Below are 143606 nucleotides of genomic sequence, written 5' to 3' on the forward strand. Positions count from 1 at the left end.
CAGTCCACCACAGGAGTTGGAACACTTTCATGATTTCCTGCTGAACACTACCTGGTGATCTGATTACCAAGTATCCAAAGCAATCTGATTAACATGTGTCAAAATTAGCAATTTTGAATGATAAACAAGTAATAGCCAATACAAAAACATTCACTGCCAACAATTCTAATATTATCTTTGAAGCCTGAAGAATTTCCTCAAGATTTAAATTTATTAATGACATTTCTTTCTGCTGATCCAACTGGATTCAGTTTGTCGTGATCAAAGCTCTCTGGGTAAAAAGAGAATGAAAAATGAAGAGAAGCAAGCAAACACTTTTTCTTTCCAGAAATCTGATCTATGTATCTAATTTGTTTAATGTATCCTTCAAAAATGTTTATAGGCTTTTCTCATTCCCCTCTGTAGACTTTTTACAGTGAAGGATTTCTCTGTCCTTATTAAAATAACAGCAAATTTATTTTAAAAAATAGGAAAGTCTTCAGGGGGAGCAGACTTATCCTAGGAAAAGCAGCTGCTTTGCAATCTGTACATCATCATCAGAAAGGCAGAAATTTATTGTATGAACAGCGAAGTTTTGTCTAGAAAAATATACTATGTCAGAGTATCTGAGTGTTATTTCTGGTCAGAGTCTTCTGAGAGTGTAGGATTTCTCTGGACATTTCCTCTACACTGAGGGAGGGTAATGAGAGGCTCTTCTCTTAAATAATGCTGTTCACTGGTTTGATCAGGTTTTTGCTTTCTTTAATTTGGGTTGTAGTGGACACTGTAGAAACTGCATGCTTGGCTCAGACAGGGTGAAGCAATGAGGACTTCAGGTCCAATGAGTGCTTATACAGGATTTTGGCTGCTGGTCCCAGGCTGCTGGTGTTTGTGCAGAGACACTGCCAGGATCCCCCAAACACACACAGAGAACACAAAAGCATGTGGCATTAGCTCTACATTCCACGTGCCCCACTAAGAAATCCTGAGCTCAAACTGCTCAGCTCAGCCCCTATGTGCAGCAGGAGGCAGGTTTGGAAAAGTCCAGGGAAAATGATTTCCCAAAGGGACCAATGGTTTGGGTCCCTCTGTTTCCAGAAGTGAATGTGTTGTACCTGAAAGGAACTCATCTTTCAGCACAGCATTCCTCATCCCTGGCCACAGGCACTGGGGGTTATGGTATTGACCCAGGCAGGGTCACTGTGGAAGCCTGGGTGGCCCACAGAGGTGTGGATATCACACCTGGATTCCAGAGGATGCTTTCCTGAGGAGTGTGTGTGAATTCCCTTGGGTCCAGTGGGCTCAGCCATCCCCTCCCAAGTCCCTGTGCACCCACAGCTTCCTCACTGGTGAGGAGGTACAAGAATAGAAAAGATTGTTGCTCCTGCTGTAATGTTGGAGAACAGTGTGATCCTTCCTTGGGGCCTGAAACAAACGTGGAAGTAGGTCACTTCTCTTCATTTGGATAGCTACTCATAGGCACATTATCCCATTAAATTATTCTCTTATTAAATATTTCCAGAAATTGTGACCTAAATGGGTCTCATTCATAGATAACTGGCAAAAAAGCCTCCCTTTTGATGTATCCAAGAGATGTTTTAACTTGACTCTCTCACAAGTGTGGCAAAAGGCAAGGAAATCCCCTTCCCTTCTGCTGGAGGCATCACTCTTGGCTCTTGTCTAACACTGAGGCAGAACAGGTGTTCTCATTTTGCTCCTAACACAATCTCTCTGTGACCATCCATGAATTTAGCTGAAATCAGGTGATCCATCAGTGCTGCCCTTTCCTGGAGTTGTTGTGAGGTGTTAGTAAACAGGTATGTTTATTTGCATTGAAATTAGAAATTGCAAAACACTTTGTTAAAATATACTGATGATAAAATAATGCTTTTTTTTTCAAAGTTTCAGATTAAAAGTACAAAGTATAGGTTTACTGGTTTTGTCTTGTCAGTCCAACAACACTAACAGATGCATGAAACGTGAAAGGTGTATTTCTACTGCTTTACAGTAATATCAGTGAACATGTATCTGGTGTTTCTTATGTATATTAAGAATATCTTGAAACTCAAATGCTGATTTCATAGGTATCAGGAGGTAACATGCTCTTATGAGCACATAATGACCATTATGACCACATAAAATGTGAATAATCTAAATTGTTGTAAGCATCAGAACACTCTTATTCCTTAATGACCAGTAGATCTGAATAAATGTATTATACTGAGCAGCTCTTTATTATAACCCTACCTATGGGAATTAAAACCCAAGGTGAATAGAGGAAAAATGTCATTCAAATAGATGTGAAGATTATAGTTCAGTCCTGAGCACAGTAGATTCATATTTGTTAAATATTCTGCCTTATAATGCATCATTTCATTTGTTTTTAAGCCAATTGCAGTTCAGTTTTTCAGAATATTTGGTGCAAGAAGGGAACTGGATTGGACTTGGAATCCAATAAATATTGAGCTGTGCTGTTCTAATGTGCTTTCTGGTTGTATTCCCTCTACCCTACGCACAGAGGGTAGGTCAAGCTATATTGGCTCTACCAATATAGATATTGTGCTCAATAGACCATGCACTCAGGCAATGGAGAGGTTTTTAATTAAAACATATGATGAGTCAAATCAAAGATAAACTTGTAAAATAAAATGCAAATTTCAAACACAATTCTGTAGTTTTGTTAGTTCTTTTTCAAGAATGTATTTTAATTCCATCTTTTACAGGACTTTGCCTTTTTGAACAACATATCTCAAAGGTTAACTATTTTTCCTTTTCCTTTCTTGTCTATATAATGTTTAATTCCAAATGTACTGAGAAGTCCAGATCACAAAGAACTTGTATGAGATCTAAAATTCTGTAATTTACCGAAAAATAACTACTTGCTTCCTAATGCTTAGATCTACCCCTCCTGTCATATTATCCTTCAGTTGTAAAGATTTATTTTGCCTGAACCAGTTCCAAACTAAACCTTAGTGCTGCAGTCTCAACAGATGCTGATATTTTCAAATAAAAATGATTAATTTGTATTTTTAGAGAGCATCTATCTCTAGATTTAATATCTAAGTTTGTAAATTTGGAAGGAAGACTTATGATGATAAGTTTCTAAAATACTGCACTGGATCTGACAATTCATTTGCAGAGTGCAGCTCTTGGTCATTCGGGTCAGGTCAGAACTGTAAATCCAATCTGCACTAACACAGTGAAAGAGCAGATCTGAACTATTGTTAATCAGTCTGTGACTGAAGACATCATCACTACCCTTAAACTTGATGGAGGGGAGGGAAGGGCAGCAGAAAGGAGGGGGAAGGAGCAACATGGAATCTCCTGCTAACATTGTCTGTGTGACACAGGAAAAAGTCTGATTGTTCCATAAGAGTCCTAGAAAATTTGGACTTGGTCAGTGTAAAAGAATTGGCTTTCCTGTGAAGGGCATTACTTGCCAGACTAACCTTAAAATATGTATCAAACCCAAAAGAAGTTACAAAAAAATAGGTGTGAAAGAAAAAAAATTTCATTTTTTAAATTTATCTACAGAACTTTTTAAAGCCTGCTGCATGTCACTTTCACCTTTCAAGGACTGGGATAATAAAGCTATTTTTATTGTCTTGCCTCTCTCCTCCACTGCCTAAAATATCCCAGCCAGCAATGGATTAGCATTTTCTGCTCCACAGAACTCGATAAGAGAGCGTTCGGTCTGCAGAAGGTGCTGAGAACTTGCCTGGCCCTGCTTTACAGGAATCAGAAGTTTAGGGCTAGGGGATTAGGCAGCAGAATCAATATATTTGTTCTATTTTTGCCATGCTATAAAGGAGTCTGGAGTCTTTTAAATCAAGGGGAAAATTTCCCATATATTTTTGGTACTATCACTGTGTAGTTTGCTTTCTGTGGAAAGTAACATCAGCCCTGCACTTTGCTTTCAGTCAGTGCCTAAAGGGACAATATCTTCATCTGCTCCTTTCTATTTATGGCATTGCCAAGGGCAGCCCTTTAACCACTTGCCAAATTGTTTCTAAAGATCACAAAAGACCTGCTCAGCTTGTTGAAGTTTCATTTCTGAGTTTCTAATTTTTTGAGATGTGGAAAGAAAATTTAAAATTGAGTCCACTGTATTATATCTTCAGCGAAATAACTTCTTGGGGTAGATTTTCAACATTTTTTCCATTAAAAACATTTTAAAAGTATCTTTTCATGTAAATGAGGCTTTCATTTTTAAATTATGTGCATAAATCCATCATCATATGTACTGCTTTTAAAAAGTTAACTTCTCAGGACATGCCACCTGTAATGGTGCTTCAGGTGCAAATGGACTTAGGAACTTGCCAAGGTATATCCAGGATGGGCGTCTGCTTGAGAGCCTGTGGCATTCAAACTGGGAAGTGTTTGGAGGCTGCTTTGGAACCCAGTACCTGGAGTAAAGATAAATGCACACTGAGTTTGGAAAGCCTCATCTCCAGTCTGACTGTCCAAGATCAGGGTGAAGCCATCTTGAACTTCAGATTTCTGACAAAACTTTTATAAATGATGAGTAGATATCAGAAGTGCTGGTGCATTATGGTATCAACTTCATTGACATTTGAAATATTTTTGCATCCAAACGATCATAGCCAGGTTGTTGTGCTTGAAGTATAAATATGAACCATCTTAAAATAGATGTATTGATATCAATTTACTCCTCAGATAAAATGAAGAACCACAGCTCATTTAATGCAAGAGAGAAAAATGAATTGGTAGTTCTTTATGGCTCCCAAGTGGCAGCTAATTTCAGCTGATGTAAGCAGATAGTGGGTATCTCACAGATGGGCAAAGGATATGAAAGTTGCTTCCCCTTTTGAAGAGGATAACCCTCACACTCACAGCTGGAAATAACTAACTTTTGGCATTGCTTTATTTCAGTGAATAAATCTTTGTAGGAATGCAACAGACCAAATCACAATGAGCAACTCTAAATTAGACACTTTGTACTCTACACTGAACATGTAATTACAAATAATAACTCTGCTGCTGTTTGAATCTTTCTCAGATAATGTGCATGTGCACACATTGTCATGGGATAATTACATGTAACATTGTAAATGCCAGCTGCTTGAGGGATATTCTTCCATTTTCCAGTCTGTTTCTCCTCAATCTCCACCAAAAACTTCAGTTTACCTGTGGTACAAGCATGTTATGCAGCATCTGTACACAGCCAATGCCACTTTGGCCATCTTGTACTGTGGAGAATATATTTCACTGCTTTGGTTTAATCCACTACTCTGTGGGGAAAAATGTAAAGCCAGAAAAAAAAAAAATAGTATTTGCCCTTGAATACAATTTTTACACTTCCTTTGTATATGGAAAACTGCATTTCAGGCTGGGTAAAACAATTGTCTTAGTTTCTTCCTAATTATCTTGGACTGATTGCAACATTTTTTAATTTAAAGTGTAGTTGCTTTTCTTCATTTTTTTAAGTGTCCTTGTTCCACTCCTAGAGGGAGATTTTCTTTTCTCAACAAGCCTTAAAAAAACTATTTCCAGAATAGGATTGTTGAAGATAACCAGTGAATGGCAGCGTGTGTAGCTGCAGCCTGCAGTGCCCAGGGAGCCCAGGCTGCTGTGTTTGTGCTGCACTCAGAAGCCTGAGGCAGAAGCACAATTGTCTCTTTGACCCAAAGACTGGATTAGTTTTTCATTTTCTATCCTGCCTATTTTTGCTGTCTGGCACTAGCCCCAATGGCTGGAGCAGTTTATCATCACAATGTTTCAAACTCAGGTTCTGATGTTAGTTCTCAGCACTTTTAAAATCTTCTGCCTCCTGAGTTTGTCACTTCTTCCTGTATTTGCATCAACATTCTGGAGGCACTGCACAGATCATGAGGCACATAGCTAGCTGCCTCCTTTAGGCAGGACAAAGTTTATCTTGTGCTGGCAGGTCTGATACTGGCTGCAGCTGCAGATTTGGCTCTTGTCTTCAAGAGAAGGAATCCTGAGTACAATTTATAATAATAATTTCTGAAGCATGAGAATCCACCAGCTGGTGTAGTGCAATAAGGTCTGTGCTCACAAGATTTTGTTAATCTCTTTAAGACTGCATTAGCATTCTGTTCTAGTGTGTGAGGACTTTCACCTGACAGGTACTGAAAGTGCTTTGTCAGAGTAAAACCAAATTAAAGGGGAAAGAGGGGAAGCTCTGTCAACTTCACCTGTACTTAGTGTGAAGCTTCTAAAGCTTCTTGCTTGGAAAGAAATTAAGAAAAACTCCACAAACATAAGGCTAAAATGATATCAAACAGCTAAGTGCAGGGGATGAAAGTTCATTAGTTTTTTCAAAGCATTTTGAAGGAACTCTGAAGCAGGCTGCCTCTAATACCATCTCTTTGCTAATACTCCTGTCATTATGGCATCAAGCTGAAGATCTGAGCAGTTGTGCAGGAGCTCCTCAGGGAGAGGAGGTGCAAGACCCCATTTCCCAGCCTCTCTTTTCAATAGGTAGCAGAGACTGAGGCTTAATTTAGTGCACATTGTCATTGTACTAAACTGCTGGTTTAGTACTGATTTCAGTGGAGCAAAAGAAGGCCTAGCAGTTCTGACTGCAGTTATAATATATGGAAACAGAATAGATACAGCTGAGGGCAAAATTAATTCCACTATTTGGAGAGAGGGAGAAAGTTGTACATTTGCAATTACGAGGAACCAAAACTATTTTGAATTAGTCACAGACATTCAATAGCACAATTTAAGACTCTAACATAAATAAACTCTGCTTGTTCAGAAATTTGTATGCAAGACAGCAGTAAATAGGCTGAGCTAGCAGTCCTGTAGAAATATTTGCATTCCCACCAGTTTCAAAGCATCAGTCTTCTACCATTATGTGCTTGTAATAAACCACTATTGAAGGCTGAATTTGAAAAATAAAGTAGAAGATTATTTCACTGCTGACACAGGACTAGTTGTTTATCCAAAACAACATCTACTTTCTGTAAGTGCATCAATTATCACTGCTTTAGTAAGAAAGGTATAGAGAAGTTTGGTATTTTGAGCAAACCCTCAGCAGCATTCCATGGCTGATTTCTGCTTTTGTCATACACTTTCAAGCACAAGATGCAAGAAATACTTCTGAATTCAAAAGTACCCTTATCAGAAGAGAGCTGTGTTTGTTCTATTCATCACACAGTTCTTGTGTAAGGGGAAAACTCATGCTGCAGTTTTGTGGAGCTCCAAACACAATTATTTGAGAAAACTATTCCCAGCATAGTGACTTTCTTGCACAGAACTGAGGTTTATTTATTTACTTTTATGATTTTGTAGATATTCAAAATTTCTGCAATTTTGAAAGAGCTCCAAGCTATTTCTCCAATTTTTCAATCACAATCTCTACATTTAGGCACTAATGCTTAATTGAGCATCTTGTGGTGGTACTTCAGAGATTTAAATAATTCACACAGATTGTCAGCATGCTGCAATTGCTTTGAAATTCACTTCCCATTAATGTTTTTGCAGCTAAATAGAGTTCTTGGTCTTGCATCTGTATTTGAAGGACACACAGTCTTCCTATAGCTTGTGACATAGAACTCCAGCTGAATAGTCAAGGAATTATTTAAAAATAATTATTTGAGCAATCCATTGTATGATGGAGCACAAAATAGGATCAGATCAAGAACTGAATGTGCAGCTCCCCAGTGTCCTGAGAGCCCTAACTACCAGCAATTAGAAACTCTGGCAGCAGCAAATTGCAAATGTGATTAACCTTAAATGGAAACAATTTTATTAAACTAAAGATCTGATTAACAACTGAACTGCACAATGCAGATTTTCCAGCAGGGGTTGCAATACTACCAAAACCTACAATTTAATGCTGATATGAGTTAATTTGTTTCTTTGCATAAGTGCTGTGGTAAAGAATTTTTTTTTTTAAACCAGACATGTCCATCCTTAAAATAATTCCTAGTGGATCTATTGTTGCTAGTCAGTGGGCTGTGTTGGAAATGACTTACAGACCATTAGAAAAAAAAGGAAGATGTGAACTTCTTCCCACTGATGGGCATCTCTTGCTTTCTGGGGCAGGTATAGCAATAGGTATTGCTGCCTCCTTTCCACTCTCTGTAGTGATATTACAAAATGTCCACAGTTTATTTCCAGCATCTTTCCTTTCTGCCCAGCAGAATTAGGGAACAGTCCCTGTTTGAAAGCTGTAAGAAATTCTGAGCTGATGTACAATACTGTTCCATAAATTCCTTGCCTTGTTTTTTATAAAGCCGTTTTTACATTCAGAACTACCCAGCCAAAGTGTGAAAAACAGAGAGAGAGAATATCTTAGCCAATGTCTAGTGCAGTCATTGCTTTTATTTGTTCAGTCTGCATATTAGGCTTCTCCAGAGAACTCATGACACACCTGGAATCAAGATTTTATGTAAGAATCCCCACAGATCTAAACCCGCCATGCTCAGTTTTATGGAACAGGGAATGAAGGCACAGCTCGTGGGCAGGGGAATACCACAGTCTATGTATAAATACCAGTAAGAGGAGACCTTCATTTGTAATTTCTAGGGATGTTATTCAAGTCTTCTTCCTAATAGCCATCTTCTATACAGTTGAAGAACTCTAAAAAGAAAAGATTTTACCATAAGTTGGTACATCCTCACTTTTCCTATAGCATTTGGCCAGTTTTCTGTGGAGTTTAGGTAGCACAACATTACCAGTGTTTATGAATGTGTGTGTGTGGGTGGAAGCAAAGTCCTGTTTAGCATTTCATGTCGAAAGTGAAATCTTTCTGCAATCCAGCAGCAGAATAAAATGTATGTGCCTTTTGATACTTCAAGGCTTGTTATCACAGTGCAGTGATGTAGATTTTGACATACACTGAGCTTTTCTTGTGGGGAATCCATTTTTTGTTTTGTGTCTGGGTGAGAGTAGTTGATTCCTTCCAGAGCAATGAATGGAGCACTGTGTGTGTGGTGCAGGGATGTCCAATCCTCACTTGTGAGACTTCTGGCATTATAAGAGCCTCTTTTGTGAGGGGAACAATGTCCCTGTGCCACTGCTTTCCCAGTCCCCTGGGCAGTGCTGCAGTCCATGCAGTCCTTCTGCCACTGCTGCCATGTGTCTGCTGCCTCTCCACTCCCCAGCTTTTTCTATGGGAAAGGAATCTTGTTCCTCATTCAGAAAGCTGGGAATGCAGCTCATTAGAATCTTGGCAGCATGAATGAAGCTTGTCATTTAACATCAGATCTCATTATGGCTCAACAGAAGATATAAATTGTCAGATAGGGAGCATACCCAGAACATTATGGATTTAGTAGTCTCTTTTTTTTCTCCCATTTTAATCTTTGGATATGAAATAGAAGAGCTTAAACCTCTCACTGAAGTGTTTTTGAAAGTGATCTAATTTCTTCTAGATCTCCAGCATTACTGTGCTGCCCTCTTTCTGCCAGAGAATCCAAAGGGCTTAAGGAAATTAAGTGCTACAGATATGATGCAAGAGTTGCTGAATAGCAACTCCCTTAAATCCCTTAAGGAGAAATGAGTAATATTTATACATTTTCCTTCAATTCCCAGAGAGTGTGTCCTGGACATCACATAAAGGATGCCACACTTCCTACCAATTCTGGGATGAAATTCTTTGAGCCTTAAGTATTGTGCAAAATCCTCCTGTCAAAATCCTGTGCACATTCTGGAAAAAGGCACAATTTGCTCACTTCCCAACTGATAATCCTCTCTAGCATGTTACTGTTGAATTCCTTAGATTTTAAATTATTCCATGTTATAGTTTTAGGCCTGTTTTACACCTCTGTGTGATGTCATCCCTACCCACATACTCCCAATCCTGTAGTCAGACTTGCTGCTCTACTTCTTTTTATCTTTTCTAAAAGCACACATTCTCTGTATATATAACTATATATATTCTCTGTATATATAACTATATATATTCTCTGTATATATAACTATATATATATGCAGTTACAGTTGGAGAAAATGCTTTGTTGGCTTCTGTGTAGTACTTCTTCCTGCTGCAAGCTAAGAAGACTGCAGTTGGGTGAGATATTGTTCCTGGCAGAAGATTCTTATGGTACAAACAATCATTCCCTTCCTCAATCCATGCAGATCTCCAGGACAGGCTGGCCCTCATTCCCCAGCAATTCCTGCCTCTGCTGGGGGCAGGCAGCTACTGCCTTGCATGAGTCCTGCACATGGGAGGGAAGGGTTTTTGGGCATTCCTTGAGTCTTCAAGGCCTTGCAGGGGGAATCTGCAGTAATACTGTCAGTACTGGGAGAGCTATCATTGCACATTGATGCAATCAGGCACAATCTTTCTCTTCATTCCCAAAATGAAGGAATGAGGAGAGAAAAGAATCCTGACACAATCTGCTATGACCATTAGGCACTGGTACAAGGAAGAAGGTACTCACAACCCCTTTTAGTCTCTGTTGTAGCCAGTTCACTGCGTTTTAATTAATATGAAGAAATAAAATCAGAATCAAGTAAAAACCAAAAACATGGTGAAAACTAGCAAGCTGAGGTTGTATTAGAGAGAGAGAAGCTTTATCCCCACAGTTCAAGTTGCAGATACAGCTATGTCATCTATATATAGATTTTAATTTCCTGTTAACTGTGTCCATTTCTGCAATACCTTCTATTTTAATAGGTATTCTTCTGCAATTATGCTGTATATGAGGTGTACTCATGTCATCCATACTTACAGGGGCAAAGTTCAGCCTTCACAGTAAATTGAAATACTGAATGTCTGTGAGTCAAGTGACAGAGCTTGACTAGATGTGTTTAAGCCAGTGTTGTCAGAAAAACTGGAAGATCTTTTAATGAAAAAACACCAGTTATGATTTTAGTTATTACAAGGAATAAGCTGTTTACACTTGTTCAGCTTGTAATCTTTGAGCATTTTGAGTACCAGAAGGTGTATTGATATCTATAGCTTAGAATAAATAGAATTTTGAAATTACTCAAATCATACTGAAATAAAATTTTTAAGAGTCTGAAGCAGCTTTTAATGTTTAACCATGAGTATCTGCAGTAGCTGGGCTGCAATGAGACAATCTGTAGAAATTAAATTAGTATCCTTGAAGTGATTTCCACTGATTTAACTAGATTGGATATGATTCATTTTGTTTTAATTAAAACTGCAGTTTAGACTCTGTAGCTTTCCTGTGTGAGTGAGGCCTCAGAACTGAAGGCACACCAGAATGCAATCTCACCCGGCCCAGACATTCAACATCACTTGTTTTTAAATCTCATCGTTCTTCCTACAGGATGAGGAGGTGTTAAAGAAGTGCCAAGTCACAGCACAAGACCCATGGTTAAGTCATCTCTACAGTCCTGCAGGACTGAAACTGGCAGTGTCATCTGTCTTACTCTGTTTCTTGCAGACACACTCTGGTTTTTCCCTGAAGCAAACTGGGCTCTGAGCATAAGGCTGGCTGCGCTCTTCAGGGCACCTGTGTTTTGTTGGAGCACAGACTTCAAGTGCTTTTCACTCCTGCCAGTCATTAATTAATGCAGTAAATTGTGACTGCAAAGAATGGAACTGCTGTAGAAAGGTGTGGCTTCCCTCCTTTATGAAACAAAACACAGAAGAACAGAGTTTGTTAAAGGAAATAACAAATTACAAAGCCTAGCACTTGCTAAAGGATGCTGTCTCTGGGCACCTGTTCTGTGTAGTTTGGGTGATTGTATTAACTGTAACTGTATTAACAGTTCAGATGCCTTAGATGCCTGAAATTAGGTGGGATGAATAGGGCTCTAAACCTGTTTCAGCCAATGACCTGATTTGCTATGGCTTCTGCAGCTCTTAACACACAAAATAACTGTAGCAAAGAGAGAAGCTCCAACAAATAAGCCAACGCTTAAGGTTTATGTCAAATCAAGAGTCACTGCCATTTTCCCTGCATGCTGGATCATTGCCTGAGGTCCAAGGGTTGGTGCAGGGTGAGCACTGCAGCAAGTTCTGGACTGTCAGCACTGATTGCTGTGCAAGGGGGATGAACAGTGAGTTCTGACTGAACAGGTACTTGAACTGGCTGAGGAGGGAAGCAGAGCCCTGCCATTACCATGGCTTCTGTAAGTAGATAAGTCAGTACTGGTGCTTTATACAAGCACCTGTACTTACAGCAGAACTCAATCTATCTTTGCAGTGGTGGTGGTTGTGTGAATGGGCTCTGACATCAGAAAAGCTTCACCCTTTTTATGAAAAGCTTAAGTAATTTCTCTAATCTAAAAAGTACACCAAGCCACTAATGCAGCCTTGTGATTTCATTATATACCATGCTGCCTAGCTATTTTGGGCAGAATCAAAAATGTTTGTAGGCCATAACTATGACGTGGTTTATACAAATAATCTGATCATTAAAAGAAATATCTGTAAGACTTAAATTGATTTCATCAATCTATGGTCCAAGCTGAAGTGCCATCATCTGTTTTTGTTAGAACATCACTAAAAAAGCCATGCCAGTAACTCCCTGTGGTCACCAACCATTTAGTAGAAAGGATAGGTTATTAGAAGAGGTTATTTTAGCTATTTAGGCTTGGGTACTGGGTTTGGAAGTGAAGCTCTTCCTTCTGCTTTCAAATGTTTTGTTGGGCTGTTTCATGGAGTATTAGTATTCAGAAAATGCATATGAAAACGTTCCTTTTATGACTAAACCTCTAGAAAGGGTAAGGTATTAACCTGTATGCAACCAGCCTAGTTGTATGAAACATAACAGAGAGGTATATGAGATGTCTGTAGTGTTCTTTCTGGTTTTTGTATTTGACAGTGTCAGCTGAATGCTATGGGTATGAAAAGAGACAACTCTTCAGGGCTTTGAAGTTCTTTTTGAAAATTTTGTCAAGTTTTCCTAATACCAAGCAAGCCTAGTAGCAGATGTTGCTTTTCTAGGCTAATACATATCCAGTGTACATTTTTGTCACTACTGGTGGCAGCAGAGATCCCTCATGGTGTGCTGCTTTCAGTGAGGTAGGGACAAAGGACAGGATCTGGTAGCCCTGCTGTAGGGTTGACTCATCCACACTCCTTGAGGCCCTGGAGATTTCTGCCCTGGGATTTGCTAGCACAGCTCATTCAATCCAGTGTTGTCTCCTGTGGGAGGAAAGCAATGCAGGATCTGAAATTTAACATATCCACTATAACATATTCAGAGGAAAGATATTTGCCAATGTTTTGGTAAATCTCAAAGAGATTGTGGCTCTCTGGAATTTTAAGTTTAAAGAGGCTTTTAAAACATTAAGCCTAGTTTTCACATTATGGAGGGATTTAAATGTTATTTAAAACATTGCAAAGCAATTATGTCCTAGATACAAACTACCCAGTTCTGCCCTTGCATGTAAGCTCAGCAAAGCTCAGTATGTTGTGGTGCTGCTGGCTGCAAGGCATTATCTGGGCATGTTAGATGGGGAATTACATGCCCTAGAAAGAAAATTAATAAAGATATCTGCTTTCAACTCCTAAATTCTCTATCTACTTCTTCCAGTGATTAAAAAGCACATATTTCAATATATGCAATCCTAACACTTAAAATGACACAGTCCATTTTTTTTTGTCACATCCAGGACTTCAACAACTCAAGCAATTCACGGGAGAGTGGCAACATTTGTATTATCTCTTCCAGATGAGCTGAAGCAGAGTAAATAGGCTGTAGCCAGCTCTGAGAAAGCAGCTTGTTTCAAAGGGATCCTTTCAGCTGCAGGCCATTATGTCATCCCCTCTGAAGAGCTGCCCAGGCCTGCAGCTCTGGGCGAGCTCAGAGTGTGTCCTGGGCTGGCTGGACAGACTCCAGGGTTTGCCTGCAGCTCAGGCTGCTGGGTCAGTGGCACATTCACACTGGAGCTGCAGGTGAGAAGCAGAATTGTTAGAGATGCTGGCAAGGTGGCTGTGAAAAAAGCATTTATATTGCATCCTTTAAGAATTCAAGGTGGTTTTATGCAGCTGTTCTTTGTGGCAATACAAACAAAGTTCCATAGAATGCTGTGTTCTTGTGACTCAAAACGCATCTTCTGCAGTCATTTGGCAGAGGACTCACCACTGGAGTGTAAAGCTTGCTAATATTAAGATCTGTGATGAAATGTTACTTCCATTACTTTTGATACATGGGCTTCATCTGCTTTGTTCACTGTGGCATGGTACTGGTAAACATCCATCTGTGTCTGATACACAAATTCCTTCCTAACTGCAAAATATGCAGAAGCAAACTTAAGGATTTTTCACCCTTTCTTGTATCTCTTTGAGTAAAACTTGCCTTTTTTTCATGAGCATCTTTTTTCATCTTCATTTTAACTGGTGATTTCTCTTTCATCTACTACTGTTATGTGGCACTTCCATAATAATTTTAAGGTTCAAAAGATTAGCAGTTTTTTTTTTTCTTTTGGACAAAAGTTTAGTTTATGAGAATGTGTAATTTTAGTATCTCTTTAACAATGAAGTTTCTCCAAATTGCTGTGTCTGTGGGTCTGGTGTCCAGACTACCCTATAGACTTCTAAAGGGAAAGAAGGAGGAAGATATTTGTAGGTGGTTTCAGGAGAATCTAAGTAAAAGATTAACAAACTGAGATTGAATGCCCTTGGTAAACAACTGGGCACTACCATGGTTAAGCCTACTTGTGACTATGTTACATTCCCTTTCAAACTACTTATTTTTTATCTGCTGGAGGTTAATCACTGAATTAATGTTCAGTTATATGCTAATCAAGAGAAAAGCAAGGCTATAAATTAGCACTGAGTTTAGATATGGTCAAGCAGGATGCTGAATTACTCAGAAGCATCATCTGATGAGCTTCAACCACTTTGGAGGATAACATTCTGTATTACTGGAATGCCTTTGTGTGTTTACTTTATATATATATATATATATATAATTTCATGGTCTTAAAGCAGGTCTTGAACTTTGGTGTATTTAGTGTCACTTTGAGAGAAGACTGGGGAGCTGTCAGAGTAATTACTGTGCAGGAGTCACACAGTAATTTTCTGCAAATAGCTTCTTTAACTTGCAACCTGTGAAAATCCTGTTGACAGCAGGGATCCTTGAAAGCATAAATTCCCTTCAGAACACGCATTTAATGGTTTGAAGAAACAACAGTAGCTTGTGTAGCTCAGGGCAGGCCCTGTGTAATGGAAACAGAAGATTGGTGCTGTGAGATGAAGCAGAACAAGGCTGCAGGGCCAGAGGCTGTCCCTCCTGTGGTCCCACAGCTCTCCCATAGCCAGCCAGGGAAGAGCTGCTGTGCTTCCAGAGCTGGGATGGCATGGAAGCACAAGGTGGAAGAGAAAGATGACTGGAAAAGCTGGAGTTGATGAAAGATCTTGTCAGGAGTAGGAATAATATCTCATGGGTAGTGAAAGCACTGAAGTGGAATTAGGTTCACTTTTCTTACCATACTCTAATTATTAATAGTTCTTATACACTTGTGTCTGATTAATAAAGGAGCTAAAGAGGGTGATGGTAGTTCTGCCATGCTGATGCAGATGGAAAGAAGGAAAACATAACCAAGTTCACATAGAGGGAATAGCTTGGAACATCTGGAATTAATCTATTTGTAGAAGTTTAAAAGATCAAAAAGGAGCATGGATGATATGGAGGAGAACAATGTTTTGCAGCAAGGTAGCTATAAATTGCTCTTGCTGCTGTGGAAAAACATAGATTGCATTCAGTTTGGAAAGGACAGAGAAATTGATTTTAAGAGTAATGTGTGTAGTAAAGAAATAGTTGCAGGAGTCCAATGAAATACTGTCTGTCTAATAAATCTTTGCTGTCTATAGGTAGTATTTTGTTTGTCTTTCTTTTGGAAGTTCATTTCAAATGCAGAAATAACTGCAAGTTTCTGTTATGAAATGAACTTCTGCCCTTTTCTGGTGCTTTTTTTTTTTTTTTTTTGGTGAGCCTGAAAAACCTGGATCTATTTCCCAGTTTGCTTTTGCACAGCTGCTGAAAGAGCAGAATTGCAACTGCAGCATTGTCAGTTACAATCCTGGCAGGGTTGTTATCACCCATCCAGCTTTCCCTGTGTAATTGGGAATTCAGTGCAGCTCTTGCTGAAGAAAGTTGGAGTTTTTTGAGTTTCATTGAGATTTCATAGGTGCTTCAGATAATCACAGCTAAAAGCATCCAGTGTGCTTGTACTGAAGCAAAGACAAGCAGATTTTTCCCTTTTTTCAGGTCAGTGGTCCCCAGAATAATAATGTATGAACACACAGTCTCAATTCCAGAAGGATGACATTGCAAGCTTGAATATCTGCTGTTGAATTCTAGCCTCAAATAAACAAATTCTAGCCTCCACATAGGGTTTGAACTGGAATAAATGCAATATTTTGGTCTATGCCTTGCATTCAGAACCTGAAAATTGATTCATTATTATAATAAAAAGATAAGCTTTAATTTCTTAGAATGTTCATTGTAGGGCACTGAGAATAAAAATTAAATGTCAGCAGGAGTTTAACCAATTTGCCCACTATAATTCCATTTTATTGGGTATATTTGACATTCATAACTTATCTGAAAAATATCGACAGGCTGACATTTAATTAAAAAGTTGTCACATTCCTCTGCATGGGCAAATTAGATACTGATTTCACACTGATTTAACATTGCTCTTCTAGGCTGCTCTTGCTGCTGACACTTGTGTCATTCCTCTGGGTATCCAAACCCAGTGTCTGAACCCATCAGCAATGGCTGAACCTTTAATAGTTTCTTCTGGAGTGCTATTAATTTTATCTTCCTATGAAGCACTGTTGCCTTCACTCTGAATTTTTCAGGTTTGGTCAGTCCTTTAAACCCTCAGCCCTTTCCACTCTTGCCTGCCTCTCCTGGGCAGTAGGCTGGTAAAAACCAGATGTTTGGTAAGGTTGTAATATTTCTCCCTGCAATGCCTTTGCCTCTTATGTGTGACTTAACCTGGCTCCAGCCACCTGAAATCTCCAAGAGAAAAAGGAGTTCCCCTGCATGACAGGCATTTCTGTTTTCTATCTGAACTGAAATCTGCTTATCTCTGAAGCAACCAGATTTTTGGATTATATAAACAAACCAAGAAAATAATTACAGACATGTTTTCTTCTGTGCTTGCCTAGAAGGACAAAGAAATTAAGAAGGATAATTCCTATGAAGGTTTTTTGCCCCACAGATGTTACAAAGCACATTTCTGTGTCTGCATCTTCTAGACACAGTGCCTGCCCTCTTGTGGACAAGCCACACTTTGAATCCCTGAGATGAATATTTAAAGACCATAATATTTTGTGTATGTGATATTTATAGCTCAATCCAAACAATCTTTCTTCTTGGGGACTTATTTTTCAGTTGAAGTTACTTGAGTTTGCTTGGTTCCCTTACTTTTGAGGATGCTTGATTTCCTCTGCTCCACTTGTTAAAACTATCAAATGTAAAATTCTCTGCAGTTTTCTATTTAAGTAAGTTTAAGTCAATAGCCTAAAATTTTTATCTGAGAACCAATCAGAAGTAATTCTGAGAAATCTATCAAAGCAGCATAATTGCTACATGCCAACAATAAGGAGAAAATAATTTTAGAAATTCCCTCGCTTCAAATCTGAAAGCAAAAATATTCCTCTTACTACAGACATAAACAACTTGTACAAATATTATTTGAAATTAAGATATCTATATTCTTTATTGACCTATACTAGCTTGATACTTTCTTGGTAGAATTCAAGTGACAATTCTTACATCATTCTTTAGTGAGTGAAAAATCCTTTCCAAATGGAATAAGGATTCATTTTATGGGGAAGGCTCTAAAACCCCCAGTATTTGTCAAAATATTATGCTTGCTGAATGAGATAATTTCCTTTTTGTAAAAGTCCTTTGGAGACAGCCCACTGCCTGTTTTTCTAAAGTTTGTGGTAAACATTTCCAAAAACAAGTATGCAAAAGTTTAAAAAAATTGTTACAAAGGTGATGTTTTTGCTGTTAGATTGAAAGTACAGTTCTAACAAGAAACAGCTTCAGCTGTTGGTCTGACTTCAAATCTAATTTGGACTCAATTTTTTGTTTAAAATAAAAAATACTGTAATTCAAATTTGATTAAATTAATAAAAGTTAGTGGATGGATTGTCACTATTGTCACTCCCATCTGATTAAAGAAACATTAAGGTTCATTGTGCTGGTAGCTGTGTCTGCCCTGCAGGTGGTCAGAGCCATTCCTGGCTTTAGGGCAGATTTCTGAATGCAGCTCTGAACTGCTCTTGCAGAGACACTGGCAAGTGGCTGATTGCCAAGGCCTCCCAGCACCCAGGGGTAACAGAATCAGTGCCACAGAGGCGGCAGCTCCTTCCAATGGATCTGTGAGGCAGCTCTGGGGTGCTGAAAGCTATCGAGGAAGTGCTAAAGCAGCTGGGTCAGATACAGAAATGAGGGTAACAAGCTGCTCAGAGAACTGATGACTTACTAAACAATCATCTGGGACTAAACACACGTGTTGCAAGTGTTTGAAGGTTCTAAAAGAGCTGGCTCTAATGACAATTCATGAGGCTGTGGACAATGTGATAATCATAAGGAACTGTGTTTGCTGACCAGTGCTGGACAGTTATTTATAAGCTGGACTAAATTGAGCCATAAATTTGCAGAGAAGCAGTTTATTTTTAGTTACTGTAGATTCTGTTGTGATTGTGTCACAGACCACATGATTTTGCTGCAGGGCAAATTCAAGAGGAGCTGTGCATACAATCAAGACTTGCAAAATCTCTGCACCCAGCAGATCAGCCCGCTCTCCTCAGCCTACCCGAGGCTTTCTAGTTCACTTATCTTTATTCCAAGTCTTTGTAAGCATGTTCAGTTGTTTACTGATTGCTTTGTTCATCACAAAGGATCAGTCTGAAAAGACAAAGGTTTCATTTCAAACAAGGTGTGTCCCAAACATTTGGCATCCAGTGTAACAAGCCACTCAAGGCTGCACAGGAAATTTGGAGAAGTGTTTTCTTACAGAGTAGCAATGGCTGCCGAGATTGCATTTCACCAAGGTTAGTCATCTGTTTGGTAAATGGCTGTCAGTGCTCACACTGCTGTTGCTGTTTGAGCTCTGTGACATTTGTACCCAGATGATGATAAGCTTCCTGGCTTGCTGCTTCCCACAGACAATCAAGTGACAAGATACAACATATAATGTGTGAGCTTCTGAAACAGGAACTGAGCCTTTCCAAGCTGAGACTTGGGAGATTCACTGAAGTGGCTTCAATGAAGGCAGTCCTGCAGAGGTGGGCAACTGAAATGCTAAACATGATGTCAAACCTATCCTTAAATCATAGAACCTATTAAAAATAAGAAATTATACCCCAATACATAAATCAGTATCGATAACTCATAAAGTGAGCGAAGCACAAGAAAATAAATGCTTACAGGCATCTGGCTTTGCACATAATGTGTGAGGGATGCTAGAAACAGACTTTAAGAGAAGGGGGTATTTGAGGCCTGAAGGAAAACCTTATTGGATAACTATGAATTTTTAGTAATATGGTCTCAATTTTTATGCATATTTCTGTATTTTTTGCCTATATCCCATCTAGATCACAATAATCCTGGATTCCAGACGACAGCTGTGTGAATATTCTATCAGAATTAAGCACAAGAGAATATTGTATCACTCCTTACTCACTTTAGATCCACAGAGTTGGATCAAAGCACTTCATGAAAACATGTCTGGCTGCTGCCTCAAGCAAAATAGCAGGAAGCTTCACTGTAAGATTTAGATCAGCAATTTCAGTGTCAGATACAACAGCTGGCAAGGCTGATTTATGCCAAGATTATACCACAGCTTGGCCAAACAGCAGGTCAGGCATTATTCTGGAGGAAGGGTAAGAAGAAAGGATTTTTTCACCACTTCATTCAGCAATGACATCAGAGCAGTGGAAATCATGTTTCAGTTCTGTCTACAGGAAAAATAATCAGACAGCTTTAGTTTTTAAATCACATCATTCCTGTACCCTGTCAAGGGAGTAGGAAGATGAATTTGAAGGGTAAATGGTTGGAGAATCATAATTTTCCTCTCTATTTTGTCATGGCATTAATAGATAATCCATCAAATAATGGATAACTTAATCAAGACAGATCTGCTGTTTTTAAAGGCAAAGCTTTTCTATCATAACCATTTCTTTTTGGTTGTTCATACTAGGAGAACCATTACTGGCAGTGAGTGGTTATTCTCCTCATAGTCCTTTACACGAAGTGCCAAGTGTTCTGAGAAAAAGAAATCTATCATTACCACTTTTGGCACCACACTTCTGTGGTGGGAAAGAGATAATATGATTTACATACTTAAATATTTTGCTGTACTATGTTTTGCAGTCTGGCAGCTGATATCAGTTGTTATGATGGTCAAATAATGCTACAGGAGTTGGTAATTAAGAAGGAAGCGGTACTAGAAGGACAGCAAAGTACTAATATTCAGGTTTGGATTAATTTCACAATTCTGCCAATCAGCTGCATTCCTGGGGAATCATCTGCAGTTTTAGACTAGATATACTGCTTCTGTTTAATGTGATAAATGACACTGAAGTGTGGGATCCTGTTGTCATCTTTGAGGTTTCTCATGTGAACTTCAACACTTGTATCATTGTACCAACTGTTGAAATTGTGGTGGAGTTTTTGTTCTGTGTGCTTAGCAACTTGAATCAGCCATTGCAGCAGTGAAGAAAAAAACAAACGTGCTTTCAGATTATTTGATTTGATATATCTACCTTGCTTCTCTTTAAATCTCTCTTTGTAGATTGCTTATTGCTCTGAAATTGCATTCTAGTACAACTCCATAAGTATCTAGTATTGCTGAAATGATCAAAAGTCATAGAAATTCTTATCTACCTTCAACAAATCAGTATATGCAAAATGGCATACGCACATAAAAAAAGATTTATTTGTATGTGTGCAAGTCCTGTAATTTCCAGGCAGGAGAAATTAAAGGTGAGATGAAGGTTTACTTATTTTACACGTTATTGAGACCACATTATAGTATGTAAAATATGGCTAGCAGGCTTTTAAATGTACATCAACTTTTAAACTTCAATTAGCTTCATTTACAGAAGCCTACTGCTGTAAAAGCCAAGGCTAGTAAATCCAGCATGCAATTATTTCTGGGGTTAAACTGACATCTGCTGGTGTTCTGCAACAGTGTGTGTGCAGTCAGTGTGATGACAAAACATCCACTACATGCTTTGTACATTTCCACGGTGCTGTTAGCAGCCCTGGTGATGACTCAGTACAGCAGAGAGAAGCTGAACAGCGAATAGAGCAGGTGGGGCTGCTGATCACACCGTGCCACGGGACTGGGATGGAGCAGAGCTCTCGTGGTTACATCCTGCTGCATTTGTGTGCCAGGCTTCTGAAACTGCCACGGGGCCCTTTTTACTTAGGAATTTTTAAAAACAAGTTATGTTTATAATCTTCAGGTACACAGCTCATGGGGAAGCCGGGGTGGGGGTGAGATAAAAAGCTGTATCAGTTTCTAGCCACATTTCCTCATGCATGCCTTGAGCGGGCACTGGCCGTGTCCCCCCCAGTCACCCAGTGTGCCACAGGAAGGGAACTTCTGTGGGTGCCAACACACAGGCACAGCAGCTTTAGGGGAGCTCTGTGGGCTTCCTGGGCCTCACCCAGGTTGGTTGTTGGGCTGCACTTCTGTTCCATTAGACTATGAAATTTGGCACAAAATAACCCCACTTGTGCTGGAGATCAGAGGGGCTGAACGCAGCTGGCCTTAATTTCTGATTATTATCAATTTGGCATTCTAGTCTGGTTGTGTTTAATAAGAACATCCACAATCACAGATTCACAAATAGTGCTACTTATTGAAGCAACAGGAATACAGATTTGGAACTGCTGTCGATAAATGCTGTTAGTGCACTAGCACCAGCCAATGGTTAATTAAGCTAAATTAGCTTCAAGCTAAATTAAAAATTCTGTTTTTCATTACATTTCACAGTTATTTAAGCTTAGTTTCACCCATGTATGGTCTGACACAGAAACATGAAACTTACTAAAGAGGCATCTCTCCTTTGGGGAGGAGAGAGGAGCAAAACCATCCACTTGTCTATGAAATGGGGTCATATTCTCATCCTCTACATGGAGAACTCCAAATATCAATTTTATATTTTCAGATAAATAGAGGTGAGACTGTAGTCAAATATAATTGGCTACCTGTTGCTTCCATCTTAGATAGTGGGGAGGAAGGCACTTTCTCAATTGCATACTGGTGGATGTTTCATAGCTAAATGAGGGATAATGAGGATTTCAGTTACCTTTGGTCAGGCTGAGTGAGGATTAATGGTTGAATCAAAAGCAGAACAGAGGCATGATATTTCAGTATTGCTTCCTCCTCCACTCAGCTGAGGCAGCAGTAAAGGTCATCCCACCTTTGCTTGATCATCTTCATTCCCATCAGCATTTTACAACTGCACATCATCATCACAGAATCATAGAACAGTGTGGGTTGGAAGGGACCTTTAAATATCATTTAAAGTCCAAGGCCCCTGCAATGAGCCTGCATCTTTCAGTAGACCAGGTTGCTCAGAGCCCTGTCCAACCTGGCCTTGAACTGTGACAATTGTTTACCACCCACATTATAAAAGTCTCCTTTTTTAATATCTAATCTAAACTGACCCCTCCTTCCATTTAAAATCATGATGTCTTTTCCTGTTGCAACAGGGCCTGCTAAAGTTTGTCTCCAATTTTCTTATAGGTCCCCTTCAAGTACTGAAAGGAACAGTAAAGCCACTCTGAAGCCTTCTCCAGGCTGAACATCTCCAGCTCTCCCTGCCTGTCTCCACAGCAGAGGTGCTGCAGCCCTTGGCACATCTTCATGGCCACCTCTGGACGTGCTTCAGCAGCTCCATGCCCTTGTTCTGCTGGGGGCCACAGACCTGAATGCAGCCCTGCAGGTGGAGTTTCATGAGAGTGGAGCAGAGAGACAGAATCCCCTTCCTTGACCTGCTGGCCACACATCTCCTCACAGGACCAGATTTCTACTGCTAATACAGCCTGCTGTGTGTGGATAAGGGGGCTGAGGCCCTGTCTCCATGCCAATGTGTGAGTACACTCTCTAGTTCACTGAGGCACTGGGCTGGGAGCTCTACCCTTTAGCCCAGACACCATGAAGGGCTTAAGCCTCACTCAAGTCAGGTGTAATATAAGCAAGTGCCTCAGCTCATCCTTGCCCAACCAGCCTCATCAATTCTCCATAGCAAACCTGCCAATTTTCCACAAGCTTGTCACTGAGAATCAGGAATGAAACTCCTTAACACCAATGTAGTATTAAGAGGCAGGGCTTTCCTTTTGGTACCTGATGGACTGGATAACTCTGCCTAAGGTGCACGCTTGGCTCAAGGTGGTACAAGTATTTATTAGCAAGGATATACATATTGCTCAGGAAAGTGTCACAGTTTGTTACTTTAGGTGGCCACAGAGCCCATTGCCTGTGTTGGGCCGATTTGTTCCACTGAGCACTGCACAACATTCCATTAATTGTGACTTCTGTGTAATTGTCCACACACTCACAAGTGCTGTGGTGGTCTGGTCAGCCACAGGCTGGCTAAAGCTGATGCTTCTTTCACCTAGTACCTTCCAGCAAAAGGACAGAATTAGCAAATGGTGAGAAGAGGCTGAATAGTGAGAGGAAATACACTCACCAGTAAATGGATGCCAACTGCCTACTTGGACATTTGGGGGAAACAGTAGTAGGGCAAAAAGGAGAAATGTTACTGGGGTCCCCAAGAAGGAGCATGGGCCAGCCTAGACTAGATACAAAACACAACACATGAGAGAGCATGGCAGCTGGAGTGAGAAGGCTTTCAGTTGAAGGCCATGCCTTATTTCACCCTGGGAGATGTGTTCAGTCATGGCTTCTCTCTTTTGTGGCTCCTGAGCTGCTCATAGCCACCTGGGGAAGGGGGTTTAGTTAGTAAGAGAACAATTATTCCAACTTTAGTTAATCCAGGCCAACAAAGCCCAAATTACTCAGGTTCTGCTCCTGAGAAAAATAATGTATTATGTGATTTCTTGGAAATGGTGTAAATTTATTCACCTCTATGTCTAGTTCTAATCTCAGTGCTGGTGAATCACACTCCACACTCGTGTCCCTAAATCGGGGGGATTGGAGCATTCATGCCCTCAATACTCTCAACATCTGATGACATCCCCAAGCACCCATACTTGCAGGTGAATCAATAGATTACTGTGACTGCAGAGCTTCCTGTTGGGTTTATTGGCACTTTGGGTAAACTTTCATCCTATAAAACCTGACTCCTTGCTCCAGGATGGATTTGAATTGAAGTTTTATGCGTGTTCCTTAGGGCAAGGTTCAAGAAGAGATTTAAATACAAAACTAGGACTTTGATGGATTTTAGATGTTTTCAGCCAAAAGGCCTTAGGAACTGTCCCTGCTGATAACCCGCAGAGGTTATCAAGTCCCTTCAGTCTAAGGTAGATTCACACAAACCAGTGTGTGAAGCAGTCCCTTTTGAAGCCCGTTTAGGGATCTGGCCATAATTTACTCTTGTGTTATCCTGGAGCTGGATAGAGGAAGGATTGACATACTCTTGTGTTTTCCAAAGACTGAATCCAATTCAATTGCTTGTAAAGGCACTACCTAAAATCACTGAATCTTGAACTTGAAAGTTTTGTTGATCATTTTATGTGTTCTTGTATGTTGTCTGAAATATCTGATCTGGTAAGGTACAGGGCACTGTAGAATTAGTGATTTCCTTGCAGTGTTACAGAACGCGGTGCTTGGCTGCGCTGCTGACGGGGCAGTTGAAGATTACTGGTTTAATCTGAGCGAGCTCTTGGCGAAAGCCGCGGAGTTCCCGATGGCCGTGACTGCAAAATGCGCCAGGAGTGCCTGTACTTCCACAGGCTTTCCCCGTTCCCTTCCCGTCCTGCCCAGACGCCGCTGCCAGGAGCCGATAGCTCGGGGGAAGCGGCCGAAGCGGCTGCCGGGCAGGGCCCGGCCGGGGCCAGCGGGGCGCCCTTCCGAGCAACCCCCGCGGCGCCTGCTCGCGGCTCTAGGGGGAAGGGGAGGAGGAAACGCGGGTGGGGACGGGACGGGACAAGCCCTGCTGACGGTGGCCGCGCCCGGGCGAGCGGAGACGAGCGGAGAGGCGACGAGGGCTGGCGGGCACGGCTCGGCACGGTAAGGGCTGCCCGGAGCCTGGCGGTGCAGCGGGCAGGGCAGAGCGGGGCGCCGGGGGGGCTTTGCTGCTCCGCCGGGGCCGCTCCCGGGCCCGAGCGCTGCCCTCCCCGGGCCGCTCCCGGTGCTCCGGCCCGGCTGCGGGGAGGGGGAGAAGCCGCGGCTCTGAGGCTGGTCCCGCCCCGCAGGAGCCCCCGGGGCACCGAGGGCAGGCTGGGGCTTCGCGGGGCAGCCATGTCCCGAGCGGTGCAGTCCCGGTCCCGGTCCCGGGACGGTCCGGGAGAGGCCGTGGGCGACGCCTCCTGCCCTCGGCGGTGCGGGCGGGGGCCGAGCGAGGCCGGAGTTTCGCTTTCCCGAGTGTGGCAGGCGGAAGGTGGCCCTTTCCTTAGGGAATGCTCCTCTCGGAGCGGCCCTGCCCTGCCCCGTCCCGCGGAGGGGGTTACTCACAGGATGAAGCCACTCGCAGCATTATTCCAAAACTATTGATTACTTGATAAAAGTAATACTCTAGCCTCTGAAATCGCTCCTGCCGGCGGAACACACCGTGCTTCTTCTTTTACTACTTTTACTTCTACATTTATTACTATACTTCGCCAGTATAGAATTCAATGTGACCACAGTGCTGTTGGTTCTTCCTGAAATAATATGTCAGAGTCTTTTTGGTTGTGATTACTGGATTTTATTCTCTCAGAAATGACTGGGGAATTTAAACAACCTTGAGATAGTATTTCTCAGCAGGTTGATAAACTCGGAAGTTGTCCAGAGTTCAGACGAAGTTGGTGGTCCTAGAAGGTGCTGTGTTAGGGCTTTGCACTGCAAATATCCGAGTGCTCTGATAAACCTGTATATCCTGTTGGGTTGTTAAAAGCTTCAACCTGTATTTCATTCTCGGTGTTGCTGACCGGTAGCTGTCTTAGACTCTGATGTGCAGGGAGCCCTCTAAACCACCCCTGGTGTTGGAGGGCTGCTTGGGATTTCTAGTGAAGAGGACTGCGTAGGAATTGTTTAATTTAAGGATTAAATTATGTCAAATTTTAGCAAGAGATTAAGGGAAGAGCATCAACAGATTTGTTTGGCCAGACTAGGTTAGGATAGCTGTAATTGTAAGCAGGTTTTTACTGGTGGGGTTTTTGGTTGGTTGGTTGGTTTTTTACATACCAAGCAGAGAGGTGGGCTATTATCTTCTTTTTCCCTTGTCCCCAGCCTAATTTTCAAGACCTGGAGTGTGAAACACACTTGCACATTTGCACCGGCTGTATGAAGTGATGGTTCAAATATCTCTTCAGAGTTGACATTTAAAGCAGAAGGGATATTAAAAAAATGAAATTGAAAAGCTGAAGTTGTGGTTACATCTACAATATTCAGTAATTTGAAGAGGCTTTTTTGTAGTCCCAATGTCATCTTGATGTTCATTAGGAATTTTTGTTTCAATAGGTAACTTCAAGGAATTCATACATGATTTTAGTTTTTTACCATTCACTGTAGTACATTTTACATGTTATTTGTGCTACAGTGTTGAAACTTTGAAAAAAAAAGAAAAGGGATTCCAAAAGGTGCTGTGAGGACCTGAAACCTGTTCATGTTTGCCTACAGAAATAGAAAAAAAAGTGAAAGTGCAGAAAAAGCACTGTGATCACTTTTAAATTGAAATGGTTGTTCAAAACCATTTGGTGGTAAGAAATAAACATGCAATGTAATTTAAAATAAGTAAATATCAAGACTTGAAGTGTTCATGCTGGAAGTTATATAATTTTGAAATCTGTGAAAGGGTGTCATTCAGTTTCTTACAACTTGCTTGTCAGTGAAGCAGAGCTGAGCAGCTGAAGTAGCTGTGTGTTTAACCCCACCTGGCAACTGAGCACCACACAGCTGCTCACTCACTGCACCCCTGAAGAAACTGGATGGCTGTGAGAAAACTCATGGGTTGAGATAAGAACTGTTACATAATTGAAATAAAATAATAAGAAAAGTAATAATTTAATATTTGTAATGAAGAGGAAACTAACAGAGGGAAATACAATCCAGCAAGTGAAGCAAATGAGAGCAATTGCTCACCAGCAACCAACCACTGCCCAGCCAGTCCCTGAGTAGTATTTCCCTCCCAAAAACCTTCCCAGTTTTATTGCTGAGTGTGATGCTTTATGGTCTGGAATATCCCTTTGGTCAGCTGTTCTGGCAGTGTCCCCTCCTGGCTTCCTGTACACCCCCAGGCAACACCAGCACCCCAAGTGGGGCCAGTGGATTGTGATTCAGCTCTGTAGTTTAGTCACAAGGAGAAAACTTCTCTTTTCTAAAGAAATCAGATCACTGTTTTTTTAAAGGTATAGCTGTGAAATACTTGTTGCTACAAAAACTTACTGAGTTTCAACACCTTGGACTGCTGTCCTGTTTCCTCTTCACTCTGCCAAAGCTGCAGTGTGAGTATGAGAAAAGTGGGAAGGAGCAATGTTTGTCCCAGGCTTAGCACAGTTACTGCTCCAGCACCTGTAGGCATGTCTGTTCTTCTGTACCACTCCTGGCCACAGGGCTATAAATACCCACACTTGACTGAGTACACAAGTCCCTTTGTAATACGCCTTTCCACATTTCTGCTAAATCTGCTGGGAAGACTGTGGGACTCCTGAAATATATAAACATTGGTGTTTGCTGGTGTATCCCCATGCCTCCAGTGCAGCTGATTAGTCCTGTGTACACTGGAAGAGTGAACAAACCTGTGACAAGTTCTTTATGGAAGTGTTTATAGACTTCACTGAAATCCTGATGAAAGCTGTATTGTGGGAGGAAGGTAATCAACAGTATTCCAGGATTTTTCCATGCTCTGGGAGAGTGGAAGGGCTTGTGTCATTGTTGGGGACTTGTGTGCTGGGTCTCACCCAAGCTTTGTGTGGATAGAGTGACACCAGTCCTAAACAGACACACCCGAAATTCTTTCTCTTTGCATATTGTCTTTTGTACCTGCAAATTGCATCAGTGCAATTTCCCTTCTTTTATTCATAGCAGTAGTGCTGTGGGTAATTGGAGCTCCTATATAACTTTCATAGCACCATAGAATTAATATTCCAAGTACAGGTTGCCCTTTCCCAGACAGTACTGAGTGAAAAGACCTGCATGTGTCCAGAGGGATCGTGTGTGCAGCAACAGAAGGGAGTGTGGCTCTTGGAGAGCTGTCTGATGGTCCTTAGGAGGAAGGGGGAAAGGGAGATGCTTGCTCAGCCTTGATGCTGTGAGACCTTGTTCCACAAAGAAAATGCTGGGCAGGCTACAGGAAGTGGGTAGGTGGGGAGGAGGAGAGGAAGTCTGCATTGAACCCACAGTAGTTTCTGGGCAGTGGTCAGCAGTCCTATCCTCTGCAACAAACTAACAATTGGTGGCGGAAAATTTGCCCTACAAACTCATTAAAACATTGCTAAGAAGCAAAAGTGGCAAGGGTGGATATATTAGATATATTTAATGGTTGTAAAAGCTTTGAGTTCAGTTGGATATGCTTAATTGTTTGGTTTTTTTTTTTTTTCCTTCAGAATAATTACTGCTTTCAAATTACAGCAGAGGTAAATAGTATTTTTTAAATATTGAAGTTTCACCACAAACCAGGCTCATGTTGGTTAGCTGGTTAGCAACTACCATGTGGCCTATCATACTGTTCTGTTTTTCAGGTGAACAAGAGAGATTAGAAATCGTGTTCTTGGAGAATTATGAGACTTAGATTGTTTAGTATACTAATAAAGATGCCCCACCTCCCTGCTTTGGTATTTTTAATTTACAAAGGAAGAATTGGTGTTGGGGCAAAGTGTAAAAAATTCCCAGTGAAAAAGAATTGGGAAGTAGGCAACAACAACAGTGAAATCAAGATTAACATTTAATACTATCAGAAACAAATACCAACCAATTAATTTTATGCTGGTAAAAGTCCCTTTTAATCTAGTTATCTTCTTGCTGTTGAGTTGAGCCTCATTATTTGTCAATTGCCATTAATAAATAATACCTTTTGTTATGATTTTCTCTCTTTTATGTTTTAGATATGTCTGCTGCCAGTGCCAATCCTGTCCCATCTGCACCACCTTCTTATGAGGAAGCTGTAGGAATCAATGTGAACTATCCTCAGCCCTATCCTGTCCCTGGCCCGGGACAGAAGCCAGATGGGAAGGGAACGAACCTTCCCCCACACGTGGGACAGCCTCCACCAGCAAATAACCCCAGTAAGCCTCCAGAACTCTTCTGTACCTCATGTTAAGGTGGTGTCAAAGTGGTTGTATGATAGGTGTTGTTAGAAGAAGAAAAATTGGGGTTCGCAGGTGTTCAATGCCTGCCAAAAGTACTTTTGAAGAGAATAAGATGAATCAATTATTGTGAATCCCTCAGTGTGCAGTGATATCAGTAACATAATTTGGCTTTCTGCAGTTTTTAGTGCAGCTTTATTTTTAAGACAGTGTATTTCTGCATTAGGAAATGCCATGGTTATTTCTGTCATTGTGTATTTCATTGTTCTGAGCCCTGAATATTTCAGTTATGCATGGTTTAGAGGAAGTTGATTGCTACTCTTTTTTCCTGTTCCTCGTGGAGTAACCAGCCATTCCTCTGCTCAGTTACTGTTCAGACGGTGTACGTGCAGCAGCCAGTAGTGTTCTATGACCGCCCAGTTCAGATGGTCTGCCCTTCCTGTAACCAGGTGATAGTGACACGTCTCTCGTACGACTCAGGAGCTTTGACCTGGCTGTCATGTGGTGGCCTCTGCCTGCTGGGGTAAGTCAACTCCAATTTGCACTTTTACCTTGACTTTTTTTAGCTCTAACATGTAACAGAGCTCTGAGCTTTTCTTTCTCTGTGTGGGACCTGAGCCTTCAATTAGCCTCCATCTGCATCTGTGTCCCACCAGCCCTTAAAGCAGTTCTGGAACATTACAGTAATGGGCTCCATAGCCGTGTGTGTTCTTCCCAAAGCTAATGGCACCAGTTGTACTGGTTGCTTTTGAACAAAATACATTTTACCTTCTTGTGTGTAGAAAAAGTGGTAAAGCAGTGTTTTTCTCTTTTTTTGCCTTTGCAGGTGTATAGCAGGCTGCTGCTTAATTCCCTTCTGCATTGATGCCCTAAAGGATGTGGATCACACCTGTCCGAAGTGCAGCGCTCTTGTTGGCTCTTACAAACGTTTATAGCCAGAGTTTGTACGTTGATTGATGAAGTTGTTTAGCACCTCTACAAGCCCTCTCTGAAGCTTTATGGAGACTTTCCATTTTTCTGTGCATCCTGTCAATGGAAAAGAATAAAAATAATGTTTATTGCTAGATGGTTTGAATACACAATTGCTTGAGAGGAGTCTCACTTAGGTCTGTGTAAAGCATACCTAATCTGTATGGGCCACTCAGTCCAGCACCAGTGGAGAGCAATGGAGTGTTTCCCTTTTTGCTTAAGACAGAACAGGTTGGTGATATTCTTCAGTTAATCTTGTCTCAGGCATGATGCACATTGTGCTTGCATTGAGACTCTAAAGTCTCAGCACAGAAGAAGAGGACATGTATGGAGAACTATTTAGGCTCATGCTTTGGCAGCAGCACTGTTTACAAACTTGCAGGGAGTTGCCTCAGGGACAGGTGTTCCTCTTTGAAAAAAGAAATCTTTTGTTGTCATCTTTTCATGAGCACTAGCATTCATTTTAAAACTTTTGTAGTTTGAAGAGAACCAAGCCTGAAGGCTTCTTCCTTCTTGGAGGTAGCTTTTCCAAATGGACAATTCAGGTGGTTGTGCAAAAACAGTGAATGAATCTAGTATCTGAATTTTCTTGCCAGTTTCTATTCTACTCATGTTTGTAATCTGAAGTAAAGATGTTCATATAGAAGATATTTGTTCAGTGGTTTTTGTTAGGCTGGAGGCTTTCTTACTGCTGATTGGAAGTGTGTGAAGTGTTTTCTTCACACCAGTGGAATTGCCCAGAGAGCCTTGGTTAGAGCATTGGAAAACTTCCTTGTACATTTACGTAAGTCAGCTGACTGACCATAAACAAACCTCAGCCTTATCTTAAGGCTCAAATTCCACCTGAAACACGTAAATAAAACACAGACTTTTACTTGTTGACCTGCTCATTAATTATTCTTTCTTTATTGAGAAGGTAGAGTGTGTGTTAAGGAGTTTCTCTGATTTTTCTAAGTTAAATGAAAGATGAGTTCTGCTTTTAGAAACTTAAGCTGGATATGCTTATTTAAGATGATAATCACAAAAAATTAGGGAATGAGGCTCTGAGGGTTATAGTAATTTCTGTGTCATAAGCAACTGGATCAAACAACATTTTGATGCATATCACAGAATCCGAACCACAAAATCAACTGGGTTAGAAAAGGCCTTTGAGGTCATCATATCCAGCCTGTGTCCTAATGCCACCTTATCAACCAGACTGTGGTGCTGGATACCACACACAAGCTTTTCTGAAATACCTCCAGGGACAGTGACCCCACCATCTCCCTGGGCAGCCCATTCCAAGGTCTGATCACCCTTTCTGGAAAAATCTTCTTCCTAATGTCCAACCTAAATGATACCTGTCCAGAAAAGGCAGACAGGTGTTTAAACAAGGCTGTGTTGGTAACACTGTATTAATAGCTGTAAAAGTAAGAAACTAAAATAAATACAAATAAAAAATACTGCAATTACTGTTCTTGCCAAATGTGCCTTCTGTATATATTTGGTATAAGTTAGTTTTTCAAAAGTCTTTCAACACTTTATGTTTGAAATCCAGTAATTTTGTAGATCGTGTACAATCTCTAGTCCTTGTCTTAATTAGGTTTTGTAAACTGATGCTGCTTGTGAGCCAGTCTGCAAGTGATTTAAGAGCTTCCTTGTGTATTTGGAAAAGGTTTCTGGTCTCCTCATGCCATAAGAATGTACATCAGGAGCTACTCACTGGCAAGAGTATGATGGAGATAAAAAGCTGGTGGTTTTGTAGCTTTCCATGCTGATGATGTGGGACCAACAAGTGCTTTTGTCTGCTGGTGCACCACCATAGTGCTCACTCTCTGTGTTCTGAAGGGCTTGGGTGATGCTGCATTGAATTTTCTGTTCTGGTGACATGAGCAAGTCCTGTGCCTTACTGGGTGTCACAGAAAATGTGCTTCTTGTCAGTTTATTGTCAGAGCAAGACAGAAAGAAGCGGTGAAGCTCGCAGTGTTTCCAAAATTGGGATTTGCTTGCAAGGTGGAAAGGATTTTTAATTCTTTTAGTACCTTGTCAGTCTGATCTGGATAATCCTGCTATATATTCATTTGGCAAGTCTTCCAATTGTTATTACCTTAGCTCCCCTTTTCTCTTCAAAGTGATGATTGGAAAATCTGAGGTGGTGGCACCAGAATGCAAAACACCAAAAAAAAAATTTTGTTTTGATTTATGTGGACAGTCCATTGATTCTCTTTAAGTTCCTTGTATGGATTGAGACTAGGACACACAATGTTGGCAGCTCTTCCTTCCAATTCAGCATTTTGCAAGGCTTTCTGCTGCCCCTTCTGTAGCTGTGTTTCCTTAAATGCAAAGCCTGTGTTTGTTCTCTTGTGTATGAAATAATCTACAGACTGTGCCAAAGTAACCTGCTTTGTTAAACCTACCTTGGACAAACAAATGCAGGATATAACTTGCTTTGTGTGAAAGCACTTTGTGTTTGATTATGTTGAAATTACAGTTTATTTTTAAAACTGACTCTATAATAAAAGCTTTGTCTTTCCTATCTAGTGCTTGTAATTGGAAAATTGTAACATTTGGAATGTTTCCAAACACTTGGATGGCTGAAATGTTAAAAGAAGAAACGTAATTACAGGGAGAAATTTTTCAGTCTCACCTGGGCCAAGCCTCTGATAAATGGCACCATCTGCCGTGCAGACCAACTGTCCCACACAGAGCCACACTGAAAATGTGTTGTTTTCCTGCAACTCGGGCCCTAGAAATATTTTTTCAATTAAAACTTTTGGGTAAAACTTCCACTTGCAATGCTGAGATTGCAAGCTGAGAGGGCAAGGTCGCTCCTGAGACTCCCTTTTCTCCAGGCTGAGGCCCCCAGCTCCCTCAGCTGTTGCTCATCAGAGTTGATGAGCTCGCTCCACTGCCCGTCTTGGTCAGCAGCAGCAGCAGCTCAACGTCCTTCTTGGTGCGAGAGGTCCGGAACTGGACAGCGGACTGGAGGTACGGCTCCATCGCCCCGTTTCCCCGCAGCCATCCCTGACCATTCGCTCTGCCCGGCTGTGCCGCGGCTCCTCGGCTGCTCCTCGGAACTCGGAGGGCGAGTTTGGGGCCGGTCCGCCGGGGAGCGGCCGCTGCCAGAGCCGTGGGGCGGACAGGTGGCCCCTCCATCGCTTAACTTCGGCTGGGAAAGCGCCCTGGAAAGTGTTGGTGCCTCGCAGCGCTTCGCGGCGTTTTCCCCACTGGCGTGGGGGGCGTTCGTGCTGCTGCCTCAGGCCGTGCCCGGTGCTGTGAGGGGGCTCAGGAACATACCCGGCGCTGGTAGGGGCCCCTGGCCGCGGGCTCCAGGCGGTGCCCGGTGCTGTGAGGGGGCTTAGGGACATACCCGGCGCTGTGAGGTAGGGCCCCCGGCCGCGGGCTCCCGGCGGTGCCCGGTGCTGTCGGGGGGACTCCGGGACGTGCCCGGTGCTGTCGGGGGGACTCCGGGACGTGCCCGGTGCTGTCGGGGGGACTCCGGGACGTGCCCGGTGCTGTCGGGGGGACTCCGGGACGTGCCCGGCGCTGTGAGGGGCCCCCGGCCGTGGGCTCCCGGCGGTGCCCGGCGCTGTGAGGGCTCCGCGGGCTCGGTTCGGGGCCGTAACCAGGCGGAGCTCCCGGCCATGGGAGGGCTGCGAGCGCAGGGAGCGGAGGTGCGGCGAGCACACAGGTGGGTGTGGGACCCTGGCCAAGGGCACTTCCCTCCTGCCTTCGGCTTTTAGGGCTAACGTCAGTGTTACAATAGTATTAATTTAATATTATTTGTGGGGCTTATACAAAGCGGACTTTGCCAGTTTGTAAAAGCTCAGGCTTTCTTGGCAATAATGGTGAACAGTTCTCTGGTGTCCAGGACAGGCTTACCTTGTCGTGTGACTGATGGTACTTTTTATTAAATTCATTTTCCAAACTTGAGTACCGTATCCATTAAAATGAATGAATACTTTTCTGAGAGTTACAGCCAGAGTGGGTCTCTAGTGTGTCATAAAACCAGTGTGTTTCCAGCACGTGTCAGATTTTCTTCCATTTTTTACGATTATCTAGGACAGAAATGTGCTGGAAATTTCTCTTCAGGAGGTTCTTTTTCTGTGTGTTTTGGGGGTGGTGTTTTGATTTTTTAGAAAAGCTCACCTGGTGTTAGGTAGGAAAAAATCCTTACAAGGTGTTGAGTCTTGGGCTCCATCCTGCACTTGCCCATCACTACATGAGGGATGTCACCTGAGTCAAGTGCACAGGACACTTATGTGATATTTTATCTTAAAGGTTTGACTTCAGTGTGCGTTTAGATCCTAGCTGCTATTCAGGCATTTTATTCCATATTTAGATGTTTCAATAAAAACTGCCCTAAATCTGTGCTCTGCTGAAAACAGCTGTTTGAAATGTTTTTATCAAAAAAAGCCTTAGAGTTTTGTTTGTAAATGTCTTTGTTCTTGGGCCTATGAAATCGTCAAGATTCAAGCAAGCTCAAATTTATAAATTCTTGACTGTTCTCATAGTCCTCCCATAAGATATTTTTCTTCTATTTTTATTAGTATAGTTTTTTCCCTACGAAATGGGAAGCTACAAAGCTAAAACTTGAGATTAAAATGTAAATTAGTTTATTTTAGAAACCCCAAGTTGCTCTCTGCACTGCAACCAGTGTCAAGATGAAGCAGAAATTCTCTCTAATTTCAGTGTTGATGTTCCTACTGAGTTTGATGAAAATGTTATGCTTTAAAGGTTTTTTTTTTCAATAGCTATGTGAAATATGTTGAAAAATCTTATTATATAAAGTTAAAAGTCAGACTGGTGTGGAAACTGGGTAATAGTAGTGATTCAAGAAAAGAATTGTCACAATATAGCAATTTTCTGGTAAATTCATCATGTTTTTATGTTCCTGCCCAGCTATTAACTTTCCTGCTTCTATCCTTATTGCTGATAGTAGACCAAGAGCTCGATGACTGCTTACATGGAGTACATACTATGCCCAGATGAGCTGTAGTCTTAAATGAAAAATTAGAATGAGTACCTTAGCAGAGTAAAAATGGCAAACTCAGCAAGTAAATTTCCACAAATAAATCTCTGAAGCAGTTTAAGAATAAGAATATTCTGAAAAATCACTGTGAAGGCAGAGGAATGCTTTCAGTTAGTGCTTTGGGTTGGTTCTAGGAAATTTGAGCTGCTGCGTGAAATATGTAGGGTTTTGGTTTGGTTTTGGTTATTTTCATTTTTAAATTGAGTTTCAAACCTAGACTGACTCTGAGTTTAGCATTTGGCAGGTCAGGGGCTTTGATAGAGGGGCCCAGATTACATCATGGAGTATTTTATTAACTCTTTAGAGGAGTTGCTTGCTCTCACCTTCTTTAGTAATTGATATTTGCAAAGCACGCTTGAGAAGTTCCTTTCCCTTTAACATTTGTAAGCATTTCGTGAGCAAACGTTACATGATGGAGGAAGCAAGTGCAGGCAAGAGGATGTAGAAGCACAAACCTAGCGGGGGAGAGTAGTGCCAGTGACTGGGATTATGACTGAAATTTCTCCTTGTGACTCTGGCTGGCAGTGAGCAGTAGCTCAGCCTAGACCAGAGGGTTTGCAGCAGGAGGGAAGGAGCATTTGCTGCCCACAGGCACAGCTGAGCTGTGGCCGTGGCTCAGGGGTGCATGGGCTCAGAGTGCATGGGCAGTGTGGGAAGAGCCCTGGGCCAGGAAGGGGAGTCTGCCTGGCAGGCCTGTGTCTGATGTGTTCTACCAACCTGATTGGTACCAGAAGGATGGTGGTTCTGTGCTTTTGTGTTATTCACACACAGTTTCACTCATTTGAGGTTTGGGACTGTGGTGGGATGAGCTGCCTCCAATGAACTTGCTTGCTCCCAATGGAAACCCCTTCCCTTTACTCCCAAAGCTTTGGCTTTCATCCTATGTGCTTTTTGATTGATTAATTGTCAAGAGTGATTGCTAGGGTGGCTTTTACATTTGTTAATTTAGTTTAAACTCACTGCATGGGATTGTTCTGAGCATTTGCTCCATTATGATGCCATATACCTATTTTATTTTCCTTGCAGTTTTGTGGGATTTCTAATAGATTAACTTCTCTTTCTCTTCTTTTGCAAAAAGGCTGAAATGCTGTTGGGGATGGGATCAATGGTGATGTATCTGTCTCTGCCCCTTACCACAACCTCCCCCTCCCCTCTGCAGGCTGCCCCTGTCAGAGCCCCTCCTCTGGCAGGAAGGGGAGTTGAAATAGTCAGCTCCTGCTTTGTGAAGGAAATTTTCTTTCAGTGCCTTGCTCAGAGGTGCCTTTGAGAGCAGAACTGATGTGGTTTTGTTAACTTCTGGTCTGAGGAGGTGATTTCGATGGCCACAGGGTTGCTCGCCATCATTTTACTCTGTGCTGTTGTGGCTGGAGCTTCAGGGAGTAAGTAGAAGAATTTTTTTTCCTCGGCTAAGATTGCTCCCTCAATGTAGAATACTTCTACTAAGAAATGTTCTCACTGGCAAAACTTCAGAGAATTATGTTACAGCTTGTAGGTTTGTAGTAATTCTTGTAGCAGCTTTGTCTGGATTTTGAGTGTAGTGCAGCAGTTTGCTTTGCTGAGCTCTGTGGGTGGTACTGGGCAGGTGGGAGAGCACCCTCCTTGGAGAGGATGCATTAAATAGTGCACCTTCCCCAAGCATTCTGGGGAAAGCAACAGAAACAGAGAGATTGTGTCAGTCTCTATACTTGATAGAAAAACTCTCTTGGATTTATTACTTTTTTTGAGGACCATGCTTTGATTTCAGTAATTTCACTGAAGTTCAGAAGCAGCAGGTCTGTGTTGAGCTGCACACAAATTTGCAGCACTTCTCTGTTCTGTTACCTGTCATTGCAGGATCCTCAGAGAGGTTAAGTTATGGAGCTTCCTGTTTTGCAGAATGTCCAGGTGAGTAAAACAAGATAAGAGGAATTTGAGAACTTGCACAGGGATATTGTGTTCTGAGAAGAATGATATTTATCTCTGAGTGATCAGCGTTCATGGAAGTAGCAGAGAAGTTCCACCAAGGTTTACCAGGTCCACATCTGCCTGAAGTTTGCATTCTGTGAACTCTGAAAAACTCCTAAGCATTAGAGCTGAGCAAAGGACTAAACCAGTGTGGGACTAAGCCCAGCCATGAGCGTGAAGAGCAGATCTATTTCACCCTGCTGTGGTGAAGGTCCTGCTTTGCTGCTCTCTGAAAGGTGCTGGAAGAGCATTGTGCTGTAAGTGCTTTACATTTCTGCTCTGCCCTTGGAAATCAGCTTCTTGCCTTGAAGGAAATTGTGAGGTTAGTGCTTGGGAGAGGGAAAGTCCTTTCACCCTCTCTACAGGAGCTATGGCTGGCAGGCAGGGTGTTTTCAGAAACCCACTTCTTTCAATTGAAAGTGCAAGTGGGAGCAATCTACATATCCATCCCTTTACTTAGCTGATTTCCATGGCTGAAAGATTAAAAGATAGAAAAAAATAGAGAGAAGGGGAAGTTTAATAGGCTAAAATAACACCCCCTTTTTTGTTTATTTCCTAGGACACAGTGCATTATACTTCCACAAAAGAGGTAGATACAGCTACAGGTATTCAGCAGTCACCAACACATTCCTGCAGGGAAATAGTTACAAAAGCAGTGGCATCTCTCTGGAGAGCACAGTGATCATTGAAGTATTGGGGAATTGCCAGATGGTTTTGAAAGTAAGTATTGTCATAATTATTTGAGTGATTGAAATAAGCCAATGTGGAATCTTATTTTTCTTTGGGATTATTGCTACATTTCAAACCTTTGTTTTTCTTGTAATTAAAAGCCAGTTTGATTCTGGATCTCATAATTAGAGTTGCAGTATTTCTTTTATGCACCACAACTTGAAATTAGGTATTTGCCAGTTTTAAAAGGCAGATTAAGAAATAATTGTTTTCTTTTCTAAGTGATACAACAGTTTCACAGTTTTGTTATATGAAGTACAGAACTGGAGGTGAAGCCAATCCTTGAAAAGAACTTGGTTTACTTTAAAGCACTTTGATATCTGTAGGAATAATTTTAAAATAGCAAACATTTTAAAGAGAACTTGAGAAACTTTTATGATGTGCTGGATTGGTGCCATTCCTAGCCCAGTGTAAAATTCAGTCTTGTACCACTCCATTCATCACAACAGGAGATCTGTCTCCCAGTGACAAGAGCAGCAGGGAGTTTCAAACTGCAGAGCTTCTCCTAGGGTTAGCCCTGTGGTAGGCCAGGTGGAGAACTAGAGGGGCAGCAGGGAAAATCAACTTCTCAGCTGCCTGGGTTTTCCTTCAGGTTAACAGAGGGGGTAATTCACTGGTTTTGCTGGGGGCTTGACATTTGTCTACTAAATACACACACGTGAGGCCAACAAAGAAGAGCACAGTTATCCCTGTCCTAGCACATGGATAAAAATTAACTGGTTAGTGATTTGATGGTAAAAGGGATATAATAGTGCTGTATAAAATGGCTTTAATAGTGAATGAAACTTCTTCACAGAAGAACTTTCTGGAAACTGCCTCAGATATGCCACCTGAAGATAGGGCTAATGCAGTTCTGTTGCAACACTGAACCTTTGTTCCTAGTCTGTGATGTTTGGTGTGGATATCGTGATGTGATAAATCCACAAGTTCCTCTTGACAATGAAATATGTTGCCTATAATCTTTGCTTCTAGGTGCAAGATGTACAGATTAAGAAAAGTTTTGCATCCAGAGAGGAGTCTCTGATGGAAATGGACAGTCTAAGGTAGAAAACCTTCTAATTGCTCTGTTTTTTGGGGTTTTTTGAAACTATGTGGCTTAGGAGCAGCTTGACTGGACACTGCTCACTCTGCTTTGTACTCTGCTTAGTTTTAGGTTTGTTTGTTTGTTTGTTTGTTTGTTTGTTTTAGATGAGGATCCAGATATGAGCACCATAAGCAAAAATGAGAGAATGAGAGGCATTTGGTGCAAACAGGTTTTTCCTCAGCATAACTTTCGTCCCTTTGTTCAAATTATTTTGAGTGCAAATTACTAGGCCTCTAGCAGCATGTGTGGATCACAGCTCTCAGAGCTGGAGATGTTACTTCTACAGGCTCTAGAGTGTTGTAGTACATTTCAGAAGTTCTTGGTTTAAAAGATTCCTGTAAGGCAAAACTTTGTGGTTTTTTCTTCCAAGGTATTTATAGTTCATTTATTTGTCCAATGAGATTTTCTTCCTTTTCTGTTTTTGGGTTTAGTAGCTCATTCATAACATATGTCAGTGTTTCTCATTGACTTGCCAAGATATAGTCTCTAGTATAGATGGCTATACAAAAAGATCTCAAACTGTGGAAGTCTGGCATTTTCCCAGAGAGCTGATGCTTCTTGTCTCATCAAAAAAAAAGCAGTTCTGTTGTCTGATTAAGCTCAGCCTTGTAATCTTCCTCTTTGTCCTGCCACTTGGATTCTCAGCCTTTAAAGAACACTGAGAGCTGAGGTAATTGACTCAATTCAAAGGGTCAAAAAGAGCAAGCTTGGGGTAAATGCATTGCTTTTTATATTCATCAGGAAGAACTTTGTGTTCTCTCTATGGGCAGTGGTATCAGAGTTCAAATGAGTGTACAGGCACATCTTCTGTCAAGTTATTTGCAAGATTTTCATAGCAGTAAGAGCAGTTGTGTATTGTTTGCAGAGAAGCCAAAAAAGAGAGGTAGCAAAGAAAGCATTCAGTGAAGCTTGGCTATTCAGAATAATTATTCAGACAAGTGAGCCTTATTAGCATTTGCCTCAGCCTATTGTGAATATACAGTAGTCTAGCTTGTCCTCTGAACATGCATGTAATCTCCACAGATAGTAGCAAAACCAGGCTCAGTTGCCTGGGAGTTCAGAAACCCTTATCTTACATGCCCAGTCTCTTCTGGAAGGACTTGATCCAGATGTTGTATATTAAAGTTTTACTTTGTGACTGATTGACTAGATGAACAGTTAGTGTCCCAGTTAATGTGCTGATGAACTGACTGGCTCCTTGTATGGGAGCTGACCATTGGGCTACAATAAAATTCTTCCTTTGGATGTTTTTTTTCCCCATTTAGAGGGAATATATATGACTAAAGTATGTTACATTAGGAGTGAAAATCAATGTTAAAAAGTGATCCCTTGCAAAGGTAGAAAATACTGTACTCTCAATCTGGAATAGTAAAAGCCATTAGGAAGTGTACTAACAGCAGGGATTGGGGAATAAGTTTGGGATAGAGCCTGAGTATTCACACCTAGCAGAGCAGGAAGACATGGGTTAATTGGGAAGCAAAGTTCTTGTGTGCATCACAGCTGAAGAGGCGTGGTGCAGTTACTTTGCAATTCAGACATGCCTACCAAAGCTAAAGGCACTCTAAATAATAAAATGGATTTTCTCTCTTAATTAAACAAGAATCATTGCCATTAAGTACATTTACTTATAAATAATTTGCCAGGACTGCTTTTATTACGCGTTGCAGTTATGTTGAGAATGATGTAATTATCTTGAGCAGATTTGCTTTTAGGATTTCACAGGGTTTTTTTAAGGACTCCTTGGGTTAGGCTGAGTTTATGAAGAATAGAGGCTTGCTGTAAAGAATAGAGATACAGAGTGAGACAGATGCATTGTGGAAGAACAGCTCTGTTGAGGAAAATCTGAGTCTAATATCACAAATTGACTCGCACTCTTTGAAGCAAGAAATGATAAACTTTTTCATCACAGAGAAATACTGGAACAGCATCCTCTTCATTTTTCTTTCCATGATGGGAAAGTTCTGAAGCTCTGTCCTGTGAGGAGTGAACAGACCTGGGCACTGAACATCAAGCGAGGCATTCTCAGTGTGCTGCAGACAGCACCAGAATTCTCTGCTGGTGCTGTTGTTGAGGAGGTGAGTCTGTCAGTCATGCTCTGAGGTGACTTCTAGCTCTTGTACATGTTAAGTCTACTCCACTTGTAAATAAATAAAGGGTTTTGTCACTTGGTTCAGCAGACAGTGGCAGTCATCTGATTGCTTCTTGTGACTCTTCTAAAATTATCTCAGGCTACTGCTGCATGTCAGTGCTTAGAGATGTTCTGTAGCAGGGCTTGGCACACCCATACATAATTGAAGTTACTCTGCCTAGTAATGCTCTTCTGAATTAATGCTTCCCTGCATGCCCACAACGTTTTAAATGGAAAAGCATATGTCTGTAATTGTCTGGTTCAGAATAATGCAGTGAAAGTAAACAAACCAATAGAGCCTGGCTACTATAGACTTGACCAAGGCCTTTAAAATGATTTGCCTTTTCATGGCTTTTGTGGCAAAACTAGTCTTCTGCCATGGAGAATTTAGATCTCTGTTGTTATTAAAAAAAAGGTAATTATTAAAACTAATTGCAATAACCTACACTCTCTCCTTGTATTTTCTGTGTGCATGTGTGACTCAACAGTGTATGTTTGTTACTAGGTGGATGTCCTGGGAATATGCCCAACCAGGTATCAGCAAAAGGGTCCCATTCTTGTAAAGACAAAGGACTTAAACCTCTGCTCCCATCGCTCTTCTGGTCTGACTTCTGTGCAGTCTGTTGTTCTTCCTCATGTGTCAGTAAGTTTTGGAGAATGACACTGACTCTTGCTTTTGACTCATTTGAAGAGAGTGTCTGCCCAAACTTGGGTTCTTAGCAAAGAAATGGTGAATATTATTTTTCCTGTAATGTCTGTTATTCACAGAATTTGTTTCAATGCAAATTTGCATTGTAGTTGATGAATGTTAAAGTATAAATACAAGAGGCTGTTAGGCACCTGAGTTAAACTCTCATTAGACTACTTTACAGTGGTAAACTGAAAATAGTCTGTGGAAGGGAGGAATTGAGAGCTGTAAGAAAAAATACATTAGAAAAATAAAGTTATTATTTGTAGAAAACTTTGGAAAAATAGAAGATTTTCTAAATATCAGACTGCAACTTTCCACTGCAGACAGAAAATACAGTCAATGTTTGGATCTTGTGCTATTTTTGTTAGGTGAATATCACCTGTTTCTTGTGTTGTAGTAGCTATTCATAATTTATCAGACTTTTACTTTTTTCTACTTTGCTGACCAAAAATCTCTGATTAACTTTGAGGCTTTGTGAATTGAAATGAATTGATACCATTTGATCCTGGTGTCAATTAACAGCAGTTAAAAAACTTCTTAATAGCAGTTTTTTTCAGTGTTGAAACACTAGGCTAAAATTAGGAGTGCATTAACCTCCACAGGCTGGGCATTGTCAGAGGTGTGGACAAGAGACTTCCCACTATCCCAGAACTGGAATCCTCTGTGTAGTTGGGAGAGGAAGGCTTGGGTAGGCTGACACAGGTCATCAAAAATCTTCCTGAAGTATCTGTTTTTCTCAGTCTGAGCAGCAGATTGTGTCCTCCCAGCTGGAATGTGTCCAGAGCATTGGGGATGGGGTCCTGGAGGAGGCCAAATGCACCGAGTCCGACCGCGCGACGCTGCTCCCTCAGCAGGGCAGCGGGGCAGAGACACAGACCCGGTGTGCACTCAAACTCTTGCACGTGCAAACAGAGACACTCTACAGTGAAGGTAACTGTGCTTCTGCTAAAGTAAAGTAAATTCTTTTCCTAGAAAAATATTGTGACTTTGTCTTGCCTGTGAGAACTCTTTGCACCCATGATTTTCACCTTTAATGGATTAAACTGCTTTAATGAGGATGCTTTTACAGGCTGGCCTGAGCTGTCCCTTCTTTGGGGGCTTGGGCCTGCCATAACAAAACTGTGTGGATCTCCAAAACTGGGTAGGTTTCCAGCAGTGATGGTCTGTACTGGCTAGCTCCCTGTTACCTGCTTTACATACCTAGTCCCCTTGTATGCACAGCATCAGCCTTCCCAGGTCTGTGGACAATTCCTAGTTTTTATATAAATGGAGACTAAATAATTTTAAGTCCTAATGGAACTAAGGACATGCTATGTCTGAGAACTGTTTTAATTTTTGCTCCTTCTTTGCCCTATATGTTTCTCCTTAGGAAAATTATTTTACTGAAGTCAACAAGTGGCTTGCCTGAGGAATGATTTCCAAGTTGAACTCTAAATGTTGAGGAACATGTCTTTTGTCTGTTTCTAAATAATTGCTTGGTTCTTTTTTTAAAGGAACCCCCAAATTTCCAGAACACTTTGTAATTATACAAACGTAAGATGATAGAATTTTTCCTCAGGAAGAGGTTCAGAGCCAAGCCATTTATTTTTCTTTGCATTTAGATCTCCTGTTCATTTTTTGGGGAGTTGAAGTGTGGGACTAATGATTAGATGATGTTGGAAAAGGTGACAAATGTCAGGGCCATACTAAGAGATGGATGGATGAAAAATAGGGCTTTTTTTAATGTGTATCTTTGTCTTGTTTCCCTCACTCTTTCTTTTGGGTTACACTTGTCTTTGTTTTGTTGTGTTCTTAAATTCAAGCTGACTGCACTCATGTTAATATTCATACAGGGAGAAATAAAGGCTCAGAGAGGAAGTTTCCCCTTGCATAAAGGGTTAATGATAGCAAATGGCCAGCAATCACCAGAGATGGGATTTTTCCTTTATGTTCCTTATTCCAGGGGACTCTGAGGATCTGTATGTGACTGACATTCTCTATGAAAGGGAGGTAACTAAGAGGGAGGTCACTGGAGCAGAAGTGACTGAACTGGTGTGGAAGCTTTGCTTAGCACACAGTGCAAGTTATGAGGTAAGCTGTACAGCCTCTGCTTCCTTGGGAGGCTCTTTGTGGGCTGAGAATTCTCCTGCACAGATAAGAGGTGACCAGGAGAGCAGCAATTTTGAAATACTGAAGCCTTCCATTGTTTTGGACATTTTTAAATGTGGAATTAGAAAAGAGAAAATGCTTTGAAATGATGTTTTCTTATATAAACAGTAAATCACACTGAGGAGTTAAAACATACTGTAGCCCTCTGAATATTAGGCAAAAGCAATTTTGACCTATATTCTAAATGAATCTGAAGGAAAATGTCCCAAATTTTTGTTTTGCTGTGAAAAAACAAAAGCATATAAAGTATCTGGTTTGGGTTGTCCCTGGTGGTTTTGATACTTTATAGTAATACACATCTTTTACAGCTTTGGTGTGTAATACTGCCCCTGGCAGTGCTGTTGTTCCATGTTTGTTGGAGTTCTGCCATCCTTATATTGCCTCATCCCCTCAAAGCAGTTGGCACATGAAGCCCTTGCCTCTTGGTGTTGGCTGGCAGGTTCCTTGTGCTTCTGATGAACTCTGCTAACAACCATGGTGTTTTCTGCTTGGGTCCAGAGGGAATCTCTGCCCCCTTGACCATTTTCATTGGTGAATGCTGCTAAGATAGGGTGGAATCTTCTGGTCATGTGGAACAGGCAGTGGCTTAAGTATTTTTCATGATGACCATCATTCTAGATGAGGGTCTGCCTGTCTCCTTAGCTCACTTGGGTGTTGTATTTTTTGTTGATACTAGCAGCAGCTGAATCAGTCAGTAATTTTCTCTGTGTTTGAAATGAAGATCCCTATCTCTGAAATTCAGAGGTTATCAAGAACACCTGCTATGTACAATACAGAAGGATCAATGGATGATGGTGCTTAATCACTGTTCACCTGAGATCAGCTGAGGGCAAACACAGGACACTTCATATCCCATATCCTTCAAATAGAGTGGTTCTTGCTAGTAGTAAAGCTCCTACAGAGAAAAATAAGGGAAAAAATGTAAATGTGAAAACAGAAGAAAACACTCTTTAAGTAATTTTTGGTCAGGATATTACTAGAAAAGAGGTATGGTCTAATGGTAAAGGCACTAAACAGGGCATTGGTGCCTCCATGAATTTGCCACTGATGAGTTGAGTCATCTCATTGCTGATATATTCCCTGTCCTCAGAGCTTCTTGTCAGACTGTTTTACTTTGGAGCAGGGTTATTTCCTGTGCAGAGAGACTGAGCTCTCTCCTGTGAATGCACATAGGTACAAGTGATGTTAACAGAAAGCTTCAGACCCAGCATGGAAGGCACTCACCTTCCTTGTTTAGATAAATCCCATGTCAAAGAACAGAAGCTCTTCCTGTCATTCCCCTGGGCTGGACACAGATACTGAGGGATGGAGGAGAGGCTTTATGGGGACTGGAGACAAGTGCAGTGCTGGATTGCAGCTCTGCAGTGATGTCCTGGGTGTGTTCATCCTTCTCTTAGTGTCCCCTGTGATTCATGAGCACAGGTAGGTGTTCATGTTTTGTGTGTGAGACTTCAGGGCAAGGCACAGGGTGGAGCAGGATAAGTCACAGCTGCTGAAGCCATCACCTTCAATCAGCTGTGATAAATTCCAGCCCAGACCTTACTCCCAACTCCTAACAGGTTGGGAGTAAGGTCATAGCTGACCTGGTATCACAGCCTGACTAGAGCCTGGGCATGGGGCTGAGCAGAAAGCAGCAGGTGGCCTTTGTGGGTGTTGCAATATTTGGGATAAGCTTTTGTCTCTGACTTATAAGCAGGTCTGCCATCTCTTTTAGCTGCATGCTATGGAGACTGGGGCTGTGGAGGGCTAAGAGTCATACAATAATGGTTGGTGCTAATATAGAATAAGAGCAGACCTTCCTCTTGGGGAGGGATAATGCTTAATTCCACTGTCACTGTACAGCAGTATGAAATAGCATTTAGGCACAGACTAGAAGGTCTAGTCACATACTGCCTGGAAAATGTTGAAGAAAGAAATTACTCCTGGAGACCTGAGAAACTGTGTAAATCCTACCTTCTATGGAACACTCTTAATTCAGTGTCTTTGAAAGAATGGGAGATGATTTTCCCCAGTAACAGTGGGATGTCACTTCTGCCTCCAGAAAGGCTGACTGGCTTCATGTGTGGGAAATTTGGTTTTTCAGTCAGTAAGATTAGCACAAATGGCTGCTGTCTGTGCCACTGCCTAAAAGAGAAGTGAATTATTCATCATGTGCCTGTCCCAGCACAGGGTTTGATTGGTTGTCAACCATTTTCACTGTTTCAGGGTGTTCTTTCTGTGTGACCAGACATTTCAAAGAGAATCTTTATCATCCCTCATTTCAACCAATGAAATGTCCTTTGGGCCAAGAAAGAAGTTATGGGAATGCCCACAGTGTTGCTTGGGAGACAGCTGCACTGTTATGCATGTAGAGCTTGTTTGTCCCTTTATTGTTTGACTCTGAATGAGGTGAGATTATGCATTTCTTTCAGGACACAAAACCAAGAATAAATGGAAGGGAAAATCTCCAACTCTGGGGAAAACAGTGAAGGGATGAGAAAATGGAGGTGGAGATGGTGTCAGTTCCAAGGAAGCAAAGTTGTTGTTTAATTTTTTAATGCTATTATGAGACAAGATTGAATTTCAATGTGGATGTAGATTAGCTAATGGACCATTAAGTGAACAAGCTGCCTGCTGACAAAGAATGGAAAAGGAGATGGGGAGAAGGGACCCTCTTGAGAGAGGCTGGAGAGAAGCCTGTCACACCACTTCTGCTGGGGCTGCATTTCCAGTGCCTGGCTGGGATTTGGTGCTTGGTCAGTAGCTCTGGTGAATGTGGCTGTCCATGCAAGAGTATGTCAGATTTGCTTTGCCTTGCTCCTGGACCCCAGACTGACCCAAAAAAGTTTACTCTCAGGGCATGATCTTTCATTTTTGTTTGGTTCTGGTTTGGGGGTTTTTTTCCTTGTAGGGCATTCTAACTGCTTGCCTTTACCTAGTTTATTATTTTAAAATACAGCAGGTCTGCAGGTAGAAGGATAATCAAGCTTCTATGTAGAACAAAAGCCAGGCTTTCTTTCAGAGGTGGGAACAGGAGTCAGATTTGAACGTAGTTTGTTATTATGATACTACAAAGAGAGGAATTTGCAATGACAGCTCAATTTCAATGCAGCCAACCTTAAAAAATGAAAACAGCCCACCTGGTCAGACAGTTCATTCTAAAGATTTTTTATTAGAGAGTAAAAATAGCTGCTTCTCTGCAAAATTTTGCATGGAGTTATTAGATGAGAGCTTGTCTAGTCAGCAGGTGTGAAGCAGAATGAAGTCAGTTTACAGTCTAAAATTGTATCACCTGAAAGTAAATCAGTCTGGCAGTTTTATCTTGACCTGTGCTGCAGCTCCAGCTGATGGGCCACCTGGGCTCAGCAGCAGCAGCTGCACACACAGCTCCTTGTGAGGAGATCTGTGGGGATCCCCTGCCCCCCAGTAGATTTGCCTGTGGAAAAATGCACATAGGGCCCATGCTTTAGAAATGCTTTCAAAAAATTATTATTATTATTATTATTCACTAGCTCCATAGTGTCCAGGCTTGGAATACATAGGTGGGGCTTCACATACAAGAACAGGTTTTGATTAAATTATATATTATTTCTAAGAATAATATTAATCATAAAAGAATGAAAACATAAACTATATCTTTATTGGAATCTGACAAATTGCTCCCTTAGCCTATCAAACGAAACAGTAAGAAATTACTCAGCCTTCTTACTGAAAGACAGCTTCTTGTTACTGAAAATGGCATGGCAGTCTTAAATTAAGATTGAATGCTGGCACTGGGTTATTCCATGTTTTCATTGTTTTTGGGAGTGGCTCCTGGAAGGAAGTTCAGAAGGTGAAATTAGGTCTGTCCCCAAACCTTTGGAAATGTGACTTAGTGAAATTAGACTTTGTTTGTATGATTTTTATGTAAAGAAAAATGTTTTCTTTGGAACCATAAATTTAGTCCTATGTCTAAGCCTTTCACAACTGAGGTGAATAAAGCATTGAAGTGAATCTGACATGGATCATGTTTAAAGCTTCCACATTATAAAGTTCAGTTAACATGAACATACAGGATATTCTATTGAACATTCTGCTAATTTTTCAAGTAATGAGACCCTATCTTCTTTCTTGAACTTTGGATCAGGTCTTAGAGGAATACATCCATGAGCTATTTGGCATTTAAAATGCCAGGCAAAATAGCTGCTGTATGATGTAGCAATTCCTCTTAGTGAGAGAGAACAGTTCTTCTGCCTCTATTTTTTCAGCTAATTCTATGCTGCCTGCAGAGGTAAGGACAGTTCTGCCTGGGCTTTTCCCCAGTAAGATGGAATCATTTCTCACAGCCCAAGGGTTCTCAACTGAAACTTCTAAGTGTTGCCTAAACCTCAGTTAAATGATCTTTCACATAAACCTAAGATTAATATACAGTTAGCTTGACCATTTTTTCATTTGTGTCAAAGCTGTCAGCAGTTCTGGTCATAAATCAGGATCTTGCCACACAGTCTCAGAGAAGATTGACTTTCTCTTCTGGATTGTAGCCACACTGTTGCATTTTGGCTTATTATTAATTTGTATGCCCGTGGTTTGTGTGGTGGTCACTGAGAGCTGTTGTCTGAGGGACTGACTGACATCCAAAGCAAAAGCCCTTCTCCATATACATTTGCAGTCTGGAGAGAAAAGCAAATGAGGAAGGATTGTAAGGACACAGGGAAGAAAGAGGGTTCAGTCTCAGGTTACATTGTAAATCAGTGGCAATGCCAGCATAACCTCGTGCTCTGTTCTCTGAAGCTGGTTTCTGCACAGCAGGAATATTACACTTGTTGTTGTGCACTTACAGACTGCAGACCTTTTCATGACTCTCGTGTTTGAGCTTCGACACCTTTCTCTTGAGGCCTTAAGAGCACTATGGCAAAGATCATCATTCAAGTGCAGAGACAATTGGTAAGTCTTCTTTAGTAATTGCATTCAAAAACATACAGGAAAAAAATGTTTTGCAAATATTTAAATGTTTTTAATCTGTGCCCAAATGTTGGATTTAAATTTGGAGCATTTTAAAGGAATACTTTGTATTGCAGACCTTGTTTCTGTGGTGGGATGACATTCTCTCCTCACTGAACGAATGTTATGCACAAAATATATTTGCCTATTCCCACAGCCAGATTTCCTGTTTCCAAAGCAATGTGAATGGGAAACCTGAGTCATGGCTTGGATGGCAATTGTAGAACTGTGGCTTTGAAGATCAAGACCCGACTCCTCTGCCTAGTCAGGAATAGTTCTGATCTAATGATTTGAGACTATCAGAAATACTAATCCAGTATTATTAAAATCAGTACATTCCCTTCATAAAATTGAAAATAATGCCACAATTCTTTTACTTGGTTTCAGTACAAAATGTCATCAGCCTGTTTGAAATTAATCTAATGTGAAGGTTTATGTTCACTACAATATCTTTACTTGATGCACAAGGAGCAAATTTTATTTTGGGTTAGGTTTATTCTCATCCTTTGATAAATAGTCAAGCTAATATTCTTCAGTATTAGATAGTAATTAAACTACTTTGCCTCTTTTATATTACCTTTAGACTAATTTTACTCAGGACATGGTTATTAAATTTAGGAGTGAAAGAGAATCCCATGCAGATCCCACTCTGATTCTTCTACCCCATCTAGTTTAACTACTTTCTAGTTAATGCAAAAGTGTCCTTCCATCAGTATAGGAGGCAGGTACAGAATATTTACAGAGGGACTCTTAAGACCTGAAATATATATTGTCTGTCATGCTGGTGGAAGCTTTCCCCTTAGATAAGGTCTGAAAAAGCTCAGGAAGTAAAAGCTGGTCAATTCAGTTTTAATGTTTTAATATTTTAATTTGTTACTTATGCTACAGAAGAAATGAAAGGTAAAAACCACCTTAATAAAAAGTCAGTGCCTTAAGGTACCTCAGTCTTTAGAAGTCAAACCTGGGATATAATGTGGCTTAATTCTCAGGGAAAGAAACTGAATATTTTCTTGAAAATCTGGTTAGGTACTATTGAAACACCAATGCACTTCCATCACATCCTGTCTGAAACATATTTCTATAAGGCCACTATACCAGAAGTTAATTTTGATTTCTGTGGAATCTGGAATTTGCTAAGCCACTGGACACTTATTTACTTTGAAAGAAGCCCATCTCAATGTACTTGTTATGTGATTCTTAAGTATTTTGGTCATTTTAAGTTTCCTGTACTTTTTTCTTGTGTTACAGGCAACCATTAATAGATGCACTCCCATCTTGTGCCACAGAGGCATGTGTTGTCCTAATGAAAGACCTCATAGCTTCTGGAGAAGTTGAAGAAGACAAAGTAGAATATTTCTTCTGGTCATTTGCGTTCATTCCTAATCCCACCTCGGGCATGATTGAATCTCTTGCTGTGAGTGGATGTTGTTTTTTCTTTTTTAATTTGTAATTACTCTAGGTGGCTCATAGTTTTTGTGTTTTACAGGAACAGTCTTTTTCACAGATTTAGACAAAGCTCTGTCCAGGTAATTTTGTTGAGGTTGAATTTGAGTATGTAAATATTTTGATACATTTATAATCTGTGGTATGTCACAATAGTCATTCTCATTACTTTTCTGAAACACCTTGTTCTTTTTGTGGTTGTTTACAGCCTTTGCTGAAGTCACCTAGAGCAAGCCAGAGCTGCTTCTTGGGAGTAACTGCTCTTGTACATCGGTTTTGTTCAGCTCACAGCTCCTGTGGTGTTGTACCTGCTGTGCAGAGTGTGATGAGGACTCTTGGGAAATTTTTGGGAGGAAACTGTACTGTGCAAGATGCAGAACATCTCAGCAAGGTATTGGTTGTACAGAGGCACATGATAAAGGGCTTTACTTTTCTGTTCCCTTTATGGTCTAGAACCTCTTTGATGAAAATGGTATTCATTGGATTTCCAGACAGCCATGCATACAAGCTTAGTAAATGAATATTCCTTGCTAGAATGAGCTGATAAAACTTTGTAATCTGACAAGTAGAATGTATCAGTATGGGTATTCTTGTGTGTGGAAATAAAGAAAAGCCTTGGATTTCCTGATGAAGCAAACTTCATACCATTGAGCAATGTGAAGAACACATATCTGTTGACAAATTATTATTTTAATTTAATTATTCTGTCCAGAATTCTATGTTGAATCACTAAAATGTCAAAGTATCTGTGATCAAAAGGGACAAAATATCAAAGTATTTGAAAAACCTTTCCAGTATGTAAAATTTGTGACTTTTGCTTTTCTGTTGCAAAATATTTAAAAAATATTTTTGTATTCCCCCAGGTCTAAGGCAGGTTCTACTTACAAGTGCCACATGGTGTCAGAATAGAACTGTGGTCCATATGGGTCTTGTCCTCCCAGCAAAGCCAGGGTATAGGTGGTACAATAGGGGCTGCAGTAAACTCCCCAAATCACTATTAATCATTTTAAACAGATTTTTGCACAGAAAATGCTAGTGCCATGAAATTCAATGTACAGCTGCCAGCACTTGGAGAGCTCTCTGTTCTACCTTGCTGTGCATTTCCAGATGCAGCTGGTGTTGAAAGCCATCGGGAACGCGGGGCTGGCAGCGGCTGCGCTGGCTCCTGCTCTGAGCTCGTGCGCTGCCCTCAGGAGCCATCCCATGGAAATCCGCCTCGCCGCTGTCCAGGCCTTCCGGCGCATTCCCTGCTCGCTCAGGGTGAGTGATTTACTGCCACACATTTGGGACTTGTTGGAATAGTTACAAAATGCACAGATGGATAAGGAACAAGTGTAGACATGTTCCAGCAGAGCCCCTCTGCTGTTGGAGAAGAGGGTAGAACCACCCAGATGAGCAAACCTATAACGAGCTTTGCTACAGTTGAGGTAACGCATCCAGTGTTTGGGACTTCTTAATTAGGCACTGCAGTTGGGTGCCTTCTGTCTGCAAGGATTATGGCTGAGAACCCACAGGACTAGATTTTCCCCATAGTCTGTTTCACTGTTTCATTCTCTGAAACATAAAGTATTAATGTGAGAAGCTTGTGATTTGCAATACACTGCCATAGTTAGAACATTTTGTTAAGTGGTTTAATGGAAGAAAGTTCAAGACTTGTTTATCTCTAATACCTTGATACTTCGAGGAATGGCAATGCCAGGAGTGCTGGCCTGGGCAAAGTGGGCAGCCCTGCTCCAGAAGAACAAGAAGCTCCACATGGACTTGCACTTGGAGAAGCACCTTTCTATGGCTTTTTAAAATTTAATTTCAACATGGATTGGTGCAATTCACTTGGTCTGCTGTTATGAAGCTTGGTGTTGCTCATTAGACATGTTCAAAGTATCAAGTCTGTATGTTGTCATATACCCCACCATTGTCTAGCTGAACTGAGTGGACTGGGGCTGTTAAATGCTAATAAAAATGTTAGTAGTATCAGTCACTGATTTCTTAATTCCTGGCAGTTCACAAAAGAAGTTATCTTGGTTGATACTGGGGAAATATTGAACAGAATAAATTTGTTGCTAGCCTGCTCTTTGATTGAGACCAAAAGTAATGATCTTAATAGACTGTGAACAAGGCCATGGCCATTGTTGTCTGTGTATTGGCTGTAGCATGAGAGATACAACAGACGGGTCTCCCATGTGGTGGAATGAAACCATCCTTAACAGTTGTGCTTGCAGGGGAGGCTCTGTGTTGCAGAGTCCTGTATAGATTTGTCTGTGTAGGATCCAAGGTCATAATGACAATTTATTCAGGAAATTTATTTTGTGGATAAGGAAGTATAGACAATATGTACATACATTTGTATCCTTGTTACACAAAGTGGCTTTGTCAGGTATGAGGCTGTTTAAGGTATAAATGTAGCAATAACTCATTGAGAACAAAAAATCCACCAGGACCTGAAAGTGCATGAGGTGTTCCAGGGGAGTGAATCATAATTGTCTTTATCTTTTTGTATTTTTCTCTTAGAATGCTATATTAGTTCAGCTGTATCAAGCAACCAGTGAAGATGTGGAAATAAGAATTGCTGCTTATTATATAGCAATGAAATGTCCACATGAAGAGTTATTTAAAGAAGTACAAAAGACTTTGCTGAAAGAAACATCCAGCCAAGGTCAGTCAAGCATTTTCTGAAGTCTTACATGTTCCTAATTGATACTTCAATGTGACATTTACTTTGCAGGTGTAATGGTACCAATCTGTGTCAATTTTTATTTAATCTCAATGCTTTGTAGATTGTTTCTAAATAATTGTTTGTATGATTGTGACGTTTTATATTGAAATTGTGATACTGTTAGTTTAGAAATAGTAAGGACTGACTTTTCATAGAATTAGTTCCTTCTACTGGTAACATTTTATTCACTGAAGGCTCCTGAGGAGGATGTATGGATGCTCAGTGCATTAGAAATACAAATTCATGACTGCAAATTGCATTTTGTTGAGAAAGAATCAAGTGGCATAAAAAAAATGTTATGATATTCTAAAATGGTATCACCACGTTCAGTGAAGGGTACCTCTAGAATAATCCTTGCATTTACATCTGTCAAGAAGCAGCAAACATGAGAAGGGTATCTGTAAGATTGTTTGCAAGCAGATGAAAGCAGGCTCTGTCTGCACTGTGTCTGGATCCTGGCCAGCTCTGCCTTGGAGCTGGGATCCATTTCCCAGGATGTTATGTCCAGACCCGTGTCTCCTGCAGTGATTGTTCAGGCTCAGCATTGTGTTCACCTGCTGATGTGGCTTGTGGTTTGGAGGGCACTCATTCCTCTCTGTTCAGAGAGAGAGAAAACCACCTCCAAAATCCTGTCAAGGTGTACCCTCAGTGACTCCTCCTGGTGACTTCATGCAGAAAATTTAATTTGTGTGATTTATGAAGGAGCTGTACAAGTCCATCCAAAATGTTGTGTGTTTCAAACAATTTAATGCAGTACTCATGAATATTCTTAATTTCCTTCCTTTGTCTTTTGTTGATGTGACAGCTAAATAATTTGTTATATAAACTTTTGAATAAAGTTTCTATAATATAAATAATAAATAATATCAAGTGCTTTTGAAGGCATGGGGCACATGTTAGCTTTTAGTTCCACATTCAGAAAATGAAATTTGAAAAGAAGTTGGGTTGTGAAAAATGCAGTTACATCAGTATTCAGTGTCTGTGCATTGAACTACCACTGGAGCCTAGTATCTTTTATCTTTGGGAGACAAAAAAGCCTCTATTTAGGAACCACACTCCGGAACATATAGGAAATATTTGCCCCCCATTTGCACATACATGGCCGAGCTGGGACTCCACAGTGTCATACAGAAATACTAATTCTGAATCACAATTGTTTGATTGTATGTGCCTTTTTTTATTTAAGGGGCTGTTGCAGTAGGTGCATCAGACTGATTTTAATCATGCTGAAAAGGAATGGATTCTGTTGTGGTCAGGGGAATGGCTTAGAATTAATGGTGGTATATATATAAAAAATTCCTGTATCTGTTTTTAAGACTCCTATAATTTTTCTCTGATTTCCACATCCTTTTCTTTGTTGAATTTTAGTGGGCTCCTTTGTTTGGAGTCATCTCTCTCAGCTCCTGGAGACAGATGACCCATTGAAGGAGCACCTTCGGGATTCTATTCCTGATGAAATCCTTAGCAAAGATTTTGACTGGGAGACATGGAAATACTCCTCATACTCTGATGTCACATTTCACTCAGGTATGTGGAGTTTTAGAACTTAATACTTTGTAGCATATGGATTGTTAACATCCCACATGGCTTTTCTGACCCTTTACATATTGTTCCAGAGAACTTTGATTTTTATGATTTAATACTATCCAAATATGCAAATGTAAGCTTGATTCTGTTTGACTGTAATTGGAGCATATGAAATATATTTCCTGCAAACCAGATACCATACACCTTTGCATCTTGTGAGAGAGGAGACTAAGAACCAATGAACATTTCAGATTATTTTTGTGAACATCAACTTTTAATTCCCTCCTTAGTTAACTTCCTTTGCAGCAACAGGGGACTGGGATGTTTTTTCTTCTCCTGATCCATGTGCTGTCCTTGGTATAAGAAAAGAGTCAAACTAGTTCCTTTCTGTTTTACTATCTGTTCATTTATTTTTAGTGAAAATGCTAGATGATGTTTTTCAGAGTTACGTTTTGATTTTCTGTCCATTTCCTCTAGTGCATTATAAATACTTTCCCTTTGATGTTAGTGAGATAATACCCAGTAATATCCAGTAAATATGGAATTCCAATAACTGGAAGTTACTTACAGTAATGCCTTTGCTGTATTAAAGAGTTAAATATTTTCACCTGTTGACAATGTTTCATTCACCATCTTCTTATTTAGTGCAGTAACAGCTTTCCAAAGAATCATGAATTTTGCAAAATATTTGAGAACAGCTGATCTCCAGCTGACAGACATCTATTTTCCATTGCAGCTGGTGCAGGTGCAAATATGGAAGCATCAGTGGTCTTTTCTCCTACATCTTTTCTACCACGATCGGTCATGACAAATTTGACTGTTCACTTCATGGGACAGGCTATAAATCTCCTGGAGGCAAGTTTATGCATTTTTTAATTGTGGGAGTTTTTTATCCCCCTCCTCAAGTGACACTTGGAATATTGAAGTACAAAGCATTTTCTGCTTTCCTGTTGTAGTTCCTTTAGCAAAATGTGCTTTTCACTGCTGTAGCACAGTTGCCTCAGACTGGTGAGTCCTTTGTGTAATGGGCTTAGTCAAAATAAAAGCACTATTTGCTAGTGCCATGCACTGGGAAAGTGACTAATACTCAGCTCCTGTTGATTCAAATGAAACATTAAAGTCAGTGCTTTCTGAGACACTGCTCCTGTTTAGGATGGTAAGATTTCTTTTCCTGATGTACAGTGGAAAATGGATTGCCTTGGGACACCATTGCTTTAACAGATAGATACAATTGTACTTAGCTGAAGTTACTGCTCTAGTGCCATTGACCTTCCAGTGCTTGGCACATTTCAATGACCTGCCTGAGACCTCATCATCTTTACCTGCTGTGCCAGGTAACAATGTGCACATGAAAGAAAGAAAGTATTTAATGTAGCCTTCAGGTCTCAAGTTTAAGCTTGCAGGAGAACAAAACTTTTTTTCAGTGCCACATACCCTGGATTTATGTATGTTAGTAATTCTGTTTTAAGCAAACTTCCAAACAGAATCTTACTTCAGAGAATGAAAAGGATGTGTTAGTGTTTTCCAGCCAAAATACAGTTTTTAACATGCCAAAATAGCAGTATCCCCTTTTGGCCCATTATGGTGTAAATGGACCTCAATACCTGAAGGAAAAAGGATTTTTATTTTGGACTAAGCTTTACATATCTAATTTTTTGGGGAAGATTTAATACTGGAATATCCAGTATTGAATGCTGAAGGAGGTAGAATGCTAAACTTCGTAGGCTGTGATCTTGCTTGGCAAATCTTTTGTGTTGGTTATATCTGGTTGTAAATTTGATTTTTCTGCTTTAGAACTGGCCATGGCCTGTACATGTCACTGTTAGGCTTTTCACTGCTGCATGCTTTTCACTAGGTTGGTGTACGATTGGAGAATGCTGAAACTCTCATAGAGAAGGGTTTTGGGCTGAAATCTTCTACTTTCAGTGACTATTTTTTTGGAAATGCTAATGAAGGAAACCACAAGTCAGAAACTCCAGTGGAGACAGCAGAGAAAGTCAAGCAGAGGAACCCGACTTTGAAGCAATATAGCCCCAGTGATCATCTTGTGAGCAAGTCTGGCAAGCCAAAGCTGAGAAAAACAAACCAAAACTGTCTTGGTAGAAAATACAGTAGGATGAATGAGTTAGTCAAAAAGGTAACTGAATCTATAGATCTTGGAAAAATTAATGACATTTCCCAGTCTAACACAGGGCCCCATCTCACATCAGACAAGTGCTCTGGATTACTGTGACTCCTTTCCATAAGCACATGTAACTCGTTCTGCTTACTTGCAGAGAACTTAACAGCTGCAGAAAATATGGAGCAGCAAAGAGCCAGATCTTTAGGGTTTTTTCAGATTGTTTTATTGTCTCAAAACAATGACAGTCAGCCATGGGATTATATTGCCTGTGTTTTGGGCTTCCTCTCATGATTTTGAGCTCTGCTCCCTTTATGCTGATGTCCTTTTGTCAATTGACTGCTGTGGCACTGTAAACAGCTGCTTGATGTTGAGTTCCTGAGTCCTGTTATTTGCAATCTGACTTCCCAGTTTGATCTCAGATGTTACATTGACGCTTTGTGAATTTACTCATTTTTGGAGAGAGCTCTGTTTTATGTACACAACAGGGAAGCTCTGAGAATTGACTTCAGTTGTTGATGTATTAGCTGGAAAAATCAGGGACTGTGATTCATTTGGTTTGTCTTAGACCATCTCTCTTCTTGGACTCGTCTTCATAGGGTTTCTTCTTAGAGAGTAAGCTCATGATATTGTGTTGCTGTGCTATCATAGAATTGTAAGGACAGAAAATGTAAAAGTTTTACATCCTAGCAGTTTATTTAGCAATCAAGGCATCCCTAATGTTGTTTTGAGATTGTATTTTTCAAAGCTTCATCTGTTTGTGGGTATGTATTGTAATACTTCTCCTTTGGATGTCCTCTTAGGACTGGACATGACCAGTGTTCATAGTGGCAGGCAGCTTGTGTGCTGTGGAGCTGAAGTGTAGCTGGAAAGAACAGCTTCTAATCCAGGCTCTTAAGTGGTCTCCAAAGTACTTGTAAAAGGGAGCATAATGTTTCTTTACTGATAGCATAGCCTGCATTGAGGAATTGTTAATTATGAGTTTGAAAGGAAATTATAACACCCTTCCTTTTGATTTCTTTTTTTTATCATGTCAGTTCACTGAGAGAACAGTAAGAAAGGAGGTGTTGAAATGTGAGCTAAGCATGAAAATCTTTGGAAATGAACTTAGCTTCTTAAATTGTGAGGATTTCAGAAAACAAATGAAACATTATTCCTTAAATCTGGCTGAGTTGGCCGTCAAACTTCTGAAGGTAAAAGGAACCTTTTTTCTATCTGAAAGTAAATATCTTGAGAAACTGTCTTCTGACAGATATGTTAAAGATAAAAAATATTACTTGTTATTTCTCTAAATTGAACTCTAAAAGACACCAGTTTATATTTGGTTTAAACAGCATTCAGTACATTAGGCCAAAATTTGTTCTGCTGTTTAATGGTTCTTACTTCTCTCATTCAAATCCATCCATGCTTAAATGCAAATTCTTTTTTTAACTAGAGTAGGACTGGTGTCTGACTCATGCCATGGCCATAGCCAGGCTTTGGGCTGCTTTCTTCTTTATGTCCCAGATCAGCTCAGGTAAAAACATTTTTACAATAGACAGATGCAGTCAAAAATTATATCTGACAAATTTATTGAATGCTAACTCTATTATGCAAAATAATATTCTGGGTTTTGTTCACCACAGGGTCAGGAGGTCCAGTTTAATAAAAGGATGAGCTTGGCCACTGAAGAGCTGCAGTTTCCAGCAATTTCAGGGTTTCCTGTTCAACTGGCAGTCAATGCCTCAGCAGCAATCAACATAAAAATCAAAGGGAATGCCGATTTCAAACAACAGTCCAACTTCTTTCTAAATGGATATATCAAGCCAAGGTATTAAATGCTGCAAATGTGTCCCTTTCACATGTCCCTGATGTAAAGTAGCAATTCCTGATGTGAAAGTTTTGTGCATATTAATTAATTAGGAGATTCCTGAAGAACAAAAGCAGTCATCATCTTTCTGTTGCTGAATGGTTGCCATGGTGTAAGGGCAGCAGTGCTTTCCTGTCCTGCCTGTCTGATTTTGAACTCTCACTGTGTTATTCCAGTACTGGTTTAAGCTGACTATTCCTCTCTGTCTCTAGATCAAACTCCTGAATTGTTGCATGCAAATGATTTTTTGGAATGTTCTACATGTGACAAATGGATTTTTCTTGGGATCAAATAATGCTGTTACAGGTTATGGATGCACAAACCAGTGGAGGATTTAACCCTGTGTTTCCTTACATGGCTATTTTAGCTTTTATACACACTGAATAGGTTACTAAACTTTCCTAAGTGCTGTACAGACAGAGAGAAACTTGCCCTGTGATACTCAATTCTAATTGTTTTCCCTTCCTTAATATTTCATGCTGAAAGCTGCATTCAGATCCCCTCCTTATGAGACACAGTAAAACCATAATCCATGTTTAAAGTGTGTGTTGGTGTACATGCAATCTTTTCAGTTATTTCCTGAAAAAAAAATAGTTCATGATTTTAATCATAGAATATACTGTGTTACAGCATCAAATGCTGTGTATTTATTGAAGAGGTTTAAATTAAGCACTTTAAAAAGAAACTGCATTTCATGTACATGAATCTTTCAACAGTGCATTTGTTCAGCTTTCTGTCCAAATGGGAATTGTGGGGACTCTGGGACAAGCTGGCCTAAAGTGGTTAACAGGAATGAGGACATCTACTAGTCTTGATGGGGGGATCCAGGTGAAGAAAGGGAAAGAGCTCAAAGTTTTCTTGAACACTCCAGAAGAATCTATGGAGATAATTAATTTCAGGTAAGATTAAGCACAGGCATCTTCAAAAACAGTAACTGTTAACTTTCTTGAATATAACTGACAATTTTGTTTAAATATTGCTGTAACTTCAGCATAATTGCTTTTAAGTTATTGTTCAAAATTCTTGGTTGTAGCTCTAAACTCTACTTCAGAATGGTGGATGAGACAGAAGATATAGATGTCTTCCAAGACCACACAGAGACCAGGTCTTGCACTTGGGAGGAAGGTGAGTCCAGCTATTATGTTTTTCTTAGAAAGGCATTCTGAAATATCCATAACAGATTGTTTTATTCACTAGAGTTTCTTTTTTCACATATTATTTCTAAAAGGTCTACAGTGCAATGCTCATTTTTGTGTTTCCTTTGCTTTTCTAATTGAATGTTCAACTGTTGTCTTCCACTAGTATCTGAGATGATTGGCTGGCAGCTGTGTTCTGCAGTGTCCTATCCTGACCCAGCCAGTGCTTTGGTTTTCCCCCTGAGTGGACCTTTGAGAGTGGCTGTGACATTAACTAAGCAAGACAGAGGCCTGCAGCAGTACGTGGTGGAGGCTGCCTATGACCACATAGCTCAGGTACCACTGGCACGCTGGACTCTGCCTTTAGCTGCAGTTTGCTCTTCTGGTGGATCTCAGCACTGCACATTCAACCCTCTGCATTCCAAGCTCTGTGTTATTATTCATTCCATTCCCAATATATGGGAAGATATGTTGGACACAAGTTACTGATGCTGATAGGATGTGTATACTCTTTTTATCTACAAAACAGCACACACAAACAATCTGTTGTCTCAGTGTGAGAGATTGTTTTGTAAATGGTGTGCCAATGAATAATGTGATTATCCTTTTTTTCTTTCAGGAGAATTCATGGATCCCTAGTGAAGCTGTCTTTCACTTCTTCCTTGGGACTCCAAAGTCAGACTTGAAAAGAGATATTGGTGTTGACCTAAGTTTTAGTGTCCCACAGAAGAAATTCAGAATCCAATTTATACAACCTAAGAAAAAAATTGAGATCGATGGTAGGTTTTTGATCTAAGAGCCTGATCATCGGCTAATGTCAGTTAGGAGAACTACATTACAATTAACTGAGAAGTATCAGCATATTTCACTCACTAATCTAATGCTGGAACTGCATTATTATGTGAGAACTGTCAGCTTGCTGTTTTAGGTAGCAGCCATTCCCAATGGGGTATGCATCTTGGTTAAGACTATATTTTGCACAGTCAGAGGTTGAGCTGATATTTATGTTTTTAATCTCTCTGTATCTATTGTTTATAAAAAGAAGAGCTATCATTTTAAGTACAGTCTTATGAAGCATCACTGAACAGTAAAGAAAATGTAAAGAGTTTTCTTTTTCTCCAAGGGAGGATTGAGTTTTCTAAAAATTCCCGAGTTGGACACCTGGAGCTGATAGTGGATGAGCGAGATGTGTATTACATTAAGGTATGTTTGCACTTCATGAGGCCTCCTTGCAGCATGAATACTTACATAAAAGCACAGAAAAGAAAGGCAGGGAAAATACACATATTGAAAAACAGTTTTGTGAGTAATCCATCAGAGGAATTACCAGTTCTCCTTATTACATATTTTTGAGATAGACTCAGTGCTAAATTTCAACCTAAATCTCTGTGAGACTGCCAGTATTTTCAGTAACACCCTATTAATTTCTGGCCTGGTATTGTAACATTCATAGTGATTTCAGTCCTAAAACCAGCAGAAGCTGAAGGAAGTAGCATCTTGCACCACTGTGACCTCTGTGTAACTGGAAAAACAAATCCATCCTTCCTCTCCAGTATTTATCAATAGCAAGTTTTAGGCTTTGTGGGGTGTGGGAAGGTTTATGGTTAGATGTATAGGAAAACATGTCTTTTCTTCCTCCTCTCATCTCATTTCTGAAACACCCAAGTCTATACTATTGCTTTCTTAGAACTTATGTTGCTGAGCGGCTTGGGGTTTGCTTTTTGATTTGTTTGTTTGTTCTAGGGAGTGGCAGATTTGCAGATGCTGAGTGGAGAGCAGAGATACATGACCCAGCTGGAGGTAAAGCTGATAAAGCAAAGCAGTCCTATCGTTTTGTCAGGAAACATCACTAAACAGCTTGGCAAGAAGATAGCTTTTTCAGTGTCTCTGAATAATTTGTTGAAGGATGCTGCCTTTCTTTCAGGTTAGAGGACAGTAAGTATTTGCCATATAAATGCAAGTTCTGGAGCTGTTATTTGTTAAGGTTGAATGGTTTTGGACATTTATTCCTTCAATTTCTTTCAAGTCCATAAAGACTGCTTTTTAAAATTACTGTCCTGCATAAATTAATACAAATATATGTATTTCAGGATAAAAGAAATTTTAAAATAAGTCTGTTTTGAATTACTGTTGGAAAGGGTAGAGGAAATAAGATGAAAGGAATTACTTGATAAAAACATGCCAAAAAATAACACCTGTTTTTCACTTTTGTTAGTACAAATCAATGCAGACACATATTTGTAGCTGAATGTCTCTTAAGACCTGATGTTCTAAAAATCTTGAAGGCTTTTTTCATAAATGAGCTGAGGAAAATACAAGAGAAAGTATCAGAAAGAGAGCCTTATATTTGTATAACATCACTACATTAAAATTAAAATAATACAGTGAAATAAACCAGTAATTTATGTCTAAAGCTCTCATTTTTGACTGAAATGTATAGGGTTACATAGTACTTTCAAACAGAACTAACTAACAGAACTAAGAAATGCAGAAGGCAGTTTGACCTTTTGGTTTCCCCACTGTAGTATTCCTTTAACTAGCTGAAGTAACTTCAAGTTCTGTCACTGCATAATCATTTATCTTCTTTCTGTAGCACTTCTGGAGAAAAAGGTTGATGATAAGGTGAGACAATACTCGTTGGAAGGGGAGACTCACCTGCCAGGTGTTCTTGGAGCTCATGCCGTCGCTCTTCTCCAGCAGCGTGAGGGATTGTGGTCCCATGGTCTGCAGATCAAATATGGACTCCTAGGTACACTGAAAAACAGGGAAAGTAAAAGTACTCTGTATTACTCATTTTTCCTACAAGATTTGCCTCTGTGTTTAGAACACAGTAGAAAGAGTTCAGTTAATTTTTAAACTGTGATCTGAAATTTGGAACAAGTTGCTTTTTTCAGTTGGATATGCTTTATTCTTTGAGTCTACATATAAAAACATATATTTTTAATGGGCTTTTCACAAGCATATCCATCATTAGATTAAAAATCACTTTTTCAGTGAGAATTGCTCCTAATTAATTTGTGTTTTCAGATTGCATGCATGCACTCAATAATATGAGGGGTGGTTTCTAGGAAGCAGCTGGCTTTGCTCCCTTGGTTGCAATGTAGGTGTCATGGTTTAACACTGGCACAATGCCAGTGCCCCCATGAAGATACTTTCTCCCTGGTTTCTGCTGTGAGATTGTGCCAGTGTTAAACCATGACAGTAGGAATTGTGTTAATTCTGTGAGACAAAGCAGGTGGCCATCAGTGCAGTTATATCAAAGTATTGATTCCTTGTATTAGTTAATCATGCTAAATGTGATAGGGGGATTGTTTATGCTAACTCTGTTGCACCTTCAGAGAGTAGCAATATGAGTAATCAAGTTTTCTTAAACCTATGCAGGCATGACCCCATAATTTTGCTAAAAATGGCATGCTGATCACAATGTTTTATAAACAGCAATCAAAACATACCTGAACACTTGAACACAACCTTAAGATGCCTGGCTATAGCTATGTAATTGTGCAGTTAGATACTTGGAGCATAGTTACACTTCACTTTAAACCTAGTTTGACAGCTATTCCACCACCTGAAGTGTTCAGCAAATACTTCCTTGCAGAAGTACTGGATTTTTCATTTTAAAAAGTATTCCTACTTATTAGTTGGAACTTCAAATTCATTATTTTAATTTTCTTCTCAGTGTCCAGAAGGGCTGGAAGTTTTGGGGTTTTTTTAAGATGAAATGTCATGTAATGTCATGATGTTGGGAGCTAGGTGGTAACAGAAAATCATCAAATATTGTGTGATACCAAGAAAGCTGCAAAGCTTGATCGTGAGTAGTTTGTAGTTCTTTTACTTCAACCAGGTAAAATTCTGCTTAAGTAATGAAGTTTGTGCTTTCCTTTGGATTTATAGGATAAATCAACAAGTGTATGGCTGGAAAAATAAACAAATCTCACTTTGACGTCTGAAAAGTAGAAGTCTTGAAGCCAGTGCCAGATTTATACTATTAACATTTTGAAAGGTTAATTCTGATTTACTTGAATAAGTAACTTTGTGATTTAACCTGAGCAGGAGAGGCAAAAACCCCTTGCCACGAGTGCAGCACGCAGCAGAAAGTTCAAGTGGAGGCAGGGGCACGGGGCTTCTACAGCCTGGAGCTGGGCCATGAGTTTCACTGTGTGCAGGCTCCCTCCTACAGCCACCAGGTGGGTGCTGGGCCAGGCACTCTGTGCTGGGCACCCCTGTGGCACCTGTGCTCAGGGCTCTCAACATGAGCAACAGATCACAGCAAAAAAGCAATGCTCTCCTCTTTAGGTTCACCTGAAACATGAAGTGACTGCATCTTGGATTTCCTCCCAGATGGAAGTGAACTATGGGAAACATTGGGATGAAATAAACAACAAGAAGAAAGTGCTGATCAGCCAAGCCTTTAAGAACAGTTCCAGTTCATCTGTAGTCAGCTATTTCATGGAGGTAATAGTGATGGTTTAAAAGTAAGAACTTCACTTCAAATATTTAACAGACAGACTAAGAATAAATTTTGATTTTTTTTTTATTACAACCTTTTTTTTTGTAAGTATGATGTGTACTAATAATATAAGGCAAGTACCCAGACTTAATAATTTTGAGCTAGGTGAGGTCTTAGCTCAGAGGCACTGAATCTCTGACATTTGCTAGAAGATAAATTTTGCAAATACTGGAAAAGTTGGGGTGTAATTTGCTCTGAGGTTTTTGCATTATTAACTCATATAAAATGATTGTAGAGATTTATGAAAGCTGCTTTGGTGACACAATGTGGAAGGAGGGCACAGGTTATAACAACTCAGAATATTACAGCATTTTTCTTTTTTAATCTCCTGTAGTTGTAACAAATGCATATTAAGGAAATCTCAGTCTATAATTGGTGAGAATGCATGAAAATCCATAGAGTGAATGGCAAATGTGCAAAGGCAGAAGCTGTGGCCTTCCTGCTTCTGTGTGTGTGTGAGTAACTTATACAGCCCTGAAAATGGGATCTTGTTTTTATTTAAATTTGCTTCACTTCTTTTCCAGTTTACCATGCAAGTCCTGGAAAAACAGATGAATTACAGAACCCAGCTGCAGCACTTGCACACCTCTCAGGTGTATTTGCAGAGCAGCACCAACTTTGAGGTGCAGTATAATGACCATGTACCATTTGTGGCTGGGCTGCAGTGGAAGGATGCATCCAGAAATGGCCTGAAGAAGTGGGAAGGTGAAGTACCACAAACCATTTCCAGTCTGTGATTAGAAAAGCAGGCACTGGAAGCTGCTGCCAGGTTTTTCTGAGCAGTTTTGCTTGAGTGCAACAGAATGATAAAGGTATTTGTTGGAAGAGAGAGACCCTGGAGATTGTCCAGCCCAGCTTCCTGCTCCAATCAGGACTGTTTCTAGCAGTAGATCACATCTGTTGTGGCTTTGTCTAGCTGAGTTTTCAAAATCTCCAATTTATCACAGCCTGGCTGGCTGGTCTCTTCTAGCAGTTCCATTTACACTAGTGAAGGACATTGATTTCATTCTATCCAACCCAGAGATTTTAGCAATTGGAAGAGAAAAGGTTGATAGTAGCATTTTAGCTTCATTGTGGAACCCCTGGATCTTCTCATCCTTGAAGTGGAGTTAGAATCCAGGTAGTTTGAAATCTCATGTTTCTGTCAGCTTTAATACATGTCCCTTGCAGGTGGGTTCAGTATAGACACCCCGTGGCTCTACCTGTACACAGCTCACAAACTGCACCAGCCTCAGCATTCTGCTTATTCACTGACATCCCAGCTGACAGCTGCAAGAGCTCTCTCCATTAAAGACCTTGTACTGGATCTATTCTATAAAGATCAAGGCAATGAGAAGGAAGGAAAAGTTCACATTTACACACCAGCTACCACATACCTGCAGGTGGGTGACATGGTGCACAGGGTGTATGGCTTTGGGGACAGGGCTCTGTGTGTCACTATGCCCTGACTCTGTGGTTTCCAAGCTTCCTCCTAATTTATTTTAGACTGTGCTATGCAGTAGAGGTTTAAAACTGATTTAATCATAATTGCTGTTCATTAGGCAATGTGGGAGACTTCTGTCACTATGCAATTTGACTTATGTTTATGATTAGGATGTTCCTTTATCAGCTTTTCCTCCTTAGGTCACTACTGCTTCAGGCACAGTCTTGGAGAAATGTGAGAAACATTCTTGAATGAGAAAAAACTGTTCATCAACTATTTAGGTTTTTGTCCCTCCCTTTTTTGGAGGAGATAAAATAAACTTTGAACTCTGTATAGTAATTTGGAGTATTTTGATAATGGAAAAGATGGCACACATTTCTAATAGTTCTTGTAAATGATCGTTCTGTCCCCTCCGTGCTGTGCTGCTGCACAGTGGAATGCTGTCTGTCCTGGCTCAGCCAGAATAATGTCTTTGTTTTTCAGGCATCCACAGTTAATCATCTTGGGAGGAATGTTCTGCATAGCTATAGTGAAATGGTCTCTCTGTGGAATCAGCTCGTGAAGAATGAGATTCATTTGGAGAATAATGAACGAGCCAAACTTCTACTCTTTAAGATAAAGAGTATGAAACAGGAATTTAACTTCACAGCCAGCTATCACAATCTGCCAATGGTGAGAAAGAGAAACAAAAGCAATTTTTTTGACTCAGCACTCTCTTCCTGAAAGATGTTATTGCTAGTGTTGAAACTTAAACCCTTCCAGTACTGCATTTATTTCTGTCTGTTTTGAGAGGCTGCAGTGTAAATCTAGGCTCAAAAAGAAAACAAAAACTTGTGTGGCATAGTTTGGGGTACTTCTCACCTATTAGAGAGCCCAGACAGTCAGTCAGGGAGGAGAGGGTGAAGAGAGACAGTGTGACTAAAAAGAGAGCTGGAGATGTGGTTACTCTCAGCTTGATGAAGATTTATGAGAGGTGTAGAAGATTCTACTGTCCTGGAGAATCAGAATCTCTTGCCTGCTAGTGAGCATGGTAACAACCCAGGTTTATAAGCTATTTTAATCTCTACATCCCTTCTAGTCTTAAAATAATTTTTGCTTTGCTTGATGTCTGTGGCACAGGAAGGATAATCAGCAGTTTCTCCTCAAAAGAGGTTCTTTGATCAGTTACTTTGGTCCATTCACACCTTACTTTTAAGACTTACAGGAAGTCTTAAAAAGGTTTTTTCCAAACATAGCTTTGAAAATACTTTTTCCATGCTTTGAAAATCCATTTCTGTTTTTTATGTGCCAGAGCTTCCTTATGTTGCAAGTAGGTGCCACTCAAGTGACACATTAATGGGCATTTGTCTTCTGCTGGAGTCAGTTTTCTACTGATGGCATTTTTAATCCTCTGAGAGATTAATGGAGACCTGGACTTAAACTGCAGCAGAAATGGTTTGTCTGTGAAGTGACAGCCTTGCTGCAGCTTGTTGAACAACATGGTTTCCATATTGAGGTTCCTGAATATGAATGCAGTACATCTGATGCAATTGTCCTTTCCTGTTCTGGTCTCATGATCTGAGTGCAGCCTAAGAAGACAAACTTTTCTGTGAAGATTGTATGGAGAGATTATAAAAGTCTGCCTGTTGTACTGCAGTGTGAAGGTCAGATAAAAGAGCTGAGGAAGGAGAAGATGCTCTATCAAAAACGTGCAACACTCCATTTCAGGTTTAGTATTCTTATTTCTATCTTTTAAGAATGTTTTGGCCTAAATTTAATGTGCATCTTGATGCTCTTAGGAAATGTTGTGGGCTTTACAAAGTGAGAGTGCCACATGGACAGAGTCTGTTCTTTGTCCCATTTGGTTCCCTGAACTTGCTCAAGTACAGCAGCTTCATGGGCTGTTTTTTTGCATCCATTAGGTTTTGGCCTCTGTTGAAATGACAGTGAACAAAGCTGTCAGAGGCAACAGCCCATGTGTGCTGTGACATGTTTGCTGGCAGGTCAGCCAGGCATATAGCCTCCTTTCCTGAAAACAGCAGGATTTATGGTGTGTCCAAACTTGTATGTGGTGAGAAGTTCCAAAATCCATATCTGATTCTCTGGGCCATCCATGTGCCTTTTTCCTAGTCCTTAGGTGTTATATAGTCATTCTAAAGCCAGAGGTATCCTCTTAAAACATGAAACAAATGGTCTTGTTTAGATTCTGGAGCATATTTCCATTTTCTGATGAGAATGAGTATGCTGCTCCTACATATTGGCTGTCCCTGAAATTTCTCTCTTCATTATCCATTACTAAGGCCCAGCCTGAAGGCCTCAGTAAAAACGTGTGCTCAGATTAGAGATATCTGGATAATTTCTGGGGAAATCTCAGCTTTCTTAAGGCAAGAGCTGTACCAGGTATTCTAATATGTATAAAGGCTGTCCAGTGTCTGCTTATAAGGGTTCATGCATGCTTCCAAGAGGTCTAAGTAAAAGTGCAGAAATATTTAATAAAGTCCATAAACCATTACACTGAAGCAGTGAACTACACCTAGAGCTGTGGAGTGCTGAACATCTGTTGCACAGGATTCTTGGCATGCAGATTACTGTTTCTACAGAAAGCATAAAATGTGGACAGGTGAGATTTTCAAACCTGCCAGGAGCTTTTGGACACTCCCTATTTGAAATGAAGTCTTGGCCATGCAGGTATAGAAGGTGTATGTGCTGCTCATGCATGTCAGAACTTTATAGAGCAGCACCTTCTCCCATGCCCTTCCAGCCATTTACACAATCCAGGATGGAAACTCTATCAAAAATTCCGGTTAGTGTGTGGAGTTTGTATCAAGTTGTCATTATGCTTTGTAGTTTCCTAAATGTCCAGTCCCATGTGTTTTGCTTCTGTACCAGACACCCTGGTGGTAACTGATAATTTTGGAGTTCAAGTTGAACTCCACATGATTTCTTTTTGTAGTTATCTATTAAGATCTTTTACACTACTTTTATTTCTTGGGTTTTTTCCAGGCATCCTTTTAAAGTGCCTTTTCTGCAGAGCTTCTTTCTGCAGGAGACATTTACTGTTGACAAAAAGCAAAAGCACTATTTCATGGAAACAAAAGTTTTGATAAATGGTCTGGAGGAAACAGTTCAGACTCTCATACTTGGTTACCAACCTGAAAACCCCTATGTGAGTTATCCAAAAACTTCCTTTAGTCTCATATACCAAAACAACCTGCAAATGAGTGGTTTACTGCATATTACTTATGTTCCTTGCATTTTCTCTCAAACTTCTTTTTAGATTTGTGCTGGCTTAACTCATCCTTATAACTACAGGATGTTTCCCAAAGATGTTGAAATGTGTGTTTTAACTCTAAGTCATCAAAATGTGAGTAAATTTCCCATTAGATTCAGTTAGGAGACATTCATTACCTGTTTATTTACACTTTATTGTCTTTTCAGACCTCACTTGCTATAGGTCTTTAGTTTCTCACCACAGAACTGCTGCAACCAAAATGTTCAGAGGGTGGTTATGTCCTTGGTACCTCCTTAATTTTGTATAATAATATGTTGTGTAGTAATCTGTGATAAGAATACTTCGTATATTATTTTTTAGAATATTATTATGCATGACTGTTAATAATAAAACAGGTACTGGGACAGAATGGATTCAGGGTTCTCACCCTTATCTAGCTGTATCTATTCATCTTTCTTACCAAATGTAGCTGGTTTTCCTCATTCTCTTGTTTTTCATTCTGAGCCAAAATGTAGTAGCTTGAAACTTTCATTTTTTGTGATGTGCAGGGATGACTTCTCTGATCTTTCATTATACACAGGGTTAATACTCAGTGCACTTTGCTTACTCCCATTCTTAACACACAGGCAAAGCATGAGCTTGAGACTGTCTTAAAGGTGAATAAGGAAGATGTTCTCAGTTTTCTAGGGAGATATCAGGACAAATCCAGTGAGGCAGATTTTAGACATCTTTTACACATGGATGTGACACACTCATTCCAGGTACTGGGTGGGTTTAATTTTTGGTATTTTTAATGTCTTGCTGACTGTTTTACTGTGTTGTCTTTAGAATTATAATTGTTTGATGCTGGTAAATGTCCTAATCCAATCAAGTCCTGGCCCTGACAAATAACTGTAGGTACCTCAGCAGGTCCAGTTATGTATCAATAATTTGTGTCAATAATGCCTTGTAAGGCACACATTGACCTTTTTCATGCTTTTTTTACTGCTTTCAATATATTTTTCAGTATCCTGGGATATAACTGGTAAAATTTGATACACACATTTGCTCATATGCATCACCCACTTCATGCTAGAAGTTCAGACATTAAATCACATGAGGCAACTGGGGGGAGTGCAATGTTCTGTTCTGATACTTTACTTTGTCCAATAGCTTGAGTTTCCACAAGCAATGGCCCTAAGTGGGGAGCTGTTCTCCAGGCAGACTAAACTGGAACCCTTGGACTGTGGTGCGAGTGTAAAAGTCATCATCAACAAGAACATGACTTCACAGGTCAGTCCCCTGTCATCACAGTCTTGTTGCTTGAAGCTTTTGCAGTTTGTACACTCAATGACTACAGTGGAGAGGTGTAAACTGTTAGGGGAACAGTTGACTTTTGATGGTTAGATTTTGTTCTGGCTAGATAGCTACATGGGGTTGGAATAGTTGGCTTGTATTTTGGCTGAAATTCAGAAAACTCTTAATGTCTAATTAAATTGTACTTAAAATTCAATGTAGCTCATATTTTGTTTTCACAGGGTTGGGATAAAAACAGGGAGATCACTTACCCATTACCTTCATAGACAAAACAGGCTCAACTTAGGCAATATTAATTTAATTTATTGCCAAATAAAATTAGTTAGATTATGAGAAACAAAGTTGAGAACTAAAAGCTCCTTTCCCCCTTTGCTCCCTTCTCTGCTTTTGTCCAGGCCCAACTTGTCTGCAGCCTCATTGCTCAGACTGATGTTTCAGTATTGTGTGTGATAATCTGAGATCCTTAATGTCCTGCTCTCCTTTTTCTCTGTGTGCAGGCCCAGGCAGCCCTGAAGAGTGATGGTGAAAACAATGTCAATGGCTCCCTTCACCTTCATTCCAATGGAAGGGAAATGCTGATGCTGGAGGTTGATGTGAACAATGAAAAGAGGAGGAATGCCAGAATTGTTGAATTGAGGGCTTCTCTCCATCAGACAGTCCTGACAAATCCAGAATCAGTACAGTTCCAGCTCGTGGGCAAAATGTTTCCATCAAGGTAGAGAAATTGGAATGTTGGTTAATTGGGGAACTGAGGAGTGTTCTGAGATACAAATTTAAATGTAATTACTTTCCTATGGCTGCAGCAAGGCCACTGAGTAATTGCCAGTTCATTTGTTACCCCTATTGTTGAAATACTTCTGCTCCTTATGTTTCATAAGTTGGTATAAGTTGTGTTAACGTGTTCTAAATGCTTTTGAAGGACTTTGTTTAGAGAACTTTGAGTGAACAGATAGTACAAGTTATGCCAGTGGAAAAGGGAACTTCCCAGTGTTTATTATAAGATTTTTAAAGTATTGGAGAAACCTCTGAGGTGGCAGAGATGGGAAATAGAAATTTGGCCCTCCAAGTTTCAGCTGATTTTTCAAATTTCACAAATATGAAAATATGCAATGAAGAATTTTAGAATTTCTGCAGAGGTCCCAGTGTTTACCAATTGGATGGGATAAGGAGAATGAGAAAATAAGAGTTAAAGAAATCAGAAGTTACTACAATTTAGATGAAGGACATTAGATTTACTAGTAATACTAAAAATAGATAAAATATTCCAAGAAGGGTATTTCATGTTGTTCTGCAGTATGCTTGCAGTTCTGGGCTTCCAAAAGTGCATTAATTTGTTTAAATACCAGAGTAAGCCATAAGAGAGAAATTTATTGCAGTTCACAGGAAAGAAAACAGAGCACTTAAAATTTTTGGAATGACAGTTTGTTTAGGGTTTGTTTTACAGGGAGAATACAAACAAAAATAAACTGTTAAATGTTTCTGGAGAACAGCTAAAAGGGTGCAATCTGTACAGACTTCAGCTGCTGACTGATGGAATGAATCTTACTTCCCTGAACTATGTAGTTTTGTTCTTCCCATGGAGTGGATTTTCACTGAAGTTTTACTTGTCATCAGTCTTTCAACAGGGTTCCAGTTTCTAGGAGGGATGTCTAACACTATGAAAATTGGAGTGATTGCCTCACTTTTAGGTATTTTGTGTACTATACTTGAGTCTAGAAAGTCAGGCAGTTTAGTGGATATTTTGTTGAAGGCCATGTGAAAATTGTGTCTCAGTCTTATACTTACAACACTGAAAATGGAGCTTTTTGTTGCTCCAGCAGGTTTCCCTAAAAAGCTGTGCCATGTTTCTCCAACACTGTTCAATTCAGGGCCAAGATGCAAAGAAATATTGTTGGTTCATTTACCAAACTCAAATGATGGTGACACTTATAATTATTTTTTAAACTGAATTCTCAAATGCTGCTTTTAAATCAGCACCAAAGAGATATTTCATATTGTGACAGAGAAGGCTTCGTTTCCAACTCAAAATCTCTTCAGCTCTTTCTTTTATTAGGAACCATAACCAAAGCATTCAAGAAATTTAAAGAAAAATTAGTCTGCCAATCTGTGAACCTTTACTGAGGAATTTATAAAACATCTGGTGAATAGCATGTGCTGACTGCAAGGCTTCTGATTGCCTGATTCACAGCACTGGAACGAGTGTCCAGAGAGTCTGTGGAGTCTCCATCCTTGGAGATTCTCCAAACCTGACCACACACACTCCTGACCACCCTGCTCTCATTGATCCTGCTTTCAGTGAGGAGGGGTGTCTTGACAATCCTGAATCAACCATAAAAATATCTTACTAGTGATTTTTATGTCTGTCTTTTTAGACTTCTGTTGTCTTCTGACTTGAAGCTTAATGAAAATAGTCTTCACATGGATTTCATGGGAGCCAGGGAGCAGAAAGTTGGTTTTGTTTTGTCCCTAAATGGAAGAGTCCAACACACTTTTACTGGATTAAAGGCCATACCTCATCTCCTTTCTCTGGATGGATTGCTGAAGTGCAAAAGCAACGTTCATGATGGTACTCTTTTCCTTTGTGTTTTGTTCTAACCTGCAGCTATCTAAGGATGCTGTTTAAGTTTAATGGAATCCTTTCCTGGGCTGCACAATGTATTCAGCTCTGGGGCCCCCAGGAGAAGAGCAATGTGTGCCTGTGTACCACAGAGATGATCAGAGGGCTGGAGCCCCTCTGCTCTGCAGCCAGGCTGGGAGAGTTGAGGTTGTCAGCCTGGAGAAGAAAAGGCTCCAGGGAGACCTTAGAGCCCTTCCAGTACCTAAAGGGGCTCCAAGAGAGCTGGAGAAGCACTTTGGACAAGGGGGAATGTCTTCAAACTGACAGATTGGATATTAGAAAGAAATTAGGTTTAGAGTGGATATTAGAAAGAAATTCTTGTGTGGGTGATCAGACAATGGAACAGGTTGCCCTGAGAAGCTGTGGATGCCCCATCCCTGGAAGTGCTCAGGGCCAGGCTGGACAGGGCTTTGAACAGCCTGGGACAGTGGAAGGTGTCCCTGCCCATGGCAGAGGGGTTGGAACAAGATGGGCTGAAAGGTCTCTTCTATCCTGAACCATTCTGTGATTCTGTATAATGCAGAGCAGAGTACTTAGCTCTGCATTATTATTTCATTCATCATTCATTTCATTATTGTTATTTCATTTCATGCAAAATGAACCATGGGTCATTGGGTTGAGAGTATTTTTCAGTGAACTAACATAATTTGGATTTTTCATGTTTTCCTGGATTGAAGGAAATAGTGGGTGGCCACTTTCCTCTTCTGAAATGTGGGGGCTGACTTGAGAGTTCCACTCCTTTGAATGGCTCCATGGGTGGAGTAGGTCACTGCAGAGCTCTGGAGGGATTGTTTAGCCTGCAATTACACAAGTACTAGGTCACAATCCATCTGTAAATTTTCCTTCAGAGGGAGTGCAGTATAGTACAGGGCCTAAGGGCACAAGAAGCTTGGTGAATAAAAAGGAACAGCTGCCAGAAATACTACAGCGTAATTTATTTTAAACACAGACACTCACTAGTAGAAAAACCCTCAACACTGAACTGCTTTGCTCTCTAGATTAGGCAAAATTATCTAGTGTAATAAATGGAAATTTTTCTACTTCCTCCTGGTATTAAAGTAATGGTTAATTTATACATTACTTCTGAAACTGTGGCTATTTCTGTCCCAAGAATCTCTCTCCACAGTAATAATTTCTGCCTGTTACAGGTAACATCAATGTGATGGTCAACCAAAGACTGTATGGACTGCATGTCAGGAACAGGAATGTGTTTGGGAACACCACTGTGCACAATCTCACTGTTGCCATGGTTCAGAATGGCAGTCAGGCAATCCCAGGGGAGGCAAGACTGAAAGGACACCTGGAACTGAGTGAAGAGAAGAAAAGGGGGCTAGCTAGCTTCCAGGTGGATGAGAAGGCTCTTTCTGTAGATTTTTTCAATATCATGGATCATGGGCACAGCAGAGTCAGTGGGACTTTCACACATAATGTCGACTTTTTAAAAGTTGCAGGTAGGAACAAAATCTGACTTGATGGTGTGGTCTAACAAGGTGAATTTATCTAAAAGACTTCTGATCAGTGGAAACAGATGAGTTGTGTTTGCTCACACCAGAACAAAATGTGTTCTAGACTTAGCAGCATTCTTTTTAATGTTGTTGATAAAATACCATGAAATGGACATAGAAATATTTCAAAGAGTTTTGAAATACTTCAGAGTAAATTATTTCTCTCTTGTACATCTGTGTTCTTGCACAGCATCTAAGCTGACCAGTTCCTCTAAGTGTAGTTTTATGCCAAGTGTTGTTTCCTAAGCAAAGCTGTTGATTTTCATAAACTGAAGTTATCAGTAATTTTGCATGGGTTCCTTTGGACAGAATAATGCATGGGTTCCTTTGGACAGAATAAATATTTTCTGAATTTTCTGACAGCTGACTACTGGAGTTGGTCACAACACCAATTGGTAAATATCCTTTATTAAGAAAAGAAAACTTCTTGATTTCCAGAGTGCATGCTACATTTTAATTTAGCAGTCCCTTTTTAATATGATTTTCACCTGATAGGTAATATCCTTCTATAAATATCAGTAAAGTGATCATGCTTTATATAAAGGTGTCTTTTCTTATGAAAAATTACAGAAGGCTTCTTTTGATCTGTAATAGATTTTTGTAGTCTGTAATGACAACCCAGAAGTGCTGTGTTGATTTTACTTCCTCCCTGTCAATAGGGTTGCCTTTGGATGGCATTCTTACAGCCACGTGTGAGCATGGCACAGGAAATCACACCATTGCCATAGCCCTGCAGAGTGGCAGTGAAAGGATGGTTGCTGTGTTTGAGGGGCACAGAGTGGCCACAGAGCCTCCAACATCCCAGCTGTCTGTGAGCTTAAAGCACAACATCTCAAAGATAAAGGAACATGGGATCCCTTTTGTTTTAGAAGCTGCTGGCTATTATGAGGTAAGAAGAGTTCTGCCTGTGAAAGTTTAATTTCTGGCAGGACCATTTGTGTATATATAATAACTCTAGGCTTTTCCTGTGCACTCTATATATTTATTTTAGAAGCTGCTCTGTTTTTGAGATGTACTAAATTACTGAGTGAAAGAAAGTTATTGTCTGGCTCCTTGTCATACTGTGGACCTCTCATCTGAGCTCTTAGAGCTGGATCTAGACTAAATGAGATACTCCATTCAGTTCTCATTTAAGTGAAATGCTTTGCTGCATATGAACATATGTCTTGTCCAATTTTATCTTTCCCCTATAAATGGGAAGTTGACCAGCAGGCCTAAGGCTTGCATCTGGTACTGGATTTAACTGGGCCTGGTGTCATCCTTTGGATGGCTGCTAAAGAGCAGAACAGTGTTTAACATGGCTTTCCCTTTGGAAATTCCTACCCACAGAAGCATTGTGGACCATGATTCCTGATACGGTGTTGCTTGGCCACTGTTCTCTGTATCTGCATTTCTGCTACAGATCTGTGAATGTTACAGCTCTCTTGCATTGCAGATTATCTTTTCATAAAAGAAGGGTTCAAATACTTTGCTATCTCAGACATCCTCTGAAAGGCTCAAGTCACTCACATGCTCATATTTGGGTGGCTTCAACCACTGTGGTAGGGTGAGACACAGAGGTGTGCAAAGAATTCTAAACAGTTCCTTTGCCTTGTTTTTTAATAGTTCCAGTGCTTTAATTGTGCCTGAGGGGTCAAATCCTTCCGGGTGCTGAATGCTCTCAATACGTTTTGGAGCCAGAAGGAATTATTGATACACTGCATTTAGAAGGTCTGGCATAACACTACAATCTCTATTTGAAATGAGGCTGCCTTGATGAATTTGCACTTTTATTTTACCAGTGCTGCCTCCCTGACATGGGCTGTGACGTTTAAGCACAGTGTAACATTTTCTGCCTTTCCCAGTTGTTGCTGGGATGTTGTTGTTTGTTTCTTTCCATGATTTGGTTTCTTTTGTGCCTAGAATTTCTCCAGAAAGATTGCTGCAGGGATAACAACCACAGTGGAGACAGAGCAGCTCAAGATTGAAATAGAGAAGGAAACCACTGACACTGCTATGGAAATTTCTCTTTCACTTCACCATGATGTGGGAGGACTGATGGACATTGTTCCACATGTACTAGAGGTTTGCAGAAATCCTGCCATTTATTGTAATGTATTTAGTGCACTAAACACTAAACTGTTTATCTTTTTGAAACAGAACTCTAACTTTTAATCTATGTTTTGGTGCCTTCATCCATTTGATCCTTAAAGCAGTCTTGTAACTTGCTCCTTTGAATTTTAGTCCTACCTGCTTTTCTTCATTTTCTAATTGTGCTTTGTTGACAACATCAACAGGTTGCTTGCAGTGGAGAATCTGCTAACAAACAACTTTCTGGCCTTTGCAATGGTGCAATTGCATTTCATCATTTTGAGGTATTTGCTTCATTTATAAACTTTGCTCTCAACAGCATAGTGTCTTAACTACTATGGAAGGAATAAGTACTGAAAGTGTCAGATACGTAGAAATGGATTTGAGCTTCCTGGAAGTTTTGTGTGCACTTTCAAATATTTTCATTAATAAGTGCTTTGGGTTTTCCTCCTGTTATTTCTATTATGGAACTCCAAAATAAAGATTTGAGTCCATCTCTCTGTTGGTTTCAGCATTTATAATTATGTAGGATGAATAAAAAGTGGTGTAGGGAACAGTTCTCTTCAAGTAATATGAGCTTTTAAAAACAGTATGTGACCTGACAGGAAAGCAAACTTGACCACAGTTTTCTGTAATTTTTCAGACTCCAGCAAGAATTTCACTGAATGGGTCAATATTTACCAGCAACTTTACTGTCATCCTCTTTGGACATGTTTCTTTTCATGGTATATTTGCCTGCCTACAACTCTATGCCACCAGTAACACCCATCCTCATTTAGAAATCGACTTCCAGCATTCTTTGCCTTCACTTCATTCTCTGGGAATTGCCAGAGAGAACCAACTGAAGGTGTCAGCCATGAGAAGTGACAAGTACAAGGGCATCCTTGGTATTGTCCTTGGGCCTTGCACTTTGGAAGCTGATGGGGAAGTGAGCCTGGCAGGCAATGAGACAGGATGGGTGCTTGCCTTTACAAACAAGTGCGTCAGTCTAGAGGTAAGCCCAGATTGTTGTTTTCTGCATGCCCTTCCAGTCTGTGTATTTCAGATCACTGAGTCACAGAAAACTGTCTCCTGATACATTTATGGATAGGCCAAATTTGGTCATTAAAGTTCTTACAGAGCAATGAGTCAGAGCATTTGCAGGGGGAAGTGGTAATTTGGAGTAATACAGTGGTAGGTGTTGCCATCAAAATGTTGCTTAATAATAGTTTATTAATTAAAAAAAACTTTTGTCCTAAAATCTAGTGAAACACATTTCCTTTCAGTTTGGAATTGTGGAGGTTAAGATTTTTCTTCTACATTAGTTATGAGAAGATTATTCGAGGATTTATTCTTCTTTCCCCCCTCCCCCCATTTAGCTTTTTTTCAGGTTTTTCGCAGAGAAATTTCTGATTTCTCTCTGAATCAAGCTGTCTGGTATGGTCCTTTCCAAACACAGATTGTTTCAGAAAGAAGGAATGCTTTCTCATGAATTAGGAACAAATGAGCAGACAGTTGCTTTGCTTTGTGTGTTTTAAATTGTGTAATCTTTTCTGTTGCAGAGGGTGGGATTGCCTCGTGCTGCAGTCTTGGGGGGCTCATTTCAACAGAACATCTGCAACGTGGGCTTGTTAATGAACCTGCAGTGTGATGGCAGAGCAGTGGATGTGCAGATAGACACCTCCTGCCAGCATGAATACACACTCCAAGGGATGCTCAGGCATTCGTTTCCCTGGCTCAGCCAGCTTGGGCTGCCTTCTGAAAACTCAGTCCTGTTCTCTGCAGCCACAGACTCCACCACAGAGGGCATTTTCCTGCTGCAGGCTGGCAGATGCAGACTGAGGGCCAGAGGAGATCTCTGTATTCAGAATAAAGCCGACTGGACACTGGAAACAGAAACAGAATGTCAACTTCTGCAGGTAGCTCTGGGAAGCTTTTAAAGAGAGTTTGGGGATCAAATGAAAGCCCTGCGGGTTTTAGCTAACATGACTCTGCTGGAGTGTTGGGAAGGCACTCTAAGGGCACGCCTGTCCCACAGCATTAGGCAAAGGCAGTGCCACACATCCTGCTCCAGGTGCTCTCTGGGACTGAGATCAGTTCAGCCTTTGCTGATTGTTGCCTTTGCAGGCCGACACTGCCCTCTAAGGCTGAACAGTAATATCGGCCTGAACTCTGCCAGAAATACATTCCCTGGTCTGTGAGCATTTATCAAAAGAGAACTTCCTTGGTTTTTACAGTTAGCCTTACTGACTACATTGGAAAGAATGACTATTGCAAAATCTGGGTTTTTTCCTAGATGTTCATAGGCATTTATATTTTGCTTTCAAATCCTCAAACTGAGTAACTTCCTCAACTACAAAGTGGCAACATAAAAATGACAGCAAAGTTGTTGAGAAAAAGGAATGAAAACCCCTTAAAGTATTAAAAACACTAGAATTTTCAGTGTTTGTAGAAATCCTTTGACAGAATGGGAAGAAACTTTTCATTTGGGATGTTGCACAAGACAAGCTGGAAGTTTAATAAAAAAACCAAACCTTCTACAACCAGGTGCAAGAATGTCTGTTAGGCCTATGATTTTTTGTACATTAATTTGTTTGAAAACTGAGATTGGTGTGGTCTGGATGAAGCATAGAATGTTTAGTAAACTTTGCCAATCTGAAGAAACAGGTATTTTGTGGTTTTTTGTAAATGTAAAACTTCATAAACATGCAGAAGTTGTGAATTCTGCAGGACAGTCCTTAAATCTTCCATCAGGTCCTATTCATGAAAAATCTTTCTTGTTTAGGGGGAGAAAAATGGCAGCTTGGGAGGTTGTAGGTTTTGTCTCTGATATTGTATCATATAATATACACTTGTCTTAAAATGTTTGTATATTGCAAAGGATTTTTTGTTTAAATCTTGATAGGATCTCAGTTTCCCAACTCAGTCCCGGCTCACAGGATCCATTCAGAAGGACAAGTGCCAGGCAGAGCTGCTCTCTGTCCTGGAAACAGGAGGCAAAACCGCCCGTCTTGAAGTGAGAGCAGAGTGCAAGCCAAAGCTGGCTCTGGAAATTCGGTTCAGGCATGACCTCCCCCAGCTGAGGGAAATCCCAAGGGAAAATGAGCTGTCCATCACTGCACGGAAACACTTAAAATATCTCATTGGAGCTGGAATGAAACTGGGGGCCTGTGAGCTTCAAATGAATGGGGACTTTGACCCTGAAAAGAACCTGCAGTGGAAAATGCTAATAGAAAACAAATGCCAAACAATTCAGGTATGGAGAAGAATTTTCTCCTTTAATGTTGAATTTATACATCTAACTAGTATAATGCTTTATATCTGCTAAAGTCAAAAGACAATAATCTAGGTACTTCAAAGAAGTAGCAGAGAAATAATAAAAACATTGTCTTTAAATGTTGCATCTTACTTCTGGAGCCAGTCATTCACTGTTTTTTCATATGGCATAAACCAAATTTTCTGTTAATCAGTACCTGCAGATGATGGACTTTCTTGTACTAGCTCTGATGTATTTTCTAAAAGATGGTGGAGAACTCTGAAAGGTTTTTCTGTTCAGAAATTATGATTATTCAAAGTTGTCTTCCAAGATTTCTGAAACATCCTGTACCTATGCTGCCTGATATACTTGATTTTACAGCTAGGTGATTAAAGTTACTATTAGGAATTAAGTTTCAGAGCTATAATGCATTTGTGGTTAAGTGCTAAAGTGGTGATTTTTAAAAGTTTTTTCTTTCTTTTACAGGATCTTGGAGCACCAATGAAAATTGATGGCTCAGGCTATCTTTTGATGGATAAAATGAGCCTAGACTCACAGACACTGATCACTGTTGATGAAAGTAAATTCCGAGGACTCTTTATACTAAAAGTCACTGATGTGAGTGCCCTGCAGGCTGTTGGAGTGTGTGAACAAAGCACTCAGTAATGTACTCTAACCTGTGTTATTTGGAACAAAGAGTCAAGCCTAAGTAATAAATGCCAGAATAAAAATGAAATAATAAAATCTTTGAAAATCTGGCACCTTCAATGTGCAGTAACTGATGCATAGGATAATAGGATATAGGCTCTTCCTGAATAATTTCCTTGTTATGCTCTTTATGTGTAAATTTTTGTTGTTTGTATTCTACTGTTGGATGTTCTTTACATCACTGTGATTTAGTCTGCAAAATAATAGGCAGTGATTAATGGAGACACTGCTGTTTGTTTATTCAGTGAGACAGCAACACAGGGAAGGCTGTGAATCTCTTGCTTTTCTGTTGACAATTACAAGTTTGGATTCTCTTGTCATCAGAGCAAGAGAGCAGAGAACAACACAAGTACCTGTTTCCTCAGGTGCTTCACTTTCCTGCCATAACTGGTAATTCCTGCCTGTTTCTGTGCCATAGAGAAACAGCATAGCTAGTGGGAGTTTAATTCATGTTAAATGTAGGACAGACAGATTTCTGGTTTGAGCTCTGTACTGCAGTGATCTTTGGGTTCTACATGTGCTTTGCTCTCTGTGCTGTGAAATGTTAACAGGGAAGGCAAGAGCTGGATGCAGTGCTAACCCATAACATCCAAGGAGCTGCTGACATTGGCATTCCCATGAGGATGTTACTTGATGTGATATCAGAAAAAAACAGTGACTTCTATAAAGGATTTATTCATTTCTGTGTGAACAATAAGCAAGTAAGTGTCTTCTCCATATGAGTAATACGTGAAATAGAAGTTGAAGTGAGCTAATTGATTTGGTAAATATTGTTTCTGCAGACAATCCAAATGCAATACTTAGCTGGGGCTGGGTTAGTTCTAAAGGCTTTAATTAAATGAAGGCAGTATCTTTCAGCCAGTCCTTTTGTCCTTCTGTGCAATTGCTCCTTGCAACAAATTTGACATCAGCAATGATCCTTGACTCTCGTTTGTAAATGATCTCAAACCTTCCTTATCAAGAATCTTCACTTGGTGCAGCATATTCCCTTTTACAGTATAAAGCTGTGACTTCTAGAAAAATTAGATAATTCTTCACCATAAAGTTTTCATCGTTTTCATAATTTTATTCTAATGTGTTATTAGTCCAATGATTATGGTTATTCAGAGAAGTCTCCATGTCAGAGATGTGCCACAGTTAACTTTTGTCATATTTACTTGAACTGAGCAGATTACAGAAGAACTGAACTTTGTCCAGAAGTTGGATGTTGTGTCTCTTAACTACAAACTTACTCATAACATAGACACATTGAAGACTTTGCAAATAAAAGACAGGATTGAGTTGCAGGTAGGTTATGAACCTGGAGCCATGGCACAAGGGGGACAGCAGCTGGGGGAGTGAGATGGCAAAGGGCAGCAGGTGCAGATGGGACTTTACATGTTTGCTGTTGTGGTGAAGGGGAGTCCAGGTGCTCCCTTTGTTCTTGAGGGGAGTCCAGAAGCTCAGTTTGTTCTCATGGGAGAAAAGTTTAGACCAGGACTTTCCACAGGCCTGGGGCTGGAGGTTGCTCCCAGTGTGGAGTGAGAGGAGGGCACTGCATCTGTGGGTGTGACAGAGCTGCAGTGTCCCCTGGACACACAGGGCAGAGGGGAGCATTGCTGGGATTTCACTGGGTCCTTTCCAAATGGTATTTTCCTTCTGGAATTACTATTACCGTTGCCATTACCTGGCATATTTTTTAATCTGATAAACACAAGGCTTATTATCCATGTGACTGAATAGCATTAAAGCATGGCCATACTTGAGAATACATGTTAAATGGTTGAATTCTAAAATAAAAGGGACACTTATAACTATGTTGTGTTGTGTTATAAAATGATACAAGATGCATCTTTGACACCTCTTTGGGGTTATACTGTCTCAACCAAAGAAAGAACCCTGACCAGCAGGGGCTTTAACTTCTACAATTCTGTCTATTCACAATTTACTTTTGTTTCACACAGGCTATCTTGAACCTCAAAGTCACCAGGAGCTTTAGTTTGAAAGTGCTTTATGGTGCTCACCTAACAGTTCTTGAAGGACAAATTCAGGAGTTTGACACAAGTACCAATATAACAGGGAATTTCCATCACTCCTTGCCATGGCTGCTACAAGCCAGAGTCCCATCATCTTTACAGGTAATTTTGGGGTTTTGTTGTTTTGTTTGTTTGTGTTTAATTATAATTATTGTCTTGTATAAGGATGTAATTCAAGTTCATGGCTTGAATGAAAACTCCCATTTTGTATGGTACAGGATGGAAGCTGAGATTTTCTCATATTTACAAACTGTGGATGCCTAAAACCTGAACTACTTAAAAAGCAAGTTTCTCCTTGACTGCTTTTTGAATGAGATTCTTCCATTGTGATCAGTGGTAGTAGAGTGGGTACTGGTGATATTGTAACTCTACAGGACAGCTTGAGCACATTGCACCAGGGACTGGAGTATTGCTCCTGTGCTCTTTAGTGGGAATTTTATACTGAAAGAAGTATTTCTTTGGGTGCTATTTTGAGAGAAGTACTGGAGTAGCTACTATCTGGTAAATATTGTCACTAGGTGTATTTTAAGTATCCTTTATAAGAAGGAAGTTGTGTTTGTGGGATAAAAAAGAACTTAATGAAAATTTGCCATAGATCAGTAAGGCTGGCATGGCTTGACATTCATTCAGTTGAATGAGCTTCATACTTGAAAGATGATTAATTAAAGACCAAGAGACATTTTGTGAATGTAGACATAAGTGCAGACTAGACAGAACTTTCTTTCACTTCCATTTACTCCTGTCTTAAAACTAAATACTATATAAATATTGTTTTGAGAACTTATATTTACATGTCATTTTTAGATAGATGTGGTTTTTCAAGGGAGAAACACTACTCAAGAGAGATATGTGCACATTGCAGCTGGAGAAACATCAATCACATACATAATAAACTCCAATTATGTTGGCCACCAAGTGGATCTGTTCTGCCAGAGTGTGCACAGCAGTGAGGTACTCCAGGCTTCTGGCTACCCTAAGGCAATCAACTTGATTTTCAGTTTACAGAAATCAGGTGGGTACCTGCCATTCCTGGCTGGGTTTTTATTCTATAATAGCTCTATGAGGATGCTTCAGCTGTTCCTTCAACAGGTTACAAACTGACTAAGATTTGCTGGTAGTACCTAAAAAGAGGCTTTATCTTGTTTGTAAGTGAACTTGTCATCCTGAAACTGCATCTGTGATTAGTTGATGGAGCCAGCCTACCCTCAAAGCTTGCCCTGGCATAAATCCTGTCTGCATATCTCTCTCATACTGTGATCAGGTACCTTAAGTGCCCCCAAGGGAATATATTCATATTGAAGAAAAACTCAACAACTGTGAGAGCACCAAAGGGCAGGAATTGCTGAGGTTGTCAGGCACTGAATCAATACTGATGTGAGTGGCATCAGATCCTTTCACCCATTCAGAAAAAAGCAACAGGACAAGAGGTTGTTCTCAGGACAGCCACAGTCACCATGTGATTTCCACCACAAACTCACCATTTCTGTGGGTTTTGTCTTACCTTAAAGAATTTGCAGGGTTGCATGTCTCTTATCTCACTTTGATCTTTTAGCAGTTTTGTATTTTCCTTTTCAAAAATGAAAAGCTGGTAGGACAGTGGGGAAAGGTCTTCAGGTCATGCTCTTTGGGCATTGTTGAGCTGCTGCAGCTGGAAGCAAAGGAGTCACTGGAGGTCAGAACAGCTCAGAGCTCTTCCCTGGAAGAAGCTGTTCCAGGCCAGGGATGCAGTTGGCTGTATGGATTAGTCAGCTCTAGCTGCACAAACACATTCCTGACAGGAACTAACTTGTCACTTCACACTGGATGTGGGTACACAAACTCTGTTACCACAAGACTTTGTAAGGACAAATTTCAAGGACATCCAGAAAAACTCTGCCCTCCTCCAACCACTGGCTGAAGTTCTTGTAATCCTGAATGATGACTTTGTCTTGATGAATGTATTAAGCTAAAAGCTGGCTGGGTTGATGTTATGCAGGCAGTACTGAAATTTCTCAAAAATTAGCTGCTCAAATTGGCACTATTTTGTCCCTTCTATATAGAAAACAAAGCCAAGACTGTCTGTGAAATCCAGTATGATGAGAAAGATATAACTGTGACTGTGGATGTTGACACAGACTTGGAACTCTTTGGTATATTTGTGTTCATGGCAGAGGTGAAGCATTCAATATCACTTCTCCATCACCTGGGACTTCCCTTCTTTTTTAAGGTAATGCACCTCAAAACTTTTGCTGTGCTTTGATGAAAGCTGTCACTTGAGTTACATTTGCATTAATCCAGAGCATTTCCAGTGGCCTCAATGAAATTACTCCAGGTTTATATATAAGTGCAGCTGAGAGCTGACTTGGCCCAATTTATCTGAATCCTCATTTAACTTCAGTACAAAGCTAGTGGTCTGTTTCTAAGGAGCCTGGTCAGGTACCTGAAATCCCCATTTCCAGGGTTAATCATTTCAGGAAGGCATCTATTTACTGTCACTTTGCAGCTGATAGGGCTCATAAAAGTAGAAAGAACTTTTGGTAGAAAACAGCTCTCCTCCATACCTAGAGAACTCCTTGCCTTGGCTAAACCACTTGCAGCACAAATACCTAAAATGCTGCAGTGTTGAATAAACAGAAGTAGATTTATATTCCAAACTACTTGATAGGATCAACAAAGGCTGTGTCTGTTTATCCCTTGGGAAAAAGAAGCATTAGTTGAAATGTCCCCTTGCCTTGTGAAGGGTAGTACACAGAAAAACATTTCCAAGTGATCCACCACCTTCTCTTCAAAGAACAGGATATGTAGCTAGGATGCAAGAGTAAAGGTCAACTTTCCTGAACATAAACGTTAGATCAATATTAAACCTGCACATTAAGTATCAGTGTTTCAAGGGAATATTTACTGCCAACCTTTTATTGTAAGGTATAAGAAATTTTCACTGCTTCTTCCTCATTAATATTTAGTGAAATGTCTTTTATCCTCTAAATGTTTGAATGAAAAAAAAGAAAAGCAGAGATGGTAATTTCTTGAGGTGCCTTATTCATTTATAAGGTATGAGTATAACCAGGGGACTTCAGAAATTCCTGTTCCCACAGACTTTGGAAAATACCAGTGTTGCTATTGAAATGTGGGAAATGGTCCTCATCTCTCCCAGAGAGATTCTTTAGCATTTTCAGGATGAGGCTGCAGATGATGCAGCAGCTGTGGGAGGAATGCCCTGGAGCAAAAAAATGGTGGAGCCTGATCTGTTTATTTAAGAAGAAAATAAGCACAATTTCTTTCTGGTAGATGAAACATGAGATTATGGGAGACATAAACAAGAACATAAACAAGCTTTAGACTTAAACCAGATAAGGGTACATCAAAAGTAACACTAATATTTGTCAATAATGCAAATGAGTAGCTATGGAAACGCACACAAAAAAAGGAAAACCTCTCATGAGGCTCTTGCTTTACATCTAGGAAGCATTCAGAAGGCCTGTCTGGAAGATAAACTTCAGTCAAGATGATGGTTTTGAGTCAAGACATTGTGCTCAGTTGAATGATGGGTAGAAGTTATGGCATGTGATTTGTTTATTTTCCCCTTCCACAGATGACAATCCAAGAAGTCATGACTGAGAATGAAACTGAGGGTGCTCTGAGGCTGACCTATGAACAAACCAAAAACTTCTCCTTTTCCATCAGTAGAAAAAAAGACCAGCAAGGGTAAAAGGGTCATTCTGAGCACTATAAAAATGTCATTAGGCCACTGCTTTCCATGGAATACAGTTACTGTATTCATCACCAAATCACTGGTGAAATGGGTAACAAAACTTGGATAAAGTGAGTAGTCACACCAAACACTCTGTAAACCTCAGGGAGTTTCTGAAGGGCAGCAGACAGATTCTTCCCCTCCCAGCTTGGGACCTGTCTCTGCCTGCCCACACAGAATCCCAGTAGCAGACAGTGAAAGAGTCATAAAACTCTAGGCCTGGACCAGACAAGTACTTAAAAATATAACTTAACTTGACATAAATATTTAAATCTTATTAAATTGTCTTGGCACAGTTGAAACTTGTAAAATTATGTTGACTTGGTTTTCTAAGTTGGTGTCAGTATGGCTGTACCTGCACAAGATTGTAGGCTTTTAAGGGTGTTTAGAGGTGTGATATTTTGAGCCTTGGGGTATTTCATATATTTCTTTAGTTTCTAGCAAAAGACCTTTGCACTGAAAAGTCTTGTAAGTTCTGTTAAAATCTGTAATCATTGTAAATTCTAAGTTTATAAACCGTGACAGTGCTTGCAAAGTCAGATTCCAAAATACATTTCTCATTTTTAAAAAGCTGATGAATTTGCTATGGCAAAATGATTTCTGGCTCATGTTGTGTGAATGTATCAAAAACTGGGAGCTGGGTAAGTGTTCAGTGGCAGGTGCTGCCGTTTTAACTCTAAAAGCTGTGGCAGACTCGGATGAACTAACTCAGATGAACTAACTCAGATGAACTTGTGCTGCCAGCAAGAGTGGATTTTGTAAAATATTGTTGAACAAGAAAACATTTCTTCCCTTTAGTGAAGAGTTGAATATAAAAGCACTCCAGACTCATCCCTTCTTTCTACAGTACTTCCCCTGTGCAGCACAACTGTCTTCTAAGGTAACTATCTGCAAGTAATCCCTTGCATACATCACTGCAAAGTAGACTTGTCTAATGTGTTAGGAGTCAAGCTGCTTCATTTCTAGTACTAGTATCTCTAACATTTTTTTATTATTGAGGATGTTCCTGTTTTTAAAGATGTCAACAATTCCAGTCTTTCCTTTTTCTTTTTTTTTTTTTAATTTAATGGGAACTTGAAAAGGTAAATTATGATATGAGTGAAGCAAAAGGCAAACTCTACGTCAGGATGGAAAAAAGGGATTTCAACATTTCAGCAAAGTTAACTTTGACTGGGAGCAGCTACACCAATGCCATTGAGGTGGCACAGAGCATGGCCCAGGTTGGTACCATCCACTGCTAGCAGGGGCAGGCTGTGACAGGAGGGCACTCAGGGGGTGGCTGCCAAGCAGGGAAGGACAAATGCAGCTCCTGCTGTGTGAGGTGTTCTGCCCTTGATTTCTCCAGTAGCATGAGCAAACATTGGACTGTGGATTACTTTGAGTTTATATTTGTTTGCTCCTATAGATGGAGCACTCATATAGGATTTATAGGAAATAAGAAAAATTATGTGCTACAAACTGAACCAGTTTTTGTAATGCAGGTACCACACATCTCTTTCTCTAAATAAGAAAAGACATCACAAGTACCTATTAGTTTGTGCTATCTGCTGGATTTATTTTGTAATAGTAGGACTCTTGATGGTTTATTCTGTGAGATAAAAGAAAATCAAACTGAATAATAATCAAAGACTGTTGTAAAGGGAATACTCAGCTGTTTATGTATGTTCCATTATTTGCAAAGACAATTTTCTGTAGAAATGAAGACAAATAGAAATGAATAGTTTCTTGTAAAGAGCAGTGGGCTTAGAGTATCATTGTACTAGACCTTTAAAAACACATTCCTACAGACCCCATAGGACTTTGGGGTACCAAAATTACACTCAGATTTTACCTTCTCAGAGAAACTGGGGTTTAATGTTTACCCTCTTTTAATTTTAGTTAAAAATTCTTCCAAGGCAACTTGTGTTTATGACAATTTACCAAAAAGGCAACAGAACTCATCTGCTGAGGCACATTGCCCTGTGGGATGGCAAAGAGATGAAGCTAACAGGCACTTACACTGGACTCTTCCCAAAGCTGCCTGGAGGCCATGGCATTCAGGGTAGGTTTCTCAAGTCTTTTACAAGTGTTCAAAGCAGACTATAAAATAAACTACATAAATCTGATTTCAAAATGCATGTCCAAAGGGTTTCAATCCTGGTTTCAATTTAGGTCTTCTAAGGTCTTATTTGCTTTAAATTCTTTATAAGTCTGGCTGTTAGAAATATCCACTTGAGAATTCTCTTTCTGCTTTGTAAATATGGAACATAAAATTTGAGTACTGGGTGCTGAAGGGAGCACTGGTCACACTGGCTGCTACCTTGAGGTGTTAAACCTTTATGTTGAGACTTTGTGATGTGAAAATCGAGAAGATAACTGCACTTACCTGTTAGAGTGCTGTAAGCTGTTCCTCTTCCAGGGTAAGGCCATCTCAGTTTCACACTGATTATTTCCCTGGTGGTTGTTGCTGAAGTTGCTCTGGGTGTAGCTGTCAGTCTTTTGCAGGTAACCACTGTTCTGCTGGTCAATAGAGAGAGGATTCTGTTCTCACATTTCCTCATGTTGAGCACACATCAGCACACTGAATTCCCTGTGGCTGCTGGGTAGGGGTGTGTGTGTGAGCAGAGACCACATTTTCCTGGGAGCCAAGGGATGTCCTGCTGCTTGTGGGAAAATGTCCTGGGAAGGGTCATGATTCCTGGTGGGAAATGTTGTTTGTTTTCCTTGTAGTGGAACTTCTCCATCCTCTCTCCATCCCTTTTCCACGGCATGCTTGGGCCAACTTATATGTGAAACATTCAGCACGCAGTCACCAGGATGTCCTTACTGTCATTTGGAACGAGAAGGACAAGGTACAGTGGCCCAGAGCAAATAAATGTCAGGAGGGTATCAAGAGGGTTTTTTGTTTTTTAATTAAAAAAGGCACTAAGCAAGCTAGGGAACTTGACTATAAGGCAAACTGTCCCCCTTCTTGGATGTATAAAAGTTCTGCCTGTGAAAGCTGAGTAGCTGATATTCTTGTAGGAAGTATTTTCAGGCTATAGGATTTTTTTGTTTGCAGTAACTCCACACCTGCTGCTTAACCAAAGGTAATGAAATGCATCAGCTTTAAAGCACTGGGTGAGGGCCTCTGAGAGTAAGTGGGAAGAATAGCACAAATGTCATGCCTAAAGCAGCTTATGGACAAAGAAATAAAATCTAAGACAAGTGAGCAAGTGTGAGCATTAGTTGAGATTGAGAAGGATGAAGAACTCCTTGCATGAGTATAATACTGGGTTTACCCACACAGAAGAGGACACATACCTTGCTTAGCATTTTCAGCTTTATTGATTCAGTCAAAGCTCTTTTGTATTTCATTCTTTCACTCTCCTCCTTATTAGCAAGACTTACAAATGTGGAACAGTTGTAACCAGTCTCTGTTTTCATAAAGTAAGTCATCACTATTTTTTAAAAATATAAAAAGTGAAAAAAGAAAAGAACTTGGAGAACATAGGGTAGGTTGATTTCCAGATGTAGTTAATTTGGGACACTTTCCTGACTTGCTGCTAACTGTGCTGTCTTTATATGTACATCTGAAATGCAACAACTTGGCTGAGTATTACATTATTTTCTGAATAATGGAAAGATAGAAGACAATGCATAAAGTATGCTACCACACATAAATGTGCCTGTAAAGAGCACAGAATTTTTTGATTTCTTTAATAAATGTTAAAATTCCAAAATTTACTTTAGCAGTTGTACAGAATATATTTTTTTACTACTTCTTAAATTACCACAACTATTAAAATCCCACCACTATCTAAATTACCACAAAAATATTTTGCTCTGAAAAACATAGCAGAATTTAGTTCCTGATGAAGCAAATGCTTTTTCTTGGGCTTTAACTTTGCAAGCCATGTCCAATGATTCTGTGGCAGTGCAGCCTGCAGTGCCTAAAGATGCGATCAAAATTAAGCTTCAACAAACTTAAGCATTGTTCATTATTCTAGTAAAATACAGAGAGTAGTTCTGCTTTGAATTCAAGCAGCAAAAATTGTTCTAATTTTACCATTAATTTGCCTCACTTCTTCAGAAAGGACTTTACTTGCATGTAATTAATCTGAGGACAAGGTAGAGGGAAATCTGACTGGGTGCATGTTTGAGGTCAGTATGTGAGAGGTGTTTCATTTCACAAGTTCCTTTCCATCTGTTGTGTGGAGCAGATATCAGTGTCATCCTCTCTGAAGATTGGAAGGCACCGGACAAGCTACAGAGCCACTGTTGCCCACCCATTTAATTACACTCTGAAGGAACTGGAGGTGCATTCCCTGTCAGAAAGAAGGGGCAGAAAGTACAACCAGCAGGTGAGATCATGAGGCTGGGCTGCAAAACTCACAGCTGTGATACTGCATTGACTGTGAGTGTGCCTTTCAGCCCTGAGAACTGCAGAACCACCAATCATCCTGAAAAATGTAGAGAGCACTGAGTTCTGTTATCTCCTTGTGTCCAAACCAGCAGCATTGTTTCCTAGCCAACAGTCTTGCACTTTTAGTATTGACTCATTTTGGATGGGAGGAACCCAGAATTGCCCAGGAACCTGCCAAGCAATGAAAATGAGGCAATTTTTGTCCATAAAGCAATGAACAAACTTCTATTGTGCACATATGCACATACAAGAAAAACAAAACAAAAAACCCCCAACCTTTACCATAAAACCAAACCAGAAACCCTTTGATACCCCTGTGAAGAAAATGTAAATTTTTACATTGTATAGGAATTTGCAACACAAATGTAAAAATGTGCAAGACTAGAAAGGCTTTAAACTATAGTTTTGAAATGCACTTGCAAAGCATATATAGGGAAAAAGAGGAGGAACAACTCCACAAATAATCCTTCCAGATCAAATGCTACAGTACAATTTCTGTCTGACAATGCACAATACTCAGTATGGTTCCAGAACCATATTCAGAGGAATAAATTCTCTTGTAGTGTCATTATTGCAGTTGTGCCATTGGTTGCTTGACATGACAGACCTCAGGAGCTTCCAGAGAGGGTGACAAAGCCTTGCATGGCCTTGGCTGTAGAAGTGCAGCTTCCCTGGGTTTGTCTCAGACCTGGAGCTTCCAGAGCACTGAGTTCCACAGTCTGGACATGGCTCTGTGGCAGCTTTCACAGTGGCTCTGTTTGCCTCCATTTCATGGGGATCACTCTGCTGGTTCTAGTTTGCTGCTGGACAAATCCTTCTCTGCTTTCAGCTGCAGGTCTCAGGGAATGCTGGGCAGGCTGCTCAGCTCCAGCTGGGGCTGGAGGATAAATCCAAGATGGACATCACTGCCTGGGGTGGCTGTGTGACACTCTCTGCAGGCCAGGTATGAGTTTTACATGCTGTGGAAGGGATGAGTGTAGCTGAATTTCTGTGTTTGATCCTTGATTTTTTTTCTGTACTTGTTACCATATGAAAGCCTTGAAGTAAACCTTTTTGTGTCTCAGAGGAAGAAAAATAAATGCTGTGAAAAATTCTGTTTCATGATGCCAGACATGGTTGCAGTTGGACTGCAGCTTTCCCTCAGGACAGAGCTGTCAGCCCCTTATGTTTCCTGGCAGAGCCTGGAGCAGGGTCTATGGGTACAGACCATCCAGGGTTCTCACAGGGTGTGTTTCTGTCCAGGAAACCCACTGCCCAAGGATATACTGAACACTTTTTTAAAAAAATTACTTATATGTGTCAATTTTTTCCACTTTTCCAGCTTCAGAGAATATTAAGCATGGACCACCTGCACGCATGTGGATCTCTAGAGCAAAGACCAACATTGTTTAATGAATACCTAGATCTGAACTGGGATGACAAAAAATTCAAACACAATTTCACATATGAGGTAAGAGAAGGCAGTTGTATCTGTTGACTCACCAGTTTTGTGGAAGCTGTTCTCAGTAAATGAGGAATTATTCTGGTTTTAGATGTAATGTTGAGTGGATTTTAAGAAGAGTATCATTATTTTGCTTTACCTCTTACATTTTTCTCTACACAGGAAGAAAGCTAAATGGAGCATGGTTAAGAAAGAAAGGGTTCTTCCAAACTAGAGGCCTCACCTGTGCCCTAAATTTGCAAAACTTGTAGGATGGGGACTGGTAACAAGGCTGATAGGCCAAAACATTGTCAAATGGAAATGTTCTGGAAATGTTACATTAAAATCCTGAAACTACTGGAATAACAAAACCAGCCCAGGGATGGGATGAGTGGGCTCCAAGGAGTGTCTAAGATCTTGCTGTCATCTTTTGTTTTCTTGGTTCATTGCAGAGAAATCAACTCTTGTATCCTGATAAGTTTCAGTTAGAAGCTGTTCTGGAAAATATTTTCCCAACCCCATGTGCCAAACAGAAGATTCTGGGTAAAATAGAAACAAACTACTACTCTTGCCTGGATTACTATTCGAGCTTTAAGTTCTGTGACCTTCCAAATGTAAGTCTGACTTAAACACACTGAACCTATTTCAGTTTAAATGTAATTACTCATTTGGAAACTTAGTTTTCCTCAGCTGCAACTCTTCAGAAGACTTACCATACTTCTGTAGCTTAAATAAATAAACAGTGTCATTTGATGGACTGAGACAGACCGGTTCTGTTTGCTACTATAGTGTATTCTATAGGTCCTTTTATGGTTGTAAACTCTCACTTCCTCCATGTTCTTTCTTTCCTGTTCCTCTTTCAGAGGTATCTTAATTTTATGTTTCTGGAGAATACCAAAACAGGCTCATAAGTCATCAAAAAGGAGACTAGAGAGGAGTAAAAGTGCTTTCCTTCCCCTGTGGGTAAACATCTCTGGTTTTTATGATGGCTGTGCTGGTAGTGATGGATTTTTGAACCATAATGTAACCTTATTTTTCTATTACACACATAAAGTGAAGGCCCACCCATGATCTTCCTTAGGTGCATGCTGGTCCTCACAGTTGCTTGTAGACACTCACACAGAACTTGGAACCTGCAATAAATGTCTCTCTCCAGTCCCCAGTGGCTGAAACACATCTTGGCTTCCTTATTTAGTGTCAGAGCAGCTCATGCTCTGTTAACAACAGGAAAACTTTTTCCCAGACCAAGGTGTGCTAGAACCTGTTTACAATGCAAAGGATGTATATACCTGTCACTCCAAAAGCAGGTACCTCTGTACTTTTGGATCATTCTCTTCAAAGTATCATGGTTTAAGCCTAGCTGGAAATTAAGCACCACAGCCACTCATTCAACCCCCTCTCTCCCTACCCTCTCCCTGTGGAATGGGGAGGACAATCAAAAGTAAAACTTGTATGTAGAGATAAGAACAGTTTAACAATTGAAAACAAAGTAAAATACAATAATAATAGTTACTACTACTAGTGAAAAGGAAAAAAAACCTAAATGAAGTGATGCACAAAAGAATTGCTCATCACTCTCTGCCCAATGCCAGACCCCCCTTCCCAAACCCAGGTTTGCCCCTTCCAGGTAACTCCCCCCAGCTGATGTCCTGGACATTATGTTCTGTGGGGTGGAAAATCCCTTTGGCCATGTTGGGCCATCTGTCCCAGGTGGGTTTTTGTGCACCTCCTCACTGGCACAGCAAGAGAGACACACACACACACACACACACACACACACACACACACACACACACAAGTCCTTGACTCAGGATAAACAACTGAGCAAAACCAAAACATCAGTGTGTAACCAACCCCATTCCCATTCCAAATCCCAAACTGTACCAGCTGTTGAGAAGAAATTAACTCGATCCCAGTAGAAACAGGACAGTATTCACCTCAGTTCCCATGTATCCCCAGCTTTATCAAAATCTCTGGCTGGAGTAGCTGAGAAGTGTAGGAGGAAAAAAACATTGGACATTTTAACAAGACATAGTTCTGCAGCTGTTCCTCTGGTCTTGGGGTGTAGTCACTGAAATGCTTTGTTAGAGCACAGAAACTGAAGATGTAATGAAGACAGTGCTGTGAGGAGCAGGGAGGTGTGCTGGTTTCTGAAACAAGTTCTGTTTGTGGTGTAATTTAATGAGAATGCTGCCACTGTACAACTTCTTGCTACACAAAGCAGAGTCCATTTGTTTGGAAGAATTTGGAAGCTTTAACACCTTTTTTGTGCATACATAGGTAATTGTTTTATCTGGAAAGCACCAGCTCAACAAAGATGACATCATTTTGCAGTCAGAGGGCAGATTCCACCTTGCTGATCATGGGAGAGATGAGGGGTTGATTGGAATATCCATAAAGAATCAGAGCACTGCTGATGTGAAGAACTATTCTCTGGAAATTGAAGTGAGTTTCTATTTTATTTTACTGGCACTGGGGTTTGGTTTTCAAAGGCCTGCTGCCATCTATTTCCCAAGGAGATCAGGTGCAGGCAGTGACTGTAAAACAGCAGGCAGCAAAACACTCCTGGTTTCTGTAGTGCTCTCTAAAGGAGCAGTTAGGCAGCTCCATGCGGTGTGACCGTGACCGACAGACAAAGGAAGGCACCGACAGGAGTTCTCTGTAGAGCTGTCTCAAATAAAGCAAGTGTGTTTCTAGTGGAGTGTGTCAATTTTAAGAGGCACAAAACAGCTCATATGATGCTCATTCTGAGACAAATCTCTTCTTTTTCTCTCTCCTCCCCCCAGTTTTGCATTTGCTTTTAATTTCCTGTGAAATTAAAATGGTGGAGAGACAGATGGAGACAATGGAGTGAGGCAAAAAAACTATCGGGGTTGGGACCATCCAAACTCTTCATTAGTAGGAATGTAGGTAGTCAGGCACTAACTGAGACAATAGATCATCCCTTAACAAAATTATGATGATTTAATCAGTAACAAATACTAAATTATTGAGGGAGATAAAATGAGTATCAGCTGCTCTGCATGAGCTTGCTTCATTCTGTGTTTTGGAATAAATGGCACAAATCAGCAGCTTCACAGAGAACTGACTGGGACATTATGTTTCTTTCATTGCTTCCATTAAAATTTTGTCCACAAGTCTTGTGCTATCCAATCATTCAGCTCCTGGGCCAATCACTCCTGTGCTTGTGCCTCTCTCAGTGAAACTCCTGCATAGTGCACAAGCATTGGGAAACATTTCCCTCACCACTTGTGGGAAGCACTGATATTTGAGCACCATCTCTGAATGATCATTAATTCTGTGTGGTGGCTTTGAATAAATGTTTTTCCTTTATGGCTGCAGTTAAAAGCCTTCGAAGATATTTGGCTAGGCCTGACAGGAACTGCTGCTTCCTCATCTGCCCAGAGCCAAATCCTGGTGGAGGGAATTATTGATCAGAAAGAGAAAGTAAAAGTAGCTGCTTCAAAAGGAAAGGAGTGTTTTCAGTGCTACATGGGGTATCTGCAAGGTATGTACCTCACTGACCATGCTCTCAGCCACAGGACTTTGTTTTAGGCCATCCTGCAAACACAAACACCAGGGAGCTGGACTTGATGATCCTGCTGGGTCCTTTCCAATCTGCAACTCCCAGTGTCACTGCTCTGAAGAGACAGGAAGAAAGTCGTGTCTCTAGCACTGAGCTACTAATTTCATTCAAGCTATGGTCTTTCAGATAAAGAAAAGATGAAGTTTAAAATTTGTTACAAAGCTCTCTGTGTGGGACACATTTTTGTACTATTAGAATAGATGGTAACAAAAGATAGAATTAATTTCATCTTGATTTAACCATCTTAAAGTTTTGTGCATTAAGATAATCATTGGATTCCAAATTCAATAAAGGAAATGAGAGAGGCACCTCCAGAGACTGACTGTACCACATGCTGTATGAACTGGGATGTGTGCAATCACTGCCTGCAGGGGACTGAATCACAGCAGTCAGCTCTGACTGACAACAGAGAGGAAAAAAGGCTGTTGTTTCAAGTTATGCCTGAAATTTAGATGAGTAAAGTGAGCTGCAAGAGGTGAGGCTCATCCACATTTCAGCTGCAGTTAGAGTTGGGTGCAAACCAAATAGGTTTGGTGGTATCCCAGTTGTCTCAAACTCATGCTGCTGACAATCCCAGCCCTAGTTTCACTTATGGATTTGTTATTCCACACTTCTGCATGGGAGTTTCTCTCAGGTTCATGTCCTCACCTGTATGTGCTATGATGTTTTGGAGATTAGGACCATTAGTTTGTGAATCACTGAAGTCAGAAGTTTGTAGAAATGACTCAACTCATTTCTCTCAACCCAGATTCTACGTGTCCCCTGCCAACCACTTGTTTATGCTCATTAGTGCTTCTGTAGAAACGACTTGTGTGTGGTGGGTGGAACTGACAGGCTTTCATTTAAGGGCTGAGCAGTTTTGAAACATCTGCAACAAAGGACACTAAAGTGAGGACTAAAGTAGAAGAAAAGGCCTTGCCATCCAGTATGACCGAGAGATTTAGATTTACATTAATCCGGTGCTTCCTTTGCAGTAGCAAATCTGTCTATGTAATTCATTAACGAGCACACAGAAGAGATCAAATCCTGACACTGATCTAATTGTCTCTTGTTTATCTCTTCTGTTTTGTTTTAGTTTTTTCCTCCACACCTAACACACTCAAGCTCTGATTAATCACCTAAGTAATTAAAAACTGGCCTTGAAACAATGTCTGTCAATGTCGTTCCTGTAAATGAAGGTTCTTTTTTCATTCCTTAAGGGGATTTGGAAGAAGGAGTGGAAATCAGTGCTTGTTCTGATGGGAAACAGATGGCTGCCATTAACACCTATCTCAGCATCAATGGTAAAAGGCAGGAAAACGTGGGACAAGTAACTCTGGCAGCTGCTAACGGAAGCTTGAGTTTTCTGGCCCGTGGATGTGCGGATCCAGTTCTTAAGGCTGAGGTGAGACCCTTGAGTGGCTGTTAACTGCAGCGTGATTTTCCCAGAATTTTATTTGTTATTTTGATGGAGCAGCTTCCATGCATGCGAGTTTAGTGAGTAACCAGGCAAAATTATGCTATGTTTTAATTATTTTCACGTTGATGTGAGAAGTTACCACGGTGAGAACTAAGAAATTCAGCCGTGCTTAGAGATAGAAAATACAGGACCCTCTTCTAACGGTGGATCCTCTGAGGAGGGTAAGTAAATCAATTGAGAGCAGCAGTAACTGCTCAGCCTGTTGGTTACAAAACTAATGATCAGAATCCTGAACGTACTTTCACTTTTAGTATGGCAGGGTTTCACATACTCTCTACTTGGGGAAGGCTTTTACCGTTTGCCTTTTCTGTTCTCTTGTCTGCATTGAATAATGCAGAAGTAGTTTCTCCTAAGAAATGTGAGGCCACTGTGGGTGTTTGCCGGCCTTTAAACTAGTACAAACTTTGAATGATTTGGATCTAGCACAAGCAATTTTAAGTAATGAATTCAACTCCTCACAGAACAAGCTTAATGAAATTGGGAGCCTTTTGAAAGCCACACTGAGTGAGAAGATAAAGAAGTTTGATGGATACCTGTGGAGATTCAGGAGATCAGTAAGTATCTGTACATGATCTGTGAAAACACCATGAAGTGTTCATGCAGTGTTAATTAAACATCATGATATTGCCTGCAGCTGTTTTGTTTTGCTCATACACTTCAGTGATTACTCCTGTGCTGACCTGTACACAGAGACAAAAAGCGTTTAATGGTGGAGAGCGTGTATCTCTGCACCAACCCTGCAGAGTCAGAATTGCCTCACAATGAAGTCAAAACTGCTTGAGATCACTGTGTTTTTAAATTGCTTCTTTTTTGGAACCCCTGTAGGTGCAGCATGTTGGTTTCCTGTCTGAAGCAGCTGGCTGGCCTTCAATGGCCTTGCAAAGGGCAGCAGGATTCCTGCACAGCGGGGCTACAGCTGTCACCCAGGTGTGGAAACAAAGTGGAATTGGGCACATTCTGAGAAGCAGGATCCCACTTTACCTGGAGAAAATTCAAGATGTTGTCCAGCAAATGCAGAATGAATTACAAAGTAAGCAAAACAGTGCAAAACAAGAAGAGGGACAATGTCAGTGCAGGTCAAACCAAACTTCAGTGTAAACTATAAAACATACTGGATAACCCAAAGGTTTCTATTTTGATCTAGCAAGAAGTGCTGAGCTTGGCTCTTAGTGTACAGAGTGGGAGCCTTGATGCAATAAGCTCCAAGAAGGCTCTCTGTGACCACCTTTCTAATGAAATCAGTGGTGAGGCTCTTTCTTGGTCACAGGAGGCTGGGTTCAATTGGATGAGAAGAGAGTCCTTAATTCCTAAGCTGAAGTATTTCTGCTAACAGTTCCCTGGCAAGCCTTTCCTCCCAAAGGGCTGTTCATATCCCTCCTTGAGTTTTTAATGTTTGTACTAATTGGATTTCACTTGATCTGTTTTTTTCCAAGCCTATCCAGTAGCCACTAATTCACTGTTCAGCTGGACTGTGGCCCATACTGAAACCTTTGAGAAATGTGGTCAGCTGGAATTAGCTGTGAGAACCTTCAGTTCTCACAAGGGTAAAACCTCACTTAGCCCTAGGCTATTCCCTCTCAGAAGTTGAATTTGGTTGATATACCATGCTTGAAGTCAGCTGTGACCAAACTGTCCCGTTGCTCAGCAGCAATGTATTTAGAAGGGGTCAGGGTCAGAGCTGAATGGCTCTTTCAGTTCACAGCTGTGCAGCGTGCCCGACTGCCATGGAAACACAGCTGCCTCTTGTGCTTTTCTGTGCTCCCCCTTCACTTCTGCTGCAAGTTGGGTGGAAGCAAACAAGCAAACAGCCCCTTTGTACCAAACCAGCTAAGGTTTGTCTCGTTAATGTGCTTGCTTCAGAGCCATTAGCAACTCTGAAAGACGCCTACTATGATGTAACCTTGAAGCCGCTGGATGAAGTCTGGAAAGAGAAGACAGAAGAGCATATGAAGAAAATCCTGGCTTTCTTACCCAAGATTGTAAAAGATGTGTGGCTAATGAAACCAATTCAGATGGCACTAAAGCTTGTGAAAGCAGGCTTGGATATGGTTGGTATAACTCTGTTCTCCATTTCCAATTCAAGGCCTACAAATTTAAGTCTCAGCTTTGAACTATGGATACACAAAAATAGTTAACCATTTTTATTTATGGAAATAGTGCAGTTGTCTTTCCACATAATAAGCTTGTGCACAGCTGATTTACTGTTCTTGCAGTATTTGTCCTGCTTTGAAAGAGTACTTTTCCAGCTAGAAGAGAGGTTGTTTTACTAATTCTGGTTGAAATCACAGCAGCAGTAATCTGTCATTCATGTAGCTTTTACTTTTCTTACATAGAGAGGAGGAATTGTGATTCCAATAAACAAGTGTACAAATATACCTAGGCTCTTCTAGTTGAAATGAAAAGCATAAAAGATATATCATGAGGCTACTTTATATTATTAAAGATACCAGTCCTTTCTAAACTACTGAAGCACATTAACTTAGTGAAGCATTGCTACACTTTAAGTCATGTTATTTAGGAGGAATATATTTCTGTCCACTGGTGTTGTGACTAGAGTCTGTCTCTGGATATTATTAACCTCTACATGACAAGATGCTGTCAGACAGGAGGCAAATGCAAGAGGCACTGAAGTAGTATTTTGCATTTCTTGATTTAAAACTCATTTGCAAGTACTGACCCTGCCCTGAAGTCACACTGAAATTGCTTTTCCAACCTGTGACTCTCCAACAGGCCACCCAGCAGGCGCTCAGGTGGGCAGAGGCCACGTTCTCCAGAGCTGTGAGCAAGATCCGGAAGCCCTTGCTGCACCTGTACAGTTTTTCACCCAGGTAACCGATGGCTCTGCAGGATCCCTGCTCTGGGCAGTGTTCTAAAAGGATGTGTGCAGTTACTCTTCCTGTCAGTGTGCAGCTGAGGGTTCTGGACAGCCACCCAGCCACTCTTTGCTTTGGTCACATCACATCCTAATGTTTATTTCTGTTGGCTGCCAGACCCACTGGTTTGAAGGGAGCTACTGGGCAGCAGGCAGGGTGTCAGTAACTGGTAACTGGCCAGAGGTGACCTGGGGAAGTGCAGCTCCTGACCAGAGGAGGGTTGTGTTTTGTTGTTCTAACCAGACTACAGTTCTTATGAATATTTCACTTCAACATTTCTAATAATAAAACAACAGCATTTAATCAGTTCAGCAGATAAGGGGTGTTCTCTTTGTATTCTACAGGAACTGTTCAGTGGCAGGAAAGCTGCCAGTGCTACCTAAAGCAGACCTGTCCCTGCAGCTGGCAAATGTTACCACTTACCTCATTGGAGAAAAACTAATGAGGCCTCTGCAAGACCTCTATAATCTCAACATCCTTGCAGAGTACTATAGAATCAAAAGGAGGATGATGGAGAGCCCCTTTGAATGTAAGCCCTTCCAAAGTGCTGCTTTGTTTTGTACCTGGGTCTATGTCCACTGTATAGTACTGTATTCTAAAAATTGTATCTGGAATAGGAGTTTACATAGAGATGGTCACTAATTAATAATTTTCTTATCAACTTACATAGAGTCTTTCTTGTAAGATAGTGATGATATGTATAAGATCAACACTCTGGGCAAAGCTGGCATGCAGTAACACTGCTCTACTTAATATTCATGCAAATTTTGTAACTCTGCACCTCCTACTCTGGAGACTGAAACAGCAGGTGGTATTTATCTGCCTTATCCATATGCTCTTGTGAGCTGATACTATGGTTCACTGCCACTCTCACCTGCTGGCTCTGTGTCCTTGGCACAAAGGCTTGGAAACTGGTGACTTCACCTCTGCTGCCTCTAGGATGAGCAAGCTCAGCCCTACCAAAGCTTCATCCACAGTACTGCCTGTAAAAGTATTGCTAAATGCTAAAGGAATGCACTAGCAGTCCTAACTGTCCCTTAGAGACAATGGCTTTTCCAGAAATCCCTTTGTAATGGTTTCCTCCCAGTACAGAGAGACCCAACAAAGGCCTGTGAAAGCAGCTCCTAGTGACCCAATAATCTGAGTCATCTATCAGCAGCGTTTCCTGGATTGCAGCTGTTTGATGCACTGATTTGGAAGGGTCATTTTTGGAGACAATTTTTGAGAATTAATATTCTTGTGTTTTCTGCATAAGAATGTATAATGTGTGTTTATAAATATGACTGTCAAGTAGTACAATGACAAATCAAGATGAGCTCTGAATCCCAGTTCAAGTTTATCAGAGTTTTATGGTACTCAGGTAAATCTATAACAAAATATGAATCATTAAATTGTTTTGTTTCTGAGAAAAGTCTTTTTGCAGAGCAACTACATTGTAACTAATTAAAATGTAAGTGTAGTAATGTCACTGTAATAATAAGTTGAGAAATTATTTTAAGAGTATGACAGCAAGAAGCTGTGTGTTGCAGTATGTGCAGCATTTACTGCTCTGTGGAAAACTCACTGATGTTTCTTCTGAAATACCATTCTCCAGATCATGCTATGATAGTTGGGAGCAAGCATCTTGTGACTTTTGATGGAAAAATGTATGATTTGGCATCAAAGTGCAGTGTTCTTCTTGCCAAGGATTTTGTTCACAGTGCTTTCACTATAATACTAAATGAGGAAACTAGGAACTCAAGATCACTGTATGTGGAGATGAATCAGACTGTGATCACCATCTACCCACGACTAAAGGTAGGAAGATCAAGTCAAACATTTTTTATTTTTGGCAAAAATTTTCTTCAGCTGACAAAAAAAGTTTTTAAAATATTAATGCTCAAAATATAGATCAGAAGCACTCTCAGCCAATGGCTTTAAAGTAACAGCTTCTTAAAAAGAAAATACCTCTCCAAAACAAAACCAGTTTACCTCAAGAGCTGCCTCTTTGCTCTCTGTATATGACAGAAACTTCTCAACTTTTCTCTGACATGGTCTAAGAGAATGGCACTGAGAGGGAGACTTTGTGCCTTTTGCTCTTGCAGAAGTTTAACACTACCTTGTTCTTATTCCCTTAATTCTGGGCTAAGTAGGCCTCATTGCACCTGCAAATCCACTGTGCTTGCCTGTGACTGAACTTTCCCTGTGACAGGTGTGAAACTGCATTTTCATTTAAAACAGATATCCAAGATGTATAACTTCTCCTTTACGGAAGAGAACTGCCAAGTCCTGGATCAATCCCTTGAAAACAGTACCATGAATTCGAGGCAAGGAATCAACAAAATAGAAGTATCTGATCAGAAAGGAGTTTCTGTCTCTTGTGACTTTCAGTATGATCTCTGTACTGTCACTCTGGCTGGGTGGCACCATGGTGAGCATCAATCATGCAGCTGTTATCAGCTGTTAGTCATTTTGCTATCTCTCTAAATTATCTGTATTACTGGTAGTACCAGCATCTGTGCTTTCACTTTTTTTTTCCCCCTCTTCATTTATAGACACCCTGGAAATGGCCCTAGGCATTTCCAGTAATTGCCAAATAGAGCATGGAATGCACCATTCCAGGGAGAAGAGCAAGTTCTGGGTTACTGTTGATTCAATGCTATAGGGCAGACAGAAATCAGAGGCAGAGGCACTGCAGTCAGCCCAGCCCCAAAATGTCACTGAAATCTGCTCTAGAGCAGGCTTAGCATGTCAGACCTGCAAGACAACTACAGAGGGAGGCCCAAAACCTCACAGAGTTTTTGGTATACTTGGAATGCATTCATGTAGCATCCATGTAGCCTACATTATTCTAAAATTCACCCTCCACAGATCAGCAGAGAATGGATGTGATGCTGTGATGTGCTCAGGAGCCCATGAGCAGCTGAGACTCGAGATGGCAATGCAGGCTGGGCAGCTTCCCCTCTTCCACAAGAGAGCTGAACCTGCTGGACAGAATAATCAGAGCCCAGAGACAGCTGCTGTAATAGTCCTGCACCTACCCTGACAATTCCTATTTTACTCCATTTCAATTTTCTCCCAGGTGTTTCAGCTGGGCTTTTTGGTACCAATGATAATGAAGCTGGGAATGAATGGATGGTGCCTAATGGTTCCTTCACTGACAACGTGAAAGAATTCACGCAGAGCTGGCAGGTAAGGAGCTGAGGGGCTCCTGTGTGCAGGGCTGCTGCCAGAGGGCACTGTCTGACACGCTGGGCTGCCTTACATGAGCCAGAGCTCCAGAGTGAAAACAGCAGCACACTCCATTGTTTTGCTGTGTCTAACCAGGGAAAAGGTTGCACATATTTGCTAAAAACTTTTCAAGAAATCCCTATAAATAGGCATTGAATATTTTTGGCCTAGGTGGTAAGGTAAAACATAGAGGTGGCTGTTGCTGATTTTAGAAGAAACTGATATTGGAGCTAAGTACCTTTGATGTTTTCCTCCTTAGAGCACCTTTTCCTGGAATGCAAGGACAGGTGCTACTAGGTCTGGGCCAAATCTGTACGTTCATCACTGAAGTTTTCTTTAGAGCTGTTAGTTCTAGCTGGGTATGTTGAGCCTCTTAATTTTCTTTGTTCTCATGCTTTACATCTCATCAATAAACAAAACTTTAGAAACAAATCTGTAAGTATTTAAAAGTAAATTTGTTCTCCATCCCACAGCACTAAGTATTCAGACCTTTCTGGAAGGTTACCTGCTGCTGTCAGTTACTGACTTGCATAAAAAGACTCCTATAACTACCATAAATAAATGTTGTAACAATTTTATACCAGTACCGTTATAGTTCTGCTTAATTCATGTATTCTGTCATCAGCTGCAAATCATCCAAATACACAAATGTGCAGTTGTACAGAACCATTTGTGAGTGCAACCTACCAAGAAAAGTAGCCTTAACATGCTCTCAAGCCATGTTGACAGGATGCTCTAAAGCCCTTCCAAATCTAATTTTAAGAATCTATTACCAAAAAGAAAAGGAACCAGCATCTTACTACCACAAAGATTTTGTGACTCTTCCATCTATCCTGTCTCACAGATGTCTGAGTTCTGGAAGCAGAAATCTCATTTTCAGTCAGTACCTTACTGTAAAACAGAGAATTGCTTCATGTATCTTCTTGCTGTTGCAGAGATACAGTTAATGAGCTTGCAGCCTATGTTTATGTTAATAATGGGGCAGGATCCCAATGTGACTGACCATAGGCACGATTTTCTTTATTGCTACAAATATTAACTTCTAATATACTCATAAAAATGCACAATTCCCCAGAGACATTGAACAAAAGAATCAGTTAAAAGCAATAAATAAGAAACTTAGGTTGATACAGAAGTAGGGCAGTCCTGAGTGCCCTTTAGGGGCAGAATGGCTGCCCTTGCACTATTGACTGGAAGGGCTCACACTGAACTGTGAACTCTGCAGCTTGTTCCCAGGAGCTTTATCACAGCCTTTGTCATGCACTGACCTTGCAAAGGACGTCAGCAGAGCTCCACCATCACAGGGCCAAGGCTGCACAACAGGAAGGGACAGTGTCTGACTCCTGCAGGATGAGGGTTAGCACAGTGTAAACTGCCAGTTCATTTTCCTTAGGAAGTAAAGTAACTACAGTTTACACTTGCTTCAAGAACTTCTTGGTGGTGTGGTTTTATTGTTCTTTTTTTTAAAGCCACCTTTACCTATGAATAATGCAGCAAGGGTATGAAGCTTTTCTTTTCTCCATGAGAAAGATCTAGTAAAAGCATAACTTTGATCTGTCAGATCTATATAAAAGAGAACTAGCCAACTACCTGCTATGTCAGCAACTACACACCAAAATCCTTCAGTGAATAACAGAATCAATAGCAAAAGGAAACAAGATCTAATCTGTGAGGTGCCTCTCAATATTAATGAACAATAAACATTTGAGCAGGGTACTGAGCTGCCCATATTGCCCTTCAAACCAGCTCACTGGAAATCTGAAGAACTCATCCTACCCTGATGTGCAAAAAAACCCCAAAATACACCAACTTCAGTAATTCTGTTTTCCCAGGTGAATAAGTGCAGTCTTGTACAGAAGAAAGAGAAGCCATGCCCAATTACAGCTAAGCAAAACATCTGCAAAGTGTTCTTTGAAGAACCACATTCACTTCTTAGGAACTGCTTCAAAGTAGTAAGTAGAACTTCAGCCAGAAGCACTGTCTTAATTATGTGTCATACTTCCAAGGAGGTCACATAACCATTGCAAGGATATAGAAGTTTAGTTGCAGAGAACTTTAGAAGTAATCAAACCAGCAATCCAGACAGAAAAGGTGCTTTTATCATCATAAATATAAATGGAGTTTTTTGACATCCACAGAGTAGTGGCATGACTGCATTATCTTTAGGATACAGGTCTAGAATTTGGAAACAGAAATAACCTCCTCACCATTAGGAAGGAAATAAAGGTTTATGAATGGTCCTAACCAGGCAGGGGGGAGGGGACACAACCCAAACCTCTGGGTTTTCCTGCATGTCCCCCCTAACCCCTCCCTTTGTGCCCAGGTGGAGCCCGAGCCATTCTACACCATGTGCACACAGGACACCTGTGACTCCCCGGCCTTGGGGGCTGCCTGCAGCTTAGCAGCAGCTTTTGTTCATTTGTGCAACCGGAATTTTGTCCCTGTGGAAATCCCTCCACAGTGGTAAGTGTCATTTCTTTTACCACCCTGAATATTCTGACTGCATTGCTCCAGTACTTACATGTCTGTGACGCAAGAACACACGAGAAAATAAAACTAATTACCTGATTTCTTACCCATTAAGGAACGGACCAGTATTTGCAGATGGGTTTGTTGGCCATAAAATAAAAGCCTAGAATAAGAACACTCACTGTAAGTGCATCACATCACACTCCCAACACACTGAAACAATGTTGGGTGTCAGTATCTGCCTGAGCTGTTCAGGTCACTCAGCTCTTAAGCAGTGGATGATCAGGACATTTCTGGGCAGTGTCTTGTAGGCAGCAAGTGGTTTTAGCTCCAGCAGTTACAAAAACTCTTCAACATATAAATATGAAATACTGAGACAAATTTTGTTAAATCTGAGTTGACAGAATATTCAGTTGAAAATAAAGTTTTAGAATAGCTTGATAGCTGAATGATTGCAGTCAGTGTGTGCTGCTAGTTTGCCTTATCCCATTTCTGAGGAAAAGGATTGGAATGAAGGTGGACCACAAGCTCAGTTAATGAGAACATGCAAATAAAGAAGCAAAATACATTGGGGACGTACACATGAATCACCATACTGAAGACAAGAAATACTTTTTATCTATTTAGCTTATTTTATATATCCAGTTTTGGACACCATGTTTTACTTAAATTGTGAACCAGTTGAGAACAGTCCTGGGGAAAAAATTGAAGGGTTGAGGAAAGACATGAGTTAAATCTCTAAACATGTAAACACTCTAAAGAGAAGGAAGTTGAACAGACCAAACTAAGGGAGAATTAGGTTTGACACAGTGAAAGAGTCTGGTTGGGTTACTCACACACAATAACTGATAACCAGCAACAGTCATGACAGCAAAACAGAAAGTGGCTGTCAGCAGAAACAACCTCTGCACTATTTCCTAGAAATTCATGCTTGTCAAGGATCTTCCACTGAAATAGCTGAACTACTCAGCCCTCATAAACTTTAGAAATAATGCTGCCCTTTTCCTCCTAAATGTGAATTTATCAAACATGAGACAACCTTACATCTCTATTTCGGTTTAGCAATCTAAGATAAAACCGCATCTAAAATGCTGGAGTACTTTCCCCACAGTGTTTTGATGTCATAAATATATCTGATGCTATTTTCCCTTCAGAGATTTTTTTTGTATTTCACTGTAATGAGAGCTTGCATTACATGTGATTTGTACTTACTTATCACTTACCTGGAGTTCATCTCTTCTTCGTTTCAGCTCCAGCCAGTTCTGAATGGCAGATAGCAGCCCTGAAGATGGAAGAACCCTTTCAGCACCCAAACCAGAACAGTTATTTTAGGCAGACAAGCTAGAGGCAAGAACTGGGAGAGAACAGTAGAAGTGTGAATGCATTAGTGTTAACTGTGAATATAGTGAAGTATATATGGTATAAAAGGAAAGATTTCCACCCAGAACCCCTGAGGGCAAGAGGAATTATTTCAGTATATTGACAAGAAACTATAATCAACGAGAAGAAATCTGACAGGAAAGTATCAGTTACTTTAAAAAAATTCTCCCATTCAGTGGCAAAATTGCCTCTCCACAAGCCTTGAACCATAGCACAAATACACTGAAAAGCTGAGAAAAGCTCTCTTCCAGCTCAGATTAGTACAAGTGGACTACTTTGTAAAAGTAGCATCATCAGCTTAGAATCAGCAGAGATGCTGACTTCTTTTTTCTCCAGAAATGAAACTCCACTGTTCAGCAGTTCTGGAGAAAGTTATCTATCTTTTCCAGGGAAGTGCTCCAACACACAAGAAGGCTAAGATAGAAATAAGATGGGTAAATAATGGAAAGCAGTTAATATTTTTTTCATTTTTATGCTGGTTGATTTTTCTCTCATTTAACAGTGTGTACATTAATAAGAAACAGCCTTCTTGGTTTCTGTGCACCAGTTTCACATTTTCCCTTTGTGTCTTTAGAAACCCCTTGGCAGCAGTCAGTTGATGTGTTGGGAAAAGGTGACCAATATCTACCCTACCCATGAAGTAACCTTAGGGTGTTATTGCTGCTGGTGTGTGAGTGTCTCACACATGATGAATCCCTTTCTGTGTTGTAGGGCACTTGATTTAAAAATTGCATCACCTTTCTCCACACAGTGCCTGGAATGCAGCTTTTCCTTGGTGAAAGGTAACGCCGCAAATGCAATGTTTGCATAATATGCAAACATTGAAATAATGGTGTTTGGTACTATGACATCATGCTAATAAACATTTGACTGCTTATTTTTACGCTGGAGTACATTTTTATTGATTATTTGTAACAACAAAGTTGCACTGACCTCTGCAGAGAGTTGGCAGTGGCTGGGTTTGGCTCACAGAAAAAGCAAGCAGCTGCCTCTTATCTCGTGTGTGCTGCTTGCAGCTGCACTCGCTTTCTGAACACCTACTCTCTAGCTTGGTACAAATGAAAACATGATTCCTACACCAGTCAGGAAAAAATCCTGCAATTTTTAGGATTCCCACACACATCAGATGCTAGAAATCAAATCTTCCTCTGTAATAATTTTATACCTGCACCCTTGTAAAAAGCCAAAATAGTAATAAATATTTCTGGAAGCTACAGAATATTTATACCAGTTACTGATTAAAAAAAACACATAATTTTCTCCCCAGTCACTGAATGTCACTTCACCCCCCCAGCTAAGCACAGCAAGAATCTCTGAAAAATGTCCTGTGGTGACAGTTTCAGAAACAAAAAAAAATATCAGCAAGTAGAGGAAAAGATTGAGAAAAGCTCAGTCAGCAATACAGAAATACAGGAATTTAACTCAATGCTAACTGCTGATAACAACACTGAGCTGGCTGCAGACACCAGATCTCTAAAAGCTGCATATAATTTATCACTGGTAATAAAGAAGCCATTTAACTACCAATAAACATTTTTAACTGCAGCCATGTCACTCAGTCCAGTTGTTTGGTATCTCTGAGCTGTTCCTAGGTTCTCCACATGCACAGTTCCTGTCTAGATACTCTTCAGAGTCAGGAACTTGTACAGGCCCTGGACACATCTCAAACCCTGAAGATCAGCAGGAGCCAGACCCAGCCCACTCCAACCCTAGAGCCACAGGCCAGCTGGAAACCCTGCTGACCCCTGGGCTGGGCTGGACTCCCTGCTGACCCCTGGGCTGGGCTGGACACCCCAGTGACCCCTGGGCTGGGCTGGACTCCCTGCTGACCCAGGGCACTTGCCTGCACACAGGGCATGTATGAGACACCACCGGAACTGAGCAGGGCTAACAGAGCCACCAGCAGGGGTGAGAGAAGAAGAAAAGAAAAAAAAACCTCCAAAAGACCCCACACTTAAATGAAGTGTTCAGGTCATGTTCATAATTGGAGTTTAGCACTGATTTATAGCTGTCATGAATAAAACCTTATCTCCATGTTTCTGCACTGGCAGCTGTGCCTCTCCTCCCTGACTCTGCTGTTAATGCAAAGGCAAGGGCTCTGTCACACCTGTTCACCAAATACCTGCCACAAACACAGCAGTGTCACAGGCCATGAGGTTCTTCAACTGTGTAAACCTTTTCATGAACCACTAAAACCATCCATCCAGACTGTTTTTAAGTATGCCTTATTTGCTGCATGGTAATGTCTCACCTGGGGAATTAAAAAATGGAGCCCACACATCACCCTCCTGCCTAACAGAGGAGAGAGAGATGGCAGCCCCTATCAGCAAACACAACAGCAGAGACAGGGGGTTGGGGAAGCCCCTTCAAGGCGTCCCTGGAGGGAGGGACAGCAGTGTCTGGGCAGGGCAGTGTGCCAGCTCCACACCAAACAGCCCTCGGGCCAACTGAGACACCTTTGTGATTTCTCATGGATGAGAACCTCTGGAGAAGAATCACCTTGGAAAGGTTTGACTGAAGCATTTATCAGATCAATCCATCAGCTTCAGTACCTCAAAACTGGCTTTTATCTCTGCACTAGGCCTGGCTTTACCAGGAGTAACCTTTCAGTAGATAACCACTGGCAACACTGCACATTATTGAACACCTTGACTGAAGTAATCCAAACTATGCACTGCATAGCTCAGGGGTCTCCCACCACACCACACCCAGGAATTCTGCCTGTAACTGCTGCTGTGAGAGCACTTTGAACACACCTGCCCACAGCAGCTGTCCCTGCAGAGCACACACAGCTTCAGTGCTGCTTCCCAGTGCAGCTTTAGTGCTTACAACTCACCTCCAAGATGTTCTTCATAGACAACCCCACAATCTATAAAGGTCACAGAATTTCTGCATATTACACCAACCCCAAAACAGATGTAACAAGAGCTCAGCTTTGACCTCCTCCTCAACACAGGGCTACAGAAGCCCCTTATCCTGTAACTCCTCAGTTACATATTCTGCTATGTAACAACAACAAAAATCACAAGCTCGTGTTCTAACTGCAGAATTTGAGACACAAGGTGAGGAAAAGGGAGAATTCCCAGTACCCAGTACAGCCCCACAATGCCTTACCCAGAAGCAAGGCCCTTCAGTCCAGCCTTAAAACAGCCACCATCAGCCTCTCATTAGGTGAAGTACAACAGAGCTGGGAGTCAAAGCAATCTCCAGCAGCCTATTGGTTTAGAAATACAACACTCACCCTGCCTAAAAGTGTCTTTTGCTTTGAACTCCTAGGAAAATAATTTTTAATATGAACTAGTTACCAGCCAATATGGCAGTCACATGAATTATTTCTAAAGGCTACAGCACTCCACAAACAGATTTTTTCCAGAATTACAAACAAGAAATAAACCCAGACTGCCAAAAGTCTTTATCTTTGTATGTCTTGGCATTTCATCAACCGGATCTCAAAAGCACAGGACTTCCACTATGCAACTGCCTGTGATGTGGTCTGGTTTGGAACACCAAACTCAACACTGGAATTGCACTCTGAAATCCAGTCCTTAGTCTGCAAAGAACTCAAATCTTTAAAGGGTGCTAGTTAGTTTCCACATGTTTTGAAAACCTAGTCTCATAATTAAAAAATTTAATTACTACCATTTGATTTTCATCTTAAATTGTAAAGCATTCAATCAGAGAGGCTCTTCTCTTCCAATATGCATTCCTAATTAACATAACTCTATTGCTGGACAATACAGTCCCCAGTCACAAAGCCATTGCACACAGATATTGCAATGCATTTTAAATTCTCTTTAGACAAGATGGAAAATAAAGAGTAGTAACATTTCTACCTTTTAAGTTTCTTAATGTGATTTCATAGTTTGATTTTTTCAGAAAAGGAATTATAAGAATAGAATATAATTTAGAATTATTTAAACAATTAAAAATAGCATACAGTGGAAGAAAAAAACCTTCAAAAAGAAAAATGCATTTAGGGACAGAACACTTGTTTCTGGAGGTAAAAAGTATTTACATCTTGCACCTGAAGAGCCTATTCCAAGGAATCCAGCATCACATCTTTTCATTAACTTCACTTCACTGGAACAGAGGGGTCATTACCACTTTCAGTATTTCAGAAACTAGAGAGGTATTTTAAGTACAAGACACTGCTAATTGTTACCAAGAGACACCTGTCTTACAAGCAGTTTACAACCATAGTGATTACTGAAATAGAAAACAGGTGAAAACAATTATTTCCAAGCACAGCCTAAATGGATTGAAACACATTTTGCCTTGATGCCAGGTACTGAGTTCACTCTGCTAACAGGAGTCCTGTGCAGCCCTTGCTGCCATGAACACCCTGCTGTAGAACAGCTGCCTCAACACGAGCCCCCCCAAACAGCAGCTAACACACACACAGAAACAAACATTGGCTTTTTAATAGCATGGACATCTTAATCAAAACATCCAATAGGCACTGCTCAAATATGTTGGTATGAAAACACTGGGAGACGTGAACTGTGATTATTGTCAGATAAGCATTGGTCCCTACGCTTCACTGAGCCCAACTTCTCACTTTGGTTTACTCCAGGAGTGGCTACACAGAATAGTCCAATGTTCTACACCAAAAAGCAAAAGAAAACAAATTTCCAGTTCTTTTAGGCAGAAAGTAAAAGTATTAGGGGATGACTCTGTGCAAATCCTCCACTTCAAGGTTCCACATATTCTTATGAATAGGGTTTTCAGAGAGATCTGTCATCTTTATTGCTCGAAGAATGGGCTCGGGACTGCAGGACCGCACCACACCCATCACCATTACATACTTCCCTAAAAAACATTAAATATAAGTAAGCATTAACAATAAATGTAAGTAAGCATTAAATGTAATTAACCTTTGTATTATCATTTAAATTCATAAACCAAATTACTTAAAGCCAAGTAAACAGTGCAAATTGAAGATGCTGATACTTGTATGAAAACTCAATGGATGAAGATTGCTTAGAACTAAATTTCAGAAAAAGGCTTCATTATCTGTACAGTCACTTCTACGGCATATTTAACTACATTTCCACATACAGTAAGAGCTAAACACAAAGTTGTCCTGCTGTGTGAGTCGACTGAGGATAGATGAGAAGGCTGAAGTTTTAAGCAATGGGCCTTTTTTGTACTACAATTTCTGCAATACTGTAGACCAACACTTCTCCATTTGAACTGGCAGTTCTGATGAAGGGAAGAGAAGGAAAATAAAGCAAGAAAGTGAAAAAAATAGGAGAAGAAATCTCTCTCCTTGTTCAGGGCCTCCTGCAGGGGGCCAGGCACGGCCGCGGGGCCTGGCCGGGCGAAGGGGATGAGCCGAACCACGTTAGAGCGGGGGTCCCCCCGCCCGCGGTACCTGCGCTGAGGCACGGCCGGCCCTGCGGCACCTGCTCCACGCCCAGCACGGTGAAGGCGCCGCTGCCGTCCTGCAGGCGGGCCGTGCCGCCTTCGGTGCCACGCTGCACCTCCAGCACGGTGCCCTGCATCCACACGGCCCGCAGGGACAGCGGTGCCCGGCCCGCCGCCGCCCGCCGCAGCTCCCAGGTGCCGCCCGCGCCGCGCTCCGCCCGCCGCAGCTGCGCTGCCAGCACCTTCACCGGCGGGCCCGGCGGGCCCAGCGCCGCCCCGGCCATGCTGAGGGCGCCTGAGGGCGCGCAGCCGCTGAGGGCGGGAAGCGCGCGGGCCGACCCGCCCCTGAGCGGCGGCAGCGCTGCAGCTGCGCAACGGCCTGCGCGGAACGGGAGCTGCCGGGCGGGGCGGGCGGCCCACGCACGGCGGGGCTGGGAGCGTGCGGAGCGCAGGGGTGCCCCCGCTGGCTCACCCGTCCCGTCGGTGCGGAGCGCAGGGGGTGCCCCCGCTGGTTCCCCCGTCCCGTCACTGCGGAGCGCAGGCGGAGCCCCCGCTGCTTTACCCGTCCCGTCGGTGCAGAGCGCAGGCGGTGCCCCCGCTGGTTCACCCGTCCCGTCGCCCTCGGCTGCACCGTGTGCCAGCCCCCCGAGCCACCACCCCTCACCTGGATCAGCCCAGAGCCTGACTGGCCGTCATTTCACCTGGTTTCAGTTCAGGAGCGGCCCCTTTCGTGCAAAAGACAGGGTGAGCTGTGCTCGGTGCTCTGGTTCGAGCCGAGGGTGCCGCTGAGCGCTGCCCCTGGCCCCTGCCGGAGCCAGCCCGGCTCCCCCCCTGCTTAGCGGCACCCGGACACGGTGCTCACTTGCGAGTTGATGGAGCTCCGGTTTCGTGAGAAAACAGGAAAATGCACATGCTGATTTTCCCAGGGATGCTCTTCTGGCGAAATCCGGAGCATAATGCACTGAAACCATGGGCAGTTTTAATATGGGAGACTTGAATTCCAAATCTTTAACCAATTTATATACTGTCTGTTTATATTACCGACAGGCTAGTTCACTTTGCTGTAGTCTGGTATTCTTGAAATGTTATGTTTTCTTTTGGGTGGGTGGGTTGATATTTCATTTAGAAAATAAGCCAAGAAATAAGTTAATGAAACAGGAGGATGGAGCAAAGACAAGAATCAGGAAAACCAAAGGCATGGGTTAATTACTTTCACAAGTCCTATTACCTACAAAAGTGCAGAATGGGTAAAAATACACTGATTGCAATCATTCTTCTTTAGAAGAGCTTTTGTTCTCCATTAAAATAGGCAGTTACTTTATTTTAAAAATCTGTTTTTTCCTGAGTAGCAAAATACATCAAAAGACCTTTTTACCTACTCACCCATCATGTTGTGAATTATTTATTCAGGTTTTTTTTTTCCAAATATATTTTCTGTTTGGAGACATTCTGTAAATGGGACCGTATTCTTTTTATAGTGTAAGGAAGCAGTTAATTTTTTGTTACCACTTACAGTAAGAATAAAACATAATATTGGTAATAACAATAAAAACACTGACATCTAAGCACAATACAGAACCATGTAATCTGGCAATCAAATCATATAGCTTACAGGAATAGAAAGACATTAGATGGTTACTGTATATGAATGCACAATTTGAGCAAGGCTCACAGGAGAATATTTGTAATTTATGCCCTTAAGCTGCAGTCACTGGACAGCATCAATATTTAGTTTCACATAAAAAAAATCAATTGTGCCAAATATTGATAAAAGTATTGTATTCCTATTTGTTACTGCATAATAGGAGTGTCTAATGCTTATTAAGCCATTAAATCTACAGATCAAGTCAAGACCCCTACAAGAGTGTAATCTTCAGGAGAGACTAAAAGGTCCCTTTTAAAAGATTTGCCTTCAAGAAATGGTGTTGTAAAAAGGGGCAAAAGCACTGGCAACCTGCATCAAGAAATGGATTTGTTTTCCTAAACCAGAAAATCCTTATCTTTCAGTAAAATGCACAGTTATGCTGAATTATCTGCAAAGCTCTTCTCCAAGACCTGGTGCAGCTCAGCACAGACACATTCTGCAGCTGCAGGGAAAATGTCTGAGGCCTCAACAGACTGATCTGGAGGTGACCCCACAGTGTCATCCTCTGATTTAAGGATAGCAGAGGAAGCTCTGCACACACTTGGAAAAGGCACAGAGTTGGTGGCTGGCAGGCTCTAAATTACACTGGATTAAACACGAGAGCATGGAATGCGAGAGTTTTGGTTTGTATGGATTAAAAAGAAGGAATCAATCTCCTGCCTGCTACTGCAATATGCACCTCACTTCAAAGCAATCTTCAAGGACATTATTCCTCAGGCTGACACACACATGAGATGGTCACAGTGTGGGTGAAAAAAGGTCAGACTACACCTAGAGAGCACAGTCTAGATGAGAGCAGGAGTCAGGGCTCCCTCTCTGCCAATTACACTGGCAGGGTTTTGTTGGTCTGGTGCCAAGAGAGCTTAGAAAAGAATTTGACCCCAGATCTCTGTGAAAAGAGATTTCCAAAGAAGCAGCAACTTGAAATTTTCTGTCGAGCTCAGACTTTTTTGTGCAGCCACTGACAGTACTACTTAAAATGGAAGCAATTCCCTGCTTCTCTCCCTAATTTTGGTAAAAGGCTGATATTATAGAAGCAGAAAAATCCTTCTTTCCCTTGGCCAGGAAGTCTGATCTTTTACAGCCTTTCATTCTACCTGAAAGAGTTTTTAAAAATCCTTCTTTCCAGTCCATTGGCCAATGTGTACAGAACAGGTTCTTCAATTTTATTTCTCTTTCCTAGTACTGAGAAGTTACGATAATGGATTTCAAACAAATTTTAATTTTTTTTCCTAGGATTTGGAATCCAAGTAATCATAAAGTTGTTTTTTTTTTTTTTTTAATTTTATTTTAAGTATTTTGTATGCTCTTGCTTTAGAAATAGATCTAGCTAGGAGCTCCACAGCTGACTGCAAGAAAAGTCACAAAGCGTGGAACTGAAAAATAGATAGGTCATGGTTATGTCTGAATGGCCCACAAATATCCATAAAACAGACCTGTAAAAAAAACCTTGTCTCTGGTCAGCCCAGAAACTCCTAGGATTCAGAGGATTCAGAACTCAGAGGATGTGACTGGAGCAGGTCAACACCTTCTCTATTCTGGCATCTCCAGCAACAATGCCTGCCCACAGTCACAGAGTAAACTGCAAATTATATGATTGAGCCTTTCATATCCTCATGCAGAAAAAGGAAGCAGCACATGGGAACTCAGCATCACTGAAGAAGATGTGAAAACAATCCTTTGCAATAATTACTCTGCAAGTGAGGGCTCTGAGACTGTCTTCCTTTCCCTGGTATTCATATTTGACCTTTAAGAGATCTGTCCTAATTTAGACTTATTTTCTTACATTGCACACAGAACAATAAATCACAAACACAAGAATCTAAAATTCTGTTGTTCCTGGTGTTTGTTTTGTATTGCATAAAAGATGCAGTGTGGACATATTGACTGAAGTCTGGAAAAACATCCTTCAAGGTTGTTTTTTTTTAGGCTATCTCATCATCACTGAATTTAATTAATGATTTGAAATTAATGGATCAATGAGTTGAAATTAATGGATTAATGGGTTGGAAGTCAGTTGCATTTACATCCCTAACATGAGCATCAGCTGCTTGCAATTTGTGCTTTGGGGCAGAGCAGTCTGGCAGATGGATATTAAATTGTGTTCGACCAGGAATTTCAAAGGACCTGGAGCCAGCAAAGGCATATGCTGAAACAGGAGAACTCTAGGTGCAACCTGCCAAGGTTTTAATTAGGAGGTGGCTCTGAATTAGTGGTATTTTAGATGTGACATGGACAGGGCAGGTAAATGTGAGCAACAGACATCAGAACCCCACTACTTACAACAAGAAGAAGATTCTGGCCTCTCCCATGGTGTCATCAAGCCAAAACCTGCAGTTAGAGTGACAGAGGAATCACTCTAAGATATGGTGACCTAATTTTGTGGCAAATACCATCAACCAAAGCATTAGCAAGGCATCCCCAGTGCTCTTTTTCTTTGAGAACCTAATATAGATGCTCTGCATCACATGTGAGCTTGTGCTTAGTGGAATCTATGGAAGATTATGGCAAGAGACTTCCTGTAGCTGCCAGGAGCTGCCAGCTGCACCCAGTGTGGGGAGAGGAAAAACAGCATCTCCTCAGAGAGTGGGGGGGAAACCTCAGCTTGTACAGGCAGCCTTAGCATGAGAAATTCACTGCTCCCACTGGCATGCAGACTTAGCCAGTTCCTGTCACTCACCACACATCCCTGCCATGGGGCCTGCAGGCTGTAAAAAGGGCAATGCTGTCCTGCTTAGCTGACTCATTTCATTTACAAAGAATACTTAGAGGAAATAATTAGAGAACTGCAGTGTGTTCTGCAGAAGTGGGTGTCACCTGTTGGTTTCTTTCCATGGTATATAAATGCTGGCGTGTAAATTAAATAAATCAGTGTTCTATGGAATAGGAATATAACACGATTAAAGAAAAAAATTAATGAATCAGTCTTTACTTTACCAGTATTGTTTGCTGCTCTGGAAATAGTCTGCAGTGCTGGCTTCCAGATGGGCTTATTTAAACTCCTGCACAAGAAAAAAGAACTCTTTAAACAGGAAACATGAATGGTATACAAAGCATTAGATCTTCATCCTGACTGAAGCTGGGCCAGTAGCTAGGAGACTTCAGTCACTCACCTTTTTGACTGAATTTCACTTTTTAAAAGAATTGGATATTTAGCAAAAGTTTAACAAGACTGGAGAGTCCCTATAATCAGGGTAGGGGAGCACAGATCACAGTGCCTTCCCTTGGCAGCTGCTGCTCTTGCACAAATACACCACACTGATTAGCATGGTCAGCATCCAGTTCATTCAGCAATGTGACAGAAGAATAATTTTCCTAAAGAACAGTAAGCAGCAGAGTGACATTTTACTTCCAGAAACTTAAAGTCTGAGTTGTCAAATAGAAATCTACATAGAAGCCAGTAAGGCTGAGAAGTTACAGCCATTCCATTGGCAGGAATCTGTAATAATCAAGGCAATATTCAAAAATCCATGAAATGAATTTCTGGTGCTTAGTAGGGAGACGCTTTTAACTAATAGTCAAATTTTCATGCAGGCAAGATCTTTCTCAGTTCCAGTCAAAAATACTGCCTCTCCCTATGAACTTTATCTTGTTTACACTAAAAACATCACAGCTACAGCACCACATTGGATTCACAACAAACAACTGAATGACTGAAAAAGCAAAAACAATATAAAGAGGAAATCAACAGCAGTGAAACTTCGTTTGAAGCTGCTCAACAATAGCACTTCCATGGTTTTGTGTACATAGGTGGACTGGGACCTAAAGCAGCTTGAGTTTCCAGTTTCTTATTATGATGTGCGTTCTGTAAGGCAAGATTCAAACCCAGAAGTGCTTACAAGCCTGGATGTAGAATGCATTTATTGCCATAGCCCCCACAAATAGCAGCCTGCTCCCCAACTACTGGCATGAGTGAATGAATGAATGAATGAATGAATGAACAAATGGTGACATGTTAATAGCAGTAATTTAGATGAAAATCACATTAGTATATAAATATACAAGGCCTACTTATCTCTTAATAGGTCTAGGAGAAAATATAAAATGTCATGTTAAATCACAGAGTTCTTCCTAAATCAGAACACTTAGTGTATAATTGATGAAGTATGTTTTCACATTCTTAGGGTTCTTTAATTTATTAAAAAAGTCAAAAGACACAAGACTGCATGAACCAATGGGAAGACATCTCATCAGTTCATTTTAGAAAGACCTCTACAAGCCATATGGAAATGTCATGTTTTAAAATACAATTTGACATTAAAATGTCACAAACTGCCTCCACCTCTTGATTTAAGTAATTTTAATCACAGGTTTTAGTTTGTACAGCACCTTATGTTAAGCACTATGCTGAAACTCTCTAATTTAGACCCCTCTCTTTCCCCTAAGCCCAGAATATGCAAGGTCAAATATGAATTTAATGGAATGAAGGTCAGAATTTTATTGCTGGCATTCGCCGTTATTGAACAGTCATCACTGGCATCTGATCCATGAGCATCTCAGTTCTCAGCTTTTGTGAAGGCAAATACTGGTGCTCCTAGATTTTAATCAGCTCCTCCAGTGAGGAGGAGCTCATGGTATGAACCAAACCTCATGGTATGAACCAAACAGGGAAACGAACAAACCAGAGGAACATAGAAAGAAACTGTGAAAAGGACCTACTTCAAGGAGTAATATTAAAATAACTTTTTATATACAGGTAAGCTGACCTTTCTACTAAACTAAAGGTTGTGTGAAGTCTGCAGTGAGGCAACTATATATCTACCTGAATATATTTAAATATTCACTGATTCCTCATATGAAAATATTTGATTTTTATAGACGGCTAGAAGATGGCATATAGTGTGCAACACAATGGTTGTATCTGAATGTAGCTCTATATAGGGCTGCCTTCCAAACTGAACAACAAAACTTGGACTTGAAATTCAAATGCAACCAAAAAAATGACTCATCAGGGATCCAAATATATTGAAGCCAAAAACTTAGCAAGCTTTCATCTTGTCATGAAAAGCAGCAGTAAATGATAAATGCAGACCCAGTACACCTTATTTTCAAAACCTGACAAGCCCACAAAACCAGACTTGCAGTAGTGCACTCTATTGCAAAAGCCATCAGTGCTTGTTTGTTCAAAATAGAAACTGTCAATACTGTAAGAGCCAAGCAGGAGACATCAGTTCAGTGCAGATGGTGCCTCAGCCTCATGCAAATGTCACAAAGTGTCTGTGCAGAGCTGGCCGGACACCATGCGCACATTTTTGGTTGCACCTTTGGAGTTTTGATGTTTCAAACATCAAGCATTTATATTCAAGTAATTTAAAATTTTACACAGGAGCATTTGAAAAGCTGAAGCTCTGCTACAATTTGAACAACTACAAACAGACAATAGATGAGATCAGACAATAGACACTTGAGACTGGAAAAAGGCAACACGTGACCTTGGATTTGCAAGGCAGATCTTGGGCTCCACTGCCGGTTACAGCTTCATTTATGAGAAATCATCTTGACGAAAGTGAAAGGCACATGGTTTTTGTTCTTATCTACAGATCTCTGATTTGCCAATACTTTATCTAGACTACTATAAAAATAATACTGTGATTACTAATAACCACAAGATGTGTGTTAGGTATTTTCATTTTTGTTCTTTTCATAGATTTTTAAGGCAGAGGGAGACTTGAACAGTTGACCCTACTGTTTGACACAGACCATTGGTTTATTTGCATTCTGGTACCTCTGGGTCTTCCTTTGCTGAGAATTCAGTGGTGTTTCAGTCCACTGCAGACCACAAGAGCTTCCAGCACTCACCAGTGGAGCTAAGGAGGCTGAAGCATACTCACTACTGCTTTCATGCTGCCATTTAATGGAATCACTTTTACATTCATTTCTGGCAAATGAAATACTTGAGTGTCTGGGGATAGCAAAAATAGTCTCCAGACCCCTTTTTAAAGTCCATCCAGATTTGTGAACAGCAGTTAAGCATATTGATGAAGGAATTAATACCTTTGGGCAGACATTTTGCAAATGCAACTGGGCTGGCTCCAATCACTCTCCAGTTCCACTGCTCTTCCCTGCCTGGAAAAAAATAGGCATTCAGGTGTGTAGGTTAGATTCAGAATACATAATGTGGATAGTTCACAAACCACTTTGGCTGGCCCAGTTAAATAACAGCATATACTGCTCATAAAACCAGTGCTGCTCAGTATCAGTCACTGATTCTTCTGACTGAAGGGTGTATTCCCTGTTTTGATGGGTATACAGTGCCTTCTGAAAAATGCTCCACACTCAGGCCTCCTGTGGTATCAGCCTGAGTAATGGTCACTAGCAACTTCCAAAATCAAGGCTGGGAAGAACAGTCCTTAAGAAAATTTCTGAAGTTTACAGTCACAGGAATGTTCATTTACATAGTGCCACATTTTACCCAAAACTGGCAGTGTTTGATGAATGTCCCTTTTGCTTGTGGCAACTTTCCCTTCTGTTTCTTAGAAATGTCATTCTACTACCCTGGGTTCTGGCTGGACACATGATGTCTGGGGAAAACAAAAATTCCAGCCAAAGAAAACAGAACTGAAAGTAACTGCAGAATCTTTCTCATTCATCTTTTGAACTGTATAATAGATAGACGCATTTCCTTCTAAAGTCTGCCTTTCCCAGAGGTAAAGCAGTAAAGCTCCACCAGTACTTCTGCAATTTCCGTCACACAGCTGTGGAGTGTTGTGAACTAACATTTGTAAAGAGTAATTGTAAAGTCATAAAAGGAGCAGTGCCATGAAATTCTTACTCATAAACTGTGGTAAAAGTTTCTGTCCTTGAATTCCAAGCATTTTTCATGTTTTGCAATGTCCTCAAATTATAGTTTATGGTCTGTAATCTTACATGAAACTTGGCTTAATTCCTGGTAGATGAGTAGGAAAGAGTGTATTTGTTTATTATTTCATCAGAAAAGTTGCAGATATATGCCTTAGGAGCAATGCTTTCATCTTTCCTGGTATCTGTCTCTTGCAAGCTCATACTGAAGAACATGGTTTTCATTTGCTGCTTTTCATTCACACATTTATATTGTCTATAAATGTCTGGATATGTAATGCCTCAGCTCAATAGCTCTCAAGTTGTATCTTCATGTTGCAGCTCTGCCTAAATGGGCAGACTGTGCATTTCAGATGGTAAGAAATGAACAGGCTCTGCATGAAAAGACCTCTGTAAAGGAAAGTTATCTCCTGGGTCAATCCCTGACCTACATCCCACTGAGTGGCAGGAGGGAACTTCTGCTTGTTTTTCCAGCACGTGTTCTCAGTGCTACAGCTTGGCTGGGCACAGTTTGGCCTCTGGAAGCAGGTTAGCTCTGATCATGCAAGTACAAGAGTCCTGTGAAGGGGGGGGTGAGACCCCTAAACTGCAGACCAGAAACTCTGCAGTGTACCCAAGCATGTCCATGCCTCGGCAGGATGGTGCTCCTGCTGTTGCAGAGCTGACCCTGGTTACCTACTGCTTGGGACAGAAGCACTTCCTGATACTTTTTTCCACCCTCCTTCCTCTCCTCTTCCTTTAGCGTACACAGACCCTGCAATAAAACTTTCTCAGTCAGAAGGAAAGGGAACTCTTTATTGCATTGAAATTATAAAGCAACAGATGACTTGCACCTGGGAGGTACTGCAGCTGCATTTCATCAGCCAGGAAATGTTGCATAGTCACAAAATGTTGCATACAGGAGAACTGAGACTACTTGTTTTTAACCCTCTGCCCTGTTGGGGCATCAGTTTCCAAAGACAGACTGGGTTTTCTTACTTCCCTAGAACTCAGGGCTACTTCTTTCTGGTCCAAACCTGTTGTTAATTCTAACATTTATTTGCCTACTGCAGCTAAGGCTGAATAGTCATTTAACCTCATACGTTGTGCTTAGAATATATTCTAGGAAACTTTAATTAGTTCATGCTTTCATCTGACATACACTTAAATTTTTAAAAGAATGTTTTTTAATATAGAACATCAATTCAGTATGGTTTTCCTTCCCTCAGTGTTGCTAGTTTAATGTTTATGGAACAATTGTCACTATTTTTTCCATCAGAATCTAATAATAGAGGCTTGAAGTATTTCTCATCCCTTCAGAGACTTCATCAGAGACATTTTCTTAAAGAAGTATCATTATTTTTTCAACCTCCTCAGTTTTATCCAGCAGTTTACTAGTGAGATCTTTTGTGGGAATGTGGGTGCTTCAGGCTTCAGTTTGGGGAATCAGGCTCAAACCCCTTCCTGGCATGGACTCAAGGACATGCTTCTCAAGCTTATTTTGAAATTAAATTGAAATACCTCACACCACAAACCCATAGAAGGAAACATTCTCTGGTCTTCCTGTGAACTTGCTTAGTTCACAGAAAGGCTTTCAAGAGCCATTGACCTACAGAAAGAATGGGCCTTGCCTTTAGGCCTGCAGGCTGGGGCTTTGATTTAAAAGAGGTGAGCCTCTGACTTCTGTCTCAGCTTCAAATACCACTTCAGCAGCTTATCTGATTAATGTGCTGTAAGTTAACAGCTCTCTGAGGGGTCACCAGAATCCAGTGTTTCCCAGCCACAAGTGATGACTGCTCTAGATGTTAAGTTCCCAAATACTTAACAAATACTCCTCATTCCCTCTCAGTGAGAGGAGACTGTTACTTGTTAGGACAACTGCAAGAAAAGGGAGAAACTGAAGTTTGACTGCTCTCTGCCAAGCAGGGGCACAAGTCTCACTTTTCCACATTCTGAGGAGGTCTAAGTACAAATCAGCTGCCCCAGCAATGTTCTCTTGGCTCGCTCCATTTTTAAAAGACTGCCTTTCTTCAGAAACCCATTTTTGAACACCTCAAGGGAGGAAAAGCTTCAGCTCTGTAGGCAATAGTTCCTTACTGGCTGCTTGCATGGCACACTGGCTGCTTTGGATCTCCTTTCAAAGAAACTCAGTGCTCTCAATGTACACCACAGAGGACCATAAACAGGTCCAACACTTTGTCTCAGAAACCTCCAACTTTTCTTGGGCAATGCTCAGTGTTGTGACACACTTCTTTTCTGGCTTTTAGCCCAATTAACTAGAACAAGTTCACCAGGCAGTGTGTTTCAGAGCAGGACTGAAATCCATGTCCTCATTCAATGCTGAAGCTGTTGGCTTGTCCTTCCTTGCTGTGCCTGTTTCCTGATCTGTAAGTGTAAAGCTGGTCCTTGTACATTTGTCATACACAAATGACAAGTGTGGTTTAACCAGCACATCACCTTGTCTTTCACCCAGTGACCTGCTCTTGTCACACTTGAGAGACAAGCAGAGCAGTCAGAAGGACAAAGCACATCTCTGCAGTTTGGATTGCCTTGGAAAAGCCATGTGGGCTTCTTGCAGTCAAACCTTTCCTGTTTGCTGCATTATGTGAGTTCACTATAACAGAGTGTAATGATTGCTGACAAAGAATGTAAATAATACATACAAGATATAGCAGGGGATGAAGAGGGTGGACACTGCTCAAAATAACTTGGATGATAAAAGAATCAATTGAGAAGATGAATATTCAACACACTGACTCATTCAGATGGAATAATTTGAACAAATTTGCAGTGATCATACAGACTCTTCTCTAAAACATAACTTATGACAGATAATGATAGATAATAATAGAAAGGTAGTAAAGATCTTGTGAACTCTGAGCCTGTAATTACTTGCACAGTAATAAGCTGGAATGCTTTTAGATGTCTTCAGCATGCAGGGATGAAAACATAGTTTTTCCCTCCAGCAGAGGGGGCTTGGCAGTAAGTTTTCTAAACACAAAACCAAATGATTTCTTCAGAAATTGAGTAATACTAACATTGAACTGACTTTTGTAGGAACTTGTGTAGTATTATAGGTAAAAACAGAACTTCCTCCAAACGAGAGATTTAAATATAAACAGACACAATTCCAGTGAGTTTTTTTCTGGCTATCTTGGTTTGCCTTTTTCTCAGTGTGGCTTTTCTATTTCAGCAGAAAACCCTTGCAGTTACACCTGACTGGCAGTGTGAAAGTTCCTGTTAAATCTGTCCCTGTAAAACACTTCAATACATGCACAAGAAAAAAACAGAGAAGGCACTAAGGTAAAGTCCTGGTGGCAACTTTTCCAAGCCACAACAAAGGTGTGTATTTGAAGGCAGAGCATGTCTTCTGAGCAGTCCAGGAGTTTGCAGTACAGTTATTTGAGACCATAAACAATTGACATAAATCTGGATGGCCAAAGAGACATTGGCAACCTCACAATATGGATGAGACCAAAACTGTGGATGTAATCCAAGGCTGTACAAAAGCCCATCTGAAGCTAATGCTTAGTGTTAAGTTGCACACACATCTGAAGCTTAGTGTTAAGTTGCACACACTGTTATGAAAAGACAAAGGAGTGACACAAATTTCCCTTTAAATTAAAACAGGCTTGCTAGTCATCTGGTAAATTCCTCTTTTTCATGATTAATTGGACTTGTCCCCCAAGTACTGTTTCCTTGCTTGATTTCAACTCTAATAGGGAAACAATACAGACAGGTGCATTTGAATACCTGGGATTATATTCTCTTTATTATTTCTGATGGACAATCTTACTCCACATGCAACTACTTGAAAATGGCACTGTTTAGAGCTGTTCAAAACCTGATTCTTTTACTTCTAATGAGAACCAGCTGTCAGTTTAATGACAGATTCTGGTAAATGTAATTTCACCTCTGTGGCTCCAGCTTCTGTTGGAGGAAATATTGAAAATAATGATGCACAGGAGTAACTCAAAATGAAATTCGTGCCAGATGTAGCAAAAGGTGCAAATGAGTCACCATGACCAGTAAGGGTGCAGCACTTTCCCTCCCTGACGTGGGCACAGGCTGTCCTGTCACAGGCACAGGCAGCAGTCACCTTGCAGGATGCTGGGAGGTGCAGCACTCCCAGACTGGGCTCTGCCCACTCACGGCCCTCCCTGGTCATTCTGGTGAGCTCTTCTCAGAAGGCAGGATCTCAGCACCCACTCTGCTTGTGGGGCGCCACCCACGTAACCCCACAATCTTCCCTAAGTACTATACTTAAAATGAGAGTATGTGGGGGAGGAAGAGGAGGAGGAGGAGGAGAGTTCTGGTCACCTGGTGAAATAAAATTATCATTTAGTGTGGATATCAGAGTGATCAGGAGGTTGTCTATCAACCCTCCTATTTGGAAGTGGATGTACTATGTACTGACACTATTTCTGGTATTTCTGGTAGAAGAAAAAGGGGGTTAGGGCAGTTCATGGGGAGGAAGGGGGCTGGGGCAGGTCACTGTGTGTCCCAGGTCCCCAAGCCAGAATCCCAGCTGATGGCACCAGCTCTGAAAGATGGTTGAGCCCCAGCCCCTCCTGCCTTTGAGTCCCTCATCCATGCCACATCTCCAGCACCTCCACCCACTGATGCCAGCTCCCCCTGTCTTTGGACCCGGTGACCTTTGTGTCCCTCACTCCACTTCTCCAGTGGCAGGTCCCCAGTGCCAGCCACCCCTCAGCTCCCTCTGGCCTCTGCAATAATCTGAGCTCCTTCCTGGCCCCAGTCCTCAGGTGCACTTGGGCAAACCCTGACTCCTGCTTTTCAGAGGGGAGGGTTGCAAAGCACACCAAGTCCTCCATCATTCACTTGGCTGAGGGAAAGCAACTGAGAGCCAGCTTTGGGAAGGCCAGGACCTGCAGAGCACTGCTGTGGGGGGCACTGGAGGGGACTGGGGAAGAGAAAAGAGAAGAAAAGTGGGCAGTTATAGGAATTTGAAAGAAAAAGAAGAATGTACTTTGATGCTAGTGACTTGAGTCAGAATACAAGGAGGCTGAAGTTCCCAGAAAGGAAGTTCACCAACAAGGAACCACAGATAACCTTCAGATGCCAAACTGAAAACTCTGGAGAAAGTAGACAATTCTCAGAAGGAAAAAAGATAAAGCCCTGTACAAACTATATTTAATATGACAGAGAAAGAAAGCAAAAGTCCAGCAGACTGGATCTTGAAATTAAAAGAGGTATTTGTTAAACAGAAATTAAAGGGTCACTTAGATAACATTGGGCTGAAAAGCAGAAAAAAATGGAGCAGAGTAAATTTGAAATCTGGGCCACAGGTATTTGTTCACACAGAGCAAGGTCAGATGGGACAATGTTCCAGCACTATTATGAAGGAAACCAATAAGGAGTAGCTGGGATTAGCACAGAGGGAGTACAATAAATAAAATAAAGAAAAGGACTGTGGGGGAGAAGAGACAAGGTAGAAACAGAAGTGTAAAGAAAGAAGCAGCATAATAAATATTATATGGATAAAGAGGGAAAAAGAACAGCTTATTCTAGGTCAGTTCATGGAAACCTGCAGATCTCTCAAATCTGTTTCATTAATTCCCAATGCCAAGTTTAAAGTTGTGTGTGTACACAACTTTTCACATGGAAAGGCAACTGTCTGTACAAATTCAAAATTGACCACAGAAAGCATTGTCTCAATGGCAAAGGATGTTCCAAAACCATGAGCCCAGAGGTGTAAAATGACATGTGACTGCTTCAGACATAAAATATTCTAGTGCAAGTGAGAATTGATGCTGCCGATGTAAAAGCTACTAAACATTGCTGCTGCTGTTACCTTAATATGGGATTCTTCCATCTCAGTTCATCTTTCCATAGGTGTTAATTCTTTGAAGGAACAGTAGGTACATTAGAAAATGTATTATAAACAAATACATAATTATCAACAGTCTCCTATTTAGCATATTTACACACATACTCTTAAAAAAAAAAAAAGAAGAAAGGTAATTCTGAGTATTCTTGTGCATGAAATGAAAGCAAGAAAAATCTGATTTTTAGGCCATCAAGAGATGCATGTAAGAGCCCAGTAAAAGTATGAGAATATAAGGCCTAAGAACTTTCAAGTGAAAGATCCAAGCAGACACATCAATTTGCAGGTGTGGGTGGGGTCACTGCTAACCAGAGAGGTCTGAACAGTCCTGTTGGGTCTACTGTGAGATCATTACCTTAAGACAATAAAAAGTAATGGGTCATATTTGTCAATTCAATCCCTCCAGGGATGAATGGAACCCCTCTTGGTATGGTGCAAAAAGAGAAGTAAAACCACCCAACCAGAAAAGGGTGTCTGTGCTGAGTTCCCAGTGACTGCAAGGGCTGACTCACAGTGGGTTCTTGGACATGCAGGGGAGTTTTAGCAGGAAACCGCCTACCACTTTATTTACAGCCCTCCTTCAGCTCTGCCATTCCACTCAGCTCGGGAGATGATTTTATCATTCTGCATGTTGTGGATGCAGTTGCACACTGACACTTTCCAAAAGGCCTCATATGTTTAGCGTTGGTTTTTCATGAGGTTTCAATACATTCACTTCAGATGGAAGAAACACTGCCCCTTCTGCCTCCTCTCCATTGACTCAGATTTGTTTGAGTCATCCCTGACCTGCACAGATGCTTTGCATTGCTCAGCTCTGTTTAGAAACCAGCACGCTAGCAGTGAGCACAGGCAGATGCAGTAGCACAAAAGCACTTATCTTCAAAATTTGAACACTTCTGGTGTCTTGTGATTAATTTTAAGTAAAGCAGGAGTTCCAAGATCCAGAAAAGCAGGGGGAATCTCAGTTCTGCCAGCCTATCCTGCCTCGACTCAGTGATTTCCACATTCAGCACCTGGGAGAGTCCTGCACTCCCACGTGCAGCACATTATCTTTTTGGCTATTAACATAATTAAAACAACAGTAAGTTTGTATTTAAAAAACCTGTTCTGGAATGCTATCAAAGTTTCTTCTTTGTAGAACACAGAATTATCTATAGGAAACCATATTAAAAAAATCTAATTGCAAACTCCAGCCCTTAAAATTGAGACAGGGCCTTCCTTGTGTTTCCTGCCAATTCTGTCCTAGTTTTGTGAGAGCTGAGATCACACATTTCCCCAGCACCCCTGTGTCAGTCAGTGCACACATGTGTGAGTGGGCAGATTTCAGGTTGCATATGCAAATATAAATCTGATATTGCCCAGTTTTTCAGTTCTTGGCTTTGTAACCATGGTGTGTGTACCAGGGTACAGGATGGCAGGAAGGCTGTGGTACGTGCTCTACTGAAGTGCAAACTCCTAATTAGGAGAACAGAAGAGGAAATGGGGCAACGATTCTCTGGAAGAGTGATGGGCTCTCTGCACAGCCTCATGACTGCACTGAAATCCCATTTTCAGAGGGGAATGGTTACTAAATCCCCAGTGATGAGGAATTGTCTCCAGTCATGGAGTGCTCCTCAGTGTGGTAAACCCAGAGTAGAAAAATGCACAGACCTTCCCAAATCTGCTTCTGCCTGCACAGGCATCTGTCACACTTCCCCAGCCCTGAGAAGGGGGCTGGGAGGAGATAAGGGAAGAAACAAAACCCAAGAAGATACCCATTTCTGTCTGCATATAGCAGTATGCAGAATAGTTTATGCAAATTAGAATCAGCCACAGGACTTCTGGGAAGTGGCAGTGACACTGTCAGTGTCTCAAAGTTAAGGTACGAGTGAAATTAAGAGAGGAAAGTCTCTTAAAGCTGTTTCTAAATAACCAGTCCAAACATGCAGTTCATACAGCAAGAATTGCTTTGGCAACCTACATTGGCAGCTTCAGACACTTGGGATCATTTTCTCTTTTTTATGCTGCACAAAACTCTGCTTGTGGGTCATTTTTTGAAGCCAGATTCAGCTTTAGCCCTGCCTTTGAAGGTCACATTTGAGAGATCATCATAGGCAGAGCAGAGGAAGGATGCTGCATGAATCATGAGAGATGATCTGTTTGCCAAAACCTGCAGGCTGTACTACTCTTGGCATTTTGTGCAGCAGTCTGTCACATGAAGAGGATTCACACATGCCCTGAAACAGCTCAATGAGTGTAACTCCCTAACAGCCAGTGGGTTTTACCTCCCCAGGCTCCAGTCCGGGGTTTCCCTCTCCCCCCAGATCACAGCCCTCCTCCTCTTCACCCACCATCACAACCACAGAGGGTTCAAAATGAACAGGAAATAGCCACACTCAGATCTGCCTGCCACCCGCCAGGGGAAACTGGGAATTCACTGGAATTCATGGAACTGGAGGCAGGTCACACACACATTATGCCCCTGATGCCACAATTTATCTACACAGTTGATATTTTAGAGTTTCATGTATGTAGTTCAGTTTCCCTGACATTAACCTTTGAAAAAAAGAAAAAAGAACAAAGAAAGAAAAAAAAAAAAAAGAAGAAGAAAAACCCACAGCCTTTTGGGGGATCAGAAACCAATTTCAGGAAACATTACCAACTTTGATGGTAAATGCAGCCACTGAGAGTAAATGCATTCTTGTGTGTGTGTGTGTATCGGACCAAGTTTTTTATTGAATTTCCTAGAAACAGAGAAGTAAAAGTGTGGAATGCTATGACTTACTGCTGGAATAACACAATGCACCATTATCAGTGGTGAGCTGTTTTTAGTATGGCCCATGAGCAGGCAACAAGTGAGGGCTTTTTGGATCCAAGCTGTTTTTTCCAGCCCTGACACCAGGAACCCTCCAGTGCAGGGATCTCTTGGCAGCCCTGCCTGGGGCTCCCCTGGTCTCTGGCCCCATGGTCAATCAATGACTATCCTGGGCAAAATGGGACACTAAGAAAGGAAGGATAAAATATGCAAGGAATAAAAAGCCAGAATTAAACTGGAGGAGTTAGGCAGTGTCCTTTAAGTTAATTCAAAATTTGTAATGCAAGTGCATCTAGAAGAGAGCTTTGAATGTCTTTGTCCTTAATCTCTTCAAAAATAGGCTATTTTTAGCAGTAGATCTAAGGCCAGGACTGCTCTGTTGTGCAATCCTGCTTTTCCATGTTGCTAAAAACTTCTACTTGGAGATCTCTGCCCAACTGCCACTGGCAACGTTTTGGATGCAGAAGTCAAGTCTGCACGTGAAGTCACATTTGCATTCTCCTATAGCCACAGCACATCCACCACATTCCTCATAAAGCAACAGCACCAAATACAGAGCAAAATGTTCACCTTGCACAACAAAGAAAAGAATTTCTGAGACACTTCCTAAGAACACTGTCCTATTGTTGCTGTGTTTATACACCATTGGAACAGGAAATCTTCTGAAGGGCTCTGATGAAACTCCTGCCAAGTCTTCAGCAAAAAAGTCTAAACTCGAGGAAATTTCCTGCTGACCAGAGCACAGACTGTGAGCATGGACTTGGGAAGATACTGGGGCGTTTTTAATGCAGCCAGAAATTCTGGGTGTCTGGCTGGCCTCTGAAGCTCAGCAAACCTCTCAGGATATGCAGGGCCTTGTCTGTAGCTGCTCCACCTTTGCCAAGGGTAAGGACAGCACTGTATGAGGATTATAAAGGGTCTGACTGCAAAAAGTAGTAATTTAACCTGTTAGTAATTTAACCTTTCTTACAGACCCAGGAAGAGAGTATATAAACCTATTTATGTGGGAAGTCATGAGAGAGAGCACAGTATTTAAATTTACATTAAATTTACATTCATGCATTTATTGGTGTTTCTCGCTGGTACTGTAGTAGGTGCTTAATTGTATCTATTTGCTTATAAAAGCTCTTGAGGGAAAAGGCCCCAACACTTGGTGTAAGAAGAATTATATCTGCTTTTTCTTTGCAACTTATCACATAGCTAATCTGAATTTTTAAACTGATGATTAGAGAAATCTAATTATGGAACTTCAGCTTAGATATGGACTAAATCAGCAACTACCTGAAGGCTGTTGAATTTATGTTGGATGAGGCTGCAGTGTCAGCAATATACAGACCATTTTGTTTAGAAGTAAATCCTGAAGGTCATGGACAGTTTTGGTACTGCTGCAAAAACTGAGAGGTAACTCAGTCCATACTCCAGTGGTGTAAGACAGAGACAGCACAGGGCAGCTGGAGCAAAGAACTAAGGAGAAATACAAATTCAAACTGCTCTCCTATAAGAATAGCTCCAGTTACCTTTCCAAAAGGCTTTTCTGTCAGCAAAGCTGGATTAGAATCACTGGGGGTTTCAGGCAGCACAGGTCACAACCCACAAGTCCAGTAAGTTTTAGAAGGTAATCTTGGCAAGCTCAATTCAATTATGTGATTAAGGGTAAGGCTTCCTCCAGACTCATTATCAGAAATTTTGCCAGTATTTTCTTGTGACGTTATTGTGACCTGAAATAGATCTGCAATTGAAATACAGCACAGCACTCATTTCCAGTTTAACACAAGTGACAATAGGACTTCTTGCACTCTCAGAGGACAAAGTGGCCCTGGAAAAGTGAGTCACCATGGACAGAAACCCTCCCTACAAGAGCAACTCTCTCCAGTGAGGTCTCTCCAGAACTCCCGTAGGAAATCCTCCAGGCTGGGCACTCTTCCCACTTTCATATTCTTAATGATCTAATTTACTGATAGAGGACATCAAGGCCTGCATGCTAAGCTACACTAATTTTACACAACATAATATTTCTTCTCAATTAATCCAAAAGTATGTGTGGTGAGGTCTGTATATAACTTATAAAGATATTTCTAAAATTAGAAAATGCTTCATAAATATCGTTGGATGATGTTTCTTTATAATCAGATGCCAAAAATTCTACATTTAAAGGACTTTTTTTATCTTTCATCAGAAACTGTCAGCTTATTCTCCCGATTCCTAGAAATTTTCCTGGAGCTGGAACATGGTGAAACGAATCCATTTTGCACTCAGCTTGTTGAGTTCACATGTAAAATTAGCTGAGGTTTGCAATAAATCTGGAGAGGGAAAATGTCTGAAGAAAAAAATCCAATTCTTTTTCCACAAGAGCAATTATGGTGGTTTTTTTTTCTTTTTCTTTTCTTGGCAAATGAGGAATTAATATTTGTACTCTGAAGAAAATTATTGATCCACCTATCAGGACTTATCCTTTCTCTAGGGACAGAGGAGGAACAGAAATCTGGATAATTCCTCAATACTTTGAAGAGCATAAGCCAATAATAAAATCTATATTGGACCAATCTGTACAGTAGAATAAAAGGTGCACATTCAGTAGTTTCTGTTTGTTGGGTATAGGAGTTCTTAGATACTGAAGAACCAAATGTATTCCATCATCAGAAGAGTTTGGTGGTTTATGATTTGGGATTTGACTGCAACTATAAAAAAGATCTGTCAATGAAGGTAGATTACAAACACAGCAGGAATACAGAGGCCAGCATATCATACCCATGGAAGATCTCTTCTCTGAGTATTAGCAGTGATTTATTCAGATTTAGTCATCCAGGCTTGATGGATTCAAGTTTTAAAAATCCAACTAAATCATCTGAAAGTGCCTTAGTGAGTTGCCCACCTGGACCTGGCTGAGATGCTGCAAAACACTGCTTTGCCATCAGCTTCTCATTTCTCAGTTTCCAGTGTGCTAATTCTGCCTCCTGCAACAGCACCACATCACTCTTTATCCTCTTTCAGAACAAGACCACTTTTTTCCTTTTAATTTGGACTGTAGAATCTCTCTACATTCAAAGAAATGGAACTGAAATTTGGATCCATTTGACTATATTAAGAATTAATTTTATTCAATTTCTGTGGACTGAGAACCAAAGATGAGGGAACACTTGAATAATTTCCTTTACCTCACCCCAACCATAAAAATCTCTCCATGTGTTGATTATGCCCAAGAATAAAATGTGTTCCTTTAGCCAGCACTGAAAGCTCTGTGGTCCAGCAGATGTATCTGGAAGCCAAACTAGCTTAATATTCTTCTGCTTTAACATCTCCAGCCCAGTATTTCTTGCTGCAGTTCCCCTGAACAGCACCCTGCTACCTCTTCAATTAGCACCAACATTATTTTTAGGGATCCAAAGTTCCTTCATCCATTGTGGAGTCTGCACATACAGACAGACACACACACAATCCAGGAAGACAAATTTGTCATTTGGATGAAAAAACCATCACAAAGCAGGCTGCCCTTTCACAATATTTTTACAGCAATTTGAGACTTTCCCTTTTTTTCCCCCCACTCAACTAATTACAAAGAAGGATGTTTAAATTACTGAAATGCAGAAAGCCCAAACCACATTTTCATGTGGTTAAGTGCTCAGCATTTGAATTCATGAGACTAATGTGAATCTTGATTTGACTTAGTTAATATCAACAAGGAACTTCCACTGAACATCAGACAGGATCCACTTAGTCTGGGCTCAAGGAAACCAGCATTAACTACCCTGAGAAAGTAATTAACATAATTCAAAATAAGCAATTCCAGAATAGCCAGCTGAGAAAGAAACTTTTCTCATAGCCTCAGACAGATAATTTATTGGTTATTTGAAAAATAGCAGTTTATATCTCTTACAGTGAAGTACTTCAGACAACATGGACTGTTCAAAAGAACTTAAGGGACAGAGAGGCTCAGCTGTTATGCAGCCTTAGTCCACAATTAAGCTCAATTTGCTTAACTTCCAAACCTCACAGTTCTCCATTCTAGCCAGCACATGTGTGCACATCCTTTTTAGAAGGCAAAACCACTAATTCCTCTCATCCATCCCATCTGGATGGGATCTGACTTGGGCATTCTCTGCAGAACAGCACAAATTCCAGTTCAGACAGAATTAATTATTGCTGTACCAAATGGCTTGCCCTTGTCTAGGCAGATGCTTATCAAGGCTTGATAACAAATTGGTGACAGCCTCAAAAGGTATTCTGTTCTTGGTATAGTGACAAATTTGCTGTGACTGACAGCCTGGCCAGACACACATTGTTCTTCAGTGATACCTAGCATGATAACTAATACCAGTGTAAAGTGAGTCACATCTGTAGCTGTTTTACCTGGAAGGGTTGACTAAAAGGATAAGAGGATGAGCTGAATTCATCAGGCCCACTTTATTACCCCTTAACTTAGAAAATGATTGATTGGATGGTATGGGAATGGAAACGTGTGAGGAAGTGTCACAGTGGCTGCATCTCTTGGACACGTCCTGTTTAAATGCATCAAACTCTAACCCAAACACTTCATCAAAGTGGGTGACAGGTTCACACCTGGCTCAGTGCTGCTGGTTTCACTGTGTCTGAAAGCAGACTCACAGACAGTGTGGTGTCTAGTTTACTTGCAAAATCAAAGAATTCCGATTTCAAGGGTTTCGTTTAAATGAAAATTCAGATTCTGGAGAAGAAAACAAAACCCACTAAAACAGGAAGGATGGTATTGTGGTTAAGTTTCTAGTATAGGGCTGTGAAGACCTGAATTATGTTCCATTCCTAGCCCTTCTGTAGACTATCTCACTCTCTGACTTCAAGCAAATCACTGAATCTCTTGGTGCTTCACTTCCCTTTTTCTAAAGATGATGTTGGTGATTTGATCAGTTTAGACACTGAGCACATTCATGTAAGAGCTATCATGGACAGTATCAGCACAAGAGAGGCTCTAACCTCAAAGGACAAATAGTCAAATATGACTCTATTTACTGAACCATTTTTGCAAGAAAATAGCAATTCTATATTAACTCCCACACTGATCACCCACTTACTGTACCAAACTCTAAACAACATGCTGTCCCACAGACACATTGGCCTGTCCATGAATCCAGATTCATAACAGAATCAGTGTCTGCTTCTATTCTCAAAAACTAGGAAAGAGCTAAAATGGGAGGAGTGCCTGCTGGTTTCCTAAGCCTTTCAGGTTTTCTGATTTTTTTTTTCCTGGAGGACTGTCCCTGCAGTGGGGATGAATTCAGCAGGGTGTGGAATGCCCCATAATGGAATTTATACTGTGGAATATCCCACATGGTATCACAACCTCGTCCCTCCTGGTGGTTTCAGAGGGTGAGGTTTGGAAAACTAACCAACAGGCAAATGTCTCTCCAAACGTATCCCCAACAGAAAGAGTACTCTCCCGCCTTCAAAACCATCTTAAGAACCATGTTTTTTCTCTTGCTGCCTCCGGGTAGACCTTACCTGGCATCCCTATTCCCAGTGCTTTCTAAACAGATTCCCTGTCACCTTTGTCCTGTTTGTAGCCAGTAAGCCATGCTCCTGCTGCACAAGTGCCCACAATTCACAATTCCTGTGAATTTTCTGTCATTTTTCAAAACAATGTTTACAAAATAGGGCTATGGACTTTCATTTTTAACTAAAGCTGAGTTTGTTCTTTGTCCTAACTTTTGGAGGTTTACTGATACGAACTTTCAGAGCCAAAGCATTTATTTTCCTTCTCTAGAAACAAGGGAGAAAGGAAGATGGGGTGATGTCTCCCAATAATTTTCTCTCCAGATTTTGCTTTTCTTTCCTGAGACCATCAGCAGGGAAGGAAACACAATTTGTTTCTCCACATGGAGAAAAATAGGCATTTCGCATGGAAGGCTTCGCTTACCAAATAGACTCTAAGTCTAATTCACCTTGCAAAAAGCAGCAAGTGCTCCTTAAGCTGCCAGAGCACGGGTCAGAATCACCTGGACTAGTAGCAGGGTTTTCACCTTGAGTCCTTTACCTAGAGCTGCTTCCCCGAGCGCTCTGTCCAGCAGCTGTGCCCCATTCCCCTTTCCGCAGTGCCCTCTGCTGGGTACAGTGACCTGCGGGATCCTGCTGCCCGGAGCCGCTCCCGGGCACGCACTGCTGAGGCCAGGGAGAGGATGCAGGAGAGGAAACGGAACGATGGGGATGGAGAGTGCAAAACCAAAGCATGAGTGGGTAAAACTGAAGATTTCCCAAGAAAGCTCAACTTGTGGGACCCTCACATCTAATCCCTCAACTCCTATCACAGAAACTTCACTCACTGTGCAAATCTCCTTCACACACTGCAGCTGAAGCCCATTTCTCCCGGGCAAGCCTTTCTAAGGCACATCATGGAGCACCCCGGACCACTCTCACTGTGGGATGGTGTCAAACTCCACAAGCTGCAGCCTGACAGTCTTGGCTTCTGCTGTCCAAGCTGGCAGGTTCACTCCATCACTCTCCTCTGTGACTGGGAATTCACCTACCCATTTGAGCCTTGCCAAGCTCTGAAGCTTTGCAACTGAATATTATTACCACATTCCTGCTCAATGAACACGACTTATTGGACTGACACTTTGTCAGCTGCACTACTCAGTCCATGGCAGACAGACTGCATGTGCACCTGCAGGATCTTTCTTTCCCCTGTGATCTTACAAAATTAAAAATTACATGAGAGTGAAACAGCTTTCCTGGCACATCTACAGCAACCGTCAGCCAGCTCTGTCTCATGTGAGAAACACGCTCCCCGCTGTGCTGCACTACAGCTGTGAAGGGCTCTGCCCCAAAAGCCACAGACGGCAGGACAAAGCTGCAGCAGCAGGAGGGAGCTCGCTGGGCGCCCCGGGGGCTGGGGGAGGAGTTAAGAGGCTCTGAGCTGTATTTTTGGTTCTGATTTACCTTATCTTGACAGAGTTAAGCACTTCAGAACACTTTTCTTTGAAGTGTTGGGGGGAGGAAGGGGACTTTGTCTCGCCTAAGTAGACTTTAAGCTGTTAAGGGCAAGGCCTGGGCTGTGCTACCCTGTGTGAACACAAACAGTGCCACATCCAAACCAGCCATGGAATCTACTCCTGCATGGAGCACGCTGTGCCAAATAGTGGCAATATTGCATGTTCAAATTCTAGGGGAAGTTTCAGTTCCACCAGTCCTTCATGCTTTTGCTATGAGCTTCCCCCAGCAGCTCATGCCAAACCTTGACTCTGTTGCTCAAAACTTGAGAGAGGAGTCTGAGCATAAAGTGAGTCTCTGTGCAAGGTCTTAAAATTAATGGCACACTGCTTCTCCGAATTCATGACAACTACGCTCCTGCATGACAGAACATAAGCAGTAAATTTTGGTGGCTAAAACATCATCAGAAATGTCAAGATTCACCCATTGTAGACTGGCTGCACATCACTGTAAGATGCTGTACTGCCATCACTTTAAGTCAGTCTGTGATCACACTGGATTTTGAAAAGAATATTTAGTCTCAAAGCAAGAAATACATTCCCTCAACTTCATCCCAACTCACAAGGCATTGCCAGTCCCTCTCCCCTTAATCACCTGACAGAGACAATTCCTTTGCATTGTCACAAAACATCATGTTAACTACAGTGAAACTTCTTGGTCTTTAAAACGTGGTGGTTATTTAAGAAATATCCTCTTTGGAAGAAAGCACACTTTACTGGGCCTGCTTAAGGGAGCACATAAGACACTGGTGTGGTATTTGAGGTTTCAAATCTCCTTCTGGGTGAGCAGGAGAGCATTCCAAGTCTCCTGCACTGGCTGCTGGGAAGGTTATAAATACAGCTGGGATTTGAACTTTGAATTCTGATTACTCTGGAGAAAACCCCAGGGAAATTCTGCTTTAAGAACTCAAAACCCCAGTGTAGCTTCTTTACAGTCTTCTCAGTGTAAGGATCATAAGCTTTTCTTAATGCTTTTTGCACTTTGAGATTATTGGTCTAATATTTTGTCCTTTCTTTAAGTTATACATTAGGTCCTCTTACCTCTTCTGTCCATGCTGACCTGTTAGCTCTGAGGAGAGCAGCTATTTTCACGTTACACCTCCCCGCAGTGGTTGCTTGCTTGCTTTTCTTCCCATTTCCCCCCGCGTTTTGAGGCTGCCATCAGAGCCTCATCCATCACCTACCTCAAGTGTCCCCCGGCCTCCCTGGGGCCTCAGAGCCCTTCCATGCTCGGCTTTCTCCCGCAGCACCTCTCGACCCTACCCACGGCCACCGCCTGCTCCAACGGGGCTGTCCGGAAAAAAAAAAAAGGCAAAAAAAGGTAAACTCAGACGTAGTCGGATAGAAAAAGAGAGATTGAAGAGCATCCCCAGCGGCGGGGCAGGGAGCCCACGGGGCGTTCTCCGAAGGCGGCGCTCAGGGCCACACAGTGTTAAGGAAAGCGAAAGTGAAGGCCAATGTTTTCCGAGAAGGCGGGGAGGAGCCGAGCCGAGCTCCGCGTTAAATACAAAGCCGGGCCCGATACGCCGCCACAGAGCGCTGGAGGTGCCGCTCGCCCGCCCGCCCCGCGGCAGCCCCGGCTCGCCGCGGCGCCAGGCAGGGCCCCCGCCGGAGGATGCTCGGCCGGCCCCCGGGGCCAGGACCAGGACTAGCAGCGGGACTGGGACTGGCAGCGAGTGCTGCGCTCCGGGGACGGCCCCCACCCGCGGCACCCCGAGGTAAGGGACGGTGTCTGCCCCGGGGGGTCCGCGCCAACACCGACGTGCGCCGAGAGGGCTCGGGCGCCGCAGCCCGATGAGCTCAGATTATCGGAGGAGTTCTGCCAGATGTGCCAAGAGCGTGGTGCCTTCGGGAGTCTTTGCCCTTTAATTTTCTTTTTTTAAATACATTTTTCCCCTCCCTTTTTGGCTCGATGCTCGTGCTCGCACAAACCTGTTGTGCCCGGTGTATAACAGCGGGACAAGCACTAAAGGGAACACGCAGCGGGGTTTGCAGGGCCCCGCGCCGGCGGCGGGAGCCGGGGCAGCCCCGGGCCCGCGGTGCTCGCTCGGCCGCGCCGCCGCCGGGACCCGCCGGGCAGGGCCGGGACCCGCGGAAGTCTCCGCTCCGCCGCAGTCGTGGCACCCTTGTCCCAGATCCCTGCCCTGGCTTTCGGGCTCCGAAGACTGGCGCGTCCCCTGTTTGTCTGTGCGCTTTGGAACTCTCGCTTGGCTCCCTACGGCTTCTGCTAGAGAGCCCTTTGATTTTTAGATCGCGGGCTTAGTGCTTATTTCTCCCCAGGGTGTCCTAAAACTGAATTTTTAACTTTAAATACTGAGCGATAATCCTGGCTCAGTAATTGGAAAAAACTGGCATCAGTTTCCGTCTGCTGTGCAAAGCAAGCCGAATGCTACTTTCAGCCTGTTGCTTACCAGCTTAAGGATTTTATAACCCTCGTAGGTGCTAGAGGAAATAAGATGACTTAAATGAAAATAAACATCAAGTTGTTAAATTAGCACAGACAGGAATCCAGCGGCATACTTTCTTAGAAATTCTCATTAGCATGTTACCTTGAACTGTGAGACGGCTGAGGGATTCATTTCTGAGAATCCTTCAAGGTTTCTCAACAAGCTGCTGCTGCAGATCTATATCTGACTATAGGGATAAATCCTAAAATCTATGCTTGCCAGTAAGGTCAAGGCAGCCAGCGGAGATGTATTGAACCACACTGTCAGAGGCAGACATTTCAGGCCAAACTCATTCCTGGTGCAGCACTGCTAATTCCTTTGAAGTAACACGAGGGATGAATTTAGTCCCTCATGTTGAAAGATATATCAATAGGAAGCAATTTAGATTGGGCCACTTAAAGTGCATGTGATACAAAAAAGAGAGAGAGACTGCGGAGTAATGCTTTAAGGGTTCACAGAGGTTGATTTGTATAAGCTAGTAGGTTGGAGCATTGCTGTCCCAAGGGAAACTTGGGAGAATGGAAATGGCCTTTTATGGCTGAGCCTCAGGTTAACAGGAGAGAGGAAAGAAGTTTTAGGATTACTGTGTAAATTGACCGTGTTACAGGCTGCCCCTCCAAGTTACACTTCAGTCCTACTATGGAACCTCACCTCACTCTCTTCCCCAATTATCTGGGAACACAGCCTTCATCCACTTTCTCTTTTTCGCACAATGCATGCACCAAATAACAACATTGTGTGCTGAGTTCTGACATTGTAGTTGGGAAGGCAGAAAAAATGGTAATTCAGTTGTAAAACCTTGTTGATTTCTTCTTTAAAAACTTGAGAATGGGAGAGGTGTCCATGAGATGACTTCTCATTGAGAAGTCATTTGAGTTGCTAGGCCCTGAAAGGGCTCATAGCAGGGAAACTTATTATCTTGTGTAGCTGTTAATGATCCTTGCTAAATATTTTTGGAGCTCTGGAGTTTTGCCGTAGTGATAGACTGCTAATCTTGTCCAACAGAGAGCAGTTGTTTGCCTGCTGTAAACTGGAAAGTGAATATTTAATGATATTATAATGGCTGGGAGGTGTATCAATGGAAGAGGCGGTCATTCAGCGATTGCCGCCGCCTGTCCCTGGGGATGGGTCTCACATGGTGTCTCTCCTTGGCATTGCAGAGTAGCTGCTGGAAGGCCGCCCCGCCGTAGCCGTGACGCTATGGAAGACCGCATCCGCTGCTCTCGGCTGTAGGATGGTAGCGCACAGCAAGGTGTCAGCAGATAATGCACTTGGAGCAGACCCAAGACGGCTTCTTGACCCTCCGGCACGGGATCGCTCCCAGGCACGAGGCTTCCCGGGCCCCGGCCGGCCCGGCGCTGTGCAGGCACAGGGCAACACGCACTTCCGAACCTTTCGCTCGCAGGCGGATTTCAGCAGCATCACTAGAGCCAGCAGCCTGCTGGATGCCTGTGGCTTCTACTGGGGGCCTCTGAGTGTCAGTGCTGCTCACGAGAAGCTGAAGTCTGAGCCCGAGGGCACCTTCCTCATCAGGGACAGCACACAAAAGAATTGCTTCTTTGCCATCAGTGTTAAGACTGCAACTGGGCCCACCAGTATCCGGATTAACTTTCAGACTGGGCGTTTCAGCCTGGATGGCAGCAAAGAGACTTTTGACTGTCTTTTTAAGCTGCTGGAACATTACCTAAGCTCCCCGAGGAAGGTACTGGTTACCCCTCTTCGCAAGGTCCGGGTGCAGCCCCTGCAGGAGCTCTGCCGGAAAAGCATCGTGAAGAGTTTTGGAAGAGAGAACTTAAATGAGATCCCACTCAATCCTGTTTTAAAGGACTACCTGAAATCCTTCCCATTTCAGATATAAGTGCAGCATTAACTGTATAGGGACACATTAGACATGTGTAACAAAATCCATCCTCCTGGGTTTTTAATTATGTTTGACAGTGAGCAAACTTATTTTTGTAGCAGTTTACTGTATTTTGTGATGGAACCTGAACACTTGACTTCTTATGTTTACAAAAACTGTTTGCACAAACCTGGGGTTTTAAAACCCTGGCATAATTTTTCTGCCAAGCAGAATATTTTACTATTTTATAATATTTTTAATGATATTAACATAATAAACTTTATTGTCACAGTTTTTAAAAAAATAGCATCTCTGGTTTTAGTTTTAAAGGCTCTGACAGCTATCCTGCTGGGGATTAACTGCTTAACTGAGTGTGTAAGTGCAGATAGGTCTCCACATGGTCCTGCTTCTTTGCCCTAGCAAATTAGTCTTAGTGCTGGTCCCGCAGGCAGAGAATTCCTGCCTGCCAAAGCCTACAACAAAAAAGGGCAAGCAAGCAGAAAATATACTCAGGGTGAATCTGCCCAGGAATCCACCTCTCTCCTAAACCCATGAGAGCAGGGACAATCTCTTAAGACTGCAGTGGTGCATAGTTTTTGACAGAGTAAATCAAACCCTTGGCTGACCAAGCTGCACCAACACTGGTTTGCCTTATTTCTGTGGAAAGGTGCAAAACCCTGAGCTAGAGGACATTGCTGTCTGACATAATAACCAAACCCCATGAACCTTGGTGGGGAAAAATAAAACTGTCCAGAAATGCTCTTCACACACTTTAGAAGTCAGTGAATGCTGTATCATTGTGGTGCATTGGGGAAAGGATAGCTTAGTTCCCTTTGAAAATTTGCATACACAAATGGCAAAGGTGCAGGCATCCTTACACATAAAAAAGATGTTTCTCATCTTAAATTCCTCCTGATCTACAGAGCAGAGATTTGACATATTAAAAGAATCTATGACTTAGCTCCATGACAGGATCCAGAGAACATAAGCCTCTACATTTGCAGCTGTAATTTCTAGTGGCTAAACTGCATTCAGAGAAAGCTAGACTACATTAACTGTTCTGTTTCCATCTGCTCATGAGACACAAAAACAGTGCCCCCAGAAACTGCAGCTGTGAATGACTTGAAATGCCTGATTTGGCAAAGTGTCACCTGCATTATGAGAAAGTGATTCTCCTCTCCCCCAAGCATTTCCTGAAATCCATGAAAAGCTGACTTAGAAAAACAGCTGAACCAAATCACTTCAAAGAAGGCACAGTCTTTCACAGAAATGTACTCTATCAGCCAGATCTACAGGGCTTACAGGAACTGCAGGCAGTAAATAAAGTAATCTTCAGAGTTTGGGAGATAAAAGGTCACTCCCCCTACTGTAATTCACATTCCTTTTAAAGATAAAGCCACTTTTAGGAGACACTGAGTGTATGTTCTATAGTGATCCTTACTGAATCATTTGTTTAATATTTACCAAATCAGCTCTTACTTCATTGACATTTCTTTGGAATAAATAGGTTTCCTCCTCAAACATGACTAAGGATCACTCAGTCAGGACTGGACATTATGAAAAAAGGGGAAAAACACACAGGCAGTATCACGTGAGTTTCTGATGTGTTGCTTCCCTAAAAACGTTCTTTGGATCAGTCCTAAAACAGCAGAAAGCATTTCTGCTTAATCCTAAAGCTGGAATTAGTTGTCAAATGATGCATTTTCCCACAGCAGCTGCAAGGATATAAATTTGGGAAGTAGTGAATGCTGTGCTATGCAGCAGATAGGAGACGGGAGCAAAGCTTCTGCCTGCATGTGAATAGCATTGTTAAATTGGAAAAAAAGTCTTTGTAGGGTGAAGGCTGCCAGACTGGTTTGCTGTCAGCACAGATTGTTATCCCTTCCCCATACTCTTTTTCCCAGCTCCACACTACTATCTTTTAACCCTTCAGGCTCTGAACTGATGGCTCTTGCCCTGCTATACAGAAGAGTGCCCACATGACAGCATTACTGGTAGAACAGGCACAAAGAACTTAGAAGGTTCTCTGCTACCTCTGAGAAAACCAAGCAAAACTAGACCTAGATATAGAATAAGGGGCTTCCCACTGAGAGGTATGGAATGAAAAGCATAAGAATTGGGTCAATTTCATTTTCTTCCTGGCAGAAACAAACTGTTTTCTTTCTCTCTTCTATTGCTTTAGAGTAAGTTTAGCAGAAATAAGCCATATCTTCCCACATGAGGTGCCTAAATATCTTCATTTTGTCTTTAGTATGAAATGCAAATATGGGATAACTCAGGATAAAAAAATACATTACCAAAACTATAAATAAGGACAAGAAGGTCAGAGTTGTATAAAATGTCTCTTAAGAGGAGACAAAGCTGACTTGTATTTTTAAATTACATTATCTTTACCTGCCTTATTTTTCTTCCCCTTCCTTTCCTTCTCTCTTTCTCCCCAGCATACAATACAGTGGCCAGGCAGATCCTCCTTCTAATAGGTATATATGGGTTGCTCCAATGCAGTAAGGAAATCCTAACCACAGGATGTGTGTTCACAATAGCACTCTGACTTTCCTTCTATAAGAGCAAGTGAAGGGCTCTCTAAAATGTCTGCTTACCTGTGTACACTGATTTAAGGGTGGTGTCACATCTAAGGAGGACAGCAGGAATCTCCTGAAGATTTCTGTAGTAATTTCAGCTGTCAAATCTCTCATCCTCAGTTTTAATAAAGTAGTAGCAAGGTCAAATGGGGAATTTGCAGTACTCTGCACCTGAAGTAATAGAAACATGCAACAGATTTTACTCCCTCCTGCTAAATAGTACATGAAGAGTGGTGATTCCAGTCCCTTCCCTGCACCCAGTTCTTCCCTCTGACCTGACTGTAGCTGAAAAGTAAACAGTCAATCTGTTAAAGGACTATGGGAGAATTTGAGCCATGCTCAGGAGCCCAGCAAAGCCATGCTTTTGAAGAGGCTGCAATATTCACAGTTAGTGGGGAAGGGACAGCTTTAAGATAATGCCATTTGCAGCATGGCTGTGTCCCCAGAGCAGCAGAGTGGGCTCTGAGCAGGGCCCTGCTGGACCCAGCCCTGCTCCAGGGACTGCACAGGC

At 41.2% G+C, this 143606-nt stretch overlaps 4 protein-coding genes across 4 annotated transcripts; 3 read left to right on the forward strand and 1 right to left on the reverse strand.

Moving 5' to 3' along the window:
- Positions 1 to 24947: 24947 nt before the first annotated feature.
- On the forward strand, positions 24948 to 31709 carry LITAF (lipopolysaccharide induced TNF factor). The gene is made up of 4 exons (XM_071444229.1): positions 24948 to 25074; positions 29088 to 29267; positions 29655 to 29811; positions 30115 to 31709. The coding sequence occupies exons 2-4, from the start codon at positions 29090 to 29092 to the stop codon at positions 30221 to 30223; spliced, it is 444 nt and encodes a 147-aa protein (XP_071300330.1). The 5' UTR covers positions 24948 to 25074; positions 29088 to 29089; the 3' UTR covers positions 30224 to 31709.
- Positions 31710 to 33880: 2171 nt separating this feature from the next.
- LOC139598375 (uncharacterized) lies at positions 33881 to 107411 on the forward strand. The gene is made up of 69 exons (XM_071444696.1): positions 33881 to 33927; positions 34376 to 34395; positions 37102 to 37152; positions 37772 to 37932; positions 38914 to 38984; positions 40935 to 41100; positions 41659 to 41796; positions 42585 to 42774; positions 43787 to 43914; positions 48791 to 48894; positions 50200 to 50365; positions 50603 to 50785; positions 51502 to 51654; positions 52903 to 53047; positions 54476 to 54634; positions 55371 to 55489; positions 56490 to 56681; positions 57791 to 57946; positions 58379 to 58563; positions 59319 to 59501; positions 59636 to 59727; positions 59905 to 60074; positions 60358 to 60517; positions 60862 to 60941; positions 61482 to 61662; positions 62332 to 62487; positions 63792 to 63925; positions 64035 to 64193; positions 64773 to 64953; positions 65419 to 65630; positions 66155 to 66343; positions 67308 to 67378; positions 68654 to 68816; positions 68928 to 69014; positions 70035 to 70154; positions 70676 to 70893; positions 72551 to 72744; positions 73944 to 74246; positions 74960 to 75189; positions 76203 to 76364; positions 77014 to 77364; positions 77912 to 78268; positions 79255 to 79605; positions 80092 to 80223; positions 80865 to 81014; positions 81484 to 81600; positions 81712 to 81826; positions 83245 to 83340; positions 84368 to 84480; positions 85900 to 86012; positions 87125 to 87278; positions 87937 to 88099; positions 88768 to 88889; positions 90240 to 90380; positions 92315 to 92476; positions 94143 to 94307; positions 95205 to 95370; positions 96648 to 96832; positions 97369 to 97461; positions 97733 to 97937; positions 98768 to 98955; positions 99638 to 99735; positions 100125 to 100309; positions 101375 to 101577; positions 102001 to 102190; positions 102842 to 102951; positions 104823 to 104942; positions 105314 to 105453; positions 106710 to 107411. Exons 1-69 carry the CDS (start codon positions 33881 to 33883, stop codon positions 106723 to 106725), a joined length of 10680 nt encoding a protein of 3559 aa, XP_071300797.1. The 3' UTR covers positions 106726 to 107411.
- A 3828-nt stretch (positions 107412 to 111239) lies between these two features.
- RMI2 (RecQ mediated genome instability 2) lies at positions 111240 to 112636 on the reverse strand. The gene is made up of 2 exons (XM_071444232.1): positions 112214 to 112636; positions 111240 to 111648 (listed from the first exon to the last, which is right to left on the reverse strand). Exons 1-2 carry the CDS (start codon positions 112488 to 112490, stop codon positions 111500 to 111502), a joined length of 426 nt encoding a protein of 141 aa, XP_071300333.1. The 5' UTR covers positions 112491 to 112636; the 3' UTR covers positions 111240 to 111499.
- A 25060-nt stretch (positions 112637 to 137696) lies between these two features.
- On the forward strand, positions 137697 to 140811 carry SOCS1 (suppressor of cytokine signaling 1). The gene is made up of 2 exons (XM_071444230.1): positions 137697 to 137944; positions 139834 to 140811. Exon 2 carries the CDS (start codon positions 139908 to 139910, stop codon positions 140529 to 140531), a length of 624 nt encoding a protein of 207 aa, XP_071300331.1. The 5' UTR covers positions 137697 to 137944; positions 139834 to 139907; the 3' UTR covers positions 140532 to 140811.
- Positions 140812 to 143606: the final 2795 nt, after the last annotated feature.

Source organism: Agelaius tricolor, unplaced genomic scaffold, assembly GCF_023055355.1.
Source record: "Agelaius tricolor isolate 1412-34295 unplaced genomic scaffold, bAgeTri1.0.p SCAF_19, whole genome shotgun sequence".
NCBI classification, from domain to species: domain Eukaryota; kingdom Metazoa; phylum Chordata; class Aves; order Passeriformes; family Icteridae; genus Agelaius; species Agelaius tricolor.

What these genes read in the sequence shown, in the direction of transcription:
- SOCS1 (XM_071444230.1), top strand. Translation starts at nt 139,908, where the DNA reads ATGGTAGCGCACAGCAAGGTGTCAGCAGATAATGCACTTGGAGCAGAC.
- LOC139598375 (XM_071444696.1), top strand. Translation starts at nt 33,881, where the DNA reads ATGGGAGGGCTGCGAGCGCAGGGAGCGGAGGTGCGGCGAGCACACAG. An exon ending in CTGTTTTGCAGAATGTCCAG is followed by an intron (nt 37,153 to 37,771) that starts GTGAGTAAAACA and finishes TTTATTTCCTAG; the next exon opens with GACACAGTGCATTATACTTC. An exon ending in CTACATGGGGTATCTGCAAG is followed by an intron (nt 95,371 to 96,647) that starts GTATGTACCTCA and finishes TCATTCCTTAAG; the next exon opens with GGGATTTGGAAGAAGGAGTG.
- RMI2 (XM_071444232.1), bottom strand. Translation starts at nt 112,490, where the DNA reads ATGGCCGGGGCGGCGCTGGGCCCGCCGGGCCCGCCGGTGAAGGTGCTG. An exon ending in CCGGCCGTGCCTCAGCGCAG is followed by an intron (nt 111,649 to 112,213) that starts GTACCGCGGGCG and finishes AATGTTTTTTAG; the next exon opens with GGAAGTATGTAATGGTGATG.
- LITAF (XM_071444229.1), top strand. Translation starts at nt 29,090, where the DNA reads ATGTCTGCTGCCAGTGCCAATCCTGTCCCATCTGCACCACCTTCTTAT. An exon ending in TCCACCAGCAAATAACCCCA is followed by an intron (nt 29,268 to 29,654) that starts GTAAGCCTCCAG and finishes TCCTCTGCTCAG; the next exon opens with TTACTGTTCAGACGGTGTAC. An exon ending in GGTGGCCTCTGCCTGCTGGG is followed by an intron (nt 29,812 to 30,114) that starts GTAAGTCAACTC and finishes TTGCCTTTGCAG; the next exon opens with GTGTATAGCAGGCTGCTGCT.